This window comes from Atractosteus spatula, chromosome 7, assembly GCF_055471065.1.
Source record: "Atractosteus spatula isolate fAtrSpa1 chromosome 7, fAtrSpa1.hap1, whole genome shotgun sequence".
Classification (NCBI taxonomy): Eukaryota; Metazoa; Chordata; class Actinopteri; order Semionotiformes; family Lepisosteidae; genus Atractosteus; species Atractosteus spatula.
Genome location: NC_142712.1, coordinates 7,458,251 through 7,602,429, shown reverse-complemented (window position 1 = coordinate 7,602,429; position 144,179 = coordinate 7,458,251). Strand labels below are relative to the sequence as shown.

General features: G+C 40.1%; 6 protein-coding genes and 1 long non-coding RNA gene across 9 annotated transcripts in view; 5 read left to right on the top strand and 2 right to left on the bottom strand.

The window, feature by feature from the left end:
* Positions 1–34,856, top strand: part of bbx (BBX high mobility group box domain containing) — a 42,506-nt gene extending 7,650 nt beyond the window's left edge. The window contains exons 3-18 of one of the 2 annotated variants that reach the window (XM_088921655.1): positions 10,384–10,552; positions 10,972–11,235; positions 13,495–13,693; positions 13,820–13,887; positions 18,362–18,439; positions 18,693–18,773; positions 22,172–22,249; positions 22,635–22,715; positions 22,966–23,043; positions 23,775–24,597; positions 24,961–25,099; positions 25,623–25,771; positions 25,962–26,051; positions 26,664–26,825; positions 27,869–28,073; positions 29,199–34,856. In XM_088921655.1, coding sequence (XP_088777781.1) covers positions 10,394–10,552; positions 10,972–11,235; positions 13,495–13,693; positions 13,820–13,887; positions 18,362–18,439; positions 18,693–18,773; positions 22,172–22,249; positions 22,635–22,715; positions 22,966–23,043; positions 23,775–24,597; positions 24,961–25,099; positions 25,623–25,771; positions 25,962–26,051; positions 26,664–26,825; positions 27,869–28,073; positions 29,199–29,286 — 2,742 coding nt within the window. In that variant the 5' untranslated portion in view covers positions 10,384–10,393 and the 3' untranslated portion in view covers positions 29,287–34,856. Of the gene's footprint in view, positions 1–10,383; positions 10,553–10,971; positions 11,236–13,494; positions 13,694–13,819; positions 13,888–18,361; positions 18,440–18,689; positions 18,774–22,171; positions 22,250–22,634; positions 22,716–22,965; positions 23,044–23,774; positions 24,598–24,960; positions 25,100–25,622; positions 25,772–25,961; positions 26,052–26,663; positions 26,826–27,868; positions 28,074–29,198 lie in introns of both variants that reach the window. The other variant, XM_088921654.1, reaches the window with a different exon arrangement.
* Positions 34,857–38,940: 4,084 nt separating this feature from the next.
* On the top strand, positions 38,941–53,395 carry LOC148830350 (uncharacterized). The gene is made up of 5 exons (XM_088922135.1): positions 38,941–39,038; positions 41,082–41,402; positions 42,184–42,498; positions 43,451–43,555; positions 52,719–53,395. Exons 1-5 carry the CDS (start codon positions 38,972–38,974, stop codon positions 52,853–52,855), a joined length of 945 nt encoding a protein of 314 aa, XP_088778261.1. The 5' UTR covers positions 38,941–38,971; the 3' UTR covers positions 52,856–53,395.
* On the bottom strand, positions 46,109–47,749 carry LOC148830351 (uncharacterized). The gene is made up of 2 exons (XR_016091343.1): positions 47,496–47,749; positions 46,109–46,323 (listed from the first exon to the last, which is right to left on the bottom strand). It is a non-coding gene; the product is annotated as an uncharacterized LOC148830351 (long non-coding RNA).
* Positions 53,396–70,223: 16,828 nt separating the features above from the next.
* LOC148830349 (uncharacterized) lies at positions 70,224–72,345 on the top strand. The gene is made up of 3 exons (XM_088922283.1): positions 70,224–70,596; positions 70,827–70,931; positions 71,324–72,345. Exons 1-3 carry the CDS (start codon positions 70,224–70,226, stop codon positions 71,464–71,466), a joined length of 621 nt encoding a protein of 206 aa, XP_088778409.1. The 3' UTR covers positions 71,467–72,345.
* A 6,049-nt stretch (positions 72,346–78,394) lies between these two features.
* On the top strand, positions 78,395–83,239 carry tiprl (TIP41, TOR signaling pathway regulator-like (S. cerevisiae)). Of its 2 annotated transcripts, XM_088921259.1 has the most exons (8): positions 78,395–78,469; positions 78,957–79,086; positions 79,824–80,003; positions 80,477–80,576; positions 80,833–80,964; positions 81,137–81,232; positions 81,591–81,653; positions 82,260–83,239. In XM_088921259.1, the coding sequence occupies exons 2-8, from the start codon at positions 78,983–78,985 to the stop codon at positions 82,410–82,412; spliced, it is 828 nt and encodes a 275-aa protein (XP_088777385.1). In that variant the 5' UTR covers positions 78,395–78,469; positions 78,957–78,982; the 3' UTR covers positions 82,413–83,239. The 2 variants fall into 2 exon arrangements, with proteins under 2 accessions (XP_088777385.1, XP_088777384.1); XM_088921258.1 differs by lacking the exon at positions 78,395–78,469 and having other exon boundaries at positions 78,903–79,086.
* Positions 83,240–85,149: 1,910 nt separating this feature from the next.
* Positions 85,150–91,648, top strand: riox2 (ribosomal oxygenase 2). The gene is made up of 10 exons (XM_088921207.1): positions 85,150–85,184; positions 86,000–86,418; positions 86,997–87,116; positions 87,426–87,554; positions 88,365–88,468; positions 89,225–89,327; positions 90,201–90,366; positions 90,470–90,558; positions 90,843–90,956; positions 91,413–91,648. Exons 2-10 carry the CDS (start codon positions 86,002–86,004, stop codon positions 91,569–91,571), a joined length of 1,401 nt encoding a protein of 466 aa, XP_088777333.1. The 5' UTR covers positions 85,150–85,184; positions 86,000–86,001; the 3' UTR covers positions 91,572–91,648.
* Positions 91,649–92,462: 814 nt separating this feature from the next.
* LOC148830346 (uncharacterized) lies at positions 92,463–133,177 on the bottom strand. The gene is made up of 22 exons (XM_088921979.1): positions 132,904–133,177; positions 130,896–130,986; positions 124,927–125,354; positions 114,824–118,406; positions 114,698–114,736; positions 113,794–113,912; positions 110,990–111,137; positions 109,905–110,035; positions 107,974–108,100; positions 107,079–107,114; positions 106,730–106,851; positions 105,083–105,209; positions 102,988–103,133; positions 101,989–102,115; positions 101,351–101,383; positions 100,832–100,941; positions 100,187–100,313; positions 99,457–99,584; positions 99,232–99,355; positions 96,546–96,704; positions 95,864–96,023; positions 92,463–94,063 (listed from the first exon to the last, which is right to left on the bottom strand). The coding sequence occupies exons 1-22, from the start codon at positions 133,029–133,031 to the stop codon at positions 93,975–93,977; spliced, it is 6,282 nt and encodes a 2,093-aa protein (XP_088778105.1). The 5' UTR covers positions 133,032–133,177; the 3' UTR covers positions 92,463–93,974.
* Between the last annotated feature and the right edge of the window lie 11,002 nt (positions 133,178–144,179).

The following is a 144,179-nucleotide window of genomic DNA, read 5'->3' as shown; positions in this document are numbered from 1 at the left end:
CAGAATACATTCTGTATATCCATTGAGTGCTATGTATGAATTTCTGCTTTGCTCAATAAATAGGCACCTTCATATTGATTAATGGATTCTCAAGTCATTTTCTTGACTTTTTGAATGTAATATTGATTGTATTTTAAAACATGTTGAATTTAAACTTTACTGGATATAAATTGAGTGATTTTTTAAAAAGTACCTCTTTTTAAAAAAAGACTTATACTGTATACAGATTAAAGTTACTCCATTCAATGTTCATTCCATCCTATCCCAAATGATTTAGTAGTAATTTACATAAATAACTCCTAATGATTTGTTTACCTCTCTGTTTTCAGACACTATAGCTGTTTATTTCCATGCTTGGATATCACATCACCTATGATTTAGTTATAGTCATACAGCCCTCTGACACTGTTAGTTTTTAAAAGACTACAATTAAATGAAAGATTTCTTATTTCCAGCGGTAAATTTTGTTATCATTTTGTGGAGCATCTGATGCGTGTATTGAATTAAACCGGTGTTTAATTTGTGCTACTGTAATTTCGGCATCTGTAGCATATACTGTACCCTGATCTCAGGTGACTGTGAGAGAGAACCAACAGTAACTAGAGCCATTCAGTAAATGTGCTTGAAGCAGTCTTTACATGTAAGAGATCTTTTTCTTTGCTTGGAGTAAGAAGAAGCACAAACTCAGAAGTCTTGTATTGTGGTTTAGTGACAGGATAGCAGTTGTGATATAGTGCTCATTCACATTTGATTAAATGTTGTTCAGGTGGATGCCAACGAGCTGAACTGTCGTGGAGCTTGGTTTGTAAAGCATGTCCTTTAATGACCCCATGATTGCATAGATGTACAGTAACTCTTTGTTCCCACAAATAGGTGGACGTTTGTGCTCTTCAGATGTCGGACAGTTGTACAGTGTAGAGGTTTCCTCTGTGATTGGGGAACTGCTTCTGTACAAGTTCCTTCAAAACTGAACGTAAGAAAATTATGTCATAGAAAGAGATGGCCTTTTGATCCATCGTGCTGGTTTGGTTACCAGCAGCTTATTGATATGAGCATCTGTTATATGCTGCTCTTTCTTGAAGGTTCCCAATAACTGGCTTGAAGAACGTGTTTGTTCTGCATATTGCAGATACTCCCCACTCTTAGTGTATAAAAGTGCCTGATTTTCTCAGTCCTGGACAGCCTTTTAGAATTCTTTTGAATATTATTTCTAACTACATTTGCAGCAAAGTGAATGGATTTATTGTTTTTTTTAACATGCACAATTTTAGTGTGGCAAAGTTTTTGACAGTTGGCTCCTAAGGTTTTTCCATAACGCTGAAAGACATCTCATGAGACATCATGTGAGATAAAAGAAGGCACTGAACAACTAAAAGTTTGTAGCGTACATGTTTCTTAATCTCTTTTAGCTTTTATTGTTAATTGGGTGCTGATTAGCTGCAGTCCAGGACACAATTGTTAATGCAGCTCTAATTAATATCTAATGTAGAATGTAGCATGCTTCATTTGCTTCCTAACAGTCACTTTGCTCCTTATTAAACCAAACTAATCTCTTACTCACAGAAGAGTCTGCTGCCGATTTATTACTTATAGTAGTTTGGGTTAATCTAAACAGTTGTTAATTGTATGAAAGGAGTTTTAAAGTTTATTAATAAATGGCTAATATTGACACAATTTGTGATATTGTGACATACAGTTTGTAATCAAAATATTAAAACATTTTAGATTGAAATACAGCTTGTGTTCTCTTAACAGAGAATGGCGGGCGAAAGTAAGAGTATTTTTTATTTTTATTTTTTGGCTCCATTTCTCATCAGTTATAGTGCTTGCTGACCACTGTTCACAGTCCCAATATAATGCTTCTGCATGTTTTTACACTGAGTTGATATATCCTTAAATAAGTGGTGATACTTGTGGTTATAGATTGAAAACCAGAGTCTAGAAATGACCCACATCAATTCACTTTGTCTGCATGGTTTTTACTTCAGCGTAAATGCAGAAAGTGTAGTGTAGTGAGAAGGGATGTGTTTGCTGGGTGCAAAGATATTTTTCAAATGTGAAAATTGAATTTTTAAAGCAATGCTGTCATATGAATAAGACAATTTTATCTTTCAGCAATTCTAGCCTTTCAGTAAAAACAGATTTGAATTACTGTATCTGAAAAATGTCCGGATTTCTTTCCACCGTTTCGTATAAACTTTTTCGACAGTTTAAACTGGACGGTTTCCTTTGCCCCGCATATGGATTACATTCCTGGTGTGGGTATGCAAGGTTCCACTTTGCAGAGACACCTGGAATAGCAAAATCCAGTCTTTTCAGGGTTGCTTTGGGATTAGCAGGGGTCTGATGAAAGCCATTTTGCTGGTTCCGCTGTGCTTTGAACAGGTTCAGGTTTAATTGGAGTACAAGTAAGACCTAACATGCTGTAGTGGTGGAAATGTGGAATTGAAATGGAGTGATACCTCTGACTGGATTGAAGTGAATTTTATCAAAGTGCTCTCATTTTTTTTTTGGTATCTGAAAAGGGTGTTGCTTGAGCTGAAAGAGGAAAGAAAAACGATTCAGCCAGACTGCATTCTAAGTCTTTGCGATAACACCTTCCAGTAAAGCTCTTGTACTAATTACCCCTGTTTTTAAAAAGTGTAATTACAGTTGAATCCCACCTTCGTTATCAAGACTGTGTGGGCTCCTCCTTTTAGATGGGGTTTGCTCTACGTTGAGTGCGGCAGCAGCTCCGCTATGTGACAAGAGCCAAGCAAGTGAGAATTCATGTAGTCTGATTTTGGGTGCCTAGACATGAGCCAAGGGTGGCAAAGTTGTGGGTGTTCATTAGGGAGCAGCTGCTGATCTAGGTTGAGTGAGAGAAGTTTGTACAAGCTGGGCTGCATGAGAGAGAATTTGAGCCAGAATAATGGGACATGTTGTGCTATTTGTCAACATGCTTGCAGGCGATTCTGTTTAATAAAGCATACCGTTTCTTTAATTGACAAACTATTATCCTGCTTTCCAGTTTTGGCTTCATCCACTGACATCATTGCATATTATAATTAATTATGAGAACAACAAATAATTCTAGAATTAGAACGAAGGCCTGCTGCTGAGGTATGAACGTGCTGAGTGAACACCTCCTTTGCTAAAAAAAAGAGATCCTAATCACTCATGAATTAAAGCCTTCACTGACCCCAGCCACATCGTGACAGCAGGTATTACCTATTTTGTTTATCTTCAAAAACATTAGGAAAAAATGAAGAGTTATTTAAAGAATTCTTAAAGAATTCAACACTTCTCTTAACAATCTGACTTTGGCTTTTCGAGTAAGAACTATTAAGACTGTGATTCAAACTCTCAGTGGAAACAGAGTTAAAGGTACGGTATCTGAGATGTCATCCTCTGCTGGCAGTAATCTGTAATCGGTGACAAGAGGTAACACTGAGCTCATGTGCAGATCCATTCCATCAAGATAGTCTCATGCTTATACCTCCTGCTGTATCTTTTCCAGGACTGTTACCATCTGATCGGTCTCGTCGATGCCTGAATAATGGCAAGCTTGATAACAACGCTGATCACTACTTTTCCCCCACATTTAACAGCTGTTATGGGCTCAATAGATCACATGACAGGTCACATAACTTCATATACCCATATGTAGACCAAGCTCAAATAAATCAACACTTATTTGAATTTAACATTTTCTTTACAATTTTGGCCATAGGTGATGAAGGTGAATAATTTTGTCACAGTAATCCATGGTTTACCTCTTCCCTTTATTACTGTGCTCAGTAATTTGAATTCTCATTTACAAAATAGCTCTGATTCTTCTTTGTAATTATCAAAGCCTATAGTGCAATGCAGGCAGTATTTCGAATGTTCCTGTGCTTCTCATGGCTCACAGTCACCTAGGAAACTTTGAAGTGTCTCAGAGCCTAAAATTAAACTTTCTGTGGAGATAGAAGATAGAGAGCAGTCCTTCTCCGAATATTTAAAAGAGAGCCCAAAGTATTTGGTTCCACCACAGAAACTGAGCAAACAACACATGACCTGGCTGTTCAGAAAGCCTGAATGCGACTGCTCTTATGTTTGTTGAGGAGGACGAGGCTAGAAACATGCTGTAGAAAGGGTCATCTCCATTTTCTTTGTAACATATTTCAGTTGCTTTACTGTAAGTCATCTGAAGAGGGCAAATATTTTTGCTTCCACAGATCTGTGGAACAGACTGATGGACCTCTTAAATATCTTCCATTGTGCTCATTTGTAATTTCTCAGACATGCCATTAATTTATCTTTAAATAACCTGTTGAAGCAAAGCCAAGGTTATGACAGGATTTAGGTATTGTGTAGTAGTGCATTCGTATGGATTTTTTTTTACCATTTCCACCCCAGAGGAGTTGGTACTTAATTGTATTATTTTTATTTCATTTTGAGGTCTTTAGCTATGCTAAAGTGTTGATGTGTCTCTACCTTGTCAAGAAATGACAAGGAAAATTGAGCTGAAAAATATATCATCTTTCAAAACACATTACTGCATGAGGGTTTGAGCGCGGAACGCATTAGAGCAAAATACATTTTTTGCCGGTACTCAAGGGTGTTACTTTATTAATCTTTGTTGTAGCATTTTGTCGCCTTGGATTTTTTAAAATTGTGCTGAAGTTATATTTGACCGCTAGAGGGCAGCAGATAGCAACAAATGATCCCTTTTCTTTTGCATTCGTCACGGCAATATTTTCCTGTGACCTTAGAACTTAATCAGAGCTTCATGTCACGGTTGGTTGTAAATATGTTTTGAAATATATCAATATATTCATAAAAGATACGTCTTTCTTTAAATAAATCAGTACTTAATAATGTTATTTTGCTTTTGAGAACTTTTGCTAATCTGTAGGGTCTGATACCAAAATGCTGGTTGTGTGTAGTGTTGCAAATGATAGCACGTCACTCACGAGGGTACTGAAAATAATTTAATAAAAGTTTAAGATCTTTGCTATGGAGAGTGGTGCATGTCACGAATTGTAACTGCCTGAAATTGTATGATTAAATAAGTCCAATGCATTTTTTGTCTTTTACTTTATATGTATGTTCATTTCGTGCTAGTTTCTCTTCTAAACGGTAGAATCAGAAAACCCTTTGAATTGCATTGAAAAGCAAAATAACCAGAATACTATGAAAGTCTTTCTCATGGTTAGATCTTGTATGATGTGGAGTAACCTAATTTAAAATGGGCGACAGTGAGCTATGAAATAGATACAGAGCAGTGAGTTTGCAAGAAATAAAGTAATTTGATTTTTTTTGTGCTTTGGATTTGTTAAGGGTCCTAAATGGGGAGACTTTTACAGTGCACGCGAAGGTCATGTCTTCAGTCCCGTTCACTGCTGACAGAGATAATGATGCAGAGGTCTGGGAGCTATAGGGACAGTGCTATTTATGCAGAATGTGACTTAAGAGATTATGACAGATGGGGTAATATGTATCTGAAGTGAATGGATAAAACCTTTCCCAGTTCAAAAGAGAAAGATAAGGTTGCTGTAAGGCAGGCAGTTTCTGGCAAGTGATGAGTTCCAAGATGAATAAAGGAATTTAGAATTCTGTGCCTTTTCTGGAGGTGCATACAGTACAGTAGAACTGATGCAAAAATGGAAATATCAATGTTTAATAAAACAGTAGACAAATTGTACTTTTTTGTAGTGTGGCAATGTAAAAATAACAGGGTAGTTTACTGTTAATTGGAAGTGTACTGTAATGGAACAGGTAAAGGTTTATTCAATGTTAAAAGGGAAAGAGAAGAGACTCAGCATTTCGGCTGTGGAGCCTTCTTCAGATGTGAGGGAGAGAGGGAAAACAGCAGCTAATAAAGCATGGGAGAACAAAAGACAGGGTAGTTAAGAGGAGGCCGGGAGCTGGGAAGACGGGGCATCGATACTGAGCAAGACCCTTAACCACAACAGCTCCAGGGGCGCCGTATTAATGGCTCACCCTGCGCTCTGACCCCAAGCTTCTCTCCCTGTCTGTGTGTCTCATGGAGAGCAAGCTGGGGTATGCAAAAAGACAAATTCCTAATACAACAGATTGTATATGGCCAATAAAGTGATCTTATCTAATCTTTCCTTTCTGCATGGAATAAACCTTTACCTGTTCCTTTGCAGCCAACCCAGGCAGACAAGCAGGCTCCCTGCTTGAACTGTACTGTAATATCATGCTGTGTAAATGTTCTGTGTCCCTGTGTCCTCTTCCTTGCAGTGGAATGAACCACTTTCAAAGCACTTAGGTCCGATTGTTCCAACTTTTATAACTTGCATGCCAGAAGGATCTGGGATCAATTACATCTGTAATTGTGCCATTTGTAATTAACTACTGTTGTAGTGTAATTGTGTTTGTAGTCACAGCTTATCCTTGGCAAAACGTGCACAATTGAAATCATTTAATCACCATTGTAATAAAGAGATATGTGATTCATTGTGTCAATAAGGCATAGTTATGCATTTATTTGATATACTTATGTTTCTGGATTTTTTTCATCTGTTACATGTAGGTCAGTCTGTCCTTAATCCCTATTTTGAGTTAGAGATTTTTATTTATTAGAGTTATTGGTAAGTTTAGGCTTTAGAGCTAGGTTTGTAATAAGGGTTGGAGCAGGCAGCGTTTGGGAAGAGGAGGTCGAATTCCCAAATCTTGCCATTTCCGCTCTCCTACATATAAATATCTCGCCTGCTGAGCCTCCCTTTGCCCTCCTTTCTCACACCCCTCCCTTCATCCCATCGTCACCCTTGCAGCAGCTCCCTGGCTCATTCCTCCAGACGAGAGGGGGGGTCCAAATCAGCCTTGTGCTCGCTGGCAGGCTGTCTTCCCCTTACACAGGCGACATACGCCAAATAAACTTTCAGTACGTTTCAAACTTCCAGTCCGTTGAGTCTCTTTGTCACAATAAATAGGATGTAAATTAACTAATGAAAAATACATTCTAAGGTTGTGAAAAAGGCTGTGGTTAGAATTAGGTATAGAGTTTGCAGTATTGGTTCAAATTATGTTTAAGTATCATTGTATTGAATATTTTAATTACTGTAGCACAGTCATAATTGTTACTGAATGTGATATCCGTGCATTTGTAATTGATTCTGTGTAATTCACGGTTATTGTGACAATCATAATTCAGCAAAGATTGCCACTTAAATTTGCACTCTGAAGGGGTTCTATCATGACCGTAGCTGCTGTATGTTTGTGTTATCTACAGTGTTTATCAGAAGAGTGGTATTCTAATAATTTTCCATTTGTTGAGTTTCCTCTTCTGGGACGTTTCTGTATCAAGCCTTTTTGGCACATTGTCCCTCTAATCTCCTCAGCTGCCCGACTCCGTTTGTGCCAGCAGGTTAATTTTTGATTGATTGTTATTTGGTGCAAAACGCTGATTGTCAAAAGGTCCTATTATGGATGAATGATGAGGGCAGGAGGTTGATTAGCCCTGCTGTATTCTGTAGTAAAGGTTTAAGAAGAGAGAAAAGGGCATTATGCAATGTTAATTTAATTTGTGCAAAATTAAATTGTGAGCTAAATATTTTTCTTGTAAATGGGAAACGGTAATCTCTCAGGGCCTTTGCAGATAGAAGCTACTGCACGCAGAGCTTGTTAACTCGGTGGGTTTTCTGTCCTCCCTCCTCTCTGCATTTTGTATAGGCTCATTAAAAATCCCTGCACTGGGAAATCGAAGAAAGGGAAAAGTGATCATGCAAATCTAAAGTGTTTTCAGTGATCTCACTTAGGTTTCTGCCGTGAAATGGTCAAGGGGCAATTTATTCATTTGACAACAGCAGGCTTTGCTGCGCTGTTACTAAACGTTAAGAAATGGTGCGCTGTTTCTGAATGCTTAAAGGTAATTGAATTAAAGTAGGATGCAGTGTATTGTAATGAGCAGCCGGACTATTTTATAAGAGTAATTGTTCCCCTGCTTTTCTGGATTGCTTACCCTACTACATTTAAAGAGGCTGTCCATCCTTTAAATATTTTATACGGTTTATTTCAAAAGCCTCATTGCAATTAAAATTGTTTATTTGATTTTTGTTAAACACTTTTTGTGCATGTTTAGTTCGCTTATTGATTAGTAGTTTTCTTTGTGTTGCACCCATACTGTTTAAGATCTTGACCAGTTTAGACTACATTGTAAAGGGCAAGTTGTCTTGTTTCCACAGGTTAACTTAAGATATTCTGTCGGTGGATCAACAAAATCATAAAATAAAATCCGACCAGACACACTTTCCATCCGAGTGTTAATTACACTTGGTCAGGAGTGTCATGCTGTTAATACTGTAAGTAGCTCTAAACACTCAATTAATCTTGAAACATTGATTTCCATTCAGATTAAAGACAATTTTGTGGTTTTACATGTGAAATTTATGGATCCCTTTCTGTTGTTGCTCAAATGTTATAAGAAAAATTTGACAGTAATTTTATTGGGGGAACTGAACCATGTTAATTAAAATATCATATCAGTTCTTTCTCCCTCTCCACTCCTCTTCATTTTAAATGCTTTGCCATCTTAATAGACAGTCAGAGCTGCCCTCATCTTCTTAGCTCATTGTTCCGCTGGCTTGCACTAATATGTTAATTACAGGAGCCTTTATTTGGCACAGAAGATCGTTTTGGCGCGGCTGTATACCTAATACAAAACGCTGTTGGCAAAAAGAAAAAAGAAAAAAAAGGTAATGGTGTTAAATTCCTGCTGTGGAATTTTTAATGGGAGCTTAATTTTGATATCAGGAGACATTTTTAGGTATTGAAAGGCTAGATATTTTGAGTTGTTGAAGACAATTTCCATACACATGTGTGGCATTCAGATATGCTCCATTGAGCCAAGAGTTATTGAATGAAAAATAGGCGTGGGTTATATTTAAAGTTGTATATGTTTCAATCTCTTTTTTTTTTGTAGCAACAGACAGGTTAGGCCCCTGATTTAGCTTCAGATTGACACTAATATTCCGTCTGCCTGCCATTTAAAATTCACAGATCTCATACTTGATGGTGGCTTTTCATTTGCCGTTAAAAACCCAGCAGTAAGTGCTAGGTGACATCAGTGTGGAAGCTGCAATTGTGACATCTCAGCAAGCAGGTTGCTGCTGTAGGTTGTGTTGTTTGACAAGTAGGTGGTGCTCTTTCCTCTGGTTTAGAAATTCCAGAATACGCCACTGTGGTGACCTGGGACAATGTGCTGTCTTTTGGAAACAATACAGAAGACTCTTGTTATGTTAAGTGTATGTTATCAGCGTCCTGGTTAAATTCCACTTCAGGCTTGCAGAGTCTGGCCTCCTTAAATTTTCCCCTTGAAGTAATTTTTCAACGGCCCACTTTCTCTTTTGTGATTTTGGGTGGCTGGAGTGTAATGGCTGCCACTCATTATTCACTTCGACACCAGGTGGTTGCAGAGGGTCTCCTTCCTTTGTATGAAGCGCTTTAGGATTGTTTGGGTTGAAACGTGTTATACAAATGCGACCAGTTATTATTATGGGTTTTCTAATTCACAAATGGCAGATAGGTCAAAGTTTTGATTTAATCTAGCAATATCGTGTTGCTGTTTAGTGTGAAATGATTATATACAGTTACTTGCTTTTTTGTTAATAATGTTTTTTTTTCAGCATGCAGTGTGTCTGTTTTGGCCTTTGTCTTTTTGAAGTGTTGACTGTTACGCAAGAGACTTTTACAGACTTTAATCTATCGAAAAAATAATTATGTAATTAATCATACACTGCAATCTGGTTTTGGTTCAGTCATCTCAATCTCTTGTTTTATCTTGAGAATATTATATATGAACCCATAATTTACTTTGTTACTAAGCACACTAATTTTTTTTTGTGAGTTTGACATCTGAAGAAAGCTCAACAGCTGATAATTCTTCTTTCTGCTTTTCAGCTTGGAATTAACCTTTCTTCTTCTTCCTATTATTATTATTATTATAGGATGTAAAGGAATAAGAACAAGTAATAGGTTTATTCCATGCTGAAAAAAAGTGACACACCTCACACCTGAAGAAGGCTCCACGGCCGAAACGTTGTGTTCTCTTTCTTCTTTTTTTCAGCATGGAATAAACCTATTACTTGTTCCTTTGCAGCCTACGCATGCTGACGCAGCTACCCACCTGTAAAGGAATAAGTTAAAGTTCATTCTGTGCTGAAAGGTGAAGAAAAGCCACAGGTGTGATATTATATTTTATGTTTTTGGATCTGTGCTCAAAGTAGTTTGAATATCCAGATGGCTTTCACAACTTAAACTTAATTAAAACAGCGGTAATGGAGCTTTTTCCCAGCGTCGGTTTTCACATCCTCCACGGGAGGAGTCCTCTCGTCCTCTGCGATGACGGGCGCAGCAGCCGCTCCTGGACCTCTGACTCTCCGCCTCTCTCCCCAGGGTCAGTGCCATGAAGGGAGGAGGAAGGGGCAAAGAGCCCCCCCTGGACGGGGAGCTGAGCAGCAAGCGCCCCAAACGCAAGTGCCTGCAGTGGCACCCGCTGCTGTCCAAGAAGGCCCTGGATTTCTCTGAGGAGGAGGAGGATGAAGAAGAGGAGGAGCTAGAGAAGGTGGGGTCCTGTTCTCAGAAGAACAGCACGGAGTAGGGGGGTGCCGTGTGGGGTGACTGAGAATTTTTCCTGCCTCCGAGAGGTTTTTTTTGTGCTTTGTCTCAGCTGTGGCTGGGATTGTCACATATGCATCAAGGCAAAAGCGTAATTTGGGCCAGTATTTGCTCGTTAGGTTATATTTGCATGTGGTACTTGCTGGGAGTTCCTGTATCTTTGGTGGCTCTGTCTGGCCCGCGATGAATGCTCTTTTTTTTTTTTCGAGAAAGCCTCCACAGACTGGGATGCTTATTTAGCTGTGCTGGAAAAGCTGTTGGGGATCGGCGTGCCGTTCGAGGATGGCACCGAACTGGGTCTGGTGCTCGCTCGGGGGGCGGCTGTGCAGGGAGGAAGGGTCTGAAGCGCGGTGCCTCTCTCCTCAGGAGCCGCTGCTGTGCGGGGAGGCTGGGGCCGCGGAGGCCGAGGCCGGCGGCACGGAGGAGGAAGAGGGAGAGGAGGAGGAGTCCTCGGAGCAGCGCGCCCGCCGGCCCATGAACGCTTTCCTTCTCTTCTGCAAGCGCCACCGCTCGCTGGTGCGACAGCAGCACCCTCGCCTCGACAACCGCGGCGCCACCAAGATCCTGGCGGACTGGTGGGCCGTGCTGGACCCCATAGAGAAACAGAAGTACACGGACATGGCCAAGGAGGTGAGGGCTCCCACACAGGTTCATTTTAAATAACAAAGTCCATTTTTAGCATGGGACGCTTATTTATTTTGTGTGAAATCAGACATCTGATACTCCTGCAAAACATCATCAGAAATCACCACATGCTTTTCGACCTGCATACAGTTTCACTGCACTTTTGGAACAGTAGCATGTCAGTCTAATACGGTTCATGCAGTATTGCCTGTAGAAAAGATGTCCCATGCAGAAACCTGGTTGTGTCCAGTTTCACAGTGGCCAGGACAGAGTTTACTAGTACCCATCGTCCACTAACCCACTTGGAGGTGCACCTCAACTGAACCGTTTTGGGCAGGGGGACCTCCAGTCATACTGTGGGTCACCTGAGCAGCTCCCACATAAGTCCACTTTGGTCTCTGTGGTCTCCTAGCCTGATGTCTGGCAGATAAGAAGTCTCTGTTCTATGAGTTACATTTCTGACACTGGCTTATAAAAGTGAAGACTCCCCCAAAAGGGTTTACTTTAGAGTAGCAAGACAAAGCACTGCCCGTGGGCTGGGAAAAGACCCATTAGGTTTAATGATTAGACCCATTAGGTGTGCAGAATTTGATTGTAATTGAATGACAGTCAAGTATGGTGAGAAAAGACGAGGTGTGTAAAACGTGGAAGCTATTGATAAGATTTTGAAAATGATGCCCTGGCCCCTGAGAAAGAAAACAATGAGGAAGTATGGAAAGAAATAACGCGTTTGTCCACCAAAAGGACCTTCTAGCTGGTCCTACCATTTAGCACGTTCTCGTCACTCATAAAAACAGGCAGTCATTGGCAGTCAGCTTGATTCAAGAATCTGATTTGCAGATAACCAGGAGGTACAAGACATGAGACTTGGAGAAGGCTTGTGAAGTGATGGAAAGAAAATAAAAGAGCTCCAGTTCTCTGTGTGAACAATTTCCATTGCATAATATGTTACAAGGTAGCTCAAGGTGCTGTGGGTACTGAGAGTCCACTTTACAGAGCAGCAGGTGTTTCCGTAAAAGCATGGTGCTGTCATTTAAAATCACAGCTAAGCCCTTGTCAAGCAAGAGCATACATCACTCGAATTTCATGGTAGATATCATAACTACTGGCAGATTTGTGCTGAATCATTTCAGGCTACAGAGATAACTTGTAAAGTTCCTCAGCACATCACTACTGTGTCATTGTAAATATTGGCGATTTATAAGATTTAAATGTGTGCTTGTTTGTGTGTTAAGTGCTCTACTTAGCCACAAAAGGGAAATTTCTTAAGAAATTCTAAACTGTGTTTAGGGTAATCTGTAAATTGTTTCCAGTGTGGAACTCTCCTGCACGGAGTTCTGTTTGATTTCTTTTCTACTGGGAGACCGCTAACTAGAGCACGTTATGAGAGCTACAATGAATCACAGTGCCTATCTAGTGCTGGCTCTCCCTCATGCTGCAGCACAGACAGAGATGCATTGTGATCAAGGTGAAAGGTTGGATGCGTGTGAAATAATGAAAACACGAGCTTCGCGAAAGATTTTGACAACAGCCTAAAGATCTGCTAAACAGAACAGTTGCTCTGAATTGACTTGACAATATCAAATCCATGTGTGTGATCTCCGACGCTACAGGGAGCATGTTTCCAGTCTTCAGATCACGGCTTAGTCTTAATCTGCGCTGCTGGTTCCACATTATTTTTGTGGGGATGTGGTTTATTTTCCTGCTCTGTCTTTTCAAGAAATGCATTGGTCATCTGAAGCAAGTGCAGTCACACAGTAACTTCCTGAGGAGTTCTGGGTTGTGGAATGTCTGATGCTCTTGTTTCTCTTTGTTTTTCTTTGTATCTCAAAAAATAGGTAGCACTCTGCTTGCGACCAGTAAAGCACAAATAATGCAACTCTTTTCACGAAAAAATACCTGGTGGATGAATCTCAGGACATTTGTTAACACCATCTGGCAAATGACCAGTTTAAAGCAACATGTTTTCCATTTTGTCATGCTGGTTAAAATCCTTGCATTAAGATTGTGTTAATATTGTTACATAAGCATGTGATTAGTGGCATTTTCGAAGACATCAACATAGAGTTTTTGTTTGTTTTTACTCTTTGTATTACTCTTTATTTTCCGTCAAATGTCATTGTAAGCACAATAACAATCTGTAGTCAGACCTTTCCTGTATGACCTAAAAATCAGTGTTTGGTGGAACTCCACCTGCTGGTCATAGTGAGCCATTACAGCCCACTGACGTCTGAGCCTAATCCTTTCCTTTTTGCTTTCCTGCAGTACAAGGATGCCTTCATGAAGGCCAACCCAGGGTACAAATGGTGTCCCACAACCAACAAGCCTGTGAAGAGCCCCTCCCCCACCGTCAGCACCCGCAAAAAAGTGTGGCCCTTCTCAGTCGAGCCTCCCAAGGACAGTGCCATAGGAAAGAAGCTGCCCAAGACTGAGGACATGCCACAGCTCAACTTTGCCATGGCAGGTGCGTCCCTGAAAACTGCAATGTCCGAAAATCCAAAGCCAATAAAAAAGATCCTGAAAATGCCTAAAGAAACACACCTGGAATGTTGTGCATTTATTTACGTAGGGATTCCTTTTTAATTTGCAGATCCTACCAAAATGGGAGGCCTGAGCATGCTGCTCCTGGCTGGAGAACACGCGCTGACTGCCCGAGAGGTAAACCCGAGCACTTGTGTCCTCTTCCTTGAGTCTTCTGCAGTGCCGGCATGTCCTGTAGCAGTGTACATGCTGCACTAGTCATAGCCCTGGGATGGCAAGGTAGAGGTGGCTGACAAAGAAAATATGAAATTCAGAATGCATATCAGTGCGTTTTAAGTTGACAGCCAGCAGTGTCATAAGAGATCACTTTATTGGCCATATACAATTACCTGTATTAGGAATTTGTCTTTTCACATACCCAAACTTGCTCTCCATGAGACACACAGACAGGGAGAGAAGCTTGGGGTCAGAGCACAGGGTCAGCCATTTATACAGCGCCCCTGGAGCAGCTGGGGTTAAGGGGCTTGCTCAGGGACCCAATGGAGAAGGATTCCTCTGCCGGCCACGGGATACGAACCAGCAGCCTTCCAGCCACAGGCGCAGATCCTTGGCCACAGAGCCACTGCATTGCCCTGCAGTCATTGCATGGTAATTCAAGGGATTCTTTTACAGGATTCCATAAACCTTGCTGGAAATGGGAAAAACAGCTGCTTAAAATCCAAAATACAGAATTTAAGGCTTCGATTTATTTTTACAAAAAGATGATACTGGAGTAAATCGCTTCATGTTTCTAATCACCCAAATCTGTCACCTGTTTCTTATGATATCAAGTAGTATCACACCTGATTGGTAATTCTACACATCTCTAGACTACGCAGGTCTACTACACATAGTTAACCTATCTTAAATTCATAATTTATGTATTGTTTTTGCATACTATTGGATATACAGTATAATACCTTTATAAATAATGTCGTCATATAATAATTACAGACAAAAAGCCAATCAAAGGTTCCAAGGCTCTGATTTTCAGGTGATAGTGCTCTTCACTTGAGAACACCATTGTAGTGAAAATACCATCCCTATTGAAAAATAACTGCTTTGCTTCAGTCTCATTTTGCAGTGAGGCTTAAAGAAGAATGTCCCTCTGACAGTCCATGATAAATAATCTTCAAAATAAGAAAGCTTTCAGAATGTGTTGGATGAGGTTTTTTTTTACCTTTTCGACATACACGTTCTTTCTCTAAAATCTAGGCACTGTCTGGTTCAAAGTGTTAAATTCTTTCATACCAAAGAGAACATTTTGAAATAATCCAGATTCGAAGTTGGCCGGGAAGCTTCTTTCAAAACCGTACAAAATGTTGTTGCAGCTGAATAAATGTAGCTGCACTTTCAGGTAGAGTTCTGGCAGGCATTCCAAATTTGGGTTGGTAAAACTAACATGTGGAAAGGGATCATCATGTGGAATTGATTTTGGATTAAAGCAGACATTTCTTCATTGGTTCACTAAAGGATATATCTTGAAATAGTATATTAAATAGTGGTTGAATGTGTCCATGTTTCTAAGAAAAGTACTGTATAATGCTCTGGCAGACATTCCAGAAAATTCCAGCCTTGCAGAAATGGACTGTATTAGTACTTGCAGTGTTTTTGGAAGATCATTTCACTTTTCTTGTGATGAATTCCTAGAGATTTTAACGAAGACAGTAAATAGTATCAGAGCCCTGTGATGGACTGGCATCCCGCCCAGGGTGTACCTGGCCTTGCGTCCGTTGCTTGCTGGGATAGGCTCCGGCTCCCCCGTAACCCTGAACTGGGAGAAGCGTTTAGAAAATGGATGGATGAATGGCAATAATAACAGTGTATCAGTGTATTTATCAGTGTAACTGTGACAAAAGCAAAGAGGAGGCGTATAGGATAGAGCAGGTGGAGTAGGGGCAGGGCCGTCGCCACAACAATTTGAAGGGGTGGGCATTTGGTTTTAACCGAGGTGGAGGGAGGCAGGTTTGAGCGCCAGAGTGAGAGACGTGACTCGGCAGATACATGGTAACAATTGTGGTGCCTCCGGGGGAAAGTTTATGTAAATGAGAGAAGTACTCACACCACACTTTTCTTTCCTGAGTTTCGTGGCGTTTCTTCCTCCAACTATCTTTCAAATCCAGTCCGTAATCCGTTCCCTTAATCCTGATCCGATCCGAGTTCCAAAAGTCCGTAATAAAGCCAATCCGCGATGTATCCTTATCCACTATCCGCAATCCAAAAACCATAAACCTTTTCTCCTTTCAGTAGTCCGTTATTCTTTAGTCCGATCTTTAACATACACCTCTTTCCTCTCTTTTCCTCCAAACCGCATTCACCTTATCGGCTTCCGCCCTGTTCACTGCCTCCGGGGCACTTATATTTCGGTTCCTGATGCGGCTCAGCTGTGTCTCATTGTTTCTCAGGGTAGACCCTTTCCATATACGGGTCAGCTGATTCTTTTTGGCAGCCATTTTGCTAAGGTCCATATCTAGTATTTTAAGTAGGTCATTCCGAAAATACCTGTTATGAATGACCCTTCCCCTGGTCATCTTACACAATTTTTTCTGTCTGAGCTGTGTCTGCGTTAAGGAGAGTGGAAATTTCCTTGTCATTTTTAATGCGCATTTCCTGCTCCTTCCATACGGCCTTGCAGGTTAAATGTTAAAAGTTTATGAAACCCTTTGTCTCCCTCTGTGACGTGTTTCCAGTCATGGTACCCCCTCACTGTACGAGTTGGGTCAGTTGCGCGGGCACAGTTGACCTTGCTGCAGGGATAGCAAACTGCTGCATCGGCTTTGACGCCATACTCAAGCCGTTCTCGGTTATGGTACCACGAAGACACAGGAGAGCGATTCTTACCCTGAGACAGACAGGGTATCGATGTGGAATGGCCTGGTTGGGTTTTTCCATCCCTAGGTCATCAGGGGGCTGCGCCAATGCTCCACAAATGACCGGACAGGAGTCTTTATTGGTTAAGCTGGTTCTGTCTTTAACAGCAAAATTAGCCCGGCTGGAATTAGCGTGTGCTCTTCTGCCGCTGTCGACGTCGAGCACCTATCTGCTTCCCTCACTTCTGCTCCACTTTCTTTTCCCTGCTACGAGCCACCCCTTGGGTGGTGACTGAAGATGGTCCTTTAACCATTTTCTTATATCCATTATTTAGACTACTGAGAGCCTCGCTTTCTGATTAACGAAATGAGATTAAACAATTTCTGGCTACAAAACCGCCTTGTGTGTTGTATTCTAAATCCCGTACTGAAACCTCAGATGGGACACAGGGCCTAGGTCCGTTTTTTCGTTCGTCGTGACAGAAAAAGAAAATTTGATTGAAATGTTCGATTAGTTACGTAAATATTTTTCAGTACTTCTAAAAAAAGTAAAGCGCTTTGAGTGGAGTGTCCAGAAAAGCGCTATATAAGTGTAAGCAATTATTATTATTATTATTATTATTATTGAACGAAAACATATTTTCCACTTCATTAGAAAATTCTTTTTGGGGGGCACGTTAGCCCACATGGGGGGGCACGGCCCCCTAATGCCACCCCCTTAGCGACGGCTGTGAGTTTGGGGCCAAAGCCTTGATCGGACTTCCTGGATAGAACTACCTCTCTCTGTATGTGTGTCTGCAGATCGTCTACAGAGGCAGTTGTGACAGTGTGCAGCAGTGTGCACCACAGTTTTTGAGGTGTGACTCAGATACGAGTGTGTATGTGTGACTTGAAGAGCCCTGCACGGCTCAGAGACAGAGAGCAGTGATGAAGCTGCCTTCTGCTGTACAGAGCCCATCCAGGGCTTCCTGCCAGGTGCACTGATTTATAACATGCTGAAGAGAGACGATTCTGTGCCCAGCTGCACTTTAGTGAATAAGCACAAATCACCGTGATGTGCATTCTAGTTCATGAAAGCAGGGAGAATCTCGGGCCTTGCAGTTAAAGGGAACATTGCAAGGATTCATTACTGAACAGTGGCAGTAGATACCGTGTGCTTTGAAAATGTCATGGGCACATGTTTAAGTAATCCTCTGCAAATTCCATTAACTCACCACAAATTGATCCTAATTACTCCGGCACACAATGTTTGTGTCATGAGCGTAGACCACAGGGGGTTGATTTAAAACAATAAGCAGCCAGGAGTCATGCCTCTGCACATTAATATGGTCTTTCATCGGCTGAAAATGGCTGGAACCACAGTTAAAAGTAACAGTGTAAGAATCAGGGGTGCCCAATCATAAGCAGAGATGAACCTTTCCAAATTATGCCTTCAGTTTAAGGAAATCCGGGTACAGGGACAATGAGGGAAAGGTTTTCTTGAAACCATTGTCTTATGGTGCTATTATTTTATGCTGTGCTTGTCAGCAAGCAATTGGAAACTAAAACTGTTCTGCTATAGTTCAGTAACCCAAGGAGCCTTTTTTTAGACTGCTATGCTCTTCTTTTTTTGTTTAACACAATATTGCATTTAATGCATTTGTTCTCTCGGGTAATCATATTACGCACCGTTTTGCCAGTACTGTATGTTGGCAAACACTCTATTTTCTTGAACAAATCAACACAAAAATGCAGATGTAAGTTTTCTGCCATTCATTATGTTGCATTAAATAGTCAGTTTTTGAATCCTCTCTTCATAACAGATCTCTTCCAACACGTCTTCAGTGACTCTAGACTCAGACAAGCAGTGTGGAAAGTCAGCATTGTTTCAGCTTGCTGAGGTAAGGAGTCCTTTGAGTAACATTCACACCATGTACTTAAATGCTTGATTATGATACAGAAGAGCTCATTCAATGAATCAGTTTCACGTTCTAAATAGCTTTGCCTGATGCTTACGAAACGCCAGAGCTATGATACTTGGGAATAAGATTTGCAGGCTGGTGATTTAATGTACTGATGTCTCTCCACACTTTAAAGGCTTCACATTAATAATAAAGACTGATTGACCACTTTTTCTATTCCCTTTTTAAGCAGATCTCATCAAGCACAACTCAGTCAGGAGCCGCAGAAGCTGCTAGAAACCCTGGGAAATCTGCTCTCTTCCAGCTTGCAGAGGTGAGGAAATCAGAAGCTCATAAGAGGAATGGAGTGTCTCGCTAGTATTCAAGACGTTTTGTACTTTTAAATCTTCAAATTCGTATGTTGTTATTTCTGAATGTATTAATTAAGGTTCTGTGCAACAAGTGCAGTGATGTTCTTGTACTTTGTTAGCCCTTCCAGCTATTTTCCAGATAATTCAATCTTGTCACTCTTCATGGACTTTTTATGCTTGTTTAATTCAATGTCTTAGTTTACTCTTTCAAGTTTAAATGGAAAAATTTACTCCAAGCCCCCCCCCAAAAAGTCAAAAATATTGTACTTGAAAAGCTCGTAAGAAAAATAGTTATGAGGGTGTGAAGTGTCCAGCATCCAGTGGACTTGTTGCTATTGTCTTTACTCAACTTTCCGCAAATGGCTCGGTTCCGGTCATTTGTTTGTTGTAGAATCTGCAATGTTTGTCTACTCCCCACAAAATGAAATCAAAAGAAAACAAAGACGCATAAAGTGCATCAGTTAAGCAATGGCACAAAGCTTTCTTCTAGTGTCATCGTTGTGGGAGCTTAATTTCAGGAGGAAAGGAAGGGGTCACTGTCACCAGCCAGGTGAAGAGTTTGTAAAGTGGCTCTTCATCAAGTCAAAACCTGACAAGTGCTCTTTGAACAGATAAAAACTGATGATTAGCTTGTGTTCAGCACAAGGGATGTCAGGTTTGCCAGTTTTCACATATAACATTTTTTATCATGTAAATTATTCAAGCACAAGGTCCAATTTTGTCTGAGAGGTGCTACTATGCTGCAGTCACAGGGAGTATTCTGGGGTCACACAAAAGTTGCGTTAAATCCCTTACTAGATATCATAGATTGGCACAGCACTGTGATTTATTTTTAGTGGGGATGTAATAAAAGGAGATGCACCCACCTCACACAGACATGTTGGCTTCATATGTCAAAGACACAAAGCCCTGCTGGGTTGAAGTGCATTTCAAACCAAAAACAGGAGGTACTTCGTTGCCCAAAGGGTGGTGGGAGGGTGGAACAGGCTACCCAGCCATGTTGTGGAACCCGTTACCCTGGCTTCTTTCAAGAAAAAATTCAATGAACTACTACTGTAACTACCAGCAGGACTAGATGGGCAGAGTGGTCTCAGGCCGTTCTGTCATTTTTCTTGTGTTCATATGTTATGACCTGTTTAGCTGTTCTAAAGTGGTCTAAAGTAGTGGTTCTCCAGATTCTGCCTTCAGTTTAAGGAAATCACATCTGGGGCAATGAAGGAAAGGTTTTCTTGAGCCGATTGTCTTATGATGCTGTGATGTAATGCTGTCCTTGTCAGCAGCAATACAAAACGAAAACTCGGTGCTGCAGTTAGGTAACCCAAGCAGCCTCTTTCTTGGACAGTGGCCCTGTGATGGACTGGTGCTGTCAGCTCCTCCCCATGCCTTGTGCCGCAAAGGAAGTCTTCCATTTACGCACTCTCGATTTCCACATTTTTGTGATAAAAACCAAAAGGCTCTTAAAGAATATGTACTCCTTCTAAATTTATTATTTCTCACTTTAGCATGCTTTGGCACTGCCAGCGATGGGCAATTTAATGGGGTGTTAAAGACTTCATACGCTTGGGTGGCACACAGGCAGCTGTCTGACCCCTGTCTCAGTCTCCTTCCTGTCTCTCGCTTCCTCTCACTCTTGCAAAACAAATCAAGAACATGGCTTATTGTCTTAGACTGTCCCTTATGTTTATATCGCATACAATCTCAATTCAAATGTGAAACAAAGCTACTATATAAAAAAAACTTGCAAGGTAATTTCAGCGCAAAGGACCAGTAAATACAACATCATTAGTTTAATTTTAAAAACCTATAACAACATTTTCAACTTTAATATTAAATAAATAAAATAATTAAATGAAACAGCCTACAATTAATAAGCGTCTGAATGCCTAAATAAGGAAAAATGTTTTGTAATGACACTTAGAAGACTTAAGAGTAAGAGAATAAAAAAGCCCAGATTATCAGATTAACGTTCACCATGCACTGCTAGCAGAGTCTCCCCTTCATGATCTGAATGAAATTAAGACATTATCAAACATTTAGTTTTACGAATTACCTCTGGTAGAGCAAATATATAAACATTTGACATGAATAAAAATGTGGACTTGTTTTTAATTGGGAGTTCCCTCTGGAACACATCCCCCACCTGTTCATATCCATAAGTCAGTTTTTATTTTCCTCGTTTCTGAGGTATGTGGCATCTTTCAGGAACGCGTCTGCCATGTAAATCGTGTATTAACTGTCCCATGATTCTGTTAGGAGAAAACTTCACAAGAGAAATGATTTATCACGTTACATTTTCACATAGTGGCTTTGAAGTCAGTGTTTTTCTTTCCTAAATTGATTTCTCGTCTTCTTTTCATGGCCTCCATGTGAATCCTGAGAAAATATTTAATGGTAGTGTAGTATGTGCCACCTAATCATTTAAGAAGTCAAAGGGAGCATGGAATTGCTTACCAATTAAGTTCCCTAAGGAGAATTGGAGGTGATTCCTGGCTCAGACGATCTCGGACGAAGTGACAGGCAAAATGGGTTTTGTTCCAGACGTTAAGGATCTTTAGAAGTAAATGGTTAATTGTATCACTTAATCATGTTAAGTGAACTTGTACAAGGACACTTTGATAAATCTGGTGTTTTAGGATTAATATAATTGCTGTTCTTAGATTTACCCAGGTTAAGAATTACAATCAATTGGTCATCGTCATACGTACAGTGGAAATGGGAGCATATAATTCATAATGAAGGATGAGACTCCTTCACTGAGCAGGAGGTGTGGAGAAGCTACTCTGCTACTTCAAGACCCAGTAACCCTGTCAGACACAGAACTGGCCGCCCAGGAGTGCTTAACCGGATGCTGACAAAATACAGCTCAACAGTAATGATGAAAACAAGTTACAACAACAACAGAATTAAGGGAAATAAGAGTGCATTTACGTGTGTCCTTATAGAGAGCAAAATAACCTGTAAATTATATCCAACCACTAGCAGAAGCCACCCATCCCAGCAAGAATCATGACTCACCCTGGAAACACAGGGCACAAAGTGGGGCTGCGCCCAGGACCAGACACTAAGCAAAACACTGCAACAGAGAGGCAGATCAGAAACACCGAGAAACCTAGCCAGGTTGTGTTAGAAACCAGAGCACCCATAACCCAAACCCTAACCCAAACTCCACTCCAGACACTGCGCTACGCAATGGAAACCAGGAAAAATCTGAAAGGCCAAAACATACTGTAATAGCCACTGTTGTTTCCATTTTCATTTTATGAGGTCCTTGCAAATGCTACTTTATGCACTGTACTGTATATATCGGCTGGCACTGCCGGTTTATCATTCTGTGGGTGATCGGTGTTCCGTATTTCACCAGATTTCCTCCACGACACCCCAGACCACCGTGTCAGACACAGTGAAGAATGGAAAGTCCTTCCAGACTGAGCCGGCTGAGGTGGGATACTGACTGCTGTGTTCAAACATTTTCACAAGCGGAGAAATTCAGCAACATTTACGGAGAGGTTTAGCGCTGTAACTGCTTAGATAGAATGTTATTCTGTGCTTAATGTAAGCCGGAGCTCAGCTCAGTTTCAGACTGTTCCTGCTCCGGGACCCCCAAACACACCATTGGCTCCTCTCTGTGAGATGAAACATTTAACATTTACAGTTTCAAAATATCTTAAAAATAGACTTGAAGTGAAAATAAATGAAACAGAACTTGGAACCTCATCATTTGCAGCCAGTGTCAAGTGGCAAGTAAGAGGAGCAGTGGACGTCTCCAACATTTTGTTAAAAAATCTTTCGCCACCATATATTATATTTCTTTTCTCTGCCTGCAGATTTCTTCCAATACGTCCCAGCTTGGACTTACCGAGCCCATGAAACCTTGTGTGAAATCCCCACTGTTTCAGCTGGCCGAGGTAAAGTAATCTGAGCAGCCTGCCTCCAAAGAATGCCTGGCAACTCTAAAATTCAGGTTTTTTAAATGTGTAGTACTTTGGCATTTTAGTGAGATGAAAGCTATTCAGGGTTTTTTGGAGATGACCCATATTTTATTTTATTGGTCATATTTTGCTTGACTCATGGGAAGGAAACATTTAGTCTAGATTCTTGACTGTCTTCACCTCCAACAATTAAACCTCTCATTGACTCCTGGTTTCTTTAAATCAGATATCTTCCAGTACATCTCAGTCCATTGTCCCAGAGGTGAAACAGTGTGGCCAGTCAGCGCTTTTCCAGCTTGCAGAGGTAAGCTGTTTTGGACCGGAGGAGGTTATTAAGATTTATCTTCTAGCACCAGGGGACCTTACCTGCAGAAAAATTGATCAAGGCAACAGCTAAGTCACATTAGAAGGCATTCGATGAAATATTAGACTATCTAGGAGGAGAGTTTAATATTTACAGGTTGTTAAGTCCTGATTCCAGCTGGATAGATCATTTTAGTGCAAATCATATATTTTAAAAGAAATTCAGAAATTGAAGTAATAGGAGTGTGAAAAGCATCGTTTTTGCCAAACTTTCCACTTTCCACTCTTACCAAGTTTTTATCAGATTATAAATCTTGCCACCTGCTGGAAGTAAACAGTACTACCGGGTATCTTTTTTCTCATTGATTGTTATTCCTCTCATTTATTATGAATTCCTGATACTTATTATAAATATTATTAATCAGTCTATTACGTTAAAGTAAAACATATATATATATATTTCCTTTTGCAAGTTTTAGTAAGTAAAACTCAATACTCTTGTCATTAACTAAGTACAGTACATAGGTATTCTTCAATCATCAGTATTCACATATTCAGTTTCACTTGCAACAGCACAAAACCTGTAGATTACCAGCAGGTAGATGTTTTACATGGAAAACTGTGGCGATAAAAGGGCTTTTGGTAACATGTTTCTGTTATATTTATTGTATAAAATTATACGTGCTGTGAATGTAATTGTTTTAAGCTGACCAGCTTCTGCTTCTCCTTTAGATGTGCCTGGCATCGGAGGCGGGGAAAATTGAAGCTCTGACCCCATCGCCGATGGGCAACTCCATTCCAGATCCCTCTGCTCCAGCGGGCATCTCCCTGGGCAGCCGAGCAGGGATGGACACCACGTCACCAGGTCAGGAGACCCAGGCCGCCCCCGGCGTCGCTCTCCCCTCGTCCTCCTCTTCCTCGGCGTCCTCCTCTCCTGTCGACCCCAGCCCCCCGAGTCTCAGTCAGCCCGAAAAGGTGAAAAAGAAAAAGAAAAAAGACCGGAACGAGGCTTCCAAGGCTGACAAGGGTTCGCCGAAAAAGAGCTGCAAGAAGCGGCAGTCCTCCGAGTCCGACCTGGAGAGCGTCATCTACACGATAGAGGCTGTGGCGAAGGGGGACTGGGGACCAGGGGAGAACACAGGCGAGACGCCCAAGAAAAAGGCGCGACCCCCACCCAGTGAGAAAGGAGACCCTGGGGAGGTCGGCTCACCAAAGAAGAAGTTGAAGGCCAAAGTGAAAAAGCCAGCCAAGGCGAAAGAGCCGGGATCTGTGGAGGACTCTAAGCCCCCAGAGCTGCCCTTGAACAGCCCCCCAGCCATCGAAACGGAGGTGGAGGAGGCAAAGGTGAAGACGGAGCCCCCCGCGGGCACGGCGGAGTCAGCACCCCAGGATCTCTCCCTGCTCCTCGTGAAAACGGAGGAGAAGGAGAAGGAGAGTAGCACAAGACCAGAGAGCTGTGGGTCGAGGAAGTCCGAGAGGGCCTGCAAAGGCGCTCTGTACAAGACTCTGGTCTCGGAAGGAATGCTGACTTCACTGCGAGCCAATGTGGATCGAGGTAGGGCATGTGATTATTATGATGATCACTGCTTCAGGTGGTCACTAAAAATCAAACTAATTAATTTGTTACTTCTCAAGGTAGCGTTCATTAAATTCTTTAGCTTTAGTCTTAGGACAGTCTTTATTTAACAGACTGACTCCATTCCAGAAGTATTCCCTCTACTAAATTTTGAAATGTACAATTCCAGGCTTAAAAAGGCGTCACATTTTTTCTGCAATGTACCGACCGGTTTTGCAGAGTGCAACTGAAGTTAATGTTTGGTAAAAGCAGTAAGAATTTGGGTTAATTTTAGTTCCCGTGCTGGTCTGTATTGGTGGATGAGTAATGGAATGACTGTTCTTTCTGGGCTTTGATCTGCAGGTAAAAGAGGTTCGGGGCGAGGCAGTGTCTCTGATCACGAGGGTGGCTGGACCGATGATAGCTGGGCGTTCACACAGTCAGGGACCAGCAACAACAAGAAGCTGAAAAAATCCAAATCTAAGGAGGAGTGTGTTGCTGGGTGAGCAGTTACATTGTATGGATTTTTGTTAGAGCCGTTTTGAAATATTTTGCTGTATCTAGCATACATGTATATTTCAGAATTTATTGTGTTCTTAGTGACCTTAATGCCGTCTACATTCTGCTTTAGTTTTATTTTTAATGCTGAATCTTCTACTTTTTGGGCTAACTCCTACAGCGGTGTACTAACATCACGTTACCCTCTGTGTGCAGGAGTTTCTTTTATCGAAGATCTTACATCTCAAATATACAGAAGTATACAAAAAACCTTAAACATACTGGGTCTGTACATATACAGTACCAACAGTGTCATAACTGTGAGCAGGGACTTCACAAAACAGAACAATAATAATTTCTCTTTCACAGCTTCCTGTTAGCTGGGAGCTCTAGTTTAAACCCAAGTCCAAGTCTCGTCTTTTATTCAGCTGAAGACAACCCTTCATTTACAGTAGCATCTCCAGGCTCTTTTGTATATAAGTTCATCTAAATATAGTAGGTGTAACTATTTTCCATTTCTCGTGCAGTTTGGGGAAGCTGGAAGAAGAGTTTGAAAAGAAATTCAACAGCCTTCCACAGTATAGTCCTCTGACATTTGACAGGAAGAACACCTGCACCACGAAGAAAAAGCGAAACAGTGGGAATGGGACAGTGGAGCAGCCCAAACCAAGCAAGGGTGAGCAAAGGGCATGGACGGAGAAGAGCTGGAAGGAAAGCACCCATTCTCTGTGCTTTCAGTCCTGCAATGTGGAGTGTTACTGTTATCACTTGTCTTTAGCCTAACAATTGCTCATTTCAGTTGAGACTGACATAGATCTCATGTAACACATCATGTTCTGTTCTTTTTTTTTCTGTTTTGATCTTAGGTTCATCCCCATCTCAGAAAAAGAATTTATTCCACAAGATTGTTAGCAAGTACAAGCACAAAAAGGAGAAACCCAATACATTGGATAAAGGTGAAATAGTTTGCTCACGTTGTGTTGCCGTTTTCTCGTTCTGTTAAAGTATCCGTTTAGTTTCCGACTGTTCGAGGAGTGTGTAGCCAGAGCAGACGGAGGGTAAATTTGTAGATCGTGACCTGACTTTGTAGATTGTGTTAGTACCACAAACAATAAACACAACTTCACAGGCCGCACAAGGGGGTAGTGCAGACTCCCCATTTCACAGATCAGCCAGACCACAGAGAGGTGTTGTGATCTTGACAGGATGTAATAAAGAGATCACAGAGCCCATTTCATCTATCACTGAAGTGGCTTATTTGTTTCAACTCATACTACTGGATTCTATCCATCCTTTTCTCCCCTTTTGAGACTTAATAGTCTCTGTGCACCTTATGCAAAGACTACAGAGATTTGTAGAGGATTAACAGTGCCTCACTTCTGAATCTGTTGAGTTTCAACATGGAATGGATATTTAGAGAAATAGATTAGGGTAGCAGTCTTTCTTTTTTATTTTTTTTTTTAAAAACCTCCACTGTGGTAGAAAAACAGAAATCAATAATATGCGGGCCTGGATTGTCTCCAGGCACGGTCCAGATCAAGCCCAGTGACCTGTGTCTTTATCTGTAGCCATAGCAATGCAAGACCCTGTCCAGAAGGCCAAGCTGCCTCAGTCCTCCAGCACAGCATCGCTGGAGGCCCTGCTGGTGGGCAGCCAGAAGAGAAAGGCGAGGAAGAGCAAGATAACGCACCTGGTGCGCAGCGCGGACGGCAGGGTGTCTCCTGCGGAGGGTGAGTGGCGGGCACCTCCGCGTGTCACAGGCTTATTTATCCGCAAATTTCAGCAGGCTGCCCCTTGAAGGATCGGTGAGGTGCAATCACGCGGAAGGGTGTCCTGTTCCGTGCAAATCCTAAAAATAGACGCGTACAAGTTCCAAATATTTCCAAATAAACTCCCTGTAAACTTTTAATAGATTATATGAAAGCCAGTTTGCTTGAATGTCGTCGATCCCAAAAATCCTCATATCCAGAAGAGGGTTTCCAGATAAGAGGATTTTTCGGATGGGTGAGATCGAAGTAGTGACACCAAGCCTAAAAGAAAATGATTAGGACAACACCACAGTGCTAAAAAAGTGAAATAAGTCAGGTAATACGATAAGGTAATGTTAATATAGTAAAACACAAAAATCCAAGAAATAGATGGTGATAAAGCACAAACAGAAACACCATGGATTGAACCAGGAAACGTTCAGCAAGGGAGAAGAAAGACAACTGGCTGAACTGGTGGGGGGTGAGAGAAACAGAGAGGTGCGCAGGGATTTTGTTTTTTTATTTTAATGTTCTTTTTTTTTTGTTTATTATTCATTTCTTTGATTGACTTTTTTCCGGTTGCTTGAGGTTTCTGGAAGTGTGATTATTGAGTGTGAAGTTGCTTGAGGTTTCTGGAAGTGTGATTATCAGATACGCGGGAGTTTACTGTAACTGTCAGCAGGGGTATTGGTCTGAAAGGCAGCACAGACAGAAAGCTCATGTGGAGACACTTTTTGATTGGCGTTTCTTAAAATGTTTGCTTTTCTTCAAATTACATGCATTTCTTAAGTGTTGTACACCGTACAAAAACTGGTTTCTGTGAAACTGTCAAATACACACAGTCAACTGTGAAAAAGGTTTGACTCGTTTCCCTCTGCCTTGCAGTGCTTCCAATATGGAAGACAGCTACAGTAAAAGTGGACATCCGTCCGTTTTAGAAAAAAAGGCCAAACCTGCCATTAAAGAAGTCGAGAATTTCTTGTGGCGACCTGGTGTCGACTGTGGTGTTACGTTTCTGTTCGCAGAAGACAAAGCCAGAGACCTGGCACAGAACCAGGAGGAAAAGCCATTAACCCACGAGACTTTATGCAAAGATGAAGGGTGCTACACAGAACCCCAGGCACAAGACGCAAGCAGTATTACACAGGACAGGCCCAGTGTGTCCAATCTCCCAGCGTTCTTCAGTCTGGCCGCACTGGCTGAGGTGGCAGCCATGGAGAATGCACACAGGTAAACAGTCTTTCCTTCACTTATCTTTTAAAGTGAGTTGCCCATCACGGTACTTGAATTGCATTAAGGGCGAGGAAGCGCCTTCAAGACGGAGAGTTTTCTTTCATTGTGTCACCAGTGACAGAGCTGGAGCGTAGTTTTGAGAGTAGTTGAGTAAAGTACATCTGGATCATCACTAAGCATCATCATGTTTCATTTTAGTTTTCCATTTCAGTGAATCAATATTTGCTTTATCCTGGGAGTTTCTTCATACCTTCATACCAGTCAGAATAAAACATATGCAGTTACCTACTTTTAAGGTTGGTGACTCAAATAAAGCAATCACATACAGGAGTAAGTGGGATTCTCTGTACTGAAGGATGCCTATAGTTTCACCACCCCACCAAGAACCATTGTGGCTGAACGGTTCTCTTATTTACTGCGGTATGTGTGCGGTCTTCCTCCAGTGCACCAGTTGTTGGGGGTGACCACATTTTCTTGCCATGTTAAGCCATGAGCCATGTACTTCTGTACTACTGTACTTCCTCACTGAATGGAGCAAGCATGGAGTTCTAGTCTGATCAGGTGTATCATCCAGCTGTTGTCATAGACTTTAAATATGAAATAAAGGACTCACACGGGTTTCAGTGCACCAGGCTCCCCATGGAGGTGCACATTTTGTTTGTTGTAACTTATTCTGCTCATGATGGTCACTCCAGTATCTTACGTAAGAACGTATGAAAGATTACAATGGAGTGGAGGCTATTTGGCCACTTTTCTGATATTAAACTTCACATAGGCAATATACGTTCTTGCTGTTATTTCTTGACCTTTAATGAGACAGGAATTTTGTGTACTGTAAAGGGCATACACAGCCCCGGTTTCATTTTACATTAACAGTTTAAAATACTTGAAAGATAAAGTGAATTTTATGTCAATGCTTGACCTCACTGCACAGTCTTTGTAGCATCTAAATAGCTCATCCAAATGTGTGCTATTAGATTTCTATGATAGCTAGTTTAATAGCACAGACACTGCACTAATGTTTGTGTTAGTAGGAATGCCAGGAAACAGGTGTTTCTCTTAAGGGCACCACGGCTCACGTCATGCCACTGCAGCGTGATTTTGTGTCCTCTCTCGTTGCAGAAGCCAGCACCCTGTAACCATGCCTCACGAGGGACAGTCAAATGAAATGGCCCAGACTCCTGTACTCATCTCCTGCGCTGACCAGTGAAGGCATGCAGTTTTTAACAAACACACTGTGCTTTTGTTACCTAACCTCCTAGCCATGTCCTGAAGACGGAAGGTCGCAGTGGGAAGTTGTCCTGAGTACATGAGGTTCGGCTCTGCTCTGGGGGAGGGGAGCCCATTGGACATTTTGGGTAGGGGACGGGGGCGGCTCCCCAAAGAAGCCAATTGTCAGCAAGGACTGGAGCCGAGCTGGTCCCAGAGCTGGGCTTTTCCACTGGGTGGCTGTGACGGGTTAGCAGATAATGTGTGAGAGAAGGCTGCCTTTTTAAGGTCAAGTTTTGAAAACAAAAAGTGCATTTAAAAAAATAGAAATTCTACACGCAGTGTATTTTTCCACATTTTTTTTTATTCAGCGTTGCCTGCTTACTAGGGTTACCTGTTCTTGACTCTGCTAACCAGATACTGTATACTCAGTGCCGAAACAGAGAGAGCTCAACTGTGGAGTCCCGTCATGTGACTGAAGGAAACCTAGTAGCTTCCTGAAAACCTTCCTCTTTTTAAACTAGCGATCACAGTAATGCACAGATTTGTCTTCTAGCACACTGATTGCCTTCGTATCCTTAACTCTGACCACATGACCACCTGTCTGTCCTAATATCTAATGCTGCAAGCAGGGGGTCAGTCTGTGGACTATAGAGTGTGGTGTACAGTAGACTCCTCTTAAAATGAATTGGTATGATTTATAGAAAAGAGTTATTGGAGCAATTGGAAAAGGTTCACCTGAGATACTTATGAAGAATTAAATTTACAACTTATTTCAGTGGTTATTTTGTGCCGTCAGTAACATGAAATGTCAGGCGACAAAACAAAGGCTGAAAAGCTAAGACAGTATATGAATTTCTTAAAGAAAAATGTGTGTGTATGAAGTGATTCCGAAATAAAAGGCTCTCAAATTCTGTATGAAGATTCAGTTGTAGGATTGAGGTTTCCCTTCAGCTGACCAACTGAAATGTGTTTTATTGCACATAAAAAGTCCCTTTGAGAAGAAAAAAGGGGAAATTCTCTCCATTTTCAGCAGGAACTGATGTCATGTTTTTTATAAGGCATTTGACTTCAAGGAACTTGCCAAATTTTCTGGGATGTTCTGAAGTAATGCTGAAAGAGGAAAGAAGCTAGAATAGCTTCTATATCTCTCACCCATTTTTTTTCACATTAAGTTTCACATCCTGGTTTAGATATGGATTGGGTTTTCTACACTCTCCGATAAACTGAAGTGCACATAATGAAAAGACGAAAATATCCAAATTGTTGTTGGGGGTGAACACGTTTTAAGTTTCAAGTTAAGGGAGTCTGCTGTACTTCCTCACTGAATGGAGCAAGCATGGAGTTCTAGTCTGATCAGGTGTATCATTCAGCTGTTGTCATAGACTTTAAATGTGAAATAAAGGACTCACACGGCTTTCAGTGCACCAGGCTCCCCATGGAGGTGCACATTTTGTTTGTTGTAACTTATTCTGTTCATGATGGTCACTCCAGTATCTTACTGTACGTAAGAACGTATGAAAGATTACAATGGAGTGGAGGCTATTTGGCCACTTTTCTGATATTAAACTTCACATAGGCAATATACGTTCTTGCTGTTATTTCTTGACTTTTAATGAGACAGGAATTTTGTATAAAAGGCATACACAAAGCCTGTTTCTTCTTAAATGAACAGTTTAAAGTACTTGAAAGATAAAATGCATTTTATGTCAATGCTTGACCTTACTGCACAGTCTTTGTAGCATCTAAATAGCTAATCCAAATGTGTGCTACTAGTTTCCTATGATAGCTAGTTTAATAACACAGACACTGCACTAATTTTTAGCTAGAAAAAGCTTAGTTTTCTACTTTTATTTAATAGGATTCGTACTGATCAATTCTTCCTTTTGTGTTCCTTTTTTAATTTTTAAACCCTGTTTTTCTCCGCAGGACATATTCAGTCCATTAATATTTGTGAAAATTACTGTCAGCATCAGAAGCATTTTTGAAAGAAAAAACATTAATTGCTTTGTTATGAGTTATTTGTTCATTTTAATTTAACTTGAGGCATTCATTCCTTTTTCAAATAGCCTGTTACAGCTGTAATCCCACTGCGTGTTGTGTAAACAATCTTGCCATTCCTATTGTACAGTATATTTTTTGTTGGGTACATGTACCATGAATGAAGGCAGATTTTAGAAAGGTGTTTCTCAGTAATCCAACATAGTCTCATTCTTTTTAATGTTGTTTGAAGGGGCATGCTCCAACTCCCAGGTCCCCAACTCCTGCTGAGACCTATGTCTTCATACGTTTTGTTCCAACCATAGTAGTCGACTAAGACAACCTGATTATTTTCTTTGCTGATCATGCATAGGGTTATTAATATGGAATTTTACAGTTGATTATTCAGAAGATTCACTTCATTAAAGCTAGAATTACTGTATGTAGAAAACACCTAGAAGTATTACTTATGCAGGAACACTAGGATCTCTAGATGTTGGAGTTGGAGACCCCAGTACTATCTGGGGGCATATACTACATCTGTAGCTGACTGCCTCTTAGGAAACCTCAGAAAAGCAGTAGCCTTTTGTCATTGTTTCACCATTGTAGAGGTTGGCCCTGTTAAAGCCTCCAGAAAAACCCTTGAATGTATTAACTCCTACTTTCTTAACCCTAGAAACATTAAGTTTAACTTTAGGTTCAGTGAAAGCTGCAATTATACGAGATGATTTGTGATGTATAGAGGTTTTGTGCAGCCTGGTTCCTAACACGAATTTCTCTCTTTTCACCTAGAGATCTGATCCTTCACAAGAGTTTGCCTTTTTTTTAGCTTCAGATGAGCGTATCTCTGCTTTTGTGTTTTGGGGGTTTGGGTAACGATGCTTCAGACCTACTGGTCTGGTTATGTCATCCCGGTAAATATTATTCACTCTCTGAACCACTAAGATACAGAAAGAACTGCATACGTTAAGCCTGGGGGACCTGTGGGACAAAGATACCTAGTTTGTTGGAACTGAAGTAGGGGAACTCCTGTAGATCTGCCCTTGTTAATGGTGCAGTGCTACTATATCTTGTTTATTGAAACAAGGAAATTTATATAATCCTTTTTTTTGGATCATGTATTCACTTCTACTTGTCTTTTTAATTCCTTGTAAGGTTTTTTTGTGGTACTTTTTTTTCCCCCAAGCAATGTGTGGAAATGCTTTGTATTTTCTTTCATTTTTTTCTTTTTTGACATTATTTTTTTCTTCCTAACCTCAGAGGTCTCTCTTTGAGGGCCGGTTTACTGGATTAAGACTGTTGTCAAAATGCTCATAGACAAAGGCAAAAACAAAAAATGATGTATCTTTGCTTAATTGTTAAGCAGATAAGCACTGAGAAATACTGCACGCTTCTAGTACAATAGTTACTGTTTCACCTCTTTCAGGATTATATATTCATAAAGCTACTGCTTCTCCCTTTCTGGGCAATGTCTGCTGAGTATTTACATAGTATATGCATTTTTGAAAAACAAGTTTTGATACAGTATATGTACCATCCTCTTTTTTTCTTATTTTAAAATACGGAAGATATATGTTATTTCCCTAAACATGGATTAAGATCATCTTGTTTGATCAAAAATGAATTCATCTTCTTTCCCACAGTGCGGTAAAACAAAAGTTGTAAATGCTTTTCATTGGACTATTTTTGGACTGTAGAACCACAGTTCCGATGTGAAAAAGGCACTTACTGTTCTCTCTAGACTGGGTCAGCAAAGTACAGTATCCTTACTTTCCTGATTCAGAACTAGACAATGCCATTTAACTTGTATCAGGGAGACTTGCTTTGAATATGAAAAGTCCAATGAATTTGGAAAGAAATGGATCAAGAGCTTCACGATTAAGAAAATACATTTAAAATAAAGTGCCGTGAAGGGTTTTTAGACATCCTGTGTGTTAGAAGCCCTCTATGTGATGAATATGCACAAATGCTTAAAACATTCTTTAGGATATGGCACCTGATCCAGGATTTGCACAGAAGGGCCGTTTGAGCTATCCCCCCTTCAGCAAAGCACATGAATGAACAATCAGTCATTTCTTATAAATAAGCACAGAATGCCGCAGAGCTGATTGCGTTTAGAGATGTTGATGTACATACACTGTACAGTAACAATAGCGCGATGGTAACAAAACACACTTTTAAGCAGACATTTGCCAAAGAAAAGGGGACGGTCTATTTAAAAAGGATAGATTAGCAGTTGCACTGAACTTTGTAGGGGCATTTATACTTTCAGGTAACCGATGTCTTATATCAGCACAACTCGTTTCTGATCGGTATTTCTGGTGTTGTTCTGTGACTTAATCTTGTAGTGGGAATGGTAAAGAAAAACACTTGACACCTTTTAAATGCCTCTTGTAAAAAGACAATATTTGCACCTTAAAATCCTAAACCAAAATATCTTCTCACATTCTTCAAAGCATGTTTCTTCCCCCCCCCACCCCCTTTCACCCTCGTTGTTGATGTGCACATCATGCTCGCGACAGCCTTTGCCCTTCTTCAAGTCCTCTCCGAGAGACGTCCCCGTCCGCTGATTGTCTTTTATTTTGTGTATGTAAATATGAATGAAAGTATTTTAGGCAAGCTGTGTCGATTAACCAATGATTTGCAAAGTCTGGCATGAAGTTGGTTATAAAGAAAAAAAAGAGTATATATATATGAAAAACCGCCTGTTCCACATATTTTTCATCCCACCATAGAATATCATCCTTCACGTTTTCTAAATAGAAGATGCCTATATAAATTTAGAGGTCCTATATTAATTAAACTATTATTGATAATATCCTTTTGTGCTAGTACTGTCTCTTGAATGTAATGGATTTTGTACCTGTATTTTTCTATTTATGACTCAATCTTGACTTTCCAACATGTGATGGATTCTTAAGGAGGATTTTTAGGCCATTTACACAAGTGACTAGTTTGTTACAACCTGTTGGTAATTTACATGAGAAATGCTGTACCGATTACTATGTGGAATTTGCGCATCAACATGGTTTCTGTGTGTGTAATTGTCAATGAATGAAATTAAAGAGTTTTATTTCTGATCAAGGCCTCAAAACCAGGTAACACCATGATATTAAGGAAGGAAACAATGACCTCCCTCCACTTGATAGACATGCGTACAACTGCAGAAAATGCCAAAACCCTCTGTAATTCTGTTTGAATATTTTTGAATCTTTTGTTTCTTCAGATAGTCTTAAAACCTGTATATGCACCCAGAAAGTTTATAATCTACCTTAAACTTGTCAGGAATGTATGTCAGTGAGTTTCAGGGAGGTTCTGCAGATCTATGATGTATCCTCTTCAAAAGTGTGTACAATGTGTGCTTGATATAATTTATGTCAAAAGTACTGTATCATGATGTATATGGATCTGATTGTTACAGCCCATTTGGTAACCCAGCCTTGCCTTACTGACACCCTGATTAGAAAGGGATTCCTTAGCCATGCACTCCAGCCCATTTTAATGAATTGTCTGTCATAACACTGTCTGCTGATATAACACTGTCTGCCGATGCAACTATTATCTCTTGAACACCTATTAAAATAACCTATATTATATCTGCTGCTTTTAAATTTACTTCTTCTGAAATGTACTGTAGATGCACACTTTCTTCTCAGTTCAAGATGTTTTGATACATGTTGCCTAGCAGTGTTTGTTTCAACTTTCCTGGAATTGTTTTGTCAAAGGTTGATTCTTAAAATTCCTGTTTCCCTCTGCTTTGTAAGGACAATAATGAGCATAGAAATAAAAACTGAAACCCAACTGCACCCAACTCCCCTCTTCCACATTTTAGCCCACAATGTGGGAAAAACAAGAAATGAACATCTTTGAAACATTGCCAAGGGTTTGCACCCAAATCGGTTTAAAGTGGAATGACAGTACCCAGAGACACTGAGAGACAAATTCCCGGAAGGTTTCTGTGCCGGCACTGGAGGCTGCTGACTTTACAAGGCTTAAACACAATGACCATGATGCAGTTATTTCACTTTTGAGATATTTAGTCACAGTCATGTGTTTAAAACCAAACAAATATGTTTGCCTGGTTTGGCACGGGATTTTTCAAAAAAACCCGCAACCGATCCCTGTTGTGTGAAAGTGTATTTTTAGTATCCAAAGGAAAAGAAAATCAGACTTGAAATTGATGGAAGGGGGGGTCTTTATTTAATTACATTATTATCTCTTGTATGCCGCCGTTTCTCCAAATTCAAACTTCTAAGTTTTCTGTTTGTGTCTCAGAGTCCTCAAAGAATGACATTGGAGTGATCACTGAATACTTCTTAAGAAATGTGTTGGTACAGGGTCTTTTACAGGTAGCAACAGATCTTTTCATGTTTGAGCATGTATTTAGCTTGCACAAATCTCTACCCACAAGATACCATATGGTTTCCAAAGAGCTAATCTGGTTCCACAGACAGCTATAATCCTGCTCTTGGTATTTTGGCTGTAGTTTTAAGTAGACAGCTGCACCATGTGCACATATTTGGCACAGTGTGTGGTGATCCTCTGGATGCTCAAATGTCCCGGTAATACAAGATACTGTAGTACAGTAAGGATCTGACTGCTGATGAGCTTGGCAGAATTTCTTATGGTTTGTAGCAGGGATATCATTGTAGTTGCTATACTGATGACATTCCAGCTAGCTTAGGAGTGGTACAGTACTTATGGATCATGAGTCTATGTATCCCCCATCACACACAAAGGCATAACCACATAGATCTATTGTGATTGCTTAATTTCCAGCCTCAGGGCTTCTTGAAGAATACATTCCTAAGACAAAAGAATTCCAATTTTCCCTTTCTTAATATGTTATCTGTTCATGGCTGATGAATGATGCACTTCAGACTATTTAGTTGTGTTCAAATTAATGCCTTACAGTACAAAGGACATGGAGGTTGTTTCTAAAATAAGATTTTTCAATGCGTCCTCTTTACACCTAGAGTGAGGAGACAACTCTTGAAACCTAATCCGTGCTTCCTTGTTTTTTATCTAGATTTCAAAGTACCCCGTATTTTAAGATTAAGGTTATGCTTTACTTTATATAATTAAACATGGCCTATTTTAACATTATTAAATATTTTCTGTTTGCAGTGGATTGGACCTAAGTCAAGTATATTTAGGCCAGTTTGTTTATTCTAGGTAATATTTAACAATTGACTGCTGTGCTTCCTAACAGTTTAATGATTCTACAGTAATTTAGATACAACACCGAGCTAACCACCTCCTCACCTTCCCATCACTGAAGGAACACAGATTTACTACAGAAAACGCCAACTTGTCTTTACTGTCGCCATTGAAAACGGAGGTAAAGCTCAAAGGTTGTGTACTTCAGTCTGCACATTGCTTAGAGCTGGCTTGCCTCACCTGTGTAAGACTTGAACCCAACTACTCATACCAAGAACTTACTTTAAACTAGTCCTCATATGGACCAATATCATGCTGCTGTGCAGAAAGACGTGTTAACCGTGAACAAAATCACCCACTTGCTGTATGGAAATACAGTAATGTGTTCAACGGCACTTAGCCAGTGTAGTTCTACAAACATGCACATAAACACACTTGGATAAAAAGGTCTCCCATGCCCTGGGATTGTCTGGAAATTAGAACTACTGCATGAATCACTGTTTTTTTTTTCAGGAGACTTTGAAAGTCAAACTGGATTTTGAACGCTTGCAAGTTCTGTCATCACCCTCAACTAGCAATACTACTACAAAGCCAAACTCACACAGTAGCTACTCATATCTGCTGAGATTACCTGACGCTTTAATAATTTTGGTTTCTTTGTTTAGTTTGTAGATAGACAAAAGCTGGGAACATAAATACTGCATAAAAACAGATCTGATAACAGCAGAGGCAAGGGGAAGCACAGGCCTTTAACTAAAGTGGTGCTCCACTTTAGGACAGCCTTGTGAACCACACTTGAGACTGGGATTAACAGGAAACAGTGAGCGGATCTTGTAGCTCAAGCAGATTAGTTGTCAAGCTGGGGAAAGATGGCATGTGTATATACTGTACTAGATTTGGGAGCCCTTTCACAATCTTGTCAACAAGTGAACAGTGCATTAGAAATCATTTTCTGTTTCTTTTTGGGACATCTGACTTGGCTCCCACATGTTTTTCCCCCTTTTTGCTACCGTTATTTAAAGTACAGTGCATAGTGTTCCCATGTTACATGCAATGACTTGCATACTGTAGATTTCTATATGTTGAAAAGAAGGTGCCTGTGTACATAGCTCCCTTGTGTTGCTTTACCTGCAGAATCCCTTATTTTCCTTACTGATATGTGAAATGTAAAGATATCGGATATCTAGATAACCTACTTGTAAAGGGTCTTAGATCAAAGCCACTAGCAAACTATACAATTGCTTCATTTGAAGAAAATGACCAGTTATTTTATATTGTGCTTTGTTTATTGACTCTTATTAGTTTGTGACTTTTTCAACTACTCCTATTCCTAAACTTGTATGCATATACAAAACTGTCCTTTCCTTTTGCTAGAAGGTAATAAAGATGATTACATGTTTTCATTTTCTTGCCTTGTTGTTGTAATTATTAAAAGTGTTAATTTTGTAATTGGTGTTTGGTCATCAGAGGCAGATATTATGCTGACAGAGGAAATTCAGTGTTACAGTAGGTTTTGTCTATCAAAAGAGCCACTACACCCACTCTTATTTTTTGTGGTCCATTCTAGAGGAAGACTAGTTTACACTCCAATTAGCATTTCCGCAAAGTCCTATCATGCTCACTCATGGACACTGGAATAACATTGCATAACCAAGTTGTTGCACCCCAAAGCATGAGCATGTCTTTAGGAAATGCAGTTTTGGCATTACAATGTTTAGAGAAATCACTCTAGTCAACTGTATTTCTCTCTCTATAGAATCCTGTATAAGCTAGATCAGGACATAATAGTGTTTAGTGAAACTAATGTATTTCAGTTCCTTTTGTCATCCCATAGTGCTCTTTTCTGAGACTTAAAAATCCCTTTCTTGTGTAAAAAACCTTACAATGTTGGAAAGCTCTTGACTAGCTCCAGTGTGTATAGTTTTTTGCCTGCCAACAAGATGTTCCACTTCCTTTGTTTTTAATAAAAGCTAAAAGCCTAGTTGGGATTTAATAACGAGATACAATGATTAATCACTCCACTTTCTCTTTACAGTAGGCATTGTGATGTGTGTTTTTGCAAGTTACAGTATAATATGTACAGCCATACAGTATAGCAAATAAAGTATACTATACAGTAGGTGCTACCTATTCTGAAAAAAAGTACTTCAGAAGCAAGAAAGGTGCTTGGAAAGAATATTAACTGTTTATATTTATATGGGTCATTGTGGGAGGATTATATAGGTCATGTTTGTGCATTTGAACCCCTGGAGTAATAAATATTAGGTACAATATATGTAATATTTCAAACTTTGCCAGCAAGACTGATGACCATCCTACTAACATGTACGCAGCTTGAAATACTGATTGAATTTCTATGAAGTGAAACTTGTATTTTATTTCCTTTTGTGTTCTGGGTTTAGCAGTGTTGTAAAAGCTCGCTATGACAGCAGTGAAGATGTTGGTGGGCGATGTGAGCTGAAATGCATGGACAGGAAGAAGGTGCAGGAAAGCCTGTCAGCACAATACAGGAAGCCTTTGAGTTGTGCTAAAGTCTCAGTGTCACAATGGGTTCACAGGTGCTATTGCTTTTTTTCATCTATGCTGTTTTCAGGAGTTTTACGTCTTTTACAGGTAAGACTATGGCTTTTTTCTAAAGCTGCAAAATGTAGCTTTTTTTTTTTGCCCTGGACAGGTCATATAGTGATTTCAGGCTATGATTTGTGATATGTAGAAAGGGACATATAGTAGAAAATACCTGTCAAAATACAGATTTACCAAATAACGTCAAAAGAAAATATTGTTAATGTTCTTAGTTATTTATTATTTAGGGGCAACCATCAAACATGTGGATTGTGGCTCTCCAGGACCAGGGCTGGTCGACCAGGACTGGTAGAGACTGTAATAGTCGAAATATATTTATTTGACAAGCCCTAACATTTGTTTGGTTTCCGATTCTTGCGAAGCGTCACAAAAAAATAATTACCCAACATTACTTTAAGACTCTGTCTCTCTGTTGTGAACAGAAAATGCAGGGACTCGGATTCTGTTTGGATACAAGTTAAAAATAATTATTAACAAGTAAGAGGCAAGAACAGACTGCAGAGTAGAAGTCTACTGTATTCTGGGGATTTCGATAGAGCTTACTATTTGTTTTTTGTGTTTCGTCAGCATGTTTACATTATTTTACTATCAGAAAGGTCCACAGTGCGGCTGTACTCAGTGTCTATCTCTACGTTGGTGGCTTGGTGCTCTGCTATTGATTAAGTAGCTCAAATTATGTGACGTTTCCTTGTCTAAATATGTTTCTCCCCTTCTTTCTCTTTTTTTTACTAAAGTCCTGTAATGCACAATGTGTGTCTCTGAAAGGAGTGAAAGTGGTCTGTTCTGTTCTGTAATTATTTTTGAATTTCCTCCCTTGTGTGGTTGGATTATAATAAATCAGAATAAAATATATATTTTTGAAAAATAGATAGCAAAAGAACAATGTGATAAAAGTGTGGGGAAAGCAGGGAAAGCACTGAAAGAACATTTTGCCCAATTAATCATGGAGGAACATCATTACTGTGTCAGGGTTTGAACTGCATTTTTGAGTTCAGACTCAGATATAAAAAAGACTGAGGGTTAGGGATAGTTCACCAGTAAGGTATCTAAACAAAGTTGGAAATTACTTTATAAATAATATACTGTACAACCTTATTATGGTGTCATTTCTAAAAAGTGAAGAGGCCTTTTTTAGTGTTTTAAAGAGGAGGATTAAGAGTATCAAGGAAGGACAGTTACTATTAGCTTACTGTAATTATTCATATGGCAAATTCTAGGTTATTTTACAGTGAGCCCAGTTAGAACAAAGCAGAAGTCATGACTAGTTTTAACTGATATGTTTAGCAATAACACAGGTCATTTGTCTATCATTTAGCATTGTCTGTAGAATAAACAGTATCAGTTTCACAAAAATTATCCAAGTTACCAGGGAATTCTTGTTTATAGTGAAAAGCTCCGTCTGTCTGAACAATTTTAGTTGGGTTCTGGTCCCTCTGCTACTCTGTCAGGGTTTCTGAAAGGGGTGAGCTGTTGGACCCCTGTGCGAAGCCGTGAGGAAGGGAGTTCGAGCAAAAGTAAATCCAAGATTCCAAATCCAGGTCGTTAGGCAAGAGTGAAGTCAAAAGTAGAAGAACCAGATTGGGTAGTCAAGGGGGAATAGTGGCGCGCACAAGAGAAAGCTATGGAAGACTTCTCAATAGTGAGCGTAGGTAAGCCGGTGAAGAGTGTTTAAATATTAAAGAGAGAGGGACGTGATTGGATAATTAGTTCCTGGATGAGCGCTTGTGGAGTTTAGTGCGCGTGGGAATGCCAGGGCGTTTACGGGAAGAAAGTACGAGTTGTGACATTTACCATCTCAAAGGATTTTACAGCCAGTGTGGTTGCAGTCGGGAACCTTCTACATTAAAGTTTCCAGGATGCAGAAAGGTACTGAAAGCTAATACAAGTCTGATGAGAAGGACTTCAGAAGAAACTCTAAAACGTAAAAGAAACCAGAGCATTCAAAGACTGAAATCACCCCCAATCGGAGAGGCGGCTTGGTAAAAAGAAGCGATAAGAGAGGCAGCAAGATAAGGGAAAGTAAAAGAATAAGAACTTGTTTTGCATTATGTTATGTTATTTCTGACACCACAGATGCCGTTCCAACCATCCGGGCAAAACTTGGGAGTACAGCTTATCTTCAGTGTGCATCAGCTACTGCTTTTCCCAAAGCATCGCAGGTTGTAGTTCAATGGAAAAGAGTTGCAACGTCTAGGGCCGTCTGTGGACACATTGTGGACCAAGGCATTATCACCAAGCAAAACTGCAAGGAACGAATGGCAATATTAGAGGACCACCAACTGCAACTGAATGATCTCCAGATCAGTGATGCAGGTCAATATAACTGCACTGTTTCAAGACAAATACCTCCACCAATAGAAGAAAAAACAGATTACCTCATTCTTCAGGTCGAAGGTACTTCTATTTACTTCTTATAGCTATTGTGTGTAACAACAATATCTTTTCTCTCTTCTGAGCCAGCTACCTACTTCTGTCTTTCTTTTGGATTGGGGAAGAAAGAGTTGTTTTTCTCACACACTACCATCCTCTTTGCTCTTCTGCTGAAAATGAAATAGCCTGACCCTTACAGGAACTGCGCGCTGCTCTGCCACATTCTCTGTTCCTCACTGTGCTGGTAAGGTAGAAAAACCACTTTCATGCTCTGCGGCAGTGGTGAAGACCCTTGGAAACTTTCTCAGAAGTAATCTCTTGTACAGTGCGGAATATAAACACTATTACCACTCCTAAAAACTCCTTCTAAAGCACGAGTTTCTGATGCTTATTTTTTCTAGCAAGTAAAGGTAAGAAGCCATCTCTGTGTTATTTATTAATCTTAAAATACCTTTATGTGTAAGATTATAACAGAGTATCTTTTTAATAGAAATTATGGAATATGAATTTAATCATATTGTTATTTATTATGTATTGTAGAGCTACACAAATTACATTTTTACTAACAAGGATAAAATAAAAGCACAGAAGATTCCTCCTTGCCTCCAGTTATAATTAATTCACTTGGTTTTTGAATCACCCTTAAAGTGTATTGTACTGTACATGATGGTCACATGACATAACATATCCCTAACTGTGTCTGCAGATTTCCATGTAATTCTTAACAGGCAGCATAGCTACTTGTTTAAAGATAGAAAAGGACTATTTGTGTGGAAAGTTTGCTGATGTGATATGTTTTCCAAAGCTTCCCCAGTTATCAGGCTGGAATACCTGAACACCTCTGGCAATAATTCTGGTACATGCAAGCAACTGATCTGTAAGCTCAAGTTCCTCAACTCATCTGAAGTAAACTTCACCTGGACAAGAAATGGAGAAAGGATATATAAAGGCGTTAAGAGCGAGGACCCTGTTCGATCAGATTATACCTATTTCAGCGCAGCTGATTACCTGACTCTTTGCAAACCTGACTGGAATGAGAGTGATGTAATACAGTGTACTGGAAGCTACTATAATGATTCCATTATTCTCAAGGAAGGTGGCATCCCTCATAAAATCACAGGTAGGTGCTTCTTGTACTACAGAGTGGCTTGGGTGTGTACCCATTAGTTAGTGTACCCAAAAGACTTCCAAAAACAAGACCCGGTCTTTCATGCAGATCAGTTTCCATTCCCCTTGCCTCTGCAAAATATGATTATTTTAATAATTTTTGATTAATTTCCCTTTTTAACTTGTTTAAGGGAAATAAAGTACAAGTGTTCTCATATAGATTTTTATACTTGAAATAAAAGCTTGAAACTTGAATGTGAGTTCAGGTTTGCACAACTGTACAGAGCTGTAAGGCATCAGGAAGAAAGAAGCTATCTTGAGGTCCAGCTGACAGAAGTGGTGTTCAGATGTGAGACTTCCTTTTCAGTTAGAATGCACAGGTTTCTAGTGATTAGCTGTAACTTCTTTTTCAGTTTTTTCAACTAGATTGTGAATTTACGCAAGAGCCAGCCTATTTAATTAATATACAGTGGTTAGTGACACATTGAACCAAAGACGTGATGTGAGATATTGTATGTTGTGGCCAGAGGACGGAGCAGAGATGCATTGCTATTGATACCTGTTTATTATGCAAAGCACAAAGACAGATCACTGGCTCTACAGGTGCAGTCTGATGATGTGAATTTTGATGGTGCTAAAAGTTGGACACAAACTTTCACATGGATACCTACTATGACCATACAAGTGGTATCACTCCAGCACCAATCGGCCAGTACATACTGTATGAAAAAAAGCAGAGTAACTTTCAATGCATCACTATCACTATCATGACAACAGTGTGATGAAATATAGAAAACTAAGGTGAAGTCTAACACTGGGAAATACACATCATTTTTAAACATGGGAAAGTCATAGGAAAAAAAAATAAATTCTGCAAGTATCATGACAAACCCTCATAAGGGCAGACAAATTAGAAGATACACTAAGTTATTTTAATATTCTGATGTCATTATCATGCCTTTCAGATGAGAACTGCTGCAACCTGAACTTCATAATCATCATAGTTACCTGTGCCTGTCTGTTGACAAGCATAGTGGTTGGAAGCTGTCTTTTTCTCTGCCTTTGGAAACGTAAGCCTTTTTTAAAGTCATTTTTTCTACACACACTATGATATAAAAATATCAGGCTTATACTGTACATCAGATATGCCTTTAGGAATCTGCACTTGTGTTGTCTTTCAAGACTCTCTTAGAATGTGTTTTCAATGATACTGTGCCAGTGCTGCAATCCTTTCTCATAAGGACATAGGTCACAGTGATCTCTGGTCACTGCCCTGAAATACAGTTGGATACCAGTTTTGTACAGTGATGTGAAAAAAAAAGTACACCTCCTTAAATGTATAAGATTTTACCTATTAAAATATATCTGACCTTCATCTATTCCTCACCAAATCCTAACATTAGATAAACCTAACCTTTTGTGACAGATAACACACACAAATTTTGCTTTTTCATTATTTATTAAACAATAATCAGCCAACATTTAATAGCCCTGTGTGAAAAAGTAGGCGCACTTCATGATTCGGTAATGTGTGAAACCCCCTTTAGCAGCAATAATTTGAAGTACACTTTTTCTATAAGAGTTTATCAGCCTCTCACATCCCCTGGGAGGAAGTGTGGCCCTTTCCTCCTGACCAAATTGCTACAGCTCGGTGAGGTAATTCCTTTATGCACAGCTCTCTTTACGTCACAGCATCTCAATGGGGTTGAAGTCTGGACTTTGACTTGGCCATTCCAAAATTCTTTTCTGGTACTTTTCTTTTTCAGCCATTCAGTTGTAGATTTACTGGTTTTGGATAATCCATTTATGGCTAAGCCTTAGCTGTTTGACAGACGGACTCACCTTTTCTTCTAGAACGTGCTGGTAGACAGAGGAATCCACAGAAAGCCATTCTTGTTCAGTCTTTTCCTAATTGTAGAATCATGAACTCTAACATTTACCATATTGACAAAGGCCTGTAGATCCATGGATGAAGCTTTTAGGTTCCTTGTCATTTCCAGAAGCACCATTTGGTCTGATCTTTGGGGTGTATTTGCTGGGACACCCACTCTTGAGTAGATTGGCCATCTTGAACTTTTTGAATGTGTCAATTATCTTTCTCACTGTGGAATGATGGGCTTCATACTGTTTGGAAATGGCTTTATGACCCTTCGCCGACTCATGAGCAACAATGATTCTTTCTCTGAGACCATCACGGATATCCTTTGACCTAGGCATGATGCGTTAGCACAAACCTGAATGCTCCAGATCAAACTGACATAGTTTATGATTTTATATATAGGTGGAAGCACTTCCTATTGATTAACCAAACGTGCACTTGATGAGCAGCACCTGATTTTAATTACCTTCTTATGGATATGAAAGCAGTTAGGGTGCACATGAGGTTAGATTTATCTACTGATAGGATTAGGTGAGAACTAGGTAAAGGTCAGATGTCTTAATATGCAGCAATACAGAATCTTAAGAGGGTGTGCTTTGTTTTACACATCGCTGTACATAATATTTGAAAAAGAAACATTAGAAATGTGTGAGAGCTCTCTCAAACACTCCCAACAGTGATGATTCCCCAAGTAGCATCTTTAAAGCACACATTCAGAGGGAACTCTTTCCACACACCTGCCTAAATCTTTGTGTGTTTAATTTCAAAACTCTTTTAAAGTCAGGGATTCAAAACCAAAACAAAAATGAAGAGCTCCGTGTACTGCAATTCCTTAACCTTTTAATAATTAGCCTGACTTCTGAACAGATTTCCGAGTCATTGTTGTTTTAAAGTTCTGGAAATACTTTCAGTGATGTGCTTTAGGTCAACACTTCCTTGCTGTCGATCTTAAATTGCACCGTCTTATCTAAGTTAAAGATCTCTAACATTTTGTAGTGGGCTGTGGTTGACAGCATCTCCATTGCTCTTTTAAAGCACCTCTTTCACAGTGGAAAAAAGTAGTCACAGAGCTAGTCTGAGTCTGGGAGAGAGATGTGTTGCTGAGTGGGAGATGTAAAGATCAATTTGGAGGACAAAAAGGCTTGGTGAGTGGTCAGAAGGAAGCTATTAAAATAATAAAGTCTTGTCCACTTTTAATCAAAGATTTCTTAAGGTTTCTGGGATGCAAATAATTCTACTTTTAAATTCAAAGTGTTAGTTGCGATGTTTGACTTGTATGGTATCAGTTAGATATTTCCATACTTCTTATTTTCCTTTTTTTACTCAGAGATATGTTTTCTCTACCCCTTCTAACTTCTGTGTCTCATATTATTCTCCCACATTATATCAGTAAAAACAGTCAACAACGCCCTCAGATTTCACCTTAGTGATTGAGCATTAAACAACCTTGCCTACGTTCATAATATATATTTAGAATGGTGTTTCTAATTGATTTGGCTGACACATTTATCCAAAGTATTTCACGTAGCATTGGTGGGGTAATCTTATTACTTTTGCTCCGAATTATACAGCTTGACTGTTATACACTGGAGCAATCTAGATGACTTTGCTCAAGGTTAAAACAAGAGAATCTCACCCAGGTTTTGAACCCACAGCCTTCCAGATCACTACTCCACAATGTTGCCCAATGTTTTTTTGTAAATGCTGTTAATACATTCATGAGGAAATACAGTTAGCTCTTATTGGAAAGAAATTGTCTCTTTAATGAAAGTGATAAAGTCAGAGTATGCATCTACAGTAGGGGTATGTTGTCTTCATGCAGTTCGACAATGAACAATGTTGACACAGAAAGGATGAGAGATGAGCTTTACAAAGTAGGGCAGCCAGCCACAGGCACAAACAGCACCAGCAGTGTCCCCACACAGTCCTGTAAGTGAGTTTCCATGCTGCACAGCATCACTAAAAAGAATACAGAAATCCAACATTAGGGAACAATAGCCACAATACAACTATAACAATTGCTGAACTGTCCCAGTGTCCATTCTGTTTAGTGGATGAGGGAGTTTGTGTTCAGAACTCTGTTTAAGAACCATATACTGTAGGTGTGCACTCCGTGTACTGTAGGTTCTTATCCACATAGAACAAATGCAGGCTTGCTGCTTTAGTACAATTCTATAAGACTGCCCTGAAACAATAACCTGCTACCCAAAACTGTTATTAACCCTTAACTCAAAACACTATAATAACCACTCAAAACACTAGAAACTTACAATTCTTTTTTGCTAACACAAGGCAGCCTGACCTCCACTTGAATTTAAGTAGGAATTGTATTGTTTGTTAATCGACTTCTGGATTAATGGCATCTTGAAACATCATAGACTTTTTTAATTTGCACTATCTTCATCGATTATTATTAATTTGTTATTTTTAAAACACTGGCACCAGCGCCGTAGCCAGGAACTGATTTTGGGGTGGGCCTGTGCAAAAGTGGGTGGCCCGGGCTCTAACTGACCGTCCTGCCAGCATAGGGGCACCCCTCCAATTTATAATGCAAATCTCGAGCGGTATAATCAAACAGCAGAATTAGCGGAACCTTATACTGTATATATATACGTACCGTCTCTCTCTCTCACACACACACGGGTTAAGCAACAATTACCTAGGCTGCCGAACGCTACTGTGCCACGGCGGACACAGACAAAAAAACAGTCAGTGCCTACCTCTGTTGTGAGGTTTTGGCCTTCTAGACCAGACGCAGGCGTCGGGGCTTGGAATTGAATATATGGCGATAATCTCGTCTAGAGAGTCGGCCATTTCCCGTTCAAATGACAGCTTGTTTGCAAAGGTCTCTCGTATGACGACTTTGTCTTTAGCTAAAGAAAAGCTGCAAGAGCTCATTTTCACTTGTTGCTTGTAACAGTTCTGATTATTTCGTATGCCTGCTTTTAGATTGTTCAGTAGTTTTACGAGTTTTTCTGAAGTTAATATTTTATTGCAAAACACAATGAACACAACGCAAAACGCAAGATTCAAAATCCGTCCTAAATATTGTATTTAAAATACCATGCAGGGTTCACCTTGAGCTCCGTGAAGTTGGCCCCCCTACAGACAGCACAAACGATGAAACCCACCTCATTCGTTAGTGCTGCGTTTGTGCCGGTCTGTGCTGCTTTCGTTCCCGAGATATAGCGCCTCCAGTGACCCCCGTCTGCCGAGTTGAAGCGTCTGTTACCGGTGCGAGAGTAACAGTTCTGCAATTGTGTTCCTCTGTTTGCCCGGGTGGGGGCGGCGATGGATTTTGCATTTAATATCGGTGTCTTCTGTGCGTTTGTGTGAGCAGGAAAATTAAATTTGTCACGAATATCACATACCCTAATCAGAAGAGTTGCGGGTGTAGTCTCAAAAAGCGAACACTAGCAAACAATTGCATGTTCTTACCAAGAGGTGGATGTTTCAATATATTTCAATATAGCGCCTTCTTGTCCTGGCTGTGACGACGTACAAAATAGCAAAGCCACGACCACCAGATCTTTCAGTTGTGATCTTTTGATCAGTTGACCCCAGACTTTGCAGCCTTTGCACGAATAATTAGGGAGGGGTTACTATGTTTGTTCTTTGGGTTTGGTGTTTTCATTTAATTTTTAACCATGTTCTCGAAAATGTATTGCTTGTGTACTCCTTTTATTGGTGAAGAGACATCAGTTTCCAAATTACCGCTGGTGCAATAGTTTTAGGTATTAGTTTCAAGATCGATATAATTTAACAATAAAAAACAAAATAGAAAGCACGAGCATAATAATATAATGATCATAGACTTTAAATTTCTATTTATTTTTGAAGTACAGAGCAGAAGGTGTTTCCCCTACCTTAAATATACGATTAAAAATTACTCAAATGCCATGTATTCATTACAGAAAGCAGCGGAGACAGTTATAATGCAAATAAAAATGTATTTATTTCGAAGAATACGGAGCATTGTGAATCAATAAAGAAGTTAAAAAAATAAGCCGATGTAGTTATTTTGCAAATAAGTAAAGCATTTTTAAAACAGCTTGTCATTGACAGTAAACAAGCCGATCCACCTTGCGCTGCTGGCTTGAACAGCTCTCAGACCTGTGATTGGCTAAACCCCCGAACAGTTCGGGCCGCGATTGGGTGAAGAGTGAGAATCGACTCTCTGATTGGGTACAGCGCCACAGCGGAAGTTCTGTGTGTACCGTGTGTGCTGTATGAGCACGCTGGATATACAGTAACACATCCATTGGTTTCCAATTACTGATCAATCTAAGAGAAGTCACACTGAGGTCAAAACTGAATAGGAGACAAAGAATGTCATGGCATCCACAGCGCGTTCATGACTCCGATAGGTGCGCGCATCACAATCACATTGCGATACCCATTGCGACTGGCGTGGCGCCACTGTCGTGACATTAAGTCCATTTATCGCGATATGACATATCCGACAAAACGCCCCGCCCCCATGTCGCGACATGGAGCCTGCATATCGCGATATGGCGTACCCCCGACAAAACGCCCCACCCCCATGTCGCGACATGAAAAGCCCTATATCGCGATATGACCCGCCCAGCCAAAACACCCACCCCCCATGTCGCGACATGGAGCCCATATATCGCGATATGACCAAAACCTGTCACGCCCATGTCGCGACATGGAGCCTGTATATCGCGATATGGGGTACCCCTGACAAAACGCCCCACCCCCATGTCGCGACATAAAACTGCATATCGCGATATCCCGCCCCCATGTCGCGACATGAAAGGCCCTATATCGCGATATGACCCGCCCAGCCAAAACGCCCCGCCCCTATATCGCGACATGGAGTCCATATGTTGCGATAGGACTTACCCTGGCAGGATATGCTGACCCCATGTTGCGACACAAAGTTCGTATATCCCGACACGTCCTATCTGGGTATATCATGTCCTGATATGAGACCTTTGTTGCGACAGCGTTGCCAGGATGGCATGGAAGCAAGGCGCCAGTCGTGATATACACTGCCGCGATATACATGCCTTATACATGGGATCCCTATCATGACATGCTGCGGAGGTCTTGTCGCGATGGTATCCCACAGTTACGCGTTTGGCAACAGCGTGTCACGGAAGGGAAAGAAAAGGAAAACGTGCCTTAGAAAATAAAAATCACAGATCTTACAATCACGGTGATTTTACAAGCATTACAACCACAGGTTTATGTCATAGATGGTTAACTTGTTGGCATGCGTCATGTCTTAGTATTATTCACATCTAAGGAGGCTCATATGTTTATGGATATTGATTGTCTTTACAATGTGAAGGGTACGAACTGAACTGTAACAGAGCGCTTGAACTCGGCAGACGGGGTCACTGGAGGTCAAAGTCACCGTGCATGGTCACGTGATCACCGGAAAACCAAGGCGTTATTACTTTCAACAGCACAAACCGGTACAGACATAGCACTAACGAAATGAGGTGGATTTCATCGTTTGTGCTGTCTGTAGAGGGGGCAACTTCACGGAGCTTTTACCTTGACTATAAATATTCAGCGGACTTGAGCGTAACATACTGTACCAGAAGAACGCGCACGCACGTAGGGGTTTCAGAAGTTGGAGTAAATGCATCGCCCCAAGGGTAATATCGAGTGAGGCGCCATGAGAACAAAAACTGCGAAGGTATTAAAATATTAAGTTCTGAAGATCTTGTTTGATCCTTCATGATGCTTTTAAACTTGTATGAAACCCACGAAATTAGTATTCTATTTTCGATGCCCAAAGACACCTAATTTGGAAATTCGTGACTTTCCAAACGACACTGAATTGTTACAGTCGCATTACAGTGCTAACCAATTCGCCGTACCTTTAATTGCTAATAAAAGCGTCAAATACATACTTTGGATGTATTTGAGCTCTGTAAACGTCGTCCACTTAAAATACTGCAGGGCATTTAGAGGCGATCTGAATAGTTATCTGTAAAATGCACACTCGCATCTATCTGTCAATATTATCTTAATGTTATTCATGCATTCCAAAACCTGTAGGTCGAGCATGTATCGAGGTGCTACAAGCAAACGCGTGCACTGACAGAAACACTTGTATTCGGGAAGCCAGGCTGTACTCTTTAAAACCCAAGATGCCTGTAGCATCTCATGTGTCTCATTTGTTTCGGGCCTGGTCTGATCAACTACAGGCGGCTTTTTGGAAAACGTAAATATATGCATTTGTTTTGCCATGTTGGCTAATAAACCAAAAACCTAGCGCTAGAGAGCTCTAAGAGCGTCTGACGACAACGATAGCTAATTAGGCGACGGCTACGCCTGCACTGCCCCACTATATTTACATAATTTTCTTCTCGGTCACAAAAGATACAGTGAGCCAATAGCAAATCACATACGATGAAAAAAATCAAACACGTAATATTAAAAAGCAAATCATGTAACGCAAACAAGGGGGGGATCTTAAATTACTTTGGACTGATTGGGTAGGCCTAGGAACAAGGTCTGAGCCACCCAGACCCACCCGTGGCTACGCCCCTGATTGGCACTGAACATCATTTTATAAGGTTATGTAGACAGGAGGTGTTTGTACGCAAGAACCTGACAACTGCTGTTAGTCTTGATATTGGAAGATGCTGAGCTCCTGTCATCTGAAATATGTCAAACAGTGTGGACAGAATTGTTATTTGCGATGGAATTCTTAATGTCAGTTTTTATCATTTTTCCCCTTTATGTAATGAGTTATGAAATACATTAGTCAAATCAGTATTGGGTAATAACATTGCCCCACCAATGATATGTGAAAAATAATTCAAGCGGAGGCACTTAAAAACAAATAATTGAGAAAACGGATTATGTAGCATTTACAAATCACAACTTTATTACATAATTTTATCACTACTGTGCTTTTATCAGTTTAGCTCAAACAGAGCCTGTGTCCAATGTACCTATCAGTGACCAGCGTTTCCCTTTAGCTTACAGTACATGATGTCAGTTAAAAAGCAGTTCTTCCTGACACAGGAACAATCCGTGGAAATAAGATAAAGAACAGGACAGATTTTTTTTTCTTGAGCAAGGAAAATCCTGCACATTAGGTTGTTATTTTCAGACCCCACTAGATGGCGCTGCTGAATCAGTCAGAGGACAGAAGGAACATTTAACTGGTCTTCAGGTTGCCCTGCAATTACACCAGCAACCTGAACATTCAGAGATTGAGTGACATTTAAAAATGACTTTATATCGAGGGTTAGCAAGTATTGATACATGAATTATTTAAGGAAGACTAAAAAGAAATAAAACTGATTTGATCTGACATCTTCATAATTGTAATTATTTAAGACTATGGACTCAAAAAATAAATTGCTTGCACATCAATGAATGTGGTAACTCTTGGTTTTATGTTACCCTCTGGTTATAGTTCCTCAAATAAATGTTTAAAAAAGCACAGATCAGATCTTCTAAATTAATTATTCACGAGTAATGCTATATTGCATCTGTGATCCTGTAAATGAAATGATGGTTACCTGTATGTGTTCTGATTTCACACACTCTGCCATGAGTCCTGACCAGTCATTTCACCTCTGTGATGCTAAAGAAATACAGCCCAGACTTAACAAAATACTACATCTATGTTTATCGAGGTAACATCATCAGCTAAAGGAAACTCTTTCTGTGTTCAGTGGTTCGTGTAGCACAAACTTTAAAGGACTTGCACGGTGAAATATCTATTCAATCAAAAACTATAAGCCTAACTCTCAGCACAGGAGTAAAACAAATCTTTATCGCAATCTAAAGTATTTCTGTCATCCTCAACAAAAACACTTTGGTCTTAGTTTCAAAATGTCACAAATTGGCAGGATGCGATAATAAAGATAAGCTCTCTGCATTCTATTCCTACTTACAAAGATGTTTATCAGACACCTGCTGCTTCTGAATAACAGAGGCAACATTTTTCCACATGCAGTATACTCACAATTACTCATAATTAAATCACTTAATCTATAGAACTGATAAAAGCTTATTGTTTTGGGTTTGTAGTGATATAGCTAAATATAAATAGTTTATAGTAAATAGTAGATAAATAGTTTATCTGACCTTCATTTTATTCAAGGGTTATGAGTTACTTTGTCACATTTTAATATCGGTAGAAATATTCACATAAAGGTCTGCCACACTAAAAATTACAGAAAAGCAAATTTAAAGCACAGTGAAACCAGGAGAAATGTCAAAGAGAAGTAAGTGTTCTGTTTTAATATGGTGATTCCATAGCAAAATTCAAAATAACGTGGTGCAGGTTTACCATACTAAATTCACTAACGATAATCATTTTATTTTTTGTTTTGTTTTTCTGTCTGTCTCTGCAGGTGCCAGACTGAGAGCCAATGACAACAACAGTCCTATAGTGTTTAATAACAAAGTGTATGAGAACTTCAGTTTCAGTACCGCAAGAACACAGAGGGCTGAGACAGACCAGAGCAGTCATTGTATCTACGAGAATTAACTGCCTCCTGTTGAAAAAATGGTGAAAAAATGGTTGAAAAAATGGTGTACAAGTTGGACTTGTATGTTTATCTGGTTTTATCTTTGCAGCTGCTGATTAACAGACAGCCTTTTACACCTGTATTTGAGCAATCGCTATAATATAGCGTGCACTACAGTGCTGTGCTGAACTCCAGCTAATGGTATCAGACTTGCACCACAACAGAGAGCAAAATCCTAATTAGATGCTTGTGGTGTCATATTCTCAATGTATGTATCTTTAAGGTATTTTGTGTGCATTCATTGTATTCATTTGTTTCTTCTATATTGTTTTGTATTTTCAGAATAAAGCAAAAAGCTTTAAGCTCTGAAATATTACATAAACAGCAAGTCCCAACTCAAAGAACATCGATAGGCATTAAGAAGTGCTTTGATGGTAATAGGACGCAAAAAGGAATTTGTTATTAAAATACTGTGTATATGGTACAACAACATTTGTTCCAGTCTTTGTTCTTGGCTCACGCAATAAATGTAATATTAAAAAAATAAAATGTATTTTAATATTAATACAATGGTATTTATGGAGTTTTTAACACTGTATGTTGGTTAAATCCTATAGACACATCTTGCACCTGGGACTTTCCTTCACACATTTCACTCCTCCCGCCACCCCATCTGCACCCTTCCAGCAGCTCCCTGGCTCATTCCTGGAGGGAGTTAGGAGGGTGCGGTCAGCCTCCTCCTTCTTATGCTCAAGCTGCAGTTTCCCCATCTAGGCCAGCTATGCCAAACAACCACTAACACATTTTGTATCTGCCACTCGTTAAATAACATTACATTTCATTTTGGCCCACAAAGTGTTTGTGATGTCGCATTCTTTTCTCCTTTGTGTGCAATTGATTCTCAGATATAATGCTCCTATCTGATGGTATCCAACTTGCTGTCAGACTCCGTGAACATTGGCTTCGGGTCTAATAGCTGTCCATGAGCCCGAAGCTCTTTCTCATTGTCCCATTTCTGAGCACATCAGAGCAAAGAGGAAAGCTAAAGGGAGTTTCCAAATCTTTTCTTCAGTGTCAGAGCTGTTTTTACTGACAACAGCTCCCCCACATTCCAACACACACTTCTTTATTCTTCCCTTTCAGGATAAGAGGCGTAGGTTACTGCATGAGAAGGTCTATGCGTGGCCTCACTGCTTTGCCAGTAATATGAGCCCACAGTTCTGTTACCGTAGTTCACACCTTGTTCTTAGGAAGGCAGAGAAAGGCAACTGAAATAATGCCTTGGGTGATATTTTAATTTTACCAAAAAGGGGTGCTTGTGACACTTGTGAAATGAATGCCTGTGGGTTGCCAGCAGGCAATATGTTCTTTATTGTGTAGGGTTCGTTACTTACATGGTTAATTAATATAACATCCATTGCTCTTTTTTATCCTCCAGCAGTACAGCAACCGAATCTAAAAACACAGAAAAACAAAATCAGATCGTTCTCATTTGTTAATGGCTGAGGTTCGCAAAACAAAAACATTTGCTGTAATTTGTGCTTCCAGTTAGAATGTGACTGTAATTTTATTTAGACCGGAGAGAGATTTTGATAACATGTACAAGCTACATTTAAAATTGGGGGAAAAAATGATCTGCCATCTTGGAGAGACATGCTTCACACCAACCTAGAGAGCAAGAAATGCTTGAAGTGTGAAGGCTCAAACCATAGGAAAAGCCTATAATGAAAACAGGCCTTCAGTACCATCAGAACACTGGATACCTCTGAGTGATGTGAAAACTAGAAAATTACCACTTTTAATGGAAAATTTGTTTTTGTGTCTGCACTGTTTGTGTTTTTATAAACAGCTCTAAACTAACTTGGAGTTCAGCTCCATTTTGTGTTCCTTTTATTGCTAGCAGCAATAGCTAGAAAGAACATGATCTAGATTATCCCTTTCAACACTGCTGAGAGAAGTGGAGAAAATCTGTCTATATTATTATTATGCAAATTCACTAAATGGAAGTCAACCAAGCCACTTTTAGCCTAGCTGTTCTTAATCAGACTCATTCCCAACATTGTTTCCCAAAGCTGTTTATATCATTAGCAAACCCCTCTCTTTCGTATTTCATCTCATGGATTCCTCCTTCAACCTCTCTGCACCTTGGCAGCTACACCAGTGGTTAGATTCCTCACTTTGCATGGGGCTTAAGGCCTTCACACCTGCCGGACACAGGAGTGGCGCTCAGCCAAGCAGGTCAAGTCCAGTCTCCCTGTGTGCGATCGTAATTCGTGCCGCTCCCCCTGCCCTGCTGGGATTCAATCCAGGTTGCTCACCTGCTCCAAGCAGCCACAGCGTCACTCCTTAGAGAGACGATTAGTGTGCCACACCAAAGAAGCAGCCTTCTGCTGCACCATTGTGTAATATGCACGCAGGAGTCTCGTTACAAAACGCATCTAAATCATGAATGTCATTATATTCCTCTTAAAATATTATTCAGATTCCTCTATTCAGTAACTGAAGGCTGGGTGGACAGATGGACAAACTGATTTTCTAACTTAGCAATGAAATCACTAACAGTATTACCAGTAATTTCAAATTTGGTTCTGAGTTTATTTGGTACAGCATATAGCTACGGTACGTGAATTCTGTGGGTAGATACAAACTCTGGTCTATTCTGAGGTGCCATCACTGGTCCCAGCCATGACTTTTGCATTCCATCATCTGCAAATCAACACACCATCTCTTGTCAGGGCTGAAGAACGTTCTGCATGCAATAGCAGAAATGCATGCTATTGAGCATGCAAAATGTTTGTTTTATTAAAATTGACCAAAGTAATTTTAGATCTCAATGAAACGTATGCATGGCTTGGTTTTTCCTTCAGAAATGTGTGCAGCTCAACAATATAAAAAGCTGACCTTTTCTCCTTTTATTTCACCAAAATACTATAAATAGAGGAGCACACTACTAAGTCTGGAAGATCAGCATCTTCACTGAGAGTTGTAGCAAGGCGTTTCAAGTCTCTTCAAAGTTAACAGCAAAATCTCCATAGAAAAAGACCTCCAAAGCATAACAGACGACAATCTGTCAAACTACTGAAAACATGACACAAGACACATGATTATGTTACCAGTACTCGTGGCTCAGCCCTGGCAACAAGAGCGTTTCCCTTTTTCACAAACCTGGAGGAAAGTGGTTGTTACCAAAGTTTTACAATAAAATTGATGGTGGGGAAAGAAGGAAATTCAGATTTTATTCACGCAAGAACAGTAATGTTTTAACATGAAAAAAAGCGGGAAGAAGAGAGAGTCTATCCACTTGTCACCAAGATCATTTTTTAAATGAGTTATTTCACTCTTTAGAGACTCTTTTCAGATGTACTTAACCTACTTTAGAAGAAAATGCCTGTCCATTGCTGCACTGAATCTATTGCTGTTATACTGTAGGTACTCCTACACCATATTTATCATCGCCCAGCAATGTACTAGATTAAGTTTTTGTTTATTCCTGCTGATCTGTGAAAGGAAATGATAGATGCATAAAATATATGAAGTCATATATACTGTATATAGTTCATATATACAAATAGTGGTGTCATTAAATTATTGAACTCAAAGGACACTTGCAGCATTAATTCTAAATGTTCTGTACATATCTGCTGACAGCACAATGTTTCATTTTTTCCAGCATCCATTATGGTCAACCGGTGGAAAATTAATTATGAAGCAGAGCGACCTAGAATATTGTGTCTTAGATGTATGAGTTTACTAAACATGACCCATAAATACCCATAAACAGCAATAGTTACATACAGTATTTCCTTTTACAGTATATTATGAGAAGCATTTAAGTAACACTTGTACTAAACATATTTACTTTATCACCAGTCATTATGTCTGAATTACATCCACACTTTGAAGGCTGGATGTCCAAATTTTGAATATGAAATTAAATAATTAAAATGGTATTATTAGATTTTTCTTTCTGTTTTTGAACCCTTACAGAGATTAAATCTATACAACAGTCAATTCTTTTATGGTGATCTTCTTTATTGTAGGTATTCAGGGGAAATATCATGGTACTGAATGTACTAACATCAGGTTCCCATACAGCTTCAATCTGTACATAGCATTTCTTCATTCTGCGACATTAACTCAATTTATGCAGCCCACTATACTGTATCTCCACGACTGACAATAGAAGGAGAGGGATTTTAAAACATTATGTGACATATATAAATATTTGATTCAAAATTTTTACTGATTTATCTGGCTGCTCTGATTGATTACTTGAAATACCAATTTATGCTAATATTACTGTATTGAAAAATGATACCTATTTTTTAGAATAGTAATTAAATATTTTAATCTTATAGTTTCCTTGAAATAAACAATACTATAAGTCATTGCCTCAGTACATTTTAAAACTGTTACAAACATGAACATAACATTATACTGTATATGTAGGATCAACACTTTAATGGCAAAATAAAAGTCATGTGCAAGATGCACCATTTCTTTACAATTATTCTATCCTAAAAATCCTATTGTATCTCACAGGCAAGTTTATTTTCAAATCTGAAAGATGCATTCATTACAAAGATATAGAAGCTTTCAAAATAAAATAGATAAAATGACACTGTTTGTTAGTTTTTAAAATCAGATATAACAAAAGCACTGACTGTAACTTCAACACAGGTTAATGTCCCTCACTGGAAACCCTTTAAAGCGACTGACCTCAAAAGCATCCCCGTCAGCCTGGTAACCAGTTTCAGGTCTCTGCACAGGCACAGCCTTCGAGATGTGCGGAACAGAGATGTTAGTTGATGGCATTTTAAAAAGCCCCGTTTTTGTTTGTTGGTTTAGCACGCGATTCATTTTCATACCACCGTTGCTCAGATAATTTGAGTTTTGCACCAGGTGTACAGCTTGCAGAATCTGTCTTGCCCAACAATGTTGCACACTGTGTTTCTTGCATGCTTTCATTCTGCTCTCTATGTAATAAAACCTACCTGTTTAAAATGTTCTCTAACAGGTTTAATTTAATATTTGTTTCATCGGATAAAAATGTGCACCATTCAAAAATATATCACTTCGAAACTTGCTTTGCATTTTTGCATAAACCTCTTTCCCACTGTTTTGTTTCTTTTGAAAATGTAGAAGTTTATAATGTTTGATATATTTAAAATCAGCTGTGATTATAATCTTTACCAATAGACAAATGTTTTTTTCTAGGTTTTGAAATTGAGTCTTTTTTTAATTGGAATGTTTTTTAAGTTGCCCCAGAAGGACCAAACGGAAATCCTGCAAGGACATGAACAACAGGCAAATAGAAATTTTCTTTATTTAATAATAATAATAACACCTAAACTTGTATACTGGAGAGAATTATACTGCCACCTGTTACAATATTAATTTGATAAAATATATTTTAAAGCAAAGTAAATACTTTCAATTTCAGTTATTCACTGCATGGCAGTGACAGTTAAGTGTGTTGTATTGATCTTCATTTTTCACTGCTTGGCTTTTTTGGCATTTTGAGTTCCAGTAGAAGTCCAGTTTGCTTAAGCTCAGTCATAATCTGCCATGAACACAGATGTTATCTTATTAAAACCGGAATTAAGGTAATAAAATGCACAGGTCTTGACAGTGTTGAAGAGCACTGGTTCACAATGAACTTGGTAAAGGTGAACACACATTATAACAACTCCTTACCGATCGCACTTTCAAGAAAGCTGTGCAACATTCAGTTATTATGTCTAAGTAGGTAGTTGCGTCAGCATGCATAGGCTGCAAAGGAACAAGTAAAGGTTTATTCCAAGCTGAAAAGAGAAGAAACACAATGTTTCGGCTGTGGAGCCTCCATCAGGTGTGAGAAAGAGAGGAAAACCGGCAGCTGATAAGTTGATAAAGCAACAGAGAGGAAAGCCGGGAGTGGAGAGGAGGTGGTGTCACATCTGCTGCTAATAGGAATCCTCCACACAAACCGTCTCACCCCAATCAAACACCAGCTGGAGGCAATCCCCTCAAACGTCGCTGATCTACCCTTTTTCCAATCAGAGCGCCTCGCTTGCAAATACAGTACACGCTCCATTTCCAAACATACTTAAGCCTTCTCCGTTTCACTTAACATTGCTCAAGATTGTTAGCTTCTTCGGAACTTCTTGCCTCGCTTGGATAAGCCTTTGGGACCTCGACCTCCGCTTTGGATAACCTTTGGTATCGAGCCTGGAATTCGCCTTCGACTACGTCTCTGCCTAACGTTTTGGATTCGTCAGAAGTCTCTGCTGACTCGGTTCTCCACTCGAACAACAACGCGGGTTGTGACAGGTTGGAGCAGGAGAGAGTAGTTTCTCTCACACCTGAAGAAGGTTCAAAAGCTGAAACACTGTTTCTTTCCTTCTCTTTTCAGCATGGAATATACCTTGACTTGTTCTTTTATTATTCCATCTCATGTTTTCTTCTCACAATGCATACTAAAATTGAGCCTAAAGAATCTTTCTGGGACGTTTGCTTCAGACACTATGAAAGTTCAAGTCTAATCGCTTTAAATTTGCACACGTATTATAATTATCTAACACTCTGCAGGTTATGATGGGTTTTAACCAAGGTGTGACCACTGTGAGCTGCGAACTAAAATGTTCCGTTTCAAACGTGCAGTTTGTCGGTTTTCTGTACAAGCTGTCGTGCTGCTCACCACTGGTTGTGTAATGTCCCGGACCAGGCCCACACAAAGATGAAAGATGCTGTACAACTTTCTCAATAAATGAACCCTGTTAATGTGCTTTCATTCACCCACCCATTTTGTAATGACATTTTTAGATCAGGGTTGCACTTTCCAGAATGAATTTTGTCAGACCTTGTCTACGCCACTCTCTAGAAATAAAATGTTCCAGTGACCTACCCCCACTTAAGCTGTGCTGTGTGTTTTTTGCTATCCAGTCTTTCAGTATGGTTAGTAGATTGTAATTATCAGCTGTTTATTAACTTTGTTCTGAGGCTTTAGTGCACAGGGGCACGTGAAGCTCACCATGTGTGACCAGAGCTACAGTTTGTCATTCTCATGTTCTCTGAACAGATAGTGGGTGAGGTATTTGTATATAGTGTGTAACCACACTTGACTGTCATGTCTTTTGCAGTGTCTCAACAGGTGTTCAGGGGATGGGGCTAAACAGCACTCTCACCCTCCAGTTTCCATTTTGAATTATAGCACTTATACAGAAGCTATACTGTGTGCAGGTGGTGCTACCTCACCAGCAAGGACTTGGGGCTTACTTGCGCTTAAAAGTATCTTTATCTGTAACACAATGAACTGGATAACAAAACAGTGAAAGGTACTGTATGTCTGAAAACATGAAGATTTAAAGGGTAGCTGTCTCCTTTCCATGTTCAACCATACACCACTGACCAACCCTACCCTTTCCTTATTGTCAGTTGAACAGGACCCCCCTAGCTTCTACTTGTCTGTAAGCAGCAACCAACAAAGATACCATACAAACCAGTGAAAAACGTAATGGGTCTCCAACATATGAAGTTGAACATGTCTAAATGTTCCTACAATAAAAACATCCCTAACGATTTGATACCGACACCTACCATTTTCAACACTCTTTAACAAAAAAGGTTTGAACACTTTAATAACGGAAACCAATCGCCCTCACAAAGAGACACAACATGGAGGAGTTCAGAGATGGGTGGTGGAGTTGGATTACTTTACAGCCTTAAAATATAATCTTGTATGGAATATGTGACTTTATGGAATATATATATATATTTTTTTTTAGGCAACCAATGTAGAGGCTTAATTGTAGGAGTGATGTGCTGCCAAGGTCTAGTGTGAGTTAGAATTCCACCTCGCAGAGTTTTGAACATATTGCAGCTTGCTAAGAAGAGCGGTAGGGAGCCCATAGAGTAAAGAGTTGCACAAATCAAGCCATTAATTGTATCTTCAGTACCAGAGCCCATTTCAGCCTAGCTGCTGCAATAATTATTTCGGCTTTATGAATGAACATGACCAAGATCTGTAGATCTGAAATTCCAGTGATGAACTCATGAGAAGCTGACTGATATGAAGGTTACAACCAATAGATGTAACACTTCATAGCACTGTTTTTCATTATTTTTGTGAGGAAAACCACACTAACAATTTATATGGTCTGTAATGTATTAACTGGAAGGAAGTGTTAAGCACGTGACCATCTGCAAAAGGAAACAGCCCAGATAAATGACATTAAAAAGCAATTACTTTCTTGAATGAAGTCACACCTGAAAGTAACAGGCAGCACTGCAAGAGCCAGTGGAGAAAGCAGATGCATGGAGCAGGTAGAATTGTTCTTCATCATTTTGGAAAAAAAAACATACTGTATATACTGTACTGTATTTATCCATCTTTTTTCCAACCGGTGCCTATACCAGCACAGACACAAACACCGATGCACATACTTTGTCTCTATTTTTCAGTGGGATCGGTGGAAATTATAGGTGTGGCCAAAATATTGGCAGTGTACTTTATACTGTTAGAGCTAATGCACACAAACTGATGCACACAAAATTACAGACAGTATACAGTATGATACCCTACACATCATATACAAGACTTCACTGATAATCCAGTTTTAAATGATATTTTCTGTCTGTGTCTGTTTCTTAGCTTTTTAATGTTTAGCTCAAATGAAGTCAAGGATTTTATTAAAAAGTCTGTTTTAAAATGGGGGGATCTTGGAAATCTTTCTTTCAAGATATTAATATTTCTCCTGTAAAATGGTGTATTTGAAGCACATTAATGCTGATAGACATTAAATAGTAATAGGATGGGATACCTCATTTTCTTACTTTAAAAAGATGAAAAACAAAAGTCCAGCAATACTGAAATAAAAAGTGCTTCTTTCAAAGACAATATGTAAGTTTTAAATACAAAGACTTGCAAGTTTAACTAAAGTTTTGAAAGATTTATTGAATGGTGTGAGATATTGTGTAGTATACAGTTTTGTAGAGACTTTGTATGCTACACAACCTTCATGTTGAAAAAGGATTTCAAATCCTTAATGATTTGGTTCCTCTTTCTCACCTCAGAAATTTTGTTCTTGGTTTTTGTACCAGCATACATGCTGGGTCAATGGTTTAACAGTCTCTCTAAAATCTGAAATTTTAGCCCTAACATGTTGAACCGCTGAATAATTAATACTAGGCTTCTTTCTGCTGTGTAATTTATAATAAAATAGCATTGTAACATACTATAGGCAAGGATGATATTGTTCTAAAAATAATGGCAGGAAATAAACGTTTCCACCAACTCTAATGGGTTACAAGGTTCAAATAGTAATACAATGAGGTTATTCAATCAGATAAGAGAACCAAACAAGAAACAAGGCCTGTGCTGTGCAAGAAAATTATAATGATGAATAATTCCACCCCCTAATGTCAGGGTGTAACCAAGTGTTACACAGCATATTTTTATTCTTCTCACAGCTTGATCATAGAGAAACAACCAGGCCTAAACTTTAAACAGAAAAACAAATATTTATTTTCAGTACATGATACAACTATCCAATGCAGAATGTCACACAATGTACAGCAGTAATACTATTAGGGGATATTTCCAGGTCAGTGACAAATCAGAACCCTATCTTCCGTAGACAAAGAAAATCCCCTTCTCCCCTTAAACTCCTTACAAGACAAAGAGGAAACCTGCTCCATATTATAATTAAAAATGGATAATAACGAGGACTAAATGAACCCCTCTAACCAGATGCTCACAAATGAATGGGCACCAGTCTCACTTTTCCAAAATAGGAGACATTTTTAGCTTAAGGATTCCACATTATAGGAAATCAGAATTTCCTCCAATAAATAAAAAACATCTTAACTCCTTTATACCGAGGCTCAATACTCTTTCAATGTTCAGATTATCTGGATAGAATCTCATTTGTAAGTCTGATGTAAAAGCAAACTCTCTCACAGCACAATCTTATTGTCACGGACGTCCAAAGGGACTAACCGTGGGGAGCAGGAGAGCGGAAAAAGACCCATATGCGTAGCGGCGAGACGGGAAAAAGGCCCGGGCTCATAGTGCAAAGAGTTCAGGAATGCCGTATAGAAACCTATGCCCTCAGGGAGCGGACGTGGGGCGCCCTGGTGCTAGGCGGGTCTCAGGACATCCGAACGTCAATGCTGAGCGAGGACAGAGTGCAAGACCCGGAAATATATAGCCCAAGGGAAAGAGAGGGACCGGAAGGACAGCAGACCGGAAACCAGGGACAGGTCAGAGAAGGAGCGCCCTCTGGCTGCAGAGGGCGTGACACTTATGGTGATGATGATTCTTCTTCCTGGCTGTTGTCAGCTTCTCGCCCTTTCTGTCCTTAATGTCTTGCTGTAGTTATCTTTTTCCAGTGATCCATCCTTATGGCCTCACTAGAATGACCTCACTAGGAATGGTATGGTCACTGATGAGTATTGATGTGCTAATATAAAGGACTTAATGATCTAAACAGTGACTTTGTTAAACCTGAGTTAGTTGCTGGGTATTCTCAGTTTAAAAAAATGCTACATTACCCTTGAAGTTACAGGTGACCTTTAATCTGCAGAGATTGTGTTTAACTGTAGTTTAGACTACATCCTTACTCTGCAGTCATTACTGACATAAACATTAAAGAGGTGTAATCATTTGAAAGAAATGAAATAATTCCGCTTTATTTTGTCTTTCTCAAAGCAGACTCCTCCCACCAGTCGGACACACAAGCACAGGTTTTCACAAGAAACTTTCGTAGCTCTGACACTGCGGTTTCCTTCTTCCACCCCCACCCTCATTTAAACCCTGCAGTGCATTGCATTCAAGGGGAAGGTGCCAACAAGCATCACGTTTGCTGCCTACTGCACATGTATTTTAAATGTTTCATTTGAGAGCCACCATAAGAATGCATTCCAGTTTCTAACAAGAGACTCCAGTACTCAGTAGTCTCATATCTCCTGATATAAATAAACTACACGAGTTTATTAGTTAACTGTTATTATTTTGTCTTTTTCTTTCAGCATAAAAGTTAATAAAAACAAAATAAATGACCAAATAACTCCCAATATTGGTTCTTTCCTGTGGTCAAATAAAATGTATCTTTTATGTCAACCAAAACTACAGCCACAGCTAATGACAAAATAACATTATTAAGAACTGCTTCAGTGCAAATAAAACAATGTTGAAAACCTGACAAGTCAAGGAGGGAGATCTACTTACTTACCCATTAGGAAGTGAAAAACGTGGCAACACCCCATCTATCTGAGCTGACATTTTTTATGTTCCTAATACTCCAATCTGAGCAACACCAAGACTTTGAATGCTTCTGTTGACATTGGTCAGCTGTTATTTTAAAAGATAATGTGTTTCAAAGTTACTGCTGCGCTCTTATAATGCTTCAGCAGTTTGGTCAGATCATACAAAGTGCTATATAGGGAAGGAATGTATTGCTTGGTAGTTCCTTAGCTACAGTCAGCAGTCAGACAGGACTTGACTGCCTGACCGTAATGATGAGGCGAATTTAATTCCCTCCCACTTTTGCCTGGAAAGAGTGAGGGAGCGGCAGAGAGCTTGTAGATGGAGTGGAAGGAGGGGGCAAGAGAGGGGTGCAGAGGGAAAGGCAGGTGGAGAGATACAGTATGTATGCATAGGAGAGCAGAAGTGGTATAGATTAGGATCTGACCCTCCTGAATCTCTGTTACAAACACCATTTGTATTTGTATTATGCATGTATTATTTTGAGGTACCAGTCTGTACCTCTACATGGAGGCTAGCCTGATGTGGTCACAAAATTAAGCTTTGAAAATACAGCTTCAACCTCTTTCCCCTATGCGTTGTTTTGGCTTTGCATTACAATGTGTGACATAGCATGTTCTGCACCTGACTTCAAACACCATGCAATGGTCTGAGGCCAAAATCCGACAGTTCTCGAGTTCCCCATCATAACAGGAAGAGCTCGGTTTTTGGACAGGTCATAGCTGCCAGATGTTTTATTACTTGCCTAGATTAAGGGTTTTTAGTCTGTAATTAGTATGCTCCAGCTCCTCTTGCACAACATATCTCTGCTAATTCTTCACAGAGCTGTGCCGTGGTTGAGAGTGAGTCACCGTACAACATCCGCAGGTGTTTTCCCAGAAAGAAAACCCCTTGAAAGTGTTGTTTTGCATCTCAGTCCTCCGTTTTCCTCCTGTGCCTCACTCTTCATCAGGGCACTGAAAAGGTAGTAGGTGTTATACTTCGAAGAGGCGGAAATGAGTGGTTACATCAGCAAATGAAGAATGGGAACATGACGTAAAATAGAAAATCAGTGCATCTGAGCTCAGTGCTCACAGCAAAGAATTCCAAGAGGGTATAATGCCGATGAGACACACTGAATAATTTATTGTTGTTTTTGGTCATTCTTTGGTAAATGGTTTCTTTGGTTATGGTTTCTGAAAGAAAATGAGAAAGGTGACATGCACAGACACAGAGGAAGCTGTTAATCAGTGCCGCGTGATCTGGAAGGAAGCTCTAACCACATGAGAATCTGTTCAAGAAATCAATCAATCAACAGAAATTACACAAATAAAGATCTGCTGTTTTAAGATAAGGCTTCAGTCTCAAAAGGATTCTGTGGACCAAGCTGGTGTGTAATGTCACCATGGATTTGGTATGTTATTTTATATTTTTAAATTAGTTTCCTTCATATATGAAACATATGTTGTCACAACAGAGTGTAATTTTCTTTGTGATAAACTTGGAAAAGGTGTTTGTTTAGGGTTCATATTGCTTATAACCTGCACAAATATTTACCATTTAGCTTTCCTCATTAGTCGTTAAGGGCATTTCCTGAAAATCAATTTACCCTACAGATCTGAAAGAAAAATGGTTTCGTGAATAGCTGTTTTTCAACAAAAACCTAGGTAGTAGTCTTTGGCATACCAGAGATTCCATAATACAATCATCTTTCTAATCATAATATTCATAATTAGCTACTGATTTTACCTGACTTCTATTTACGTACAAACATTGAGTGTCAACATTAAGGATGTCTAAGATTTTGCAAACTGTGAACATGAACAGTCTCCATGAACCTGTTTTAGTTTCTTTATTTATGTACTATTGAGACCTAAGGCAGATAACAGTAGTTGTATACATTATATTTTCCATAGTCACAGATTTAAACACATACAAATTCTTACACAAGCTATTCATTTCTTCTTTCATGCATAGAAGGTATTCTGGAAATCCATATCTTGAGAAACAGTTACATTCTGAGTCTTTTCTGGGTGAGCAGCAAGATTTCCATCAAAATATTGAAAACACATTTCTATACTGTATGTTATTAGTAGCTTGTTAATCAGACATGACAGTAAAGCTCTCTCTGTTTATTGGTTCATTTGTTATTTATTTTTAATTTTGGAGAAAGCCAGACATGTATTAATCAAATTGAACAATAATAACGTATATGATAACATTAACATGAAAAGTATTTGAGGAGAGGACTCTATAAGCTATTTAAAATGTCACTAAGAATAAAATAAAGCTCTTTAATTTTTTGCTTTTATCATTTAGGGAAAAGGCTTTGGTTTTAAAGATTTTGAACCTAAAATAGAAGAAAATGCTATTGCCTTTACAACTCATGGTGATCTATATTAATCATTCCCTGAAATATTTAAGATTGCATTGTTTTGTATTTACACCGTCACAGGCAGATTATAATAGATGCAAGAAATATTTTAAAATGATTTAAAAGCAATACACTATCATTTAATCACTGACAGTATGCACTCAGAAATTCCCATTGACTGAATGCTCATTAAACTCAGAAATACGGTGACAGCGCAATGATGGATTTTTAAGACTCCATAATTCTCTGCCTGCCGAAGATTAAGTTTATTAAACAGTACAACATAAACTCTGTGTTTTAACATATACAGGTAAAGGTACTGTATATTCAACATGACTATAAATATCTTCAACATATATAGACACATACAATATTTCCTTTTATTTAGTCAGAGGTGTAAATCACCCTTGTTCTAAGAATATTCACTTGGTCACTCAGCAATCAGAAAATCTGCATTATATGAACTGCATGAAGACTGGATGGGTAAATATTTTCTTGCTGTTTTTAGAGCCAGTTCAGTCAGTACAGAAGTCAAGCTGCTTTTGTGGTGACTTTCTTCATCTTAAATGCAGGTAAAGTATTTTGGTTATTGAATAGACAAACATCAAACTCTACAACCTTCAAGCATAATATTTCTAAATCTTGTGAAAATGACAGAACTTTAACATGTTTTTCTTATCATTACATTTCTTGTTATATTACCACCACTGTTAACCGGTACTGAAAACAGATAATTTTTAAAATGCTGTATATTGTTTTTGACACATATATCAATATATATTACAGTATGTGAATATAACATAAAACATATTATAAATATATAAATATATCAGGCTTTTTCTTGTGGATGGTATTTATTGCTGCTTGTACTTATTAGCATTGAAATATGCAATATTACATTTTAAAAACAAAAAGTCTCTTAACAACTTAGTTTCATTGAAACAATAGTCATTCTTTCACTGTATTGTCTCTTAAACAAAAAACCCTATTCCAACTATTTGGTTATTGATGTATTTTAACAATACTAATAAACATGAAAAAACATTATACTTGTATACGTAGGATCGGCACTTAAATGTTTTAATTGGAATTTACAGATTTGTGTATTTGAGCTACAGTATATCAGCTTAAAGGTTTACATAGAGATAAAGATATTTAAGATAAAGATACATACTGGTAGTTAAAAAACATTCACTGTTAAAATTGTATTGGACGTTGAGTAATTTTAGAATCAGATACAGTATAGCAAACGTACTCAGTATAACCCAAGTAAGGGTTTTAAGACCTCTAAAACTATGGAAAGGGCTCCGTACTGGCCGGAATAATGCACCAGTCAGCCTCCTAGCTACTTTAGTTTCAGGACTCTGCGTAGACACGGACATTGAGCTACAGTACGTGAGAGAAATGAAGGTTGATGATATTTAAAAAAAACATGTTTTTTTTTTGCTTTGTGATGTGTTTTCAGACCATCATTGCTCAGATTATCTGTGCACCAGAAGCAGAGCTCCTTCAGTTCACACCCTAAAGCAGGGATGTTCAAGTGCACATTGTGAAAAACGGAGTACAGCACAAAGACTTCAATTTCCATTTTAGTTTTTCTAATGATAAAAAAGCAATGTGGTTTTTGCTTTTTGATAACATTATTGATAAATAATGTCAGGTCCTGTATCTCACAAGACACTGTCAGTGCATCATAACTTGAAGGACTGCGGATGGTATGTCCGGTCTGTTATCCTGTACATTTGAGAAATGAGAAATTGCTTTTCTGTACACATCTGATTGTGGTTATAGCTACTTGTGTATTTTCCTGCTTGTTCTCTTAAACCTGTTAACTTCTCATGCTCTAACACAGGGGTCTTCAGTCCTGGTCCTGGGGGGCTGGTAAGTCTGTAGGTTTTCCCAAGTCTTTTAGACTTTTAGAGACTCAGAAGTGCTGGGAAAAATGCTAAGTTATTTCAGTAATGAAGTGATTTATGTCATTAAGGGCTCAGCTGGAATGAAAACTTTAAGAAGCAGCACTGCCCTACAAGGACTAAGATTGGAGACCCCTGCATTTATAAGCTTAAGTTTATTTTTTGATTGATTAGGTGAATGTAAAGTATAGAAAAATATATTCATTTTTCAGCTCATTAATTGGATTAAATTAATCTTTCTGGTCCACTGCTAATGTTTTTGGGTAGTGTAGAGATTTATCGTCCTTTACACATTCTAAAATTAGGTCCGATTCCTACTCTATGTCATTTAATTGCTAGAGGTTTTCTCATTGTTAAATTGTCTTTTCTATGACCAAAGAAACTGTGATTTTTCTTGCTTAACCCTCACTCCTCTGTATCTATATACAGTATACTGTATTTGGATAAAATTGAAAGTTGACCTCATGGAACAAACCAAGGTCATGTGGGTACTTTGTAAAACACTGCCCTCTAGTGGACAGATATTACACTGTGTATTAAAAGAAACCACTTATTTACTTCTAGAAAAATGAAGTGAATTAGTTTTGCTTATTGATTGAATTTTCCAGTGTCATTTTGACTAACTGATTATTTGTGACTGACTACTTGACTCATTTTGTTGCACACTGTTGAATAAGCACTGAACCACCTCATTAGTAAAAGGGAGATATTCTGTCCCACTCATAAAGACAACAATACCTTTGTATTACTGGTATGTTGGAGGCTGGACTAAACCACTGTACTGTTGCTCACTGTCTAGGTTGTTTACAACATATGTGGGATGACAATGTGTGCCATCTAGGCCTCAGAGACCAGTAAACAGGGACATGCTTGTCTAGGATCTTCAAGAAGAATGGGACAGGTTCACCAAAGACAGCATTTGCAAAGCATTACAGACTGTACAGATTGTACTGCTTCCAACAGTGCTCACACAACACTACTGTAGTCTGTGTCTTTCATAGTCTATCCTCCCGTTGATCAATCCCATTGATAACAAGGTGTTAGTCAGTGAATTTATGTCTGTTGTGCCGTTCATTTAAATGTCAGTGCACCTATCTACTACAGCAAAGATCATTTTCTTGTTCAGCTTGTAAAGTTTGGAAAACTGCTTTTCTTTTGATACCTTGTATATTAAAAGATGTTCAGCACTTAAAAGTCATATAGTTTTGATAGAAGCACATCAATTAAAAATAACATTTCATTTAATGAACTGCTTTTGCACATAGTTTTTAAAAAATGATTATAAAGTTTATTCATCATAATCATACTAGGCCTTTAAAACTATAATTTACTTTATATTATTTCTCATTGTATTATGTGACCTGGTGTAAATGTGTTGGTTATTATGGTCACTTTATCTTAATCCTTTCTTCTTTAGTCCTATGGACAGACTCATCCCAGGAGGTCACAGCAGTGAGAGGACAAACGATAAAAATCGAGTGTTTCCACATCAGAAATCTCACAGAAGGCATGGCTATAACTTTAAAAAGAAAAACTGAATTGTGCTACAAGCTGTATGGAAACCACAGTTGGTGGATAAACCGATGTAATGAACGCGTCATTCTCTTCTGGAATAATAAGACAAACACAGTATCTTTTAAGATAAAAGATTCTCTGATTAATGATTCGGACACTTACACCTGTACACTGGAGAGAATTATACCACCACCTTCAACAGTGTTAACTGAGAAAAGCATAAATGTAAAAGTAATAGGTAAGTAAATCACCATATCATCTGATTGTTTCAACTGGCCTCTCTTATAAACACTGATTAACAAGAATAAAAGCAATGGAGCTTCTACAGTATGATTATATCCAAACAGGTTGAGATTCTTATAATGTTGATGTTTCTTGTATTGTGTCTCCTTTACACCGCCTTATCTCTCCATTTCTGCAATGTGTGTTCAGTCCAGCCAAATATCTCACTGTCCAAAACCCAGCAGCACAGTGGAAACACCCTACTGGTCTGCACTGCACAGGGGTTTTGCTCTGCGGAAATTGACCAGTTCTGGTTCAGAGAAGGACAGCAGATCACCAACACAACCTCACACAGAAACTTGACTACCAACACTGACGGCTCCTTCACCCTGACAAGCTACTTGTCTGTGTCTGGGCCAGAGAGTGGAGAAGTTTTATATAACTGCTGGGTTAACCACTCCTTTCTCAACACTCCAGTCACTGTCAATATCACTCTCCTCAGCCATAAACCAGGTGAGAGCCTACTTCTGTCATGTTGTTAAGCATCAAAATGCAATGGAATATATAAGATGTGTGTCTTGAATTTGCAGGACATGGTAATGAGTGATCTTATTTCACTTTTTTACTGGAAGTTAATATAACACATTTATTTGTATTACACTACAAGTGTAACAACAATACGAGTCATAGGAATCACGTCACATTAGCCTGCAACAATTTACTGTGCACATCTTTTTTTGTAGAAAGTCCACTAGATATCACATTGCCTCTGACTGTAACTGGACCAATTGTGTTTGTATTGCTGGCCATTATTGTTCTTGTCTGCCTAAAACAGAGCACAAACCTGAGTAAGTACACTTCTTTATTTGTCACGGTTGTCCACTGTATGTTAGCCAAGTGATTGTTGTCTTAAGAAACAGGTGATTGTACAAGAAATTACATTTGGGAGGATTCATAGACTTAGCATTTTGAATTGGCAAAGGTCCAATAATGGAATGATCAAATAGAAACACAATAAGGTAGTGTTGTAGCACACCAGATGAAATCTTATTTTGATCAATTTGTAATGGCAATTACATAAAGGAAATATTAAATTGCAGAATATTTTTAAAAATATATAATCTTATTAAGTAAATCCAAGTATAATATAATATTTAATCACAGAGCTATTGTTACCATGAGGATCAAGATCATCTGCATGTGAATATCTAGGTTTATAACATTCCGATGTCTTTTCCAGAAAGAACGTTACAGCTTTCCTCTGTGAAGCCCAATGAGGAAAGGGATATTCCTCTTCCTGAAACTCCTGAAGGAGTCGACGAGAGTCCTTTATACTCGAAGCTTGGAGACCATCGCCCTGTCAAGTGTCGAGAGTTTGAGTGACAGGACGTTCCAATCCCACTTGTGGGACATCAGATACACTTTCAGTGGAGGTGTCTAATGCAGAAGAGCCGGGATCAATGCCCATCCAGCCAATATCCAGAGCCGCATCATCCTGTAGAGGGTTCGAGATCACAAGGCATGAAGAGGATTACACTGGACAGGATCTACTGTAGGTGCCATTTTCCTGGAAGGAGGATAGAAAATGGATCACCTGGAGAAAACCCCCCCACAATATTTGGGAGACTAGAATACCATATAGAAGGTGCCCTAGGCCTTCTGCATACAAGTCAGGAACTAAGGATCCTAGGGTTCTGAAGCAGCAGATAGAACTACCATGCCAGTTGACACCACCCTACAAGGCAATGTTTTCTGAATTTAATCTGCTGCAGTTACCTGCCGTATTGCTATTTTTCTGTCTGTGATATTGCTCTTTGCCTTGCACTGTGCCCTCTTTGCACAGTGAATGAAATTACATTTCAATATACAGAAGCTGCAACCGTGAAAAATAAATTTACAACAAGATATCTTCACCTAACTTGCTCCACAGTCTGGAGATTCTGCGGTGCCACGTTGTTGAGTTTGTTGGAATTGTTGAAGAATTAAAATGGTTGCACATGCACTTGTAGCAGGGGTATAATGGTTGCGCTGAGCCCTGTTATATACTACTGAGGCAGTTACCTGTCATTAATGAGGCCCTTTGGGCAGTTGAAGTTCACCTAATTATTGTTTATCCTCAATAGTACAATGTTGTTCTTTGAGACTTTGAGACAAAGTAATTGGCAGGTACCTGATAGAGCTTATACTCCCCAAGCAATGAAGAGTCAAGTGGGGAGAAATTAATGATAATTATTCTGCAATAAAACTTTGTCCATGAACTTCATTTCCTTCCCTGTTGCCCAGAGGTGATTAATGTGTTTTAATGACCTTCCAGTTACTTGTTTTCTTTTCTTGTTCACATTTGGTTCCATCTAGATTGACACCCATCACTGGACAGTGGACACCATTACACACTTCGTTTTTTTAAATCAATCTACTTTATATCTCTATTATATCTAATTTATTTATATCTACTTGTAATATAAGTCTGAGTTGTCTGAGTTTGAAATAAAGGGATTCTCATCTTTGAACACAAATTGTTAAACAGTTAAAAAAAATATTGTTGGTTGAATGTGACTTTCAAGGCAGGTCTAGCTGGTGGTAAAAAAATAACACATTCCAAGAATTATTATGAGTGGATCACTCCATTTTTCACAACAATGGAATTGACAATTGTGTTTTATATACTGTACCCACCCAGTTTGGAACTACTCTTTAACAACAATGATCTGACTCCCTCCCTCGTTTTTAACAAGGTTAAAACACAAAAGCCTGGCAAAGAGTGAATAACAAAGCCCTCTGAGTACTGCTCCAGATGTAAAAAAACAAAGTAGGGCACTTACGAAAAAGTTAGTAAAAAGGGGCACTTTTCAATAATCAGTCTGAACAAATATCCACCACAGTCAGAGTTTTCTGCACAGCTTACAAATAGGCTAAACAAAGTAAATATGTGTGTTTCTGAATACGAAATTGCCAGGAACTCAATGGGATTGATATGGAATGGAATTTGCGTTCCGATGTTACACTCTCTAACATTTAACAATTCATTTCCTCAGAAATTAGGAGGAAAGTGTTTGAAAAGACGGACAATGTGGTCTTAAAAACAGGCGAATGTTAGATGAGGTTACTAGTGTGCAAAAAAATCCCATGATCATGTTACTCACTCACCTGCTCATATCCTTTTTTAAACAGGTTTTTAAAACATGGCTTGGTGAAAAGATTGAAAAAGATTATAATTGTACCATTAAAATAAAAGGATATATTTTGTCAGTATGGTCTATATACTGTATGTCATCGTGTAGTCCCGCTCTGTGTTACTCATGGGCTGAGAGTGGACACACCTCTACTCCAATCCACTCCACTGCGCCAAAGGACCAGGTCGGCTGCCAAGGCAGAACTTTATCACAGTTAAGATTCCTCCATCTCCCCCTCATAACCCTCTCTCTCCTGCTCAAATTGTGTTATGGCATCCAGGACATATAGGGTACAAGGTATACAGGATGTGGCAGGGAAATCTGTTTCACTGAGATCCAAATTTGCTGAGGATGACTAATCTTGATCTTGTGCTTGGCAGAGCACAGTCAACCAGTGACATGACCCTGGCTCGCACCTGAGACACCTGGATCAAAGACCTTAACCTGCGCTTGATTGAGCACCTTCACTAGCTGAGACAACTCAGAAGTTCAATTTCAGGATTTAGAGATGCTCTATGACATCTTCGTTATCTGGCGAATTCCAGAAGGGCCAGTCCAGTCATCGACCAAATGGGCCTGTCGAGGAAATTGTTTTTGTCAAGACGTGATTCTATAATATCCCACATTTGCTGTGTTTCTGGAAGGTATAGCATCAGTTGTGATGTGACTTCTGCTCAATATGCATACAGAGTTGTCTTTCGCATGCTTTCTGTTAAACGTTCTGTGTCTAATTAGCTGGAAACTTGATGTGATAACATCTTTTTGGCCTGGATTTGGGCTGGTCTGTTGTTAACACTATGCTTGACCTTTAGTCCATGTCCACAGTGGACTGCAAGATTGCAGTATTTGAACTGTCTCCCCCAAAACGCCCAAAATAAATAGATCTTAGTCTGGAACTATGATGCCTTTATGGTCTTCAGTCTCTCACCGAGGCAGCAAATAAGACATTAACAAGTAAAGGCAAAACAGCCTTGGTCTAATTTATTGAAAATACACAGTTGTCATAAACAAAAATAGCCCATTGTGCATTGTATTAATCTCTGGTTAGAATGGTTTGTATTTGGGGCACTACTGTGTTCAATCCAATATAAAAAAGGTTTTCCTCATTGATAGAACAATTTAAACTCGACAATGTTTTTAGAGCCAAAAAATTGTCTCAGCCTCTGAAGTGTTGAAATTGGACAAACTGGAATTAGCATGCCAACTATATAGGAAAACTGGAAATTGCTATCTATAACTTGCAACAAATGAATGGCACTGGAGTACAGCTGCGCTTTAGATTTTCGGACCTGCACAGGAAATGGAAGCAAACTGGGCAAAGCAAAGAAGATCATTCCACAGAGATTTGTGAAGTTAAATGAACTGGCCATTTCATATTCTCTCTGGTCCGTGTTCTTAAGTTTTATTCTCTTCAGGCATGGTGTTTGCTCAACACAGGGGTCAACGAAGCTGTTTTTTAGTCTCCATTACCTCAGCAATTCACAGGCTTACACTGTCCATGTCACGCCCTGCCTTGTTGTTTTCGTCTGTCTTCCATTGTAATTTAGCCTGTCTTCGGTGTTGTTAGTTCAAATCAGTGCCAAGACCTTCCCTGGACATTTCCGTGATCAGATCCGCCAATTCGCCAGCTCCCTAACTGGGACTGAACAAACCTATATCAAGTCCTGCTTCAGCCCTGCGACTTGTACTCTAGCAGACTGCTTGGAGCAGGTAAGTGTGTAGTCTGTGCTCTAAGATGACATTAGTTCAACTGAGAAGTCAGCTTCACAACAGGTCATTCAAGAACAGATTTAAACAAGATATTTGTTGATTTTCTGTCACTTCATTTTCTTTCACTTGACCAATGAATGTTTCTATTTCTGTTAGCGTAGTATGTAATATGCATGTAGAATATTATTTTTTTAATTACACACTAGAAATATGGTTAGGAAACTATTTAATTGACCATTTTAAAACACCATCTGGAAATGGTGGAGATTTATCAAAGATTTATCCAATTAACTTTCATCCAAGGCACCAGGCAGTTTACCTTTAGGAAACAGATACGCAACAATTCACTTATGCAATAGAAAACAGTCCATAATGTTCATACATTTCCTGTTCTGTTTTAAAACTTTCTCTGTTTTTGCAGGTTCTAAGTGTGACCCAGGTTATTCTGGAAGATGAGGAGAAAATGACTTCCCCTCCCAATGTTACAGTGCTGCTTCTAACAGGGTATGAGGAAATGGGCAGAATGAAATACTTTTTGTCCTATTTATGAAATATTTTGTCCTCATCTTTGTAGCTTTCTTGGTAACTATTTTTCTTAATGGTTTCCTCATTCTTATTGTTTATCTAAAAGAGAACCTGAACAAGCCCATGTATATGTTTTTGAGCAACCTGTTTGTAAATGGCTTGTACTTGAGTGTTGCTCTGTATCCTCAAATTCTGAGTAACTTGCTGTCAGATGTGCATATGATCACCCGCTTCTGGTGCCATTTTCAGGTATTTTGTCTTAATACTTATGCTGGTTGTGAATGTACCATACTGACAGTAATGGCGTATGACAGATTTGTGTCCATCTGTATGCCACTGCAATACCACAGCATCATGACGCCCGGGACCGTATCTAAGCTTGTTGCTTTTGCCTGGCTGTTTCCTGTCTTGATTTTTGGTGTACTTGTAGGATTAAGTTCCAGGGTTCTATTGTGTGCCAATACTATTGACAAAATGTGTTGTGGAAACTGGGCTATTGTCAAGCTGTCTTGCACAGACACAAAACTGGAAAGCTATTTTGGGACCTTTGCAACAGTTTTATTTCCCTGTGTGTCCATGCTTCTCGTTCTGATTTCCTATCAGAGAATACTGAGAGCCTGCTTGAAGGCTTCAAAGGAAGCAAGAGGCAAAGCTCTGAATACGTGCCTGCCTCACATCATAACGTTCCTGACGTACTGCATGAACATCCTCTTCGAGGTCATCAGCCGCCATCTGGACAACAGCAGTGTGCCATTAGCGGTACGGACCTTCCTGTTTCTGCAGTTGTTCATTGTCCCCCCTCTGCTCAACCCACTCATTTACGGACTCCGACTGCAGGAAATGAGGAGCACCGTGGAGAAGGTGTTTCTCAGACACAAGAGTGCAGTACAGCATAATTAATAGTTAAGGTATAGTCGTGCTCAGATTTGTATTTTTTTCATACTTGTGTAAAAAAATGTATCAATTAAAAATCATACATCTAAACAGATCTGTTTCCTTATTTAAAATAAGAGACTCAAAAGAAATAACAGAAGCATTGTGTCAGACTTGAATAGATCTGAGAAGCCTTTTTGATTTCCAGCATTTTGAAAAGTGTTGCCTGTGCCAGACAAAAACTGGTTTAATAACATTATCAAAACAGCAGCATAATTATGATGTCATTAAAATGTTCTTTCATCTGCTTTCAAAATCCTATTGGAAGTCAATTTTCTATCATCATATTTATGTAAAATGATTTTTTGGTTTTCTTGCCATACAACACTAGGGTCTTTATATTGGTATATATATAATATTAAAAACAATGTATTTCTAATATGCTACCTTAGTATGCACCTTACTGGCACAGTTAAATGAAATTTTCAGCTAGTTTTAGCTTTTCTAGTTCAGTCTACTTATCCTGGTTTGTGATGCTGAATGAAATAAAGATTTGTAAATATGAAAGTTATAGTAAACAATCAAGAGCATACATTTCATGTTTAAACTTATACATTAAATAGAGATAATGCTGTTTTTCCCTAAGAATATGTTTTGAGCCAAAAATGCAAGATACTAAAGCACTCTCTGCATTATGAATGAACAATGTATTTTCCATCTACTGACTTTTGGTTCCTTGCAATAAGAAATAATGACTTTGTGTTACATGGTCACTGAGTCCTAACATATGAGTTTTCCTTATAAAGAACTTCTCCCAGATGGAATTCCCTTTTGCATTTTTCTTGCTTTCATGCCAAGGTGTTGGTATGACTTCAGCCTCCTGAGTGCTTCTTTTACTGAGGAGGCTTTTAATTGAGCACTTTGGGCTCCAAACAGACTGTATGGTCCTAATCCCGGAGACAAATTATTTCCTGTGGTGTCTAACAGTGTGCTGCTTCTGAATCAGCCTGAAAGACTAAAGACCTCTTGTTGGGGTCCTGGACGTTCAGATAAATCACACTTCAAAGACGGGTTGAGGAGCAGTGCCTTTGCAACATTAAGTATTCAAACAGCTCAAGGCGACATAAACTTTGAGGTTCACTTTCTGGGGCTGTACCTGAGTCATATGTGAAGCTATCATCAGGTCTTTCTTTAAGTATTAAGCAGTACAGAGGGGTATTGAACACAGTGCGTGATCAGGAGGTGTGGCTGGGCTATTCAGAAGCTTTTAAAGCTTTATTTGCTCTTTCACAGCAATCTTGGGATGTGAGGGACCTTTTTTTATGTGTGGAGATTCCTGTCTCCAACTCCAAGCCCTCTTAGATAAAACCATCATATGTGCTGGCTGTTGAACAGTAGACTCCTTGAAAAATAGTAATAGTATTCACAGTTTAATCCACTACTCCAATATTAACAATGCAGACACTGCTTCCAACAGGATATTATGACCAATTGTCACAAAGTTGCATTGATTGGAGATTGTGTTTTATCATCTCCTAATTCAAGAAAATGACTACCTAGGAAGGTCTACAGTGAAGAGGGGGTTATTAGCAAATAGCCGTGTGGGAAGAATGAATGGTTATAGTAGGAATACCTAAATATTTATAGGATTTTGGATGTTCTAAAAATCTCACAATTAGGGCCTTGCTGCACTTATATTTATAAAATCTCAGTCGTCTCTAGAAAAACACCTAATCCAGCGACAGATGCCAACACAGTCTGTCATTCAAGGTGACTCAATTCGTGTTTCCTTCCGGACGAGATTTAGGAGAGGAACCTCGGATGCGTGGACTTGTTACGTTTCCCTATATTTGAGCTTTTAAAGTAATACAAAATTAACGATATAATTTAATCTGTATATCCCCCTTTGTATATTTTTATAATCCTTTACATTGAATTTTAACAAGATTGACCCGTGAGACATAACTAACTTTCTCAAGCGGAACTCAAGAAGTGAAGTGTGTTCACGTCGGAAAGATTTAATGTCGTGCATGTAGTAGCAGCAGGGCAAGCTGCTGGAAAGTCAGGTAATAATTCAAAAAGACATTTTAAAAAAGAGATCGAAGGTAGGTTTTTGAATTTCACAGTATACCAAACCTCGTGTAACATGGGTATTCCTGACTTAAATGGTAGATTTTAAAATCCATAGGTTCAGAAACGTTTGGAGTTTATAAAACAGGCTTGCAGGTAAACTACTGTAGCATAGTCGTTAATAGTGTGATTGGTAACTTGACTTTTATAGGGATATTACGCATCTCTAATTTGAGTTGGTTTCTACTTATTAAAGTAGACGTGTCTTGTATAATCCTCATTTATTCATGAGTAATAAATACATAAAGTGAAATCGGATGTTTTGTATCATCTGACTCGTGACCCAAGACATAAAACGCTGTAAAGCACTTCCATATTAATAGTTTTTCCACCTTCTACTAAAAATACATAATAGTTATTCTTAGTATCCCTCCCACCACGTTGTGTTTCAGGTTTTGTCCTGTTTATTCGGCTCCATTATGTGTCGTTATGTAAGTTTTAATTTTAAAAACTTTTTTGTAGGATTTTTTCCCCTAGGATTGACAGCTATGTTGTCTCATGGATTTAAAAGCAGTAAGCAGGACTTTACATTTGGTCCTTGGAAGGTTATGGCAGAAAAAACCCACATCATGAAATCTAAAGACATTGAACGGTAAAAACAGGCATTTTATCTGTTGTTATCAATTTCTGTGCATTACAGTAATGTTTGTTTTACTTGTTTTGTTGGAACTTTCTAGTAATTATAGAAGTTAGTATACGGTATTTTAGTGCTTAAAGACTGATGAAAAACCACTGCATAATTGTAGGGAATGATATTGATGATGTGATGTTAAATGTGCCTACTGTATTGTGTGACAGACATTTTGCATTGTTCAACTCTTTTCAAAGTTTGACTTCTTTAGATAAAACCTTTTTCTGTTTAACTTTTAGCCACTTTAATATAACAGATACTGACAAATCTGTATATTGTCAAACGGAAAGTAGCCTGTTCGCTTTCTTGTCTTGTCTCAATTAACCGCTTAGTTAGCAGATCTAAGAATCGAGGGTGCCTAGTAGGTGTTGTTAGAATCGGCAGTGAAACAGGATCCACAGGGTACAAATGGAAACTGAGGGAAAATGCATTTAAAACTGAGAACAGAAAGCACTTCTTTACCCAAGGGGCTGTGGAAGCATCTAGACATATCATTGAAACGCATACCATAAGTAAATAAGTAGCTGATTCAGCAACTTAACAACCTAAAATGTCTGAGTGTCATCTGTAACTTCTCTTATGTGCTTATTTGTTTTGGAAAGAGTGGCAAAACCTTTCTTCTTCTAACTAGCAGAAGGCTGTTCAAATGCATACAGTAATTCAAAGGAGGACTAATTTGTGCTCCAATATATTAACAGTTTGGCCGACGAGATGCATATGCCTTCGCTTCCTGAAATGCTCTTTGGGGACAATGTGCTACAGATACAGCACTCTGACGGCTTTGGGATCAAGTTCAATGCGATAGATGCCCTGAAGCGCGTCAATAACATGCAGGACTCTGTCAAAGTGGCCTGTGCACAGGAGTGGCAGGAAAGCCGGTGAGAGCAAAGTTGTTCGTTACCTGTCAACTTCAGCACCAAAGAGCCAGATTCTTCAGTGCTGCTATACTCCCTTCTTATAATAATTATCTTAGAAATGTTCCTTCTTGTCTAACTAGAAGTGCACAGCTCTGCTAGATTTCTCTTTATTGACCTTAGAAATGGGGACCATTATTTGAACTAAGTTTGTTGATACAGGCATTGTGTAAAACCTTTAAAAAACGTCATCATTTCTGTAAAAATATGGGCTTGTCCTTTGATGTTTTGGAATATTTTCAGAGGAGATAATATCATTTAATGTTGTGTGTAGGTGTGGTTTGTGCCATGCCATGATTATTTGGTTGTGTGATTCATTCATGGCAGCAAAACCTAGCTAATGATGTGGATCACAGTGGAATTAAACACTCATGCTGACCCTGAAACCTGGTCTCTGTCAGTAATATGCATATTTCCTTTTTTGTGGACATTTGTAGAGCTGACTCGGAGCACTCCAAAGAGATTGTGAAACGATACGACTGGACATACACAACAGATTACAGAGGCACTTTGCTGGGGGATGAGATGAAGTTAAGGGTAAGATTTGAGTCTTTTTGACTTTCTGCATGAATGTTAATGTTTGATATACCAGCCTGCTGCTGCATTTCTAATTCTTTTTAAAAAAGAGAAGTAATAATCCTTGTCAGAGCTGTTGATCTGTTCTTTTTATAGTAGAATGATGAATGTGATTTTTCTTGTTTGATCTTCCTTGAAAAGAAGACAATTGAATGGAAATGTTTTTATTCCAGTCTTTGCAAGATGCCTGTAAACACTTTTTTATGCCAATTTTTAGGTAGTCCCCACAACAGACCGTATTGACATGGAAAAACTTAAAGCCCGAGAGCAGATCATGTTCTTTGAGGAGGTTTTGCTGTTTGAAGATGAACTGCATGATCATGGGGTTTCTATGATCAGTGTAAAAATCGTGAGTAATATATTTCTCTTACATGGACATGCAGAAGGTTATTTAAAATTTGAATTTTGGAGTTTGACTGTGTTTTAAATGAAGTCAACAGCAATGTTTTGGAAAACTGATTTATTGAGGTTTGCATGATGGACTTCAAAAATCCTTACTAAAATGCTTTCTTGTTCTGAAGAGAGTGATGCCATCTAGCTTCTTCGTGCTCTTGAGGTTCTTCCTGCGGGTTGATGGAGTGCTGATTCGAATGAATGACACTCGTCTCTATCATGAGGCAAGTAGATTGCTTGAGATGATTACTGCTGCAGCCTTTCCCCCCTCTAGTGCTGAAATGGGAACTCTTAAATAATGGAACTACAAAAGGTGCTCATTGTAAAAAGTCAATATTGTGTTGAAATTAATTGAATTTGTGATTGAACTTCTGTGTAGTTGTAATGCAGTTCTTTTATTTAAGACGTTAATGGATATTAGATATATTTAATTTCATGCACCAGTAGTAGGTTGCATTCAATTGCAAAGTAAAAAAAAGCTTTTTGATTGCAAAAGAGAGTGGAAGATTTTATTTAAAAATACTTATTGTGGATCTTATCTGCATTCTTTGTTGACGTGTTTTTGTTTTCTGCTGCTTGTAGGCTGACAAGAATTACATGTTGAGGGAGTTCAGTACCAGGGAAAGCAAAATTTCAGACCTGCAGGTATGTTTGTGACTATTATTATCAAACCCGAAGGTGGGGGTATTTAATGAGTTTTGGGCAGAAAGCACAAATGTTGCTTGACAAATATTTGTAAAATGATCACAATAGCCATAGCTAATGGAAACATGTTTGAAAGGTGTTTACGCTTTCAGAACCTTTGTGTAACAACAAAGCAATTTGTCTGTATTTGTGATGGTGGCACTATGCTAATAACAAGGGCATACTTTATTCAACCAGGCATATTATTTTGTTGAAGTAGTTCAAGTAGGTAGCTCTGTCAGCATGTGTAGGCTACAAAGGAACAAGTAAAGTTTTATTCCATGCTGAAAAGAGAAGAAAAGAAACACACCGTTTCGGCCATGGAGCCTTCTTCAGAACCCTTCTTCTACCCGAAGAAGGCTCCACAGCTGAAACGTGGTGTTTCTTTTCTTCTCTTTTCAGCATGGAATAAACCTTTACTTGCTCCATATTATTTTGTTGACGAGGGCTGTTTTGGACAGGTTTTAGGCCACTCATTCTTTTGTTGACAAGGCAGGTAGCGATGTCTGTTCATGTGTGCATGGCTGTTTATATATTACGCTTATTAAGAAATGCTTATTTTTCTAGCATGTTCCCCCTGCTTTCTACACGGACCCCAATGAGATCTCCCAGTACCTGCCTCTGAAGCTGCTGGAGTGTGAGAAACTGGCATTCCCAGAAACGGACCCGCAGTCAGAATCGACGGACAAGCTCACAGCGACCGAGCCAGAGCGAACGTGAATCCTAACGGATGGGAGGAAGGAGAAAGGAGTAGCTCCTGCTTTCTGGATTTCTGCTTCTCACACAAGACTCTTCGTTTCTGAGGAAATCCAGGATGCGGTTACCCCTGCCGGTCTTTTCTCTAATGGCCGTTGTCCACAGTCATGGGTGGAGAATGAGACATTCGTCTTCACTTCAGATTTAAACAAGATTCTCTCCATAAACCAGTGTATTCACAACATAGGTAGCTTTTAAGGCTTATGATGAACAATAGAAACATCTGTGACTTGTACTCAAAAAGGCCTTTTTTCTAAAAAGTAAATGTTGACTTGCACTTGTTCTGACTTTAGATATCTAAAGTAGATATACTTTAGATTAGATATACACAGTCATGTTTTATGGACTATATGAACATGCATAACATGTTTCTGTTGCAGATGATCTTGTTGGGCTAAAAAGGATATTTTTCCATGCTGAAAAGTAATATTTCAGATGTTCCAGTAATATTTGAGATGTTCACTGGAAGAAGGCTCCATAGCCAAAATGTGTTTCTTCTTTCTGCTTTTCAGCATGGAATTAACCTTTGCTCACTCTTGTTTTCGTTGTTCATCATTTTTACCCATGGATATTTAAAGAGACTTTTGTAAAATGTATATGTCTTACCTACACTGAAAGCCAATGATGAGGAGAAATTAAATATTTACCCATCAAATGGAATGTGAGAATTTAGGTTAGCTGTAATATTACTGTACATGTTTTAAACCCCTTGACAATGGGTGTGTTGTGTAAATGTCTAATCTTTACCATTTGATGTAATCTTAATAAACATATAATGGTGCTATTTTCCATATCGCAGTGCAGTGAATACTGCAGTATCATTGGTGTACTGACTTGGACCTAAATCTGAAAAACATTCTAATATAATAATTCATTTTAATTCCATTCCCAGAGGTTAATGGCAGAGATTGTGTGTTTATCTGTGTTGTAGAAATTAATAATCCTCATGCAACACTCATACTACATATCCCAAACCTCCCTGCAAGCTGGGTGAGAAGGCAGTTAAGGGGCTAATGCACATACAGTATAAAGAGTTTTGCTGATATTCCTGTTAATACAGGACTGAGTATTTCTGTGAAGGGTTCGCTCTGCCAAGGTCTTGAACTATTTGTTTGAAAACTAGTCCAAGTGGTAGTGGTAGATTTTCTAATATTGCAACATAAATATGCCTCAGGTACTATGTTAAATTTTAACATTTTATTTCAGTTACCTTAATTATAAAAAGAGGCAAAGTATGCTTTGCTTCCCTACAAATCTTTGTATTCAGAGCAAGGAATACACATTCAACGATTACTTCACTCATGTTAAAGGTACAGCAGGGATAAAACGTTTGCAGAGTTTCTGACAACATTCTCCAAATAATTTTGTTGTTTTTCTTCCAAATGTTTTTGATGTGCGGACTTGATTTTGTGTTTGAAATAGTAACTCTTTCAGTATCTCAACAAAGTGTTTTTGGATCACTGTAAAATGGTTGAATTATGTCCAAAGTCGTAATGTCTGTTTGTTCATTTTCTTTTATGTCCGCTGGATGAAAACTCCGAAATCTTAGTGAGTCTCGTACAAATCTTGCCGATCCCTTGGTTTTGCTTTGCAACGACAACATTGACTTGGTTTGCTGAAAGAAGACAATTTTATCCTATGCCTTAACAAATGTGGTGAATACTGTTTAAGAAAATTCCCTGTATATTCTAAATACATATCTGCAAATGAAAATAACGTGACTTTTAATTCATTTAATTACAGTTTAAATGCTTTCTTAACTGGGGATAATACCTGTATTTTAAAGGTGCGATAGCATAGCTTCCCTTGTATACCCTGGCGTGTCTACCCCTGGAACGTCACTAAATTCCTGGGAGGCCTGACGTGTGTCTGGATTTTAATCTAATCTGTTTTGTCAATTAAGCAAAAGTCGACTCAAAACGTTCCCTACATTACAGTGAATTACAGTGACCTTTCAAACACTTTGAAGCCTGGTTAGACATATTACAGTTATGCAGGTAATTAGATCAACTATGCAACTGGAAGCTCAGGTGTTACAAAACCCAGAAAACACTAGAGCTTACAGAAACTAGGATAGACATTTGAGATCTAAAAGTTCCATAAAAAATGTCTAGGCTTTCCCTGTTTCTTGAGTAATATTAGGCACCTTCCTCATTAGTTATTTATTACTTACTCACTTTAAAAGGAGTTTTTTTATCACAATTTATAACTTGTTTCCCACTGTTGTGTACAGTATTGTTTATACATGTCCAATTATTAGTCAGTTATGCATTAAATTAGGTGTTTTTAAATTGTGGCCTTAGGTACATAAGAAAGAAGATTTGTAGGTAAGGAGATGCTTGTTTGGCTCATGTTACTAAAACTGAACTCCTTGTTCTTGTTTTTGTTTCAGTCCAGTGCTAGCTATTTTCATTGTCACTTGCATAAAAATGTAAATCAATTTATTCCTTGATTGACACGTTTGTCTTCAGTGCACTTTGAATGTATTGTAGTAAACAAGCAAATTCTTTTAGTTCCACTTGCAAATATAACCTAGTTATTCAGAAGGTTTATTTTTCTTCAAGAATTATTAATCATGTGTGATTCCAGTGTTACTGGGTTAATGTCTTTAATAAAAAAGATAAAGACTGAATGATGGATACGGTGCGGAACCTTTATCTCAACTGCCTTGTTTCCTGACAGACGACTTTCTTTGAGACATAGTGTATCCACGTGTGTCTGCTGCTTAAGCTGCAAGTAAGCAAGGATTTTCATATTTACTTTTTGGAAGGTTTAAATGAATGATACGTAGTGTCTAAGATCACGTTTTGTTTTAATATTTGAATTCGTTTTCACAGAATTATTAGCAGCTTTCATTGATAATTAAGCAAATAAAACATTGATGTGTTAAGACGTTCGCTTTTACAAAAACAGTAATGCGCCTTACTGAAATATAATAATTGACACATGAGATGTTGACAGGGACAGAGGTTAAAGTTAGCTGTGTGAAGATTTTAACCACAGTCTCCTACTAGGCTGCAGACATGAGCTTTCTGCATTGCAAAACAATCTGGAAGGCCAGAATGTATTTAAAGTAAAATCTCCATTACCAAGAGATTTTAACATTTTTTTTTATTTTATTGTGTATTTTATTAGTTTTAGTAATGTCTCGAAAAAGATATAACCAGTACAAAGTAATCTCTTTTTCTGCGTTTTTTATAAATGGGTAAAATGAGTTGCAGGTTGGACAAAGCAGATTCGTTTCTACCAAAAAAAAATGTTTCTGTTGCAGGTGGTTAATCCTCGTTAGCTCTGTATTTATGTCTTGGGTGAGGTCATGCCGAAGCTCTTGATCTAGAAGCAGTATTTAAATTCTAAAGCCATTCAATGTCGTTTAATGAAATCGGTGCCGCTAGAAATTAAAGACTTAATTTTGATTGCAAACTATTTTCCACAGAGATACACTGTCGCATTGTAGTCTTCATTTAAACTGGGATGTGGGGTGTTGTACAAAGGCTCTGTTTCTCTAGGTTATAAGACTACAGGCTTGTGGGATCTGTCTGTCTGGCCAGGTATGCCAAAGAAAGGGAAAACGCCAAAGAGGTCTGAGGCGGACGTGCCACCTAAGCGCAGCAAGCCGGACAGTCCTTCCCCTTTCTGCTTCGACAGCCCGGCCAGCCTGTTCCAGAGCCTCATCTCTCCGCTCGGGGTCCAGGAATTTTTCCGGGATCACTGGGAGCGGCGACCCCTGCTTCTGCAGAGGAGCGACCCGGCTCTGGCCGCCCGTTACCCGTCCCTCTTCCGGCTCTCGGACCTGAAGGAGCTCTGCAGCCGGGGCATCGCGTACGGCAGGGACGTCAACGTCTGCCGCGCCGCCGGCGGCAAGAAACACGTCTTGAACAAAGAGGGCAGGGCCAGCTACAGCCAGCTGAGGAAGGACTTGGAGAAGAAGAAGGCCACGATCCAGTTCCATCAACCCCAGAGGTTTAACGTGAGGAGACGCTGAATTTCCTTCACCAGTTCAGTTTGTGGACATTAAAAAGTTGCATAATGCAAAAATATATCTAGTCAACCTAAAGCGGAGCGGTGACTCTGTGGCTCAGGATCTGCACCTGTGGCTGGAAGGTTGCCGGTTCGTATCCCGCGGCCGGCAGAGGAATCCTACTCCATTGGGCCCCTGAGCAAGGCCCTTAACCCCAACTGCTCCAGAGGCGCTGTACAATGGCTGACCCTGCGCTCTGACCCCAAGCTTCTCTCCCTGTCTATGTGTCTGTCTCTCATGGAGAGCAAGTTGGGGTATGCGAAAAGACAAATTCCTAATGCAAGAAATTGTATATGGCTAATAAAGTGATCTTATCTTATCTAAAGGACCAGGGACTGTAGCTGCATATCTCTGCTCTACATACTGTTTAATGTGTGGGATAATTGGTCTTGAAGAAACAATTGACTTTTGTGGGTTAGTGTAAAGCATTTGAAGCATTTGAGATCTGTGTTCTTAGTCTTGGATCTTTTCTGAAGGCTGTTTTTGTTGTTGTTGTTGTTGTTGTTGTTTGTGTGTGTGTGATTCAGGATGAGCTGTGGAAGATTCAGGAGCAGCTGGAGTGCTATTTTGGCTCTCTGGTGGGGTCAAACGTGTACATCACCCCAGAGGGGTCTCAGGGGCTGCCGCCACATTACGATGATGTTGAGGTATGGCTTTGTTTCGGCTGTGTATTTTAATGGGGGCAGACGTGGGTTCACCTGGCATTTTTGCAAATTGGCTCAAGCTATCCAGTTTGTATCCAGAGTTTGTCAAAACCTTCTACTGAAAATTGCAAGCATGCTTTGATAAACTGAAATTTGTCTCTTTTAATTCTATTAATTTTAAGCCCCGTCTCTTCGGGCGATTTAAGTCTAGAAACTGGGGATGGAAAGTTAGCACAACTGTGTGAATTTCTCTATTCCTGTGCAGCGGCTCGCAGAACAGACTCATCTTGAGTCACCCGTTTCTCTCTGTAGGTGTTCATTCTGCAGCTGGAAGGAGAGAAGCACTGGCGCCTGTATAAGCCCACAGTGCCCCTGGCCCGTGAGTACAGCCTGGAGGCCGAAGAGCAGATTGGCAGCCCCACACACGAGTTCACACTCAAGGTGAACAGACGAGAAGCTTGATGGATAAAATAAAGGAAGAAATTACCCTCTGCATTTGATAGAAAAGTCAATTTTTTGTAGAAAGTTTCATTTGAGTTAAGCCAGTCTCTGTTGTGAAGGACATAAATCCCCACACAGGCAGTGTTGAAGAATTGTTTCCAATTGATTGCGTTCTGCACTAAATGAGACCCCAGCTGAATGGTGCATTCGGAACTAAGCATCACAGATCAAGTGCGAGAAAGAAGTTGTTAGTACAGTACTTGTTTCAAAAGTTATTTTGTTGCAGCACCCATTCAGAGCGGACACTGAGCCCTGTGACCCATATTTATTTGTCACATATTTCTCTTGCCTAAGTGGTGGTGCACTATTGGCACAACCAGGGTTGTCTCGGTTCTCAGAGAAACAGCAGCTCCTGTCCCCTGCTGGGCTCCTGCAAGTTGGCAGTGATGTCAGGCACTCTGGAGCTTGCAGTGTGTCAGAAGAGCAATGGCTCTGACAGATGGGCATCTCAGAGGAGCTTGTCTACTGTTTCCTATTTTTCTTGTGCAGCAAATGAGACTTAGCCATAAGCTGAATAAGTCGAATTTTAAACCACTGGCAGTTCGTTTGGGAGTATAATAAACAATCGCCAGTTCAAAATTCATCATTAATTTGCATTTGCTTGGCATTTCTCAATATTCCAATATGTTGCTTGGCATTCCTCGAAGTCTGAAGCTTTGCTAAAGCTTGTGTTTTGTCAAAACTTGGTAATGGTTTGGCAGAATTCATCAGCCTCTTTAAAGACGGTGTTTGTTTTTCTCCTCTTCCCAGGCAGGAGATCTGCTGTATTTCCCAAGAGGCACAATTCATCAGGCTGATACCCCTGCTGGAGTTGAATATTCAACCCACATAACCATTAGCACGTACCAGAACATGTATGAACATTTTGTCTCCCTTCTTTGAAGCCTTTTCAGTCGCATAGAGTTTTTCCAAGTAATGTGTAGAGCCACATGTGTGATTCCCTTTAAAAATATGCTATTAAAAATCCAGATTAGGGTTTTAGGTCTTTTGAGGTCCCCCTCCACATCCTGAATGAGCCTCTTCACCTTGTCCAGCAATGTGCTATTCCAGCAGAAGTGTTAAGTGTCAAAATGATAGTTATTCTTTAGAGGGCCACTAGAGGGTAGCCTTGTCCTAAGACATGGTGCTTCTCAAACTGACCGCAGATGCTACAGTACTGTACTTAGCTGTATCAAACCAGCAGTGCCAGCTGAAGGAAATGTCCATAAAAAAGGTCAGTTTTTTTTTAAATACATGTGTTCCGGGTGTATCATTTGCCGTGTGATGGAAAAAGAATTTCTAAAACAGCCTTAATTAAAGATTACATTAAGAATTGGCATGTTAACCAGACCACAACCTTAAAAAGTTCTTTGCACGTCATGCACACTGTTCGCATCTCACATCATGGTATTGCTCAGTTCTTATTCTTGTGGTTATGTAATACTGCAGTAGAAAGAAAAGGGGAAATGAGTGATTACAGAACTGTGTAAATTACAGCACTTGCCTCTGTCTTCTGATCTTGTCTTTTCTTCAAATCCATTGAATGGGCCATTTTAGTATCACGTGACAACTTAAGATAGTGCATGTCTATTATACAGCAGGCCTCATCTACTGACTTGTTTCTGTCCCAGGTCTTGGGGAGATTTCCTGCTGGATGTGTTTCCTGGCTTCTTGTTTGATGCTATGAGGACCGAGATCCCCATGAGAGCCGGCTTGCCCAGGAAACTACTGATGGTAAGGCAGTCTCCCAGAATGCAACCGGCAATCTGCAAGAAGTCTGCAAAAGTACAGTCCAGTACTGTTCTTCTGAGTGCTGCCTCCTTCAAAATTTGAGCAATGAAAAATAGCTGTCTGAGATTAATGTAATAACATTTGTAGCATTTTATTATTTTTTATTCATTTTATTGTTTTTAACACCATTTTGATATATCATACCTAAAGTAATGAGCTCTAATGGACATTAGGTTTTGCGGTGGGTGTTAGTAATTATAGCTCAGTCTGCAATTAAGTTGGTGTTTCTGTTCTACTTTTATTATGTAGTTTTGTTACTATAGTTCACTGGGTTTTTTAAGTCCTCATGCTTTATTTCCCGCTTTTGAATCTTCTCCGACTGTTAGGAATACCTTAACTCTTGTACTCAGAAATGGTCTGTTTATTTTCATTTATTACCTGTGTTTTCTAACCACATATGTCTGGTAACCTAAAAATATTCAATAACAGATAGGTAATGTATAACTCAATATGTATGAGCAGCCCACATGATGCTTATCCCTTGATTTATGAGTTGTGTTCATCATTAGGCGAATGGGAAGCTTTCTTCATGTATTGCTTTGCTAACAGCATAAAACCCTTTGATACAACGGTGTAGAACACGCATGATTTCATCATTGTAAAGCTTGCTTTGTCTTGACTTCTTCTCTACCAATAAGAGAACTCGGATCTCTTTGGTTGGGAAAAGAACATCACTCAGCTAGATACAGTAAGAAGTTTTGAATGCCTGTCATATCCTTTGTGTACTTACAATGCAGCGCTGTGCAGCCCAGATGTTATTAGATTTTGAATGGGCTTTACTGTGTTCATGTTTTGTTGTTGCCATTACTCATGCAGGATGTAAACTCATCCAATTCCACGGTCAAGCAGTTGGCGGGGTTTGTCCGACGACTCGCAGACAAGATGGAGGAAGGGCAGGAACTGAGGTCTGCGGACATGAAGAGAGATTTCATCTCCAGCAGGCTGCCCCCTTTTCTGGAGGATGGCTCCGAGGTGATGCCAGGTTGGTTTCATCTTGGCGTGTAGGCCCTGTACCCCTTGACTGTCAGTACATGTCCGACTGTCCTTCTGGATTGAATTCCTCTCACATTCTCTGGGTGTCGCAGCTGGGAAGATGCCCAAACTGGAGGATACTGTGAGGCTCCGGTTTAAGGACCACATCCTTCTCTCCGTGGAGCCTAGTCGGGAGAGGACAGTAAGTGTGCTGGGGGACAGTGGAGGCGGATGGAGGCCATCGAGTACAGCATGGACTGGCTGAGTAGCTACGTGTGTTTTCTTCATTAATGAGACAGGGTTAAGGGGAAGCAAACCAGGACACAGCTGTATGAAAGTCATGTGGCATGTAGCCAGGTACTAGAGTTGCCCACGCATGAGATCGCAGGCAAGATTTCGACATTGATTAATGCTAGCAGTGTAAGGGGAGATCTTGCCGTGAGTGATGGCTCCTCGCTCTGATCCATCCCCCGTCCCCCCTTGCAGGACGAGTCGACCGAGCTGGTGGTGTTTGTGTTGCATTCCCTGAGGAACAGCAGGGAGACGCACATGATGGGAGAGCAGCAGGACGAGCTGATGGACAGTGAAGCTGCCTGCCAGGTGAGTCCTGACCAGCTGGGAATCTGACCCCCCTTTGAGGGAAAGCGAGGGTTTGAGAACGCACCTGACTCTCCCCGCTGCTCCCCAAGGCTAGAGCGTTGCCGTAGTCTTTCGTTTCTGCTGTCCTACAGGTAGAGGTCGTTGCAGTTACCATTATGTAAGAAATAAGCGAACCCGTTTTAAACGCACCTCGTCGATTCAAACGTGGTCTGTATAAAACTGAATGTGAACTCGCAGATAAGGAATATGTCTCTGTTCCTTGAAAAGAACTTCACAAAGCCTTTGTCTGCTGAGTTTTAACACATTGCCCCTAAGAATCTGGTCCAGAAAATAAATTGGAAACCTACAAGTTTTCAAGAGCTAAAAGTTCAAGACTTAGTGGTGTATGTTGAAGTGTTCCTCGTGCTGGCGTTCACTGGCTCAGCGGCACTGGTTCTCTGTCTGTGTCTTTTCCAGGCTCAGGGCCTGCGTTTCCCCTTGACACACCTGAAAGCTCTGAGGCAGCTGCTGAACAGCGAGTCAGTCCCCGTCTCTGAGCTCCTGCTGGATCAGGAGGCCGACAGATGCAGCCTGGCCCTGGCGCTCTGGGCAGAAGGCCTGGTACTTGTGAGCTAACAGAACGCAACAAACTGTACTGTACCGTTTCTGAATGAGAGGCTAATTATGTTCTGAAAATAAAGGCTTAAATGCAGTGTTTCAGCCTATGGAAACTTTTTCAGGCTTTGAGAAAATGTCATAGCCAAAAGATTTTCTTGTCAGGATTTTTTCCTTCAATATTTCCATGTTCCTTTAGATGCCTACTTTGTATTTTATGGAAAAACACTATGATGGGTTACTACAGGGACCTACTGTATATTCGAGTATAAAGTTCTCCAACTTAAACTGTCTTATTTTTACATAATACATTATGTAATTATCTTACATAATGTATTAATTTAAGATAATTCACACACAGGCAGACCAGTTCCATTAGAAATGATTAATTTCTAACATATATATATAGCACTTTTTCTGGACACTTCACTGAAAGCGCTTTACAGGTAATGGGGACTTCCCTCCGCCACCACCAGTGTGCAGCTCCTCCTGGATGATGTGACGGCAGCCACAGTGCACCAGTACTCTCCCCACATATCAGCTATCAGTGAGGAGGAGAACAGAGTGATGAAGCCAGTTCAAGGATGGGGATTATTAGGAGGCCATGATTGATAAAAGCCAGGGGGAAATTTGGCCAGAGTAACACCTCTACTCTTTTGGAGAAATACCCTGGGATTTTCAGTGACCATGTACAATCAGGACCACACAGTTTGCAGGGTGAACGCCCCCTGCTGGTCCCACTTACATCTCTACCAGCAGCAACCTTAGCTTTCCCATCCAGGTACTGACCAGGCTCACACCTGCTAAGCTTCAGTGGGCTGAGTTGCAGAGTAACATAACTGAAGGTTGATCTGCCTAGTGGCTCAACATGGTGTCCTGTAATAATGCAAAAGGATAAAATGTCATGAAAACTTTGCAATTAAAATATATATATATTTAAAACAAATACATGTTTGCATTCTATGTACATATCCTGTAAGGCTATTTTCCACACAACAGCATAATAACACTGATATACAGTTAAGGTGGCTTGTACTAATAACAGTTCTGAGGCACATACATCTGTGGTCACAACAACCGTTTCTCTGGTTGGGTTTCAGCTTGTTGCAAGATTTAGGCAATTCTACAGAGAGCTTATACGAGGTTTCTCTTACTTAAAAAATGAAGCTCTACATTATATAAAGAACATTACATATTAACAGCTTGTATTACTGTACATGTAATCATTTCAATTATATACAGACATTACACAATTTTGTAATATTTATGTCTATTTCTGAATGCAGTACATTTAATTTTTAATACAGTTTTGAATCCAGTGAACTGACCCTCTTTAGGTTTTTGAATTTTCCCCTAGCAAGCAAAAAGTTGCTTTGGTTGTTTGACATGGTCGGTTGTTTTTTTTTTTTAATTCTGGGGTCTGACATAGCTTGTACGAACATTTTTTTCCTCTCCTTTCATTGACGTAACTCATAAAACTATAAATTGCGACCAGTTTTTAACTCAATACTCCAGAGCCATGCTTGGAGATGCCTGCTAATTCTAGCATTTGAGGTTAAGTACTGGATGCTAAAGTTTTTTTTATGTGTATGAAAGAGCAGGAACTCATTGAGGGGAAATGCACCCTTTTGCAGTGCAGATTTGCTTTTATATTTGTAATGGAGTTAGGAAGGATCCAAGTAAAATTAGATTAAATTCCCTGCTGTATTAATGGGTACAAAAGCAAGAGTCATGGTAAGATTGTATTACATGGTAAGAAGTCAAGCAAGAAATGGTACTGAAGTAGAGAACTAAATATTAAATCACCCCAGTGTGTAATTTTGAATTCTTGTACAAGTGTCCAGTAGATAAAAAATACAACACAAAATCAGTGAATGTGCTTCTACATGAGAAACTATGCCCTTTTACAGTGAGAGGATAGGGCAGGCCTTAAGCCATTTTTTCTTGATCACTAATGAGGTTCTATCGTTCTATGATTTAAATTATTGCTAAAGCTAAATCATTTATTATATTTGCTCCCAGTTCTCTGTTGGCTCAGTGCTTCAAAGGCATGAATATTTACTGTCTTTGCCCCACTGTATTCATATTAAATCTATATTTATTTTTTCCATTTCATCCAGTTGAATGAGCAGGCCAGTGCTATACCACTGTTGGCAACCTGAGATTAAATTGAAATCTTATGTAACGGGATGTCTGAAGCTCCCAGTACATTAACAGACAGACAGACAGCCCTCGCATTGAGTGTCTTCTTGCTTGTTACTTGTGTGCCAGATGAAAGTGTAGTTCACCCTCTTCGGGGCTGAGAGTGAGCTGTGAGTCAGAGTCCTGATCAGGCACATCACCCTCTTAAAAGCACAAGTCCATTTCCTCTTATCCTTTGCTCTGGACCCCTGAGGCATTCCTGCCAGATCTCTCCAGCTTCCTCTACACTACTTCGATGTCCCAGTACTGCGTAGGGTGATCAGCCGTAAACTCATTGACAACCAGGTGATCCTTATCGTAGCCCTTCCCACCTGAAACAAAGAGGAAGAAAACAGAAACGTAAAGCTAAGTATGAAGTATTGAAGGCCTGTTCAATTTGTGTCGAGTGTACCCCTCTCAACGTGTTGCCCCACTTCAGGTCTCCTCACTTGTACGCCACTGACTTTTCTGACTGTGTCCGGAAAAATTCCCCGACTTCATGTCCAAAAGTGAAACCCTACCTTAAAAACAGTGTAAAAAAATGGCAAATTTCTAGTCAAATCATTGCAAAAATATTGTATACAAATAATTATATATTATTATTATTATTATTATTATTATAACCGCATGTGTTCAAGATGTTTAAGTCATTTTTACTTCTCTTCTGTGCCCTGACTTTATGACCGCTGAACACAAAGACCAGAGAAACGTCGACAAGCGCAAGCAGAGTATGTAGCTCGTTAAGTTACTGTATAGAGTAAAACTCCATATACTTTATCAGACATCCTTATTTAACATACAGTACAGTATTTTGCTGCCTGTTGCAGTCATGTTTGCGTGTACTTTAGGTACGCGACACACTACCACCATCTTGTGCGTGTACAGCACCCTGCCTCTCCCACTGCTGTGTCTTTCAGTCTCATGTGCGTTTGTTCCCTCTCAAACTTTTATCTTGATTGTTTTAGCGCATCCATTGTAAAATTACTGCTGAAACGCACTGAATCTTATGGAGAAATGTGTCACAGTTAACACCCTAGGGGGAGTATTTATGTTCTCCCGGTCTTCTTTAACCGCTTTTTCCATTATTTCTAAGAGGGAACGATTCCCTGCTTAACGTCAGTTCTCTTAACGTCCCCTGGGGGACCACCAGTACAGTACAGGGACCCCTGTACAGTATGTTCTTGGTTTCCTAGCCTCTTGCAATGTAAGCTGTATAATATCCAATTACACTTCAGAGGGTAGCATGAAGAGCAGACAGTGGCAGATTTCCATAAAGAATCACTGTTAATTGTATAGTGAAATCATTTTTTAATGTTGTCTTTCAGAAGTGTCTATAAGAAAACATGGAAGACTTGCTACACTGACGAGAAGAAAACTGACAAATGTATACTTATACTCAATCTTTTCCAAATGATCGACTCCATACATTGTGCTCCATTTTAATGCCAAAACCTGTTTTCAATTCATGCTGCACACTGAACCCTTATCATTATTTCTTGATGGCTCATGACAACATTCCCTATAATACTAGTGCTTATTTTTATGATGCCTCAATTAGCACACCATTATTTGATTAAATGGACCCTAAGTAATATTAATAAGTACCCCAAGTAAGATGAATACTGCACTTAGTGTCAGGGTGTTTTTGTACAAAAAGTAGGTTCTCTTCAGAAAAGATTGAGCTCAACAAGTTTGTGAGCATTGGAAGGATTTAGCACTGCTTCAAACATTGTGCATTTCAGAGTATTCCCAAGCTGATGCATAACAAGTGAGAGGCTGAACACAGCTGAGAAACTGGAACAATACAACATAGAAGATAAAAATGCCAGACTTCAAATGATCATTTCTCATCTTCAATATTAGTGCTACTGTGGTTCTGTCTCTGAAGGTTGAAAGCATACTGTGCACCCCAGGGGCTGTACCTCCAGCAGATCACAGCACGTTACCTTTGAGGTCTAGCACCAGGCTCGGTATGAGCCAGAACCTCTAGCAGAGAGAAACACGTTACCTTTGAGATCCAATACCAGGCATGGCTTGAGCCAGAGCCTCTATGCAGACAAGCACAGTTCCTTAAAGGTCTAGCACCAGGCTCGGTATGAGCCAGAACCTCTTAACAGAGAGAAACACGTTACCTTTGAGGTCCAGCACCAGGCTCGGCTTGAGGTGGGAGGATATCGTCCCGTTCTCATTGATCCGCCACCTCTGATGAGCTCGGCCATGCTCCGGCCACAGGGCCACGCGACCTCCAGCTGTATCTTTCCCTCCAATCACTGCCAGGCACGCCTTGCACACCTGCCCAGAAACACACAGGCAGGACCTTTGGACTTGTTTCACTTCATGCTTTGATACATTGAATTTTGCTCAAATAAAAATGCATGTTAAAAGAAGCCGGCTAATACTAATCTTTCACATTCAATTAATTTATTTATAATTTAACCTCGCCATTGGTATAAAGATACACACTTTTGAAACCATTTCATCCGAGTGCTGTTTATTACAATGATGATAAAGTCTGGGAAAAATTATCCTGTTGGCAATACCAATAACATGAAGCAACTTACTCAACTTGGATTCTAGAAGCAAGAAAAAGCAGTACAAGCTTATTATTAGGTATTAATAATTACCTAATTTACTAGGTATTAAACGTTGATTATAACAGACGATATATTTAGCAGGTCATCTTAAGCATGTCCATTTCCTGTTCATGTACAGTTCATGAGTAATTCATGAACCAAGTTGGATCTGTATTTTCGTGGGAAATGGGGAACGCGTCCCAGTGCCGAAGTGACGTCGGGACGAGAATGTTTTCTCTACCTTGCTCTTGAGCAGCCCCTGTCTGAAGCTCCACACCTGACTGTCTGTCCTGGTGGCAGGGCTGAGGGAAACCTTGCTCGGACTGGAGTCTTCTGCCAGAGCAGGGCCGGTCAGCAGGGTACCCAGGGCACGGTTCTTCACCCGAATGTAAAGCTGAGGCTGTGAGAACAAAGTGTTTTGCTTGCCTGTGACCAAGCTTGGTACTTGGCAATGTTTTCATGTTTACTGCGCACAAAATTCTGTAATGAAACACCAGTCCTTTCATCTAAAATTGGGTTGTGTTAGTTTTCTTGTTTTAAGCTGTTTGTGAAAAATATGAGCACTTCATTATTTAACAACACTGTTTATAGTCTTTTAAAATTAAACAGCTAGGATGCTGTTAAGGTTTTGTGCCTTCTGATCACAGCATTAATGACTTGCAGTATCTTAAAAGCATGTTGATTTTACAAATGAAAAATAATTAACGGCAAGAGAAACATTTGAATTAACTGAGGAAATAGAATTGACGCACGATGGATTCTATGTAAACAGATTGCTTCCTTTTAGTGTCTTCACAGTGTTCTTTATCTATTACATGAACATTAAGGCTATGCCTTTTTAAATTAATCTTTTATTTGGCTAGGAATGTTGTTGTACTACATGATTAAATTAAGCTTGAATGATTCAAAGAAAAATAAACCCATCAAGCTGGCATCTAAAAAAAACGGAACCAGCCCAGGTGACACTGACAAAGCTGATGGAACTGGAGACTAAACCCAAGAGGCACGGGATTTTAGATTGAACCAGTAGGCTGTCTTGCTTGATTTAGATGGCATTTTGCAGAAAAGGCCATTCTAAATGACTCATGGTCACCGTCAAATTAAAATGCGCAGTTATAAAACGCGTGCATGGTAATACAGAATGTATGTAAAACTGATTTTAGACGATGTGGAAAGTAAAATAAGAGAAACGTTTCTGTAGTCAGAAACTCACATATAGAATTTGAGGTATTATAATATCCTTTTTCATTTCTAATTAGATCAGTAATATAAACTGAAGGAAAACCATGTCCAGACTCTCAGCAATACAGTATCCTCAGAGAATAATAGGAAGCTGAGCTCCTGTTCAGTCTTAGGTGATAAAAATCTGAATCACATGCAAAACAGTCCTGTGGTTGGACACCATGAGCAGTCTGGTTCATTGTGTTTTGTTTTTTCATGAGTTCATGTTTTATTGACCTTTCTTTGATCAAAAATATAGGAAAGCAAACATGCCTGGAGTCCTGACCAGCATTAAACAAAAACTTCTACAAATGCTTTGTCTGGGCAGAGGACTGGAGAAAACCTGTTAATCAGATAAAAACATTGATCTTGTGACACAGGCCCACATAAAAGAACTACCTTTTCAGACCCAAGGCAGCAGTCCACACAACAAAATGTGAACTGTAGCTGAATGTATGGACTGTTTGTTTTAATCTCTACTTTTAAATCCTTACCATTGTTTCAGTTTAAAATATGATAATGTGTAATGATTTATTATTTTTTTTTAAAATATTTATGACTTTTCTTTCATATTTCTTTGAATAATATTTTTTGCTCTGCCTGTCCTCAAAAAGGTCCAGTTTGTTATTAATAAAAAACTGGAGCAAGAACAGGTCAGACTGAGAGCTAAACAAGGTATTGAAGGTACTCAAATGTACCTATGTGTAATAGAAAATATTATCATGCAAATAAGTAAAGTCCTTCTCAGTTCAGTTTTTTTTACTATGTCTAATGGGCATAGCTTATTGACCATAGCTTTCTTGTTTTACATTGCTAAGAGACAAGTCATTTGTTCAGGCATTTTCATTTTCATTTTCAAAACCCATCTTCCCTGGGTTTTGAGCCCTGGTGTAACAGCAGTTCCTGATGACAATGCACGAGCGCTGCTCTGCTTACATCACTGTTACTGTTGACAGGACATCAAAACAGGTTGAACTGACTTAACGGGATATCTCTCCAGTTTCTATTAGGTGTTATTAGTGTTTTTGATGCAGATAAAAGAACATAGTTCCCATTTCCTTAGATACAGTAACCTGATTATTGCCTAGCTCTTTCTGAAAATAAAAAAAAACGTGTGCTGTTTTAAAAAGTGTTGCCATTTGTTCTGGTTTAAATTTCTGACTGATGTCCTGTTTCACGAACAACCATTATATAGAAAAGGGGTTATTGATTTACTTCCCATGCATTTGTGAAAAAAGACAAGGTATCAGCAATGTCTATAAAAACATGCACAAAAACAGTATTGATTCAGATAAGTAATCTGTTTTTGTTGTGAAGTTCGCAAACTGTAGGCAACTTTGGTCAAAGCACATACTTAAGTTTCAGGATTTGACTGGTCTTCTAATATACTTAATTTATAGCTCTTTTTGTTTATAGCTAAACAAACAGTCTTAGGAAATATGTGAATGTTATGATCCAGGTTTTGCTTTGTTTTCCGCACAGAAGTGTCTCTAGTAAACCCCAAAGTAAACTCCAATAGTTTTAGGTTTTCCAGGTGCTGTTTCCTAAATTATTTCATTCTGCTCATGTCAATTCAGTTTGTAGAACACAGGATTTTTTCAAATTAAGTTCAGTGCCTTAGCATCACGACAAGATAACCCTTCTCTTAATGATATCTAAAAGCTGTAGTCTGCAGGCCTAGGGAAGAGATTTGGTGGAGTTTCTACCTGCTTTAGGGGTTGTAGTGAGCCAATGGTGTTCCAGCCACTATAGTCACTCCAGCAGTCAAAGTCTCCGTAGTTCAACAACATCTGTCGTCCCTTAAAGCTAGCATGTTCATACACAATCCACCTAGAGGAAGAAAATGACAACTGAAGAAATGAATTCCTCCATCCATCTGTTCATCAATGTTAATTGTTAAATTAAACCACAGGGAGGTGAGAATTGCTCACAGTCCACTGTTGACTCTGACAGACTGTGTGAAGAAGTTGTTCATGCTGGACACAGATTTCTCCAGAACCATCTCTTGGCCTTCAAATGAATCCCGAGAAAAGAGACTTATGGAGGCTTCTGTAAAAGTCTGAGGAATGGAAAAGAGAAGGAGAGAATTTGGTCAGTACAGTATACAAAGCAAAATTTGCTCTTAACTGATTTTTGTCTTTGTTTAATCGAAGAAAGTAAAGGAAATCCCTGAGCTGTCCATTACAATCGGCTTTTATAAAGTATATTCTGAATGTAGGGTGGCACAGTGATCAGCACTGCTGCCTCGCAGCACTGGGGCCCTGGGTTCAATTCTGGACCTGGGGTGCTATTATTATTATTATTATTATTATTATTATATGTTCTCCCTGTGTTTGTGTGGATTTCTTCCAAGTGCTCCAATTTCCTCCCACAGCCCAACAACATACAGGGAGGTTAACTGACTTCTGGGAAAATTGGCCCTGGTGTGACTGTGTGTCAGTCGCTGTGTCTGCCCTGTGATGGACTGGCGTCCTGTCCAGGGTGTACCCTGCCTTGTGCCCACTGCCTGCTGGGATAGACTCCAGCTGTCCCTACAACTCTGAATTGGAAAAAGTGGTTAGAAAATGGATGGCTGGATTCTGAATGTACTATATAATTATGAACTATATGTACTATAGAATTATGAGCCAGGAAAGTGCTCGCTAGAGCTTATTGACTTACATACTGAATGGACTTCAGAGATTTAATGGAGTTAGCCACACACCCGCAGGAAGTGAGATCAGGGTAAAGACCTTCTTCCAGCACAAACTGGTTCCCAGCAAAGCCCTCTTCATCAAAAAGCAGCCAGCTGGCAAAATGCAATGAGTTAAGAGTCACTGAATGCACAGAGTTAGGGTCATGAAGAACTTGCATACTGTAGCACACCCTGAAACAAGCTTCTTTCACACTTAGTGTAACTTGTACAATACATCACTGCTCCCCAAAAACATCCTTCAAAATCCTCTGTTTTATTAGGGCTTTCTAAACAATTACTATTCATTCACACAGTTACTATTGCCTGTATCCTTCACAGCTTGCTGGGTAAAATGCTCAGGAAATTGATGAGTCATCCTAGGTCATTTTGTCTAAAATAGCAACATCCTACAAAAGTTGTAAATTGCTTTGCAAATGTATAAGTGGGTCATGACTGTATTTAACAAGGGAGTAGAAGGGATAGGTTATGAATGTAGAACATAACTTTATGGAGCTGTTACACGGCGGTTTTCATAGCTAAGACCTTGAAAATAAATGCCTTGTTCTATTTTTCTCTGCTAAAAAAGTAGGTTGTAAGTGTGCGTTTGCTTTGCTGTAATCTCCGAAACTCACCGTCCCCGAATCACGCGGAATGATTTTGGAGCAAAGGAAGTGCAGTCCAGCACCTCCGACTCGAACTCCACGCTGTTGCCGCGGTAATGAGGCTCCCTGTAGGCTCGGAGCTGGAAGACAAACAGACGGACCCTTGATTTACAGATGGGCCAAACAGCCTCCTCTCTTGGGTTCTTATGCTTCTAATTTCCCATTCCTTGTAAACTGTACGATTGCGAGTTGTTGTAGCATGTCACCTCACGTCATCAGTATGTCTCCTCTTGGACCTCACATTTGGAGTAAAACATGCCATCCTAAATTAAGATTTAAATTAAAAAAATTCTGAAGCAGAACGGGCCATCTAGTTCACCGAAAAAGAATCATTCAATTCAAAAGGGCAAAAATAAAATTTGTATCCCGGTAGTTAAACTGTCACAGTACTGAGGAGGGATAGGTTTTGTCAAGAACTTTTGGAAATGGAGAATTTTGTGCCAGAAAAGTTCAGCATTTGTTTTTCCTTTTTGGAGACACGATACATACCAAGGAATGGGATTCTCCACTGCCTAGGGGCTCCTGAAAAGAAATAATAGGTTATAATGTTGTATATAAAAAAAATCTAGAAATTGTAGTACTTTATACTGAATTTAAAGACATGTAGAAATCATCTCATCTCCTACAGGGGTGTTCTCTCCAAACAGAGTAATGTTTGACCAAATTCTGAATGCTTAGGGAAAAAAAAAGTCCTCATTCTACCGAGACATCACAAGCCAAGATAAATTGCTTAGGAAACAAAAGCTGGTCCAAAATGTTCATAATTATTACATTTTGAGGTTTTTAAAGTTTAAATTGGTTGCTTTCATGTCAGAGGGGTGTATGACAGACATTTAATGACATTTAGAAAAATATCAAAAACACAAAAATGAGGGCAATGTAATAATAGGTGTGCATGTCGGGTGGATTAACTGTTTATATGGGAAGATAAAAATCCCTTGTGTTTGTCTATCATCCACATACGTACGTCCTTGCCATTGTCATTCCACAGTAAGTACATTTCCTAAACTGAACCACATTCATTTCTTTTATTCCACCGTGAGCTGGCATGAACTTAACTGAATCCATTCCATTTAAAGGCACAATGAGACTCCGCACCTGCAGCCCTTTTCCAAGCCAATACGTACCAGACGGACGGGCCGGATGGACATTATTGTGTTGTCTGAGCCGCCCCAGTCAAGCAGGTTCTTATATATTCCCTTTTCCAGGACATACTGCTCTCCACAGAAGCACCGCTGATTGTACGCCACCCAGCTGCAAGAGAGGAGGTCCCAGTTGACGACGCTCACTATCCTGCCTTGCTAATTAGGCTCATTCCCAGACAGCAGGGAAATGATAAGATGCAGCCTTTCTCAAATCCTCATGCTCATCTATAAGTCTCTACATGGCCTGGCTCCTCAGTACCTATCTGACTCATTATCTTTCTACCCCCACCTTTGCACATCTGAGTCTGGGCTTCTGTTCGGCCCCCAAGTCTGTCTACTCTCTAGGGGTGACAGGGCCTTCTCTTGCTACACATCAGAGCTCTGGAATTCTATCCCCAAGGATATCAGAGAGTCAAATACCCTGAGCGCTTTCAAATCCAGGCTCAAATCCTTCTTCTTCAGCAAGGATTGCATTTCTGTCTGCCTCCTTGCTTTCCTACTGTATTCCAAACCCTTATTGTAACCGAGTTATTCCGCTGTCTCCTCCCATTGTGTGATTTTTTTCTGTTTCTTTTCTTCTTACGGAGAAGTAGTATTATTAAATGCCCTATAAAACTGGGGCTTTAAAAAGAATTCAAGGAAGAAAAAGGAAGATTAATAAGCAAGTGTAAATATTCTAACCTGCTGTAGTAACTCAGCAATATGGCCAGCAGTTTGGCAGAGGTCAAAGGTCATTCTACATGATTACTCTGATGATACATTAATTTGATTCACCGCCTGTTAAGACTTGCAGGCCTGAGAGGACTCCAAGGAAGCATGCTGCGGAGTGTAGTAAGCGAGGATATAGTGTTGCTGCTGCCTGCTGCTTCTACCTCGCACTGCGCCTTTGGAAATGAGAGGAAGAGAGGCCGGGGGAATGCCAGAGATCTCTGCTGACGTAGCTTTCGCCCACCCCTGCAGTAAACTGAGCTCCATACTCACACTCCACTCTTCACGTGGATAGAATCTGCTCCCCCCGCCAGGCCCAGACTCCTCAGATCAGGCACGTCAAGGTCAGAGATATCAGTCTCCTTGGCGTGTGGCGAGTGTGGTCCTTCCAGCAATGAGACCGAAGGCCCCATGAAGTCCTACAGGAACAACAGGAGGGGAAATGCAGTTTTCCCCAATTAAAAATCAGTACGAACTGAACTAGACCTGTCGGTGAAAATCCTTGCGATCATTACAGAGTGTGATTTATGCATCATTTCATTTGGCCAATGATATACACAGTATGCATTCATGAATGCATGTATATATTTTCAATTTACATATGTTAAGTCAAATTTAGAATGCACATTATGCTATGTAAATTATAAAACATTAATTTAATACTGTACATTAATTTATAGCATTAATCCTGTGCTTCACTTCACTTCAAGATGATTAACACTTTCATCATAGCATGTTAAGTTTTGAGAGAGAGAAAAAAAAACAATTTAAAGGGACAATTTCTTTCATTTTGCAGTAATGATACTTGCCAACTCTAATGGAAAGAGTTCCTTTTATCAATCATTTATCTGTTTTATAACCAAAATATCCTTATAAAAACAGTCTTACAAAAATTAACAGGCATGTATACATCCTCATCAAGCTGAAAGTTACTCTTGATCTGTATGGATGCTCCTGTTTCAACCTGTAGAGGAGTGTTTGATTAAGTAAAGGTAATGTAAGTAAAAACCCTGAGGATTGGACCCCATTTTTAAAGTTCACTGAAAATGTGGAGCATGCCTTTTCATTTCCTGTCTATGCAGTATTAAAAACATCCCGTGATGAAAAATGACACATGGAGGGATTGTAGTCATCGTAAGTCCTCTATGAGAAATCCGCAAAATGAAAATAGCTTCAAGAATCTCTGTGAGCTGGGAGATGAGAGAACAGCTTCAAACACTGCTGCCAAACAGCAGCCAAGTCAAACCGATGGATTTGCCTTCCATAAGGTTTTTTTAACAGAGACTTATAAACAGATGGGCTGCATAACATTAATGCATATGGAATTGGACAGAATTACTATGTGCATACTGTAACCATATCGCATACCGTACAATCAGGTGCTTTCGACTGGAATGCTACTGCCATTAAAAAAGATCTTATTAGGTCCTCATGGGTTTTATGAAGAGGTAATGTTCCATGATGGGGAAGAACTCTGTGCTGTTTTGTAAACCTATTTAAATCTGCTCTTTTGCTTGGTTAAAATGAAGGGTTTTTATGCATACCTGCTCTTTTTATTCTTGAAAAAAGAGAAAAATGCTGAGGACCGAATAAGCAAAGCAAGACTGATATGGACCGAAAATGATGTTTTATATATATATTTACACACAGTATAGCTGAGACTCAACTGCAAACCAACACTGCCTGGCACCCGGCCACTATGTTATGCTGCACTTCTGAAAAAAGTGTCTGAAAAAGGAGGCTGTAGCCTTTGGGCGATTTTTCTTGTGGCAGCAGCTGATCAAAAGAAACGAGTCAGAATCTTTTGCCTGGAAACTCGAAGGGGCCATGAGGGAGGAATAAAAACGGAGCTCCCAAGCTGAATCTTTTTTTTATTATTATTTTTAAAGGTGCTGATGAGCCAACACAAGCTCCAAAAATATGAATTCGGAGGCGGAGCTCTGCGAGCTACATTAACAAACAGCTGCGACAGAGCTCCACTGAAGAACTTCTGGAGCTTCAGAGGAACCTGCGACGGAGGTGGTGCTTGAATTATTTCTGTAAAGCGTTTGTCTGTGGCGTCTCGTATGCGCTTGCTTGCTGTCAGTTAATTGGGTCATGTCACTGGCTAATGAAAGACCTGGCCCACTTTCAACATCTTGCATACAGTTTCACTTATACTCCTTTGGATGATTTACAGCCCAAGTATAACTGGGGGATTGACTACACTGTGATATACTTCCTCAGAATCCCATATGTGCCCAGTCTGTACGTTTGATATTAGCGTCCAGTATTTTTTTTTTAAACAGCACAGGGATAGCACTGTCTTTAAGAACATTTACTTAAAACGGGGGAGTCCTAAAGCTGTACTTTGCACGCGAGTACTTACAGCCAGGATATAACGAAACGACAGCAGGGTGCTTTCCAATCCACCCCATGCATGCCAGTTGGCGTAGTCACCCTCTTCAAGCAAATACTGACTTCCTTTGTAGTTCTCCCTCGAATAGGCCACCCACCTGTGAAACAGAAGGAGAGATAATTACAGCACAGCCTTCAAAGTACTCACGTGCGCATCTAATGGGAAAGCTAAACAAAAAACAAGTGCTTATTCTGCAATACCTTTATCTAACTGATAGCATCCCTCTTAAACCAATTTCATCAATGCAAAAAGGAAATTGTGCAGTAAAGTGAAGCACGGAGTCACCAGATGTACAGTAAAAGATTGACTAACCACTTGTTTGGTAAGTATCTATGGAATAGTTACTTTACCAATGTATAAAAAGGATATAAAAACAAGAGTGTCACCATTACTGCAGAAAACGGCAACTGGAATCTGAAAGTATTTCTATTCCTCCATGTCTGATGGGAAGTCAGACACACTGAAGCAGAACTAATTTTAAAAAGGTGGAAGTTGCAGACACCCAGCCTCACAATCCAAAGCTCAAGTGTAGTGCACATCTTCACCCACAAGCTTATTTTCCATGCTGATGGCATGAATGTAATCTCTTTAAGGGATGACAGAACCCCCAGAGCTGCTGCCAAGTTGTGCACGCTGTAAGGAGTCAGTGCTGGGTGTGGAAAAGGCAGCAGATCTTCAGTGAGGGTCTTCAACAATCTCTGCAATGCCCAAGAAAATGAAGGATCGATGGGGATCTATCCTAGCATATGTACATAGTCTGTTTCTCTGGTTTTCTTTTTTTTCCCCCCCAAGAATGAAGGATAAAGTTCAAGTTGTCTTATGAACAAGGGAGTGAAATATTGATTAACAATCAAAAATTCAGAATGACCTGAAAATATCAAATAAAAGGATCTGGCCTTTGACTTTTGAAGGTCATATAACAAAAAATATATTTTAGATTTCACGGTGAACTGTTGTCATGTTTCTCAGATAAAATATAATGTGACTGTTTTTTACACACATTTTACTGCTATCAGGAACTTGAGTTGTGTCTATATAGAATGCAAATGGTTTTAATAGATTCAAACTCCTCAATAGTGAGAGTGGGAGTGACAAAGATTATTCAGAAACATTCACTAACGGGGTTAGTGTCATTAAAAAATCGTCTTTTTTTTTCTTTTTCTCCTTCCTCTAACAGTCCACTTTCTTATTTGCACAGGGAGGCGGGCTGTTCCAGTGCTATTCAGCTCAACGTCGCCTTGTTTTCTTTCACTGGATTAGAGTAACATTCCAGAGTAATAGTATCTGACCAAGTTGCGAAACTCATTCCTTGTTGATTACACCTTAAAACATAGGCACACCTCAAAAAGGAAAAAGAAAGCACAAGCCAGAATAAAGCATGACCACATTTTCAGAGTGTACCACCCATGGGTAGAGGGCTCCTAGAGGCACAAATGGAATATTGAAGTCCTTAGGCTAAGAGCATTACATTAAGCAGATAGAGGCCTGTGCCTTGTCTTAATATGGAGTGTCTTAATTAGGCAGACCCTCAGCTAATGGTGTGACATCTGTCTTCATCAGGGGCTGCAGCTGGTGCAGTTAGAGAGCAGCTCAGGAAAGCAGTAAGCGGTGACTCACACTCCACCAGTGACCCGCAGTGACCCCACTTCCTCCAGATCTCTTAGTGCTGCCACACTGGGAATATTATCAGTGAGCTCCCTGGATCGCCCATGGAAGGCGGCCTGCTCATACAGAACCATCTAGGACAGGGAGAGACCGATCATTAATCCGCATCGCGACATCGCCTCTGCAACGTCAGTTAATCACTTGTACCCGGCGCGTTTCCGTCAAGAATGACATCTGAAAGCACTTGACAAAGTCGGCTCACCATGGTAAAATGCAAACATAAGCATAAATACAAAAGGGAACAGCAGCAACGCATACAATACAATCAGTTCAGAAATAACAACAAATGCATTTTCCTCACCTTAGGATCCATAGGGTTCTGTACTTTGAGTCCCCCCTGTATGACAGAGAAGCGTAGACATTATCGAAGTGGTCAGAGGACAAGTTGTTCACCTGCACTGTCAGCAGGCAGCTGGGTGATGCACTGTAACTATATTGCAGTGCAGAAAGGAGAGAGGGCTGACTACAGTATCTCCTCCTATCAGTGCAGATTTCACATTATTGACTGAAGGTCTTCCAATGGATCGAGCCATTTTCAATACGTGCTGGACAACAGGAGCAAGGCAAGATACACGCCTGTCCAGTGCTAGAGAACACACACAGGTACTCATATGCATACAAGAGACACAAGGACACCAATTAACCTAGACAGCATGTCTTTAGACTGTGGGAGGATACTGGAACACTGGTGATAACCCACACAGGAAGAATTACAATTATACAAATATTAGGAGGAATATGACATTCATCTTGGGAAAGCAGAATATCTAAAAGATTTTGGGGATTAAGGTTGACTCATTGTTCTTCTCCTCCAGGCAGTGTGGGGAAGTAAAAAAAAAAGGGTGACAACATGCTAGAATTGTGTAAAGTGTAGAATTAATATGAAAGTGGAGTTCATTCATACAAACAACATGTCCTGCCCTGGAAATATTCCAAAAGATGATGAGCAACCAGATCTATTCCTGGACTTGAAGGAATTTCATAAACAGAACCGATTGTCATATACAGTACAGAACCTCCTCACAGTTTCTTTACCAGACGACATCAGAACAAACAAGGACTCAAGGATACTAATGGAAGTTATGAGGTTAAGGTGATGTTCAAACACAACAGAAAACAGGAGGCCAGAGTTTTGTATGTTGGATTTTGAACTTTCCATCATCGCTTCATGACAAACTGCACGATTTTTACCCTACCATTCTCAGAGGACGAAGTGACTTGACACAAGTGACTCGGGTTCTGCTGGGATCTTGTATTTGAGAGCCTTCTGTTCCCAGCAGGGTGTAATTACCCTCAAAGTTGATGCTATCATAGGCAAGCCAACTGGAAAAAAAAGAAGATACGTCAATAAGAAAAATCTTCAGAGCTGGCACTATGCAACAATATTTACAATGCTGCATCACACAATATGGACATGGTGGCTGGGCCTATTCTGTGGACTGACTGAGGGTTCTGTTTAGCAGAACCAATGGAGAGACACCACAGAAGAAAAACATAATTAACAACAGCAGTGGAGGACAACCAAGGTCCCTGGAGGGCAGCAGGCAGCCTAGTACATTATACAGATACCTCTTGGCATTTAATCAGCTTGAGACCTCAATGATTTATAAAATGGCCTAATTAAGCAAACAGTCCAACTGGATAAGAGCTGAACCAAAAGACACAGTGGATCTTGAGCACCAGAGATGTACAGTACACACCTAGTCTACAAACAGGTTTTATGTTGTCTGGTGAGTTGTCAAAAGTGATGCAGCAAAATAAACTTCTCTTTGTGATTAACATGGTCTGATGAAGCACCCACTTGACACCAGTGAGTGACCTAATGACGAATGCATTGATACTCCTCAGGAAATTATCTGTTGTGGCTAAAGCTTTGTACTTCCATGCTTGGCACATGTGATGTGCACCCCTGATTTTAGTAAATATTTAAATCAATTACAGCAAAGACACCCTTTTGTGAAATAAAATATTTCAGTAAGGCATTAGAGAAGAAAAAAAATAATCTGTTTACTGCATAGCAAACTACTTTAAGCAAAGTCATTTAAAAAGGAAGATCAATTTAATGGACAATTATTTTTTTAATCTCGGCAATATCATTAAAATACAGAATGGGAAGTTATACTTTTGTTCTAGTTTTTAAACAGGGTGCAAAATGAGTGCATTTTACACTGAGGTATTAATTAGTGTAGACTGAAATTATGTTAGTCCTTTAAATAAAGCACAGTTGGACTGAAGTCATCCAAATTGCTCTGGTTACCAAGTTATGCATGCAATAAATAGCTTAGGAAAATAATGTGATGTGCACAAAATGCAATTTAGTGGATGTTTTCCAATATGCAGTATTGTGGTGCAGCTTTCCTTTTGAATCCATATTAATAAAACAATACAAAAAAGACCCTTTTTCACAGGAAGGGGGTGTAGAAATTGAACTGTGGCAATATTAAAGTGTACCACTGACTGCATTCATTTGAAGCGTCCTGCTTGAAAGAACCATTTTAGCTAAATATATGCAACTCAGAGGGAAGAAGCCAGAAGTCATTTGTGGTGTGACCCTGTATGCAGAGTGCACTGCATTCACATTGAGAGGGAGTTCCTTTGCTTAGTGAGTCACCAGGAAACTGCATTTCAATGGCTTTTTAAGGGGGATATTTGTAACTGCCTCCTACATTCCACCACTGCGAGTGTTAGCATTCTGATAAGGCATTTGATAGGAACAGCCGCAGTGCCCTTACAGGAAACACCTCTTCGACAAAGGTATGCTTTTCGCATTAGGGAGAGCTCAGATTCAACATTAATGCTGTCACACAACTTTGAGATGTGGACTTAATGGGCCCTTCTGAAAATACAAAAAGTACATTATCCTTACGGAATCAGAACATCTGAATTATTCAATATTCACAAGCTCATGGTCAAAGCACGGATGCCTGGTATTATGTTTGTCTATATTGACCACAAGCAAGAATTTTAAAATTGAGAGCCATATACTGTATTATTTTACAACATGAAATATGCTTTGTTTATTAGGTACATTTTCCACCTGTGAACCTGTATTTTATCAATTGCAAAACAAACATCAGACCTTGTTCTTACTCAATTCTGATGCAAAGCAGAAAAATCATCCTCTTACCATCCTGACTTGACAGTGAGAGATGCCAGGTCAATCCCTCTGCCATGGTTTTCAAGACTGCCAATTTCTTTTTGGAAGCACACTGGAGCTCCTTCCTGGCAACACAGCTCAATTTCTGGAATGCAGTTATCCTAACAAAGAGAAACATGTCATTTAGTCGTGTGCACTATGAATTTATAAGTTGACCAACTCAAGTAACTACAATGCTGCCAGACATATTGCAGCCTTGAAAAAGGACATACCACAGTTAAACTCGAAAGAAGAAAAACATTACATTTATTAAGACTTGTAATATTACTACACTATCATGCCTGGTCTATAATGTTTGAATACGCTCTAGGATTGAAAATTATCCACTTTGATAATAACCAGAATAACTGGTTGGAAGGACCAGAAATGTATGGAGAATATTTGTAAAATCAAAATGAAATGAAGTGTGCTGCTTTTATCTTCTGATCTTTGTGTAAGGACCATATTACGGTAATCGCTCAATTTTAGGTTTCAATATAGTATATATATATAGGTTTCTCATGTAACTGAGAAAGAGGAAACTTCATCAAATGGTGTGCATATGATCTGGCTCCACTGTCAGCAGTGCAATGCACACTTCTACAAAGCATTCAGCGAACTGAACTGCCTTCTCGTTAGGGCATGACAATACCCAGAAGAGAGGATATTTTTGGCCTTTAGATCTGAATTGGCTGCATTTTTTAATTTGCACTGATGTGCGACAGCTCTTAGAAGACCACTGCGGTATGCTGTGGGCCTGTCTACACAGTGCACCTTAAAATAGCTCAGCCTTTGGATCACTCAGGAATGCATGCTTTCTGTGTCAATATGTCGTATCTCACCTCCGAAGTAGTTAACACGCCTAGCAAGAAACACGCCCCCTCAAGAAAGAAACTACAGGGATCTGATTTTAGAGGTCTTAAATACACTGTCAGGCATGTATGTAACTGTGAATGCTATTTATTTTTTGTCTTTAATTCCGGAATGGGGAAAATGAGTATGAATAAGATGTTTACAAAGTACACCTTGCAACAGAACAAATAATACAAGCTTTAGAACATACAAAAACTCGATACCTTCACTGCCCGTTTAATGGAACCAATATGGACCACTGAGGGGCTATTTTCCATTCCTCTGAAGCCACTGAAATGGTTCAATACCATCTCTCCCTCCTCCAGTACCAGACAGGGCCCCTGGTAGCCATGTTCCCCATACAGCAGCCAGCTGGAAACAGACAGAAGTCCACTTGAACCCATGCTTTCAACCTCTGTGCACAGCCAAGCTAACAGTTCCCACCGCGGCAGCGCTAAAACAGTTACGTAACACCTTTCAAGTCGAGCCAGTGCTAGGAACTGAGCAAGCCAGCAGCAGGAATCTTGTTCCTCCCATAGAATTTTAAGGGGGGAAGGAAGCCCTGACATGCCAAAAGTTAAAACAAGTGGAAATCACCCTCGCTTTTGAACTGAACTTAACTGACTCGCACCACGTAACGACAGCGACTGAGCACGGCCACAAAAAGAAATGTGCTGACCTGCAGCCGATGGCCTGAAAGTGAGAACCAGTCAGCAGATTTAAAAAGAAACACATGACCTGGGTACTTCATCCCCTCCCTATCCTAACCGTGGACGATCGTCACAGGCTGATACGCCAAAAATAAACACTCGGAATTATTCGAAAACAAAATGATTACACCTTTATTTATGTGTGTTTTTGTGTGAGAGTGAACTCTTAAAACTATTTATTTTCCTCGGAGACTGCACTGACAGTCCCATGTCAGAAAAAATCAACCATTCTTATTCTCCTTTAAAGTGACTTTCTGACCCTAGCAGCATGTGTCCCCCATAAAACTAATACTCTGCTTTTACAGTGTCTGATTTCCACTTTGAAGATGACAGGATCAGTTATCCCAATGCGAGGAACGCGGTTACAAATAGCTTGTCAGCAAAGCCAAGATACTCGGGGAAGGAAAAGACGGCTAAGACATATCGGCATTCAGAGCGAATCTCCTGAAAACGAGGAAGCGTGTGTCATGCACAGGCCCCATGGCAGAAACACTATTTCTAAAAATCTTCCTACCGACTGTAAGGAGGTAGATTTCTACAAGCAAAACATATCTCCTGGGGAACAGGTGACCTTTGGTATGAGGGCACAGCATATCGTTTCTTTCACTACTTTCACTAAATGATTCACTTCATAATGTAATGTCCTACAGAATGGTAAAGTAGACATCAGCAATAAGTCCTTCTCTGCATTAGTATTTAGAGTACGGCCATATATTGCAGTTGATCAACTGCAGTTTGTCAAGTCAAAAAATCAAATCAAAGTTTATTTATCAAACGCACAACAATACAGCGTGCAGCAGTAGTTGCTGGCAATGAAATGTCTTTTCCACAAGAATCACAGAAATCATAAAAATCACAAAAACACAAAAATCACAAAATTGAGGCTATGAAAATAAGGTTACATAATAATAGATGTAATAGAAATGGAATAAAACTCAATATGAGTAGAATAATTAAGAAAGAAGGCACTCATTTTTGTAATAAATCTATTGCAGTGTAACACTGAAGGAAGTGAATATTGGACAGTGAAGGGAAATATAAGGAGTCATTAAAACATCAGGGGTTTGCTTACAGTAAACATTGCAGGGGAAATGACTTGCTTCAATCTCACTAGTTAGTCTCTGGAACCCTCTCACAAGCAGGTCCTTGTTTGAGGTTCCTGTGTTTTTTTTTATTTGGTGGAAAAATAGATTTTCACACAAAACAGTATCAATAATGTAGCAGAACGGGGTCTCTGCAGACAGGCCTCTGGACACAAATGGAAGGGTGTCATTCATTAAATATGAGTCCCAGACTGCACTGAGCTGGAGATGAGCTTTTTTTCCCCGCTTCAGTCATTTAATGAACAAGGAAACCGTGTGCACGGTGTATACAGAAGAGAAAAGGTTCACAGCTACAAGGTGATTAAACTTAATGGAGCATTTAAAACAATTGTGCTTTCATTACAATCTATTCCATATGATTCAATCATGTGATCAACACCAAAGTCATACATTACAGCAAACCAGAAAACTAGAAACCTAGAAAAATGGATGAAAACAGGAAATAGAGTAGTTATAAAGATGCACTCCCTATATTTCTGTTTGCTTTAGGTTATGAAAACTACATATTTTTTTATACAAGCCTGGTAAACTCCACTTATTCAACTGTATGTACAAACACCCCCTCCCCCCAAGACTAAAGTCAAATGCTGAAAAACACAGTCAGAAAAAAAAAACAAATGTGCCGTCATATTCCTGCATTTATGGAAAATTGAGAAGTTATGTGATTAATTAAATTCACAATGCAAGTGAACTGAGAGCAATGAGCGTTTCGCACATTGCTAGGACTGGAGAGAAGAAATTAATATTTGCAAAAGCTAGAATGAGTGGCACTGCAAATACTCAAGAAACGGGTATGAAAAATTGAAAAATAGCACACCGTCACTACCCCTCAAGGGGAATTTGCTCTAACTCGCCAAACTAGAGCTTGTCCGAGAAACACTTGGAAAACTGTAAATGTGTGCACATGAGGAGTCACTGCGGTCCAGCGACTCCCAGCTCAAACTCTAATCTTTATTTTCCTCAGGACCAGGGCTGGACAAACATTTTATTTGCCCAGACATCGGTCTGAATGGCTTGCTTATTCCAAGCTTCGCTTGCCTCCCCCTTCAGTATCACCAATCTGCGTCACGCAGCGGTTCTTAATTTGTTTTTTTGTTTCTTTTTCCATTATAGCTGTATGTGTAGATAAATGAGGCATAAATAATACACCTCTTCCTCTCTTGATCAAGAGTGGAGTCTACGGACTTTTTACCAAAAAAGCAGCCGCTCTCTCACCATCCTCGCACCACCCTGATGGAGACTCCCCGAGCAAAGACCATCCCTGTAGCGTCTTCCACGTCAGCCTGGATCTCGTGCCTTCTCCCCGTAAACCTGACACCATCATAGAGGACCAGCTGATGCACAAGACAAAGGGCAGCATTACTTCCAGATGGCTTACAAAACACAGAGAACATGAGGAAGGACGTAGAAATCACAGCCTCTACAGTACAAATAAGCGATACCACAACAGGCTTCTCCATTTTAAAACCAAGTCAGTATTTGGATTTACTTGCTTTACATTTTACTTTAATACTATGGAAATATCATTCTTTGCTTGTGATTTCTTAAAGGTAGCGTACTATATGTACTACGAAGAACTAAATGAGCAAGATGCCAGAATGGCCTCCCCTTGTTTGTAGTCCTATGAAATAGACTAAGAGAAGGATTACCAACAGAATCCTTTTTAAAAATAAAATTTGTTGGCTGATCCTTTTATTAAAGAACTTATCATGTCTTTGTTTTGTGTTTATGTGGACCAGGTACAAGATCATTAATGATTCCAAGTCTTAAAACATAAAATCATGCATCACTTACACATATTGTTTTATCTCTACAAAACAAATCTAAAGATACAACAAAAGATGGGAGACACAGCTACTAACTGTATGCCTGAAGTCTACTTTAGAAAAAAGAAAAGGATATATTTGGCCCCAAGTCAACATTACCTCAGTTCTATACCGAGACTAAAACCAATAATCACGCTGCACACTGCCCACGAAATGAAGAGTGGGTGAAATCGAACCCACACAAAATATTAACTACATCTCCTGACCTAAACTGTTGACAACTGCAAGTGTGTTGGGGGTACATTTTGTAACTGATGCTCGAAAAAAATTGTTTTACAATTGTCTTAACCTACCTTTCCAGGCCTCGGGTTGACTTTCAGGTCGATCGAATTCTACAAGAGAAAGGAAGACGGGATTCAGAGCCGCGATTTAAAGATGCAGTGGTGCATACTGTACGTCTTAACAATTCACAGTCTTACCATTAACGGGGCCTCCGTTTCTGCAGCCATGGCAGGTGATGGACCTCCACTTCCTTTGAAGCAGGAAAGCATGCTGCGAGGCTGGATACTCTGACTGCGAGGCTTTGACGGCAAGGACCTCGCTGCCATCATATACTGGTAGATTGGAGTACATGTGGCAGCTGAAGAACTAGATGACGATGCAGGATTTGCTGGCTCTTCCTCAGAAGGTTGGCTGGGGAACTCCACCACCGACTGTCCCGACAAACCACAGGAATCGGCTTCCTCCATGTCTCTCCCTGAGCACGGAAGCTCCTCCGCCATCTCGTACAGCCGTCTTGTCGGAATACTTTGTTCTTCGCCTATTGCCTGGCAGGGCTCCAACTCTCCCTCCGGATGGGAATCCCACAAGGGACGCTCCAGAGGGGCCGAGGGCTCCTCGGGAGGTTCTTCCCCGGAGTCGCGGAAGGCGCCGAGCTGCAGGCGCTCGCTGACGGACTGCAGGAGCGACAGGATGGAAGAGGCGTGCTGCTCCACGCTCCTCACGTCCTCCTCGGTCAGCGGCTGGTCTGGCAGGTCCTCCATGCTCGCATCCTCCCGAAAGCTCTCCTCCTCGTATATGGGGGACAGGGAAAAGGGGTACACTTTGTATTTCCTTAACGTGGGGCTGAGCGCCGGTCCTGAGCCATTCACAAACACCGCGTCTGCCACCTCCTCCTCCTCGTTTATAACGTCGAAGCCTCCTTCACGGCAGTCCAATTCCTTAGGTCTGTGGAGGAGGGGAGGCAGTGGCACCCCTATACCCACACTGTGAAGTCCATCCAGATGTCCCTTCTTATCCAGTGGGTTCAGACCTGCAGTTTTTATGTCATCACCCTGTCTGAGAGAAATGGAGCCCGCACACTGCGCCGGTGGCGGATGAGAATGTTGTGCACCCACGGCGTTGCACGCCCGCCTCTCTTCGTTACCAGCGCAGAGGGCTGGGTTTATTCCACTGCTTGCATGGCTCTTCTGCCCGTCTGAACATGTGGGTCTTTCCCCTTCACGTGAAGCATCCACACGCAGTGGCCGAGTCTCCTGGTGTTTACCATCATCATCGCTACCATCAGAGTCCGACTGATCCTCTATTACAGCTGCTAAATAACTCTGAACTAACAAGAATCTCTGATCACCTGCCCCATCTGCATAGCCCTCTGCTTGTTGCCCTTGCAGTCTCTTTTGTTCTACCTGACAGGTATTATTAAGGCCATTCGGTTTCGTTTCAGAGCCATTACCATAGAAATCGATCTCGGCAGCGGAATGCACTGTAGGTTCATTGTCTGGGGCCCCGTTTCTGGTTACTTTTTCCTTGGAACTTTGTGAAAGTTCTGCTTTGTCTGATGGAGTGACAGGTTCCGCAGCTTTAAAAGTTTTGTCTGTTAAAGCTAGGTTGGGATGGACAGAGCGTGCCAACTGAGTTTCATTAACCAGTGTTTTGCCTGCAGGCCTATCCCTTGAATGGGCAGTGGACATAGTTGTTTTTTGTTCTTGTTTAAGCTGAACAGTGTTTTTCACATCGATTGTCCGGTTTAAATCACCAGTGTCGAGTTGAGACATAATCTCTTTTTCACCATTACAGGAGTTGGATAAACCATGATGTTTATCACTTAAAATTGTAGCTTTGGCTAAACACATTACTTCATTGATTAATTCAGTCGCTTTAGTTGATATAACCCCATCGTAATCACGGTCTCGTTCTGCTTGGGGTACTTGTACTTTATCTTTATTAATTTTTACTGAGGGTAACTCAGTCTGGTTGGTCATTACATTACACTGTCTTGGAGTAACATCGTCATGTTCTCTTACAGGACTTTGGCTTTGTAACAAGAGTTCATGTGATTCAATTAGCCTGCCTTTTTGAGTCAGAACACCATCTGCGTTTTTACCACTGCAAGGTTCACCGGTTCCCACACTTTGCCTGACAGGTTTGACGTTATTGTTAAGTGGTAAGTCCATCGCAATACCTTCATTATACTCATGTCTCTCAGGTGGATAGGAAATGAGCGCCTTACTTGGTTTTTCTAACGATGTGCCCATCTGACTCTGGTTTAAAATTTCAGCAGGAGTGTCTGTAAGACTGCGATTACAAACAAACCCTGGATTAATTCTGATGTCCATTTCTGAACCAACAAAGGATTCAGAACATGAAGGCGAAGCACTATCCCCGTCAGCGTGGGCTATGGGCGAGATGACTGTCTGCTCAGCGGACACAGGCGAAGGACCACTTTCGTCCCCCAGCCCTATCGGACTCCTTTCGTGAAGATCCACCGCATGTCGATGCCCTTCAGCGTCATCACCATGTCCAGCTGGCAGGACTGCTCCACCGATCTCACCTACACTTGAAAACCACTCGCCCTCTCGCTCACGGGCCTCTATTTTATGAAGGGCCGCTAAAGCATTTCTGAGAATAATATCAACCATTCGCTTCGACTCGCGCTCCAAGGCATCTCTGTCAAATTCGGCTTCCTGGAGACCCGTCCCCTCACCCAGGACCTCCTCGCCTTCGCTTTGCCTTAAATCACAGTGTTGCTGTATGTCAGCGTCGACAGGCCTCAACACCTCAGAGCTTTTCTTAGGTAGCAGGGGACTGTCTTTACCCTCTGCTTCCTGCCATCCCAGCTCTGAAATATGATCCTGAAAGCCATCCGCCATCAGGGTTTTCTGGTAAGAGGAAGAGGCAGCGGGCTCAATGAGGGCAGCGTGCGCCTGTGTGCGCTCAATTCCCTGGGCGCCGTCAGCAACACTGGGCAGCACATCCCCGGCTCCTGACAGTGACCCTGCTGAGGGCTGCGTCAGGGACAGAGTTTCTGCTCGTTCAGTTGCTTCTTTTGTTCCTTGAGGAGTCATCGTGACTGCGACCCCAGCTGAGGTATCTGCTGCACCGCTCCGAGTCTCGCTCAGGGTTAGCCGTAGCGCCCCTTCTGCCGCTGGGTGCTCACCTGGTAACTCCACCTCCGCGGCTGCTGAGGAGCCTGATACAGCTCCAGGAAGGGAGCTCAGAGCTAAACCTCCCGGGATGCCCGGGCTTGGCTCTTCTTCCCTTGCTAAGGCACTCCGTGTTATACGGTGTTCCGACAGGGAACCACTCGCCACTGGAGATTCACCGCCCAGCCCTGCCGGCACTGGAGACCTAAGCAGATCCGAGTTCGTTTCGGCGCCCTGTGTTGCTTTTTGATCACACGATGGCACGGGTTGCCCATGGCTGCATAATCCCAAACTGGACCCCTGGGCTGAAGAAACAACAACCCCTTCGTAACAAGTCCCAACGGTCCCTGCCTTGCTGCCCCTCTCCCCTTCTGCGGATGGGATGTTCCCGTCTCCACTGACGCTCAACAGCATCTCCCCTTCCTTTCCTTCAGGGATGGGCGAATCCACCAGGTCAGGATGTTTTTCTTTCATCTTCTTGGTGGGCCTCAGGCCTCCATAGGTCGCATAGGTGACAGAAGGGGGACAGGACAGCACCAGTCTACGATGTTCATCAGAGTCTAGGTCTGAGGTTTGTTTCTCCTCAGTGCTTCCATTAGACTCCACATCTGGGTCATTCCTGATGTTTTTATTCACAGACCTGTGGACAGAAAAATATACAAACCCCTCAGGTGACCAGATCTTAATAAGCTTGAACTCTAGAATTTATTCTCTAAAATGGAACATCACAATCGCGTGGACTAAATGAGATCATGCATATCAAACAGATTTCCTCTAGGAGCAGTGCTTCAATAAGTAGTTCAAGAACCTATTTATAAAATATTCATTAACAACTGCCGAACAAATAGCCACCTGGAATGGATATGATGGCAGGGCTCCTAAAATGGTAAACCACAAAATACACAATGTTTTCAAAATAACAAGGGCTGGTTCACTGTGCTCTGATATTTTCTGCAGTAAAGACAAAGGTTCATTTACTAGAGTGATTTCACCACTCAAAAAACTCTATCCCCACTCAAAAACAACCGCTGTACACCTTTTGCTAATTTCTAAAAAGACTAGTTCCTGTTTAATAAGTCTTGTAGTCATCCAGCATCAGTGGCCAAATGCTCCTGGAAAAAGATAAACAGGTTCAGTTCTCATTAGATCTTAGCACTCTCTGTTCAGCAGTCTATATTGACTTCAGAGTAATTACACCCCCTTCAATGACCCATTAAGAACTGCATCAGCCTCTGCTGTCTGCTGTACTGTAGAAAAATACTGAAACGTCACCACTTGCACAGTGTTCTCTCTGTCAAGTTGTTTTTTTCACTTATATTCTAATGTATGTTGCGTGTCAAGAAGGCAAGAAAAATAAATATCAATTTCATGAGGCTCAGTACAGTATATGGAGTTCTGTAGCAGTTTTTAGCAGGCTATCTACATTTCAAATCTAGAACAGTTCAGAAAAGCATGATCTGACATCTCTGGGCACCTCATTCATCGCAAATGGCTCTTACCTAAACCAGCAGGGTTCTGGCAGATTTCTGAAGTAATGCCACACTAAATCCTGGTACTCCTAGAGCCATTTAAAAAAAAAATCACATCTAAACAAGCCCGTGAAACAACACTGCAGATATGCCACAACAAGCTACACCAAACTTTAAGGAATTAAGTAGGCACATACAGATCCTGAAACACCTTATTGAGCTTCTTAATTACAGACTCCATTCCTGTCAATGAATAACTGGTGCAATAAAATTTTACAAAATAATTATTTGAATTTCTCTGTAACATGCACAGTTCACAAATGTTAATTTGACATTGTCTGTATTGCTCTACCTTGGTACTCTACAAAATTAAACTGAAGAATCTAAGTGGTGGAACGGAATATTCCGTTTAAAAAATGTACATTTTATGGATTATGTTTGTCTAAGCCCCTTTCCTAAATGTGGAATATTGTTGCTATATTCATTTTGGCTGTGCACTACCTTACCACTACTAAGAATATGATAATGCTATAGCACCAAGTTTGAAATCATGCAGTCTGTTTGAGGAACGTTTTGTATTCCTCAATGTGGTCATTACATACAGCTCAATGATCAGGTCAGACAAGAACATAAACAGAAGGCATGAGCATTAAATGAAACAACAAACCTTGCGGGTATTCTGGGTCTTTAGATTTCGATAACCTTCACACTTAACAATCATAACTTTTCTCACAATTTTACAAGAAAGGCTGATAAACATTATATAATGCTATGATACCAATACTACTGAGAACAGTAACATTATTCCACCATCTTGCACGTTTAACAATATATAGATTGGTGATCCCAGCATTTGAAATATTAAATTTGGCATGTAAAAACAATGTGAATTAGACTCAGAGAAAAACAAGTCTTAGCAGTGAACTTAGGAGTGAACTACATGTACTCCAGGTTGTAACAAACACAGATAAACATAAGACACGGATGTGTAATTAAAACCTGATTCTTTGAAGGTTTAAAATTAGAAAATGACAAGATCACATTCTGTGGTCTTCTGTGTCTTTATTTATGCACCAGATTTTGGAATAAAGCATTGCTCTGTGTTGTAAGCACAGCAACCGACACCCTGTTGTGTTCCCTTAATGCAAAAGGCTTTTTCCCACAACTGTAAGTTTCCTGCAAGTGGTTTGAGCTGGGCTTCCACACAAGGCAATAATTATTACTGCTCTTTTCCTTTATTCGCTGCAATTGTTTTAAGTGAGTAATTACTTCCCTCACCGGAGAAGGACAGTAAAATTGTTGGCTGTGATTGCTTGCCAATGCCAAGCTCTGCTCAGCAGTCATTGACTCACCCAGTTAAATACTGGTGTGCATGTCTTCTCTTCCTCCCCACCCAGAGCTAGACAACTGGAAATAACATTCAACTGCAGAGACTTCTCTTTTACAACAGGCTGGGCCACACAGTGACCCACTGCACATATTTCTCAGTTGGAACAATACAGAGCACCTAATGAATTAAAAACCAGAAACGGACTACTACGGCATACACAGTCAGAATTGTTTTCTCTGAAAACTGCAATGAGAAAACACACAGTAAATACTGCAAGATGCCATCACAGTCAACCTTTAAAACTGCCCTAATTTCCAAAGTCCCAGGCCCCTTTCTTCCCCCTACACACAGTACCATAAAACAGGTGTGACCAAAGTTTATCGACTAGTATTTGAGCATTTCTGTAGAAGTTAATACATAAAACGCACACTGTATCTGGAGGAATAAAAGTCACACACAAATAAAAACACGCATTTTAAGATATAGAGATTTTTTTGCAGATCAACAAACTAAACGTAAAAGCGAAGCAGAACACACACTCTGTAACAGCAACTGACTCCATTTGTAGAGCTTACCTGTCTAGCTAAGACCCCTCCAGTGAACTACACACTGAAGACATGATCTGCAGGTAACTACACTGTACTCTCCCCAGCATCAGCTCCTTCAACGGCCCAGTCGTTGTGTCTTGGTCTGTGTCCTTGCTGTGCGGCGCTGAACCTCAGGCAGCTCAGGGGAAAGCAGGCTGCAGTCTCACAGAAGCCTGTGGTACAATGCACACGCAGTATTTTCCTGTCCTCTCCTTGTCCCCTGCGCTAGCTGCATCTCCTTGATTCTGTTTCGACTTCACGGTCAGCCTATCTTGAGTTTGTCAGGATCTGCTGTTCTGTCATATCTTCAAAGTCAATAAGGCACCCATCCAAGCAAAGGGCTCGTGTTTGTGTGTGTGTGTGTTCTCCTTTGCCCTTGCTATTTGTAAAATAAAAGATCTCTCCTCAACATCTCTGAGTTTACTGTGTTTTCTCTGTCTCTCTCTCTTTCTCTTCTGAGTGGCCATCCTCTAATTACCCTGCTGTAAATAGAGTCATTATTTGGCCTACTTCTAACAGCACAAAACATGGCTTCGTTTTCCCTGTCAATGTGGTTGTTTTCCAAGCGCTTGGGCTCTCCTGCCTCATTGACAGCAGGTCTGTTAGTGAGTACCTGTACACAATAAATTGAGGCCATTCGCTCAGCTGTGATATCACTCAAGCTTCTCTCAAGACCGTAACCTTCTGTTCCAGAAATAACTATAAATATTACCCAAACATCAGCTTAATTCTGAAGCTCCTATTTATTTAATTTCATATTTACAGATGACTCATAGCATAAGCGGAGAGTCTAAACATAGCTTTAGCCAGTATTTAGTCAGTGCTGGCATGCATGAGGAAAGGGCCTGCATGCCAACACTGCATGTGAATTCGCATCTTAACAAGCTGCAAGGTTAGGACAAGTGCTGCAACTAATTAATTAAACTTAGTGTCAGCCAAGAGGCTTGGCCTGGCTGGTCAGAGGACATAGACTTCACAAGTGTGGTAAAGTGTGCGTTCCCGAGTTAATCATTCTTTCACCTGACTCCATTCCTGGATAAAATCATTTATTCAATCCCCTGGAGATCCCAGCTCCCTCACAGCCCAGGGGAGTATAGTAGAATGACACAATCAGTCAGGCCAAAGCCTAAATCCAGAAACTTATAGATGTCATCTTGCCAGACACCACTTAACCCACTAGAAGCCATCACAATCTTCATGAGCAGCAAACTCTTCCAGTGCACTTACATTTCCTGTATACTTCCAAAAAACTCTTATGCTGCTGTGCCCATTTCCATTTCCTTAATAATATCAGAGTTAATAGTCATTGTTCCTTGATTTTAGGTCCTTTGAGATAGCTAAAGAGTCTGCCTGCTCCAAGTCATAGCGCAGTCATCTCTCAGACCGAGCATAAAGCACGAGATTTGAGAAAGTGAGCAGAGGAAGCCCCAGGATGGGGGTTAGATTATGACATTAGAAAGGACAGGCATTTCTAGTTTCCAAAGAATGCAACAGAGCTAGTCTTAGGCTCTCTCTGAAGAAGGCAAATGCAAAAACACAGCCATTCAGGACAGGCTGCAGCTCAGGTTTAATGGGAACCACCAGCAGCTTTCAGTTGTCCTGACACCCTTAAGAGGGCCATTATGAAACACCTCTAGAAACCCTCTAGGGTTTCATTAGAAACAGGCATTTTGCATGTGATTACACAAGGGATAAACAACATTGATCAATGAACTTGCTTATGTTGTAAAGAAGCAACTCACTACCCATTTTAAAAGAAGAAAAATCAGTTTCCCCAGCTAAGAAAGCAGCACATGTCATTAATGGTCCTCCCATTATGAATGCAAAAGAATCAAGTGAACTGAGATCAGTACTGGAAAATCTGAAACCATTTTTGAAGTGAAGGGCAGTGTGTTTCAAATGACAAAAATTCTGCTAATTCCAAATGTATTCACACACAAGAAAAAGACAGAAATGGAGGTGATAACTGGGATTACTTAGCAGAGACGAAATTTCAGGACAGATGTGCTTTGGCTGTACCTCTTGACAAAAGGAGCATGGTGACATGACAGCAGAAACAATGACTCCAGCTGAGAGGTACAGAAATCTGGGCTACTTTGTGCTTTATTATACAACTTAAAAGCCATTAGTTGTTAAAAGCCATACAATATCTACACACGGCTTAAGAACATCACTATTCATCCTGTATTGTTATGACACCTAGAGTCACAACAATGAGTATAACAACGACACATTATGTCTATTATGTTTGAACATTCAAATAGAAACTGAAAAAAAAATCTTCAGTCTCAACAGGGGTGATATGAAACCTCTAAACACTGACCTTAAACTCCTGCAACATTTATACTTCATCTGTATTCACAACTTATTCCTGAAAGATAACAGATCTGCACACAGACACAGCATTAAATACAGGCTTTTCAGGATTAAAAAGAGTGGTTCCTTTTAAAAAACACTGATCAGAGCAAGGGGAGAGTATGATAATTTAAGACCAAAACAGGTCTGGACCCAGCTTACTCCAAAAAATTGATCCCCAGAACTTTCTCTGGTTGAAAACCATGCTGTATACTGTAAGGAATTGTCTCAATACTCTAGCTTCAACGCTAGTGTGGTGACCCATAACAATAAGAACATTGTTTTCTGTCTTTTAAGAAAGGAGGAAAGGCCACAGTATTCTGTATTATGCTTAGATATAGATTTCAACACTCAGTCACATGACTGCTTTAAGAAAATGCTCTTTTGTGTGATGTTTAGAAGCACAAATGAAGGTATAAGCACTCAATGCACACAAGCTAGTGGTCATTTTCTGTTAAAATTTATTTAGTTATTTGTCTACCTTTCCTGAATGCAAACAGGCAGGTGGTGTTTAATATTGTCTTGCGATTTCACATTGTCTTGTGAATTTTTTATGGAAGACTCAATTCCAGTTCACAAATTTAATCAGTGCTCATTGTTCATACTAAGGCAGAAACCATTAACCCCACTAGCCCAAAGTCTTCAAACGCGTCAGAAAAGTCCAGGGCATGGACTCACCAGACCACTGATCCGAAACCAAAAGATGCATAAGCAAGGATTGCGCTAAAGGTCATTTAACAAAGAGCTATTTCTATTTTGTAAAATAACACAATACATTCCTGACTTTCAGCCTGTCATGGGGCTGACATGATTGATATTCACTTTCAATCTACTCCCCATCTACTGAATCACATGAGGCCGTGTTCCCTCACAGCTGAAAGAGCTCTCAGTCATCCATCCCTATGCAATCGCCTCAGGCTCTATCACTCTTTCTGCGCTCCTAGTCCACGGGATAACTCCACAAGTCTAAACAGAACTGCAAGGCGAGGCCTCCAGCCCTTTAAGGCTCCGTTTCAGTTTTTCTTCAAACTCATCTCTGATGTTTAGACTACAATACTGGCACTGTTCAGGCATGTATGTATTTTCTATTTAGCTTCTATGATTCATTTATCAACAAGTACTGTTATTTTGAATGTGTATCACAAAGAAAGATTATTAAAAAAAAACACAAAAGATTCCCCCTCAATAAGCAGTTAAAACAGAGAATCATAAATGTCTGGTAGAATAAACAGAACCAAAGAGGGTAAATAAAACCAAACGTGTGTAATAATATTTCTGGTCATGTGCATCGGAGCATTTTGCTTATGGCTGCTGCCGAGAAGAGAAATGATCTCTGTGTGCCCACATGCACTCAAATAAAAGCAAAACCCCTGAATGACACGAAACCACACAGAAGAAAAAAAGAAGCAAGATACTTACCAGCACTGTTCCACACGTGAGTCACAGCCTGTGCGTTCGGCAGGAGGAACTGCTGCTGCTTCGCGAGTTGGTGGCTGGGGCTGCCCTCTCTCCTCCCCCTCCCGCCACGGGCAGGCTGGCTGTCCCAGCAGTCCAGCACGAGGGTCACAGCCTGCCCCGCTCTGCCTTGCCTCCGATGTCATTCCTGCCGGCTCGGGGACCGCATCCCCCGCCTCTGCGGCGCCCTGCTGGCCGGAGCCCCTGGGAGGCTGGGACTCGGGCTTCGGATGCAAGTGAAACAGGCTCCCCAGCTTCTTGAAGAACGCATCTAAGGGAGGCGGCGGTTCATCAGCCGGCGCGCAGGGAGGAGGGTCACCGGCCGGCGTCCGCGTGGGAGACCCCGCTCCATCCTCAGCCGGATTCTCCTTTTCATCCGAGCCTTGGAAAGCCTGGGCAGCGGCCACGAGGCGCAGAAAAGAAAAAAGGAAAACGGGAGAAACGAGCCTGTTAACTTTCTCGGCACCGTGCAGCCGGGCTGTGCTCTGTGGAGCTCCGCGATTCCCCAAGGTTTGCCTTTTACAGAAGCAGCACAGTTCTCCGATGCAAATGTGCCTGGGAAGCTGCGAGCTCATGATTTCCCCCTCCCCCGAACTCTGCCGATACGGATGTTAACTCTTTCCCTCCTGAGCCCACCAACAATGGCCCCAACCCCGCCCCCCAAGGATGCCCTGCGTAAACCTTTAAATCAATCACTGGAGAAGCACTGGTGCTTTCGCAGGAGGCTGCTGAGCCCTCTTTTCTCAATGACTTCCAGAGAGCCAGAGTAAACTAGGCATGTGGCCCGCTCATCTAGAAAGGGAAAACAAGGGCATTAACAAGGTGTTCCCATGCTGCTTCTGTTAGCTCCTATACCGTATATGTGCCTGCCAGTGTACAGCTTTTACTGGTTTTTAGGAAAGCACTCAGAAATAAAACTATTAATAGTAGAAGAGGAATGTGCCTGTATTTAATCAAGGGACATTTACTGGGCTTCCCAATAAATCTGTATTTTGTTAATTAGATTAATGCTACCTCCTTATGCTGTTTGAGAGTTGTCCGTGTCGCCAATGATGTCAATATTCCTAAAACAGCATTTATAAGTAGTACATGTAGAAAAGCACCTGGATAAATCTGACTTTTTTATTGTTGAACTAAGCTCACCCTGCAGTGTTTTCCTGTTAGCGTGGCTGAACGACACACCTGTAACAGCTAATTCAGTATCGACATCCCAGACAGGACCAGGATGCTGGGTATTGTTTTGTTGCACCATTTTAGATCACCCTCACCTTACACGATTCTTTTTCTCCTCCACTACCCTAAAAACAAAAAAGCGACCTGCGTAAAAATCACATTCACGGGTTCATCATTTTGGTATAATCCACGACCGTGTGACATTCTCTCACTGAATTTATTCCTCAAGAAAGAGCAGCCGTGTTCTGGATTCTTTTCATGGAAATTTCTGAAGAGGCAGGACTCTCCTCCTCCATATGTCCATGGTGGACATGGCCCGTGAAATATCCTTTTTGATGTTTACAGGAATTAGCAATTCTATATATAATTATATTATATATAAAGTATAGGAATTCATTAAACGTCACTTCACATTATTGTTTTCTGTCCTTTTTTTGCGGCTACTTGAGTGCAAAATGCTTATGTATATGAAGAGGGTAAAGGGTGAAATGTAAAAAAACACAAGTGTAGTGATGAAATCAAATGTAGGTTTGATGTTCACAGCTGTTGTGAAGCACAGCTCCCCAAACACTGAGCCCAGTGCAGCCTGTAACAGGCTTCATGGTCCACTGTCAACAACACCCTGATTTCTTCTCACTTTTCCTATGCCAGAGCTTAAAACAAATAATCCAGTTGACAGCTGGAAGCTTTGAAGAAACAAACCTCAAAGCACCTCCTTTATCTTCACCATCGGAGGCCCAAGTGAAGCAGAAGCCAACATTACTTTTTCTAAAACATTCACAATCTCCAATTAATGTCGATGTACCCCCCACCACGATTCAAAGAACAGCCCGTTTTGTGTTTTCTAAGTCGCGGCTCACAGCCACAAACCTCACGACCGCACACGGGGGAGAATGAAGAAGTACAAACAAACGACTTTGTCCCGCCCACCTTCGGGCCACTTCCCCGGGCCACAGGCTGCTACTGATTGGAGGAGAGGCAGGTCCATCCCCAGCAGCACTGCGTGCCTGCAAGTACCTGGGAGGGCCACAGGGGGCGCCAAGATGGATGCCTAATCCTAACCTACCCTCGGGAAACGCAGTCAGTGGGTGTGACGTGACCCAGGCTCAAACCCGCCATTAAAAGAATACAATCTGAGCTCGGGCGAGCTTTAAGAGATGGATTCAATCGAGAGGCTTTTTATCATTTTTTTTTTTAAATCCAGCGCTAACTAAAATAATATAAATAAGCCTTGTGTTTGAAGAAATGGTTATTGTCCTGTTAAAAATAGCACTTCAAAGTGAAGTTCTTCCACTATCGCCGCACATATTTACTAGCTTTCCTACCGCGATCTGCTACATAAATACAAATGGCAGTGGAAAGGGTAGATGCTGGGAGAAGAGGAAAGAGGCCTGGGAGTTCACCCATACACTAACACTGACACGGACACTATACGAAATCAGCTTCACTACTTACAAGCCAATAGTAGCTAAATAATGCATGACCAGCTGATGGTGCTGCACATGTTTCTGTACAAATTCATCTGTATTATTCTCTTGGACATAAGAGGTGAACATCTTAGTGGAATATTAAACAAAGGGATACAGATGGCGTTGCTGTAGAAACGCTTTCAAAGCAGGAACTTTTCGACACATCAAAGGAATTCACATTTTCGAGCTTGCTACTTCCAAACCTGATTTGTTTTTCAAGTGCAGCCACCATACCAGCAGACAATTCATGGGCTGTTCATGTATGAGTCACTGCTAGTTTATAAGTAACTTACAAAACCCATTTAAATGCCTTTGCCAGGGAGACATGTATAACAAGTGGCACTAAAATACATCAAAACAGCTGGAAACACTTGATTTTTTACCACAGGACAGAAGACTTCAACATTTCTGTCAGGCTTAATTTACCACTTATTAATCCTGATCCAAAGTTTATTTCATCAAAATGAAGGATGATTTATTTTTAGAATTGCTGTCAATGTATTCTTGAAATAAAATGCATGTCAGACTCAATAAAAACCTGATTACTCATTGCTCATTTTACTTAGCTTTCTTCAGGGAACATAAGTTTTTGGTGCCATTTGAACTAACCTCTTAAATGTACTAAACGTCTGAGGATTCACCAGTAGGTAGGTTTTAATTCTTCTCCATAGAGATTTAGGATACAAGCAGGTGGACAGACAAGTTTATCTGTCCATTTATCCACAGGTTTAAGGTTCCAATGACTTCAGCAAGATGTTTCTTGATGGAATAAATTAGTTTATATTTATATATTGGCATACCAATTGCAGAAGAATTGCATCTTTATCTTCTTGTCTTGAACTCTTTACATTGTAAAGGTGCCTGAAACCACACACACACACTGGTTTTGGTAAGGATATTATGCATTTTAGGCACTCCTTTTCCCTGATTTACATTCAAGGGATGCCATGCAGTACCTCTTATGACATCCAGTGCACCTTTTCAGTACTGCTTTGCTGCACTTTGCTGTGCTTAGAAAGCAGGATGAAACAAGCAGCCTTCAACTAAGACTGTAAAGGCCAAAGACTCTTCGGGATCAGTTTCAAGGCTGGAGTGTTTTCCCAGCCCTTTTCTGAATAATCTATATGCACCACTACAGGAAGCACTACACTCAATGCAGTCTCAAAGTCTGTCCACATTTGTGCATTTGTGCATTTGGGATTTGTAAGTAGCTCTCTCAGTTGCTAGTGAGGACTGGCCGAGTAAATTTCAAGCCAGGGTTTTAAGTGCTCCTGATATAGCTGCTGGCCATGAGCCTCTGCCAGCACATGTGGACTTGCCTGCATCACCACTGTGTCACCTGACAGGGTGAGAACTGAGGCCAGACTGTGGCATGGAAGAGCACTCACAGGATGTCAAGCCTCAGCAGTTCCGAAGTTCGTCAAAATGTAGTTTTAATGCTGCACCCTCTGCGGTTTGTGCTTAACTGCATACATTTAACTTTTCCACCATGAATACAAGAACAAAACACAAGTTATGAACTTATAAGAGAAAATGGATTATATATTTCCTGTTTGTTTTTTAATTTCGTTGATAGGGATAGGGGAATATTATTAATTATACAGTAGGTATATTAAATTTGACAACTTGATCTGGATTTTATGAGTCTAGATAGGAATAAGTAAAAGGCCGGAGTTTACTTGTGTGCTTTCACATGGTGACAAAACAGCTTAAAACAGTACGGATGGAATTCCTCTCAAGACCTTTTGCCAAAGACAACTTGCACCAAAATAAAATTATCGATACGATTAACACGAAAGGCATTATATGGATTTGGAGAAATCAGAAAGCACTCCTTTACAGAGAATGAAAACCTGCTTCAGGGGCTGTGAAACAGAATACTGCTTGCACAGACAACACGCACAGCTCCGACGCTAAAGATCATCTTTGGACAGCAGCGGTCCTCTGAACCAGTTTTCTTTTCAGGACAGACAGGGTGTAAAACGGGCACGGGGAATGTTAAATGTGAAGTATGCAGTCATTGGTCCTGCAGGGTTTAATATAAATCTATTTACACTGCTTGTTGAGTGGAAAATCTCTGGCTACAAGCCAGTCCTGTGCCGCACGCACCAGCCTCCTCCTTCTGGTAACTTATTTAACATCATTATATATGGGAAGCCCACACTGATGTAACAACGTGGAGTTAATGCTATTTAAATGATGCATTTGTGTTTGCTCTTTAAATAATCTGAAAAAGAAATTCAATGTAAATGGAACCCATGAAATTAATGGCAATCCTGCCTCTTAAAGAGACAGCACCTACACAGCTTTCAATATTTGCACAAATGCACAGTGATTTGGGATGTATGTGTGTGAGATACACAGTATACACAGTGCTTAAGTATCGCGCAGTTATATAGATTACAGATCTACCGATACAGTATGGTATGTAACAGTACAAAGGTAGACAGCATTTAGGGACATATTTTAGATTAATTTAAGATGAGCCCTTATATGAAGAAGGCTATTTTTACCATGGTTTTCAGATTCCAGACTTTCTTTAACTCTTACAGAATTTTATAATGTACACTACTATGAAAAACGAACAGATGCCACAACAAATTGCAAATCACTTCAATCATTCCCTGATTCCAGCAGAGCAGTCTTACGAAAAGGATCTGAAATATGTGGGCAAACATTTGTGATGCCCAATATTATGGCATTTTTCTGAGGTTACATTTATTTGAAAAAAGAAGAAAATATCTGCATTAGCAGAAATGATTTGATTCATCGGTGGACTGATTACTGTGTTTTTTTTGTCAAATTTACAGTACTGAGTAAAATATTAAAACAAACTAATGTAAAACCTTTGCAACCAATCTTGCACCAGACATCAAATTTCAATGCACACTTTAGGCCCAACGTGCTCATTTCATTTCTTTACAGTCTCACAGTGAGCAGTGGTCCAAGTGAATACAAACCCACCAACCTTGAAATCCCTTCAGAAATGATCAAATCAGAGCAGACAGGCACCTGCATGTCTGTGCGAGAACTCCAGAGCACCTGGCGAAGCCCATGTGAACACAGGGAGAACATGCAAACTCCACACAGACATGCACTCCTGTTGGACTCAAACCCAGGGCTCTGCGGTTGTGAGACAGCAGTGCCATCCCCTATGCCAGTCTACCACCTATGTCAATGTCCTTTCTAATCCGACATCCTACTCAAAAGGCCTTAACTTACATGCACCATTTCTTGTTATTTTATGCTTTTGTGCTTAAAACGTCAGAAGTTCAAATTCAAAGAACATACCTTTGAAAAATCAAGGAACAGACCCTTGGAGGCCACTTCTCCTTTGGTCCCACTGTTTGGACTGTTGATCTCATTTTCTTTATCATCTGAACTGGAAATTAAATAAGCAAATGAACAGGCATGCAAAGCTCAGATCAGGATGTTCAGTAGGAAGTTATTAGGCTAAGTAGAAAAGGACTTTGAATATGTCCTTACACAGCATATCAAGTTAATATTCATAATGTATCGAAGAGGATGAAAATCTTCAGCACCACCAGAACACTTATTATGAAGTCCTAGGCAGTGCTACTCTGAAGAACTATACTGTACTGTACAGACACCACATGAATAGGTGGGGAATATAAGATAAGATCACTGTATTAGCCATATACAATTTCTTGCATTAGGAATTTCTCTTTTCACATACCCCAATTTGCTCTCCGTGATATACATCGACCAATATAGTGTGTTTTCAGTAAAACAAAGAATGAAGAATTTGTTCAGATAAAGTACAGTATTGCTATTTAAACAATAAAGAATATGCATCCCTCTAAATGTCTTCAGAGATTTCTTTCAACTAAAAACATGACAAACAGAAAGAGCTGGTCAATCAAAGCAGCATGTCTTAGCTGTATGATCAGCAAGTAAAATTAGCTAATAATGAAGGCACACGCATTCATGATGTGGGACGACTACAACCAACAAGGTAGCAAGAGCACAAGCATCTCTGACAGACCTGGCAGGATTCTGGGCAAACCAATCAGAGAATTTAAACATACAGTAGAAGGACAGAAGCAACAACAGTTTGCACGTTCTCTCTCTATCAACCTGTGTTTTCTCTGAGTGCTCCAGTTTCCTTTCAAAGACTGCCTTGGTTAAGCACTGTATTTAAACTGTCCGCCAGTGCATGCCCTGTGGTGGACTGGCTTCCTGTGCTGGGTGCAGTCCTGCCAGGCACACTATTCTTCAGATGGGCTCTGAGTTACCATGACCCTTCCCTGGAATACATCCAGTCCAGTAACGGAAGGCTGTTTAGGGCAGCTGATTCCAAACAGCTGCAGAAAAGGACTCAGGAGGCTCAGGAGTGCAGGAAACCAGGCACTGACTCTACCCAACCGATCAGCTGCTTGTCTACACTTGGAAATCTTGTATATTTTCTAAAAAAAAAAATCACTGAAAACCTGCCCTTTTAATATAGATTATAACTGACAATACAGGCAGTGTGCTCAATGCTTGACCACAAGCGTTGAATTCTATCAGAAGAACTATAACGACAATGTAAAATGTCACTGCATGACACGTCTTCCTGTGTCCAATGTTTCCCTTTTTTTTTTGCAGCGTACGATATTGTATTATACATCACTTCCCCCTCACAGTTGAAATGTTCTCAGATTAAAATGCCGACTGACATCAGCTCCAGCAGGCTCATGTCGTTTCTGTAGCAGGAATGCACACGGGCGCAGTTATCCTGGCCAGCCTGTTCCAACCAGAACACCGCCGCCCCCTCGGACGGCGTTAGACGCCAGCAGATGGTCTCAGCTGTCTCGCCTGGGGCTCCGCTTGCTTCTAGGCGCTGTGCAAAAACTTCCAAGATCCCCGCGAAAGAGTTGTTTGACAGATAGACGCTCTTACGTTTATGTCCCCCTACCTACTGATTCACGTTTTATTTAGGAAAAAAAAAAGCCACCCAAGTAAATAAAAGCGACTTTCTTTCTCCTGTAACCAAAGTATAACAGGACCAATAAGGAAATTATCACTTGGTGTCAGCAATAATAACTACAAGTCCGTAGTAATTACTCACTACCAAATAGAGTTTAGAGTTTAAAAACGCTCATTACAGCACAGAAAACATTGCGTTGCTGCTTAAATCCATGCTAGATTTGCATAAGCACAGCTGCTTTAAATTGCTGCCAGAATACGTGATAGGCAACTCCCTTTTTTAAAACTTTTTTTTTTTAACCGAAGGATAAAAGGAAGACCACATGCAAACGAGTCCTGCAACTGTAGTAATAGGATCAAATCAGCGTACCTGTGAAGGCTTTCCGCAGACTCGGTCCCTGTCTTTCCTTGTTCCTGCGACTTGCTTCTCGAAAACAGCCTCGAAAAGTTTTTAGCGATGTCTTCCTGCCAAGAACTTTGTCTTTTCATACCTGACATCGTTGACGATCAAAAATACCGGATTGCGCGACGTTGTGGGCGAGTCTCTCGACATAAAGCGTGTTAGAAGTAACGTCCTCCAAGCATAGCCGATAACTTTGTAATCACTCCAGTCCGACTGGCGGGAGTCAAACCCACACTGTACTTGTTTCCTTTTTGTTTTAATGCCTGCTAGCTATAAGGAAGAGGAGGAGGAGTCTGTGAACTCCGTTTGAATGACTTATGCTCCACTCAAGTTTTAACAAGAAGCGTTTTAGTTATGCGGACTTGCTCTGCAGTTACCAAAGCTTTGCTCCGCTTGTTAAATCCCGTCAATACCAGCTGTACGAGGCGTGTTTTAAAACGAGTTTAATGCTAAAAGACATGCCTTGCGGGCCCTTGACATAGAAGAATTAACTCCCGCTTCCGTGACAGGACTCTAGTCCTGAAAACAGGAGGAGTGCCTCTTAATTCAAGATTTGTATTTTCACCGGGATATCGACATTGTTAACCGGTGCACAGCTGGTGCCGTACCGTCTTGCAACATAGCTCCCAAGAAGAAGAGCGTCTTGTTACAGCGTTATATAAATGTGCTTGGGCTGTGCTTAAATTCCACCCGGAGGTGTTGGAATCTGGGCACAAACTATTTCCCAACGGGGTACAGATTCTGTGTGATTGCCAGTGACGTTAATCCCACATCATTCTGCCCATTGGCAAAGCAATAACATAATAGCCTGGGGCCAAGTAGCGCAGCACGGCCAGCCTCTGTAGAAGCAAGAGGGGACGTGGGGCGGTTTGAGCGGCGCCCAGAACGGCAGCACCGCCCGACACAGGCTGGCACGGTGTAACTCCACTGGCCAGCCGATTGAATTACGCTGATTAAGCGACTGAATGAGCGAACCTGGGACGACACAAGGCCTAATGGGTTATTTATCAGGCGTTGCACAGTTCAAGTGTGGATGTGACTCCCCTCTCAGATGACATCATTTTTTCCTCCCTGGCGTTTGCTCTCCGGATTCCACCAAGCTGTTCTCATATCGATTTATTTGGCACCCCTAGTGGCGCTTCTTCAATGTCCCAGTGTACTCGCCCGACGCAAGTCCTCGTGATTTCAGTTCAGTTCAGTTTATTGTCGTGTGTACAGTGAAATGCTTATTTGCATGCACGCTCCAATACAAAGACATTAAGGAAACACCCCCCAAAAAAACATGAACATAGAACAGCAGCAGTGACAACAAGTTAAATAGCATACAATTAAAAAAAAACATTAGTGTGAGCCAGTGGTAGGGGTAGATTATGGAATTATGGACAAGTGCATATGCATAAAAGAACTTAAAATATGCCTTTAGTAATTTTAATATTGATAATTGCTTACACTTATATAGCGCTTTTCTGGACACTCTACTCAAAGCGCTTTACAGGTAATGGGGATCCCCTCCACCACCACCAATGTGCAGCATCCACCTGGTTGTAATTGCCTTAAGAAGTTGTAAGAGGTCAAGTGTCTCTGTATAGGCTTTCTTGATGGAACGGCGCATTGATTGACGCTGTCCCGGTGACTGAACGTGTTCGTGTGGAATTATCTGTTGTGTGTCGCCTTTTGTTCCCTCATTCAAGTGAGCAGAGGATGTCTGGAAGCAGAAGAGGTGCAAGAAAGTCATTGTCTGTTATCAACGTTTTCGGAGATTAGAACAGCCTTCAGAGGAAGAAAAAAGGAGGAGACGCGACCACAGGCGATTGTACCGACCTGCCTTAGACTTTGATCTGCGAGAGGTCTGGGCTCCACCAGCCTTGGTCATACAATGCCATTCAATTCATGTTGACTGAATCTACTGTGATCTTTAGGCCCACACAGTGCATTATCCCACAGCACTGACCAAAACTGAAAAGATAAGGAAAATCCATCTTATAATAATAATTGCTTACACTTATATAGCACTTTTCTGGACACTCTACTTAAAGCGCTTTACAGGTAATGGGGACTCCCCTCCACCACCACTGTGCAGCCCCACCTGGATGATGCAACAGCAGCTATAGTGCACGAGAACGCTCACTAACAAGCTATTAGTGGAGAGGAGTGCAGACTAATGAAGCCAATTCATAGATGGGCCATGATTGGTAAGGGCCAATGAGAAATATGGCCAGGACGCCGGGGTTACACCCCTACTCTTTTCAAGAGACGCCCTGGGATTTTTAATGACCACAGAGAGTCAGGACCTCGGTTTTACATCTCATCGGAAGGACGGCGCCTGTTTACAGTATAGTGTCCTCATCACTATACTGGGACATTAGGACCCACATGGACCGCAGGGTGAGCACCCCCTGGTGGCCCCACTAACACCTCTTCCAGCAGCAACCTTAGTTTTTCCCAGGAGGTCTCCCATCCAGGTACTGACCAGGCTCACACCTGCTGAGCTTCAGTGGGCTGCCAGTTGTAAGTTGCAGAGTGATATGGCTGCTTATTACACTTTGGTACCCTGTTCCACGATTTATGAACACGTGCTCTAAAAGATGCATTGCTATTTTTAAAATAAAAACATTGTTTATTTTTTTCAGTATATTCTCAGGAATTCTAATAATATATTCATGAATAATTAATATAGATCACCCGAGATAACAACAAAATCTCGAAATCAAATAAAACAACGAGCTGCATTCATAAAACATTAATAGCTCACAAATGTGCCAATCAGTAGGCAAATTCTTAATGAACCTGCATTTAAGAATTGCACTGTAAACAAGAAGTGTCCTAATTTCACAGATGAAAAACAGTGGTTGATTTTATTAGGTATTTTTACATCAAAATAAAAAAACAATGGGGAAGCTTTGAGGGATGATTTATTAACAGCATTGGTAAGCATTTTTTTGTGTACTATGATGTGCTGATTTGGAATTCGATAAAAGCAGTGAGACACTACAAAGCTCGGAAAAAATCTAGTAAAAAAGAAGGGAATATGAATTATATTTAGGATTATTATTATTCCCTCACACTTACAAAATAACCTGTAGGTGGACAAAGTATATGTTTCTATAGAAATGTTCTATAAAGAAACCTTTTGGGCGCTTTCGGGAGGACTGAGGACTTCCTTCACAGATTAAGGGCTGCTTGCAGTTTATTTCAGATTTTCCTTATGCTTTGTGCACATAAAAAAACAGCGGTTGTGCAATTCGAACTTCCATTTAATATTTTTTTCTGATCTCTTTGCCTTTATTTTTACCTCATTGGTATATTTCTGAAGATCAGCGCCACCTGCTGTTATCTACCTTTGTGAGCGTCGTGCTAAATATCCTCAGCAATATTGCTAGTCATCTGTTGCAGATTGTCAGGTCTGTATTGCCGCCCGGTCCACGCTCTGCGCGACATCCTGACTGATATCGAATCAGGGAGCACTGCTGGTTTTGTTGTTTTTACCCTTCATGATAAGTAGAAACAACAGGAATATCATAGTCCTGTATTCCCGAGAGATTAAATGCAAGACTAATTAAAATCTAAAGATACGTCGGGACATAAGAATATTTAATAATAACGACAGTAATTTCAGTCATGAATACCACTACAATAAGGCTCAGAAATCTGCTTTGTAATATTTAACGAGAAGAGTGTCCACGGCTCTGCACAGGTTTCTAAAACTATTAAATGTACAAATGTCAGTTTATTATCTAAACCTGGCCTTAACAAGATTATAGGTTAAGGTTTCTCCTTACAACGCTAAGGACAGCGTTGTTAAAACGCTTAATGTTGTTAAGGACGCTACGTTACAACGCAGCAAACAGCATTGCAACTTTTCCCACCAATCATAGCAATGTAATGTATTCATCTGTTTTTATAATTAATTTATGAACATTCATTACTGGGATCTCCCCTAGTTTAACTGAAAAAAAGCGTGCATTAATCCGATTCAGCGCCACAAGAGGGCGATCTGGATTCACCCGAGTCGGTTTGAAAAAGACGAGGACGGTCGACGGTGTTGTGTTACAGCTTGATATGAAAGAAAGAATGGGAAAAAAGCTTTAAGTGTTTTATAACTCCAAATGTGAACATATGAATGTGTTGCAAAAGCAGTGTGTTAAGAAAAAGTTGTCACTAGTCGGCTTTCTTGCGTTGTTCTGTCTATCTCACCGTTGCCTGTACGCCTGATTGAAAACAGCGTTGTCAGACTTTGTCAGTAGTACACATTCAGGACATTAAGCAGGAAAAAGACGTCATGAGACACAGCGCTGAATAAAAACATGGAAACAAAACTCCGAGTAAAAAGAGTCAAAAATTATTCTTTTTTTCTTCAGCTGCCATGTCAAAGCAACCTCTTCCATTACCTGAACGTGGGATCAATGACTGGGATGTAAGAACACCACAAGATCGTTTGTTCTCTCAAATCTGGTTTCATGTCTCTTGCCTCTCAAAAAAAATCGAAGATAAGGCAATAAATAACTTGGCTCTTCATATATATTGTAAGTTGTTAACAGCAATAATTCCCAAGATATTAATTACATTGTAAATTATATATAGGTCACATATCAAAAGCAACCTAAGACAACTGGGACTGGCCTGATTGTTTTCTTATGATGAGCCTGTTTTATTTTTATAAAGCAATGTATTATTTATGGCTGTGCTGTGATTTAATTTGGATAAAATGGCAAGCCTTCTCTAGCCACCTCTGTAACTTAAAACATATAAGCCCCATACCCTTGACAGAATAGAAGCCAGGTATGTTAAAAACAAAACAGAAAAATCCCTTTTCAAAGGGGAGAAAAGAGTGTTACTGAAATGCGTACCATTAGACCAACAGAAGAAAAAAGAGGGGTGGCTCAGGAGAACTCGCAGCCCTCAAAAGCACCGGGTTTGGTTTGGAAAGAAACAGCATGAGAGTTGCGATTTAACTGAACCCACATTTATTGATCAGAACCAGAAAACCTGCCTGGCAACTACATCCCCTCACTTGAAAACATAGGAAAGTGATCTTTTGTCATTTAATTAGCTGTTTATTTCCAGCAGCATACAGTACATTGTAATAGCAGCTTTTGTTCTTATGACTAGGAGAAATATCCAGGAGCTCAGCATGTTTATTGAAGTTCTTCCACAGTCAATTAAAGAGAAGCTGTTGCAGAACCCTCACCTCTCTGCCTCTGCGACAAATAATAATAATATTAATTGTTGTATGTTGTTGTAGTAATTATTATTATTATTATTATTATTATTAAATGATGATGATGATGATTATTATTATGGTTATTATTATTATTATTATTATTGTTATTATTATACTCATGGTAGTACGGTCCCTGTTTATTTAGAGGGTCGTGCTTCAGTAATATGAACCACACGTGCTCTTTGCATTTGAGCCTGGAGCCTGACAAAAGACAGAGATAGTGCAACGTTAACCTGAGCTCACAGGCTTTCTTTTTTTTTTTCCTTCTGTGTTTCTGAAAAGGCACAGGCAACCTCTAGAGGGGGGAAAAAAAGTGTCTTAAAAAGGGGGCAGGAATGTGGCTCCAAATCACAGGCGGCAGATATAGTGCAATTACAGCCAAAGGCAGGGAAGGCCCGAGCAGACTTTTCATTAGGTGCAAGGTCAGGAGAGGGGAGGGCTGACAAGTAAGAATGATTGGAGCTGTTCTCTGCTTCCAGCTCTATAGAATGTGTATAAATGGCGAAATTTATCAAGATATGGTTTCAGATGGGATTTGATCATTCCTGGATGCCCCACTGATTTTCTGCATGTAATTAACTCAATGGGAAAACTGAAAATCAGTTAAGCAAATTCCTTCTCCTAGCTTTGCTGCTTTCTTCTAATTGTGTTCCGGTGTAAAGGGTGATTTCCTTTATTGGAAATGGTTTGTGTTCCGGGATGTTATACTTTTAATTTAGTTCCTCGGTTTCCTAATTCAATGTTTCTTTCTTGAAGGGCATTCATTTTTCCGTGTGTGACGAGAAAGTGTGGCGCTTCCATCGGCTAGACTTTTTGCCACACTCTATTCTGTGAAGTAGCAGGTGAACAAAAATCAATTCGTTTTCATTTTTGAATACAGGGTGAACACAGATGCGTACGTAGCATTTATTTCAAGCTAGATTTCTCCAGGGTACGAGAACATGAAACAAATTAAGACTGCAAAAGAGTCTAACAGCTTGTTAATTGTGAACTGAGATCACACAATTTCAAAGCACCACGATAATGAGGCAATCGGCGGTAATTTCTGTCTTCATTATGCAAATATCACCACAAAGTGCTGGCATTTGAGAAAGTACATTATTCAGCATAAAATGCATTGTATTGCTGGCAACAAGCAAGAAGCTTCAAAGGTTAAAGTTGCCCCAGTATTCATAAACTATACACAGTGTTCTAGAAAATAGATTACAATTGTGCAGAATGTGCAGAATTGAGCATCTTCCCTCACTGCCTTTTAACGCCCTTGAACAGTGAGGATAAGGAGGGGATAATATATTGTATAATAACATGAGGAGGAGAATTTCTGTTTCTTTTTGTTTTCTTTTACAAAAGCTCTGCAACATAAAACACTGTTTCATAGAGGACTGGGTGATTGGTTATGTTTCCTGCAGGCTTTGGATTGTAAGTAGTGCCTCTCGGGATGCCTTGTGCCTGTTTGACAGTACTACCCTGTGTTACAGAATTACAACACCTAGGTCTTATTCCAAAAGTCTGATCTGCCGTTTCTTGCCATAACCCCTGTCTATGTCATGGTGAGGCTGAACCGCTGGCTTCGTGATTTTATGTAGATGTCTGCCCGGCCAAGCTTCCAAAACGCATTCTGCCCTTGCTGCAGAGCACATTTCACCATGACCCATGCATAGTAAAGGGAGGGACCTGCGTACGCGTAGTTTGGGGCTGGTGTGTTTGTGAGCGAGTGTGGGGGGATAAAAAATAGGGCTTTACCCAGTAGTGCCATCTGTTACGTAAGGTACACAAAGCCAGAAGCCATATGTCTGCCATCAGGAAGAGAGCAGGGCCTTAAGACCACCTAACTCACCAAGAACTATTAGCCCCCTGGGGCTCCAGGGTTTGGGATAAAAGGGAAACCTAAATATTATAGATGCAGAACAACATTTTCCAGAGCAAATCTCACATCCCATAGAGTATTGATCCTAAGGTCTGCATTTCATCAAAAACAATGCCTCTGCTTTCTGGGGAGAATAGACCACTTGTTAAATGTGATTCCAGTGACAATGAGATATTGTTGTTTTTTTGAGCAATCATTCGGTGTGTGTGGCACGGTTAGTAATGAAAACATTCTTAAATTCCAGGGTTCTGAGAGTTTTTCCTGTGTCCTTTTTTTTTCTAATGGAAGAAAGGAACAATTCATTCCGTTTTCTTAATAGTCTTCTTCTCTCACTTGAACCCCAATCCTCTGGAAAGCTGGTCTCAGAGCCTCTGCCATGTGTGCATTTTAATTGAGGTGTTCATTTCTGAAACCACATGTTGGGTTTGGCGGGGATAATTAAAGAGGGGTCTGGTTTATAGTGGGTTTGGGTTAGACACAGAAGGGCCACAGAGACTTAACAAAGGATTTAACACAAATCCAAAACCTGAATGTACAAGTGCTTTTAGAGTTACAGCACAAAACAGCCCAGATTCCAGTTCTGCAAGTGTATCTCTGTCATGGTCAGCGTCTTCAAAACTAGGAAGAATGACTCATGGAGAACCTGACTTCAGTTCCACATTTTATGAAGTATTAGATGATCCATATGAGTTCTGATGTTGCAGGTTTCAGGTCTTAGCTCGGAAAGTAGTGTCTCAAACACGTTTGACACGTGTTCCTGCAATGAAAATGCAACAAGCTGCCAGTGTCATTCAGACAATTTTCAAAGAACAGAGCTGTACATGGATGTGTGTTGAGGTGGTGCATTATTATTATTATTATTATTAGCATTAGCATTATTATTATTATTATTATTATTATTATTATTATTATTATTATGACACAATCAAAAGATCTGATCTCTTAATTTCATTCCCCACGTTGCAAAAAGGGTTTTTATCAGTCATGAATATACTATGTGATACATCTGAACAAACCACTTAGGAGCCGTAGAATGGCTTTAAACGGGCATTTTAAGTGTTTTAATAATAAACAAAGGGCACTTGTGAAAGACTACATAAATAGCCAGTGGGATTATTACCACTTGTCCATTCGAATAAATGACAGGGTCCATTAGGGAGTCATTAGAATTAATAGACGGATAAAAGCGTCAGTAACGGGGCTATTAATGTGCCTGTGATTAACCACTTTGCTCAGCGATGTTTTGCTTATTTCACACCAGTACCGCCGTAGCCGCGCGGTGCGGAATCTCGAGAATTGCAAAAGCAACATGGCGGCTGCCAGAACGACAAAACCATTAGGACTGCGGAGGTTTCGCCAAGTACAAAATAGCACCTAATGCGAAAAGACAGAAATATCCTGTATGGCAGTGCCCAAATCATGGAAGACTCGATTGATCTGAATTAGATACAGATGCCTGTTTCACAACGGTGGGAGCTGTGCACCCTGTTTCAGATATGCCGTATCTGTGATATGATACTCCAAAACGTTGACATTCACAAAGACCTCCATTAAACATTCACGCGGCATATTTTCTGCCATTTCAGAATCTTTCATCCGCAGGCCAGTTTTGCAAAAGATGCTGCAAACTCCCTACGGCGGGCACGAAAACGTCATTGCGCTGTGGTTGAGCTGCGCCCTCTTGTGGACAGTCTGTTACGACAGTAGGCCGATTGTGCACCAAAAAATATTTTTTGTCCCAAGTGCAAACTTTTTATCACAGTTGCCAGCATTCTTTTCCTTCCTTATGGTGAAATAACAGATTGTTATACCTGTTTTTCTGAGATTTTGTGTCCTCTTTTTCCCCCCTCTGCTATCCGACATGAAAAAGAAAATTAGGTGGATGGCGGTCCTCTGCCTCCAGTTGCTATTTTTAACATGTCCAGGAGGGGGAGCTGAAATGTCAGCTAAGGGCCGGAACGCCAGCCGCAGAAAAACGCGCTAACTTGCACTAAACTACCCAAGAGCGGGTGGCTGGAATCTTTCAGTAGAAAACTTCAAGGTTGGTTTCTATACCTAGCTGTCCTGGTAAAGTACTGCTTCTACAGAAATGCTCTGTACTGGCTATCGGTGCCATGAGGATTCTGCATACGATGTTTGCAGTAAACATGAGAATATCAACAATATTTCTGCCATTTCCTTTGATCTTAAAGCCGCACTAGGCGAAATAAATCAGAGCAGTAACTCTACAATAACGGACTATACAAAAAACAGATGGCTTTCTGGCCAATAAGTTAAAATCTCAGTAAATCATAAAATATTTCTCAAAACAATGCTAGTACATATTAGGTTCTAGTTTTCTTGATATAGCACGTTTCCTTCGTTTTTTAATAATCCTGTATAAATCTCGATATTTTAATCTATTACAGTTGATTTAACCACCGAACAATCATCAATAAGATGAAATTTATATATATTTTCAAGCAGGTATATACTGTATTACTAAGAAAGGTGCCGGCGTCTTTTAAAAATAAGGGTCGTAAATTTCATATATTAGGGTTTTATTTTGGAATTTTCTCCTGTTTTTATTTTTTACAGGTGGCGAAATTAACAGTACTTCTAGTTTAGTGCTTACTGCTATTTCTTACAGTACCTGGTATGCTTCGAACCATATTATTAATGTTTTCAGTGTTTAATTAAAGATTTGTAATTTCTGTTGGGCTGGTTTTAATACTACGTTGAGCATCTTTTCAGTTTAACCTAATAGCTGCTTGCTGACAGGTTAAATAAAAACGAAACGTAATGAAAAAATCGAGGGAATAAAAATAAGTAGACCTAGATGCAACTGGATATAGAGTCATCAAAAATGATTGAAGGATTATTTAATTATTATAATCGTTGCCAAAGGAGCGATTACAATATTTATCGTATTAAGATCTTTACTATAATGTCAAAAGGCGGTGATAATTCACTATAGCAAATTAGCAACTGTCGAAACTGTTAAAGACAACAGCGTAAAATCATTCCTGCATTTAAGACCGACATTATTTTACGCCATATTAAGCGATGGTGGTATATAAATCTATTGACTAGAAATAACATATTGTTTTAAACTGCCTTCATTGCCAAACCAATTTATTTTCATTATGTTATCGCCTATATTTATAAGCACATTGCGAATAAAGAATTTAATTTTCTTGTATTGCTTCAAGATTATTAACATTTCAGCGTTGAAATAATGTATTTATTTTTGGTCAATTTTGTCTTTCCAGTATCCTCAAGAGGAGGTAAAATAATGTATCATTTTTGTATGTATCTGAAATCATTGTGTTTAAGACTAAAATAATCTCTTAAACGTTAAACGAGAAAGTTTTAAAACGTTCGTTGCTTTGATCATAATCACAGTGTATATTATGATTTTAAATTTTACAGAATAATAACAAAATAGCTATCGTGCTGAAACGTAAAACAGACTCGTACACATTTTAAGACTGTATAAACTATCTTCATATTAAAAATGATTATTTCCTTCCCGCATATTTTTAATTCACTTAACCACTCAGTTTCGAAGTTCCTTTCTCTGTGGCGTTTTAATTTCTGTTTGCTTGTTTAAGGACGAAAAAGCGACTAGGCCAGTTCTAAATGAACACACAATGATCTATTATTGGTCTGTTTGTTTTTCTTACTGTAGCCTATAAAATCGTTCAGATCCCTATTCACGAATTATGCTTTCAGTTATGCCGAAAATGAATGTAAAGCGCTTTGACAACTAAGCCGCCTCGTTCTCTGGACAAAGAAAGGAGCGCGCACACCGTAATGGGGAAAGGGGAAAACGTATTCTTCGTGTTTGACTCGGGTATCGCATTACTGTAGTCTGTTCTCCTCGCATGTCAAAAACATTTAGACAATACGTCGTGTGTAAAATATTATAAAAATCACGTAGTTCTTACACAAGAGTGTAAATTGTATTTTATTAGATTTTGGTTCATGGTGGTAACAGCTATTATATGGGATATAAAAACGCCTTAAAGGGTTCTGAGTAGCTTAAACATTTTATGTTTTATGGGAGTAATGCATTACCATATTTTTATTATCGGTAGCCTGGGATACAGCCTATTGATTGCGTACCCTGTTGACTCTAAACCCTGTGAGTATTAATTGACCCAAGAGCAGGTA

Excerpts from the sequence above, each read along its gene's own strand:
- LOC148830349 (XM_088922283.1), top strand. The coding sequence starts at position 70,224 with ATGTTGATGTTTCTTGTATTGTGTCTCCTTTACACCGCCTTATCTCTC. Across the intron at positions 70,597-70,826 it reads TCTCCTCAGCCATAAACCAG|AAAGTCCACTAGATATCACA; the intron begins GTGAGAGCCTAC and ends CTTTTTTTGTAG. Across the intron at positions 70,932-71,323 it reads AAAACAGAGCACAAACCTGA|AAAGAACGTTACAGCTTTCC; the intron begins GTAAGTACACTT and ends TGTCTTTTCCAG.
- LOC148830350 (XM_088922135.1), top strand. The coding sequence starts at position 38,972 with ATGGGTTCACAGGTGCTATTGCTTTTTTTCATCTATGCTGTTTTCAGG. Across the intron at positions 39,039-41,081 it reads GAGTTTTACGTCTTTTACAG|ATGCCGTTCCAACCATCCGG; the intron begins GTAAGACTATGG and ends CTGACACCACAG. Across the intron at positions 43,556-52,718 it reads TTTTCTCTGCCTTTGGAAAC|GTGCCAGACTGAGAGCCAAT; the intron begins GTAAGCCTTTTT and ends CTGTCTCTGCAG.
- tiprl (XM_088921258.1), top strand. The coding sequence starts at position 78,914 with ATGTGTCGTTATGTAAGTTTTAATTTTAAAAACTTTTTTGTAGGATTT. Across the intron at positions 80,004-80,476 it reads CAGGAGTGGCAGGAAAGCCG|AGCTGACTCGGAGCACTCCA; the intron begins GTGAGAGCAAAG and ends GGACATTTGTAG. Across the intron at positions 80,577-80,832 it reads GGGATGAGATGAAGTTAAGG|GTAGTCCCCACAACAGACCG; the intron begins GTAAGATTTGAG and ends GCCAATTTTTAG.
- LOC148830346 (XM_088921979.1), bottom strand. The coding sequence starts at position 133,031 with ATGTCAGGTATGAAAAGACAAAGTTCTTGGCAGGAAGACATCGCTAAA. Across the intron at positions 105,210-106,729 it reads CTGCGGGTCACTGGTGGAGT|GTGGGTGGCCTATTCGAGGG; the intron begins GTGAGTCACCGC and ends TCTGTTTCACAG. Across the intron at positions 100,314-100,831 it reads TTCCGCGTGATTCGGGGACG|CTGGCTGCTTTTTGATGAAG; the intron begins GTGAGTTTCGGA and ends GCATTTTGCCAG.
- riox2 (XM_088921207.1), top strand. The coding sequence starts at position 86,002 with ATGCCAAAGAAAGGGAAAACGCCAAAGAGGTCTGAGGCGGACGTGCCA. Across the intron at positions 86,419-86,996 it reads ATCAACCCCAGAGGTTTAAC|GATGAGCTGTGGAAGATTCA; the intron begins GTGAGGAGACGC and ends TGTGTGATTCAG. Across the intron at positions 90,559-90,842 it reads AGCCTAGTCGGGAGAGGACA|GACGAGTCGACCGAGCTGGT; the intron begins GTAAGTGTGCTG and ends CCCCCCTTGCAG.